General features: G+C 40.2%; 1 long non-coding RNA gene and 1 pseudogene across 1 annotated transcript; one reads left to right on the plus strand and one right to left on the minus strand.

The window, feature by feature from the left end:
* The first annotated feature begins 24,320 nt into the window (after positions 1-24,320).
* Positions 24,321-83,805, plus strand: LOC128572888 (uncharacterized). The gene is made up of 3 exons (XR_008376268.1): positions 24,321-24,434; positions 33,563-33,640; positions 83,538-83,805. It is a non-coding gene; the product is annotated as an uncharacterized LOC128572888 (long non-coding RNA).
* A 44,087-nt stretch (positions 83,806-127,892) lies between these two features.
* On the minus strand, positions 127,893-138,883 carry LOC128572502 (olfactory receptor 1J4-like; annotated as a pseudogene).
* Positions 138,884-144,179: the final 5,296 nt, after the last annotated feature.

Here is a 144,179-nt window from a genome sequence, read left to right on the forward strand (position 1 = left end):
AGTATGTGGTACACCTCCTGAGGGAAGGGCTCAGCTACCATGTGGATTTTACCTTACAAACTGTCTTAACTCTTTTTACACAAGGCTTTGTGCCTTCTCTGGCATGCAGTTCTGCTGAGGGATATTTGTATTTAGCTCTAAATATAAATTATATCTGCTGTTTTTTTTTTTTTTTTTGAGACAGAGTCTCACTTTGTCACCCTTGGCAGAGTACCATGGAGTCACAGCTTACAGCATCTTCAAGCTCTTCGGCTACAGTGATTCTCTTGCCTCAGCCTCCTAAGCAGACGGGACTACCAACACCCACCACATGGCCCAGCTATTTTTTAGAGACGAGTCTCAAGCTGGCTCAGGTTGTTCTTGAATCTGTGAGCTCAGTCTATCCACCTGCCTCAGCCTCCCAAGTGCTGGCATTACAGGTGTCAGCCACTGAGCCCTGCCTAAATTATATCTTTTTATTAATTTCAATTATATATAGGTATTTGTTTATAATATATGCACAAAGTAAATGCATGTTTTCCAATCATGGAAACAACATATTGACAATTATATATATATATATACATGTATACATATATATAAATATTTTATGGTGAAAAGTTACATACAGGGTGGACATAAAGTTCATGTGCAATTTACAATAGTTTACTAGTTAAACTTAAAACTTCACTATTTCAATTTAAATTAAAATACTTTGCTATTTAAATTGCACATAAACTTTGTGTCCACCCTGTATTTAAAATTTTGCTTTGGAAGATTTCAATTAGGTGGGCAATTTTTTTTTCTTTCTTTTTTTTTTGAGACAGAGTTTCACTGTGTTGCCATGGTAGAGTGCCGTGCTGTCACAGCTCACAGCAACCTCAAACTCTTGGGCTTAAGCAATTCTCTTGCCTCAGCTTCCTAAGTAGCTCGGACCATAGGTGCCTGCCACAATGCCCAGCTATTTTGTTGTTGTCATTGTTGCAGTTGTCATTGTTGTTTAGCTGGCCTTGGCCAGGCTCTAACCTGCCAGCCTCGATTCATGTGTCTGGCGCTGTTACCACTGTGCTATGGGTGCCAAGCCTGGTGGGAAACTTCAAAAGCTTCATAATCAGGAGCCAGTGGAACATATGCCTTCTTCTGTCTATCAGGCCTGATCCAGGTGTTGATCTTGGCCACATCAATGTCATAGAGCTTTTTCATAGAGCCTGTTCTGGTGCTTGTTGGTTTGACATCCAAATGAACAAAAGTGTGTTGTCTTTGCTCTTCTCTATGGTAGACTTTCTGATCAGGGAGAACTTGATGATGGTACAGTGGTCAAGCTTATTTCTCCTAAGGAAGACTTTCCTGGGATATGAGGGCTGCCTCCAAAGGAGGCACAGAGACTTCAGCCGTTGAAATGTGGGTGATGTTTGAATATCCTTTTTTGTGTGGCTGTGGTTGCCTTTTAGCACTGCCTTCTTGGCCTTTAATGCCTTTGCTTTGGCTTTGACCTTGAGATAGGCAGGAGCTTCCTTCTTTACCTTTGGCATCATCTTGTGAAAAGCAAAAATTATTTTAAATTTTGAGTTTTTTTTTTAATTTGCCTGAACTCTGGTCTTTTGAGGAGTTAGCCTAAGCTTTGAAATAGGACGCAGCCTTCTAAGTCAGCCTGTCCAATAGAAATAAAATGAGAATTTAGCTGGATATTGTGGTGGGTGCCTATACTCCCAGGTACTTGGGAGGCTGAGGCAAGAGAATTGCTTAAGCCCAAAAGTCTGAGTTTGCAATGAGCTGTGACTCTGTGGCATTCTACCCAGGGTGACAGCTTGAGACTCTGTCTCAAAAAAAAAAAGAAAGAAAAAGAAATCAAATGAGAACCATGTGTGTCATTTCAAAGAAAAGATAATGAAATAGGTCAAATTGATTGCTCCTGTTTATTTCACCTAATATATTCCAAAATATTATTGTTTTCATAACTGATAATTTTGGTTATGTATCTTTAAAATTTTTTCTATGGGCTTGGTGCCTGTAGCTAGGTGGATACGGTTCGAACCCAGCCCGGGCCTGCTAAAACAACAATGAAAACTTCAACAAAAAAATAGCCAGGTATTGTGGTGGGTGCCTGTAGTGCCAGCTTCTTGGGAGGCTGAGGAAAGAGAATCACTGAAGCCCAAGAGTTGGAGTTTGCCGTAAGCTGTAATGCCAGGGCACTACCAAGAGCGACGTAGTGAGACTCTGTCTCAAAAAAAGAAAAATTCATTCTATGTATTTTTTCTATTATGAGACAAAGTCTTATTTTGTCACCATTTAGAGTGTTGTGGCATCATAGCTCACAGCAACCTCAAATCTTGGGCTCATGCGATCCTCTTGCCTCAGCCTCCCAGTAGCTGGGACTACAGGCGCCCACCACAATGCCCGTCTATTTTTTAGAGATGGTGTCTTGCTCTTGTTCAGACTGGTCTTGAACCTGTGAGTTCAGGCACTCCACCCATCTCAGCCTCCCAAGTGGTGGGATTATAGGCGTTAGCCACCTCTCCAGACCTTTTTTCTTTTTTTGAGACAGAGTCTTGAGCTGTCACTCAGGGTAGAGTGTGCGGCATCATACTAGCTCACAGCAGCCTCCAACTTGAGCTTAAGCAATCCTCTTGCCTCAGTTTTTCTAATTTTAGTAGAGATGGGGGGTTCTCGCTTTTGTATAGGCTGGACTGGAACCTGTGAACTCAAGCTATCCACCTGCCTCAGCCTCCCAGAGTGCTAGGATTACAGGCATGAGCCTCGTTCTATGTATTAACTGTAGAGTACAGCTCTGTATTCAGAACAGCATGTGGACAGTTGCTGCCACATTGAAGTGGAACTCTGAGGGCTCTGACTCTCCTAAACTCAGAGATGTAACTGTCCTGAACCACACTGTTTTGTTGCCAGAATAAGTGAACGTTCTACTCCCTATCAGAATCTTGCCTCAGGTCCATGGGTGGGAGAGACAGAGCCCCATGTGGGAGCATGGGACAGTGTGCAAAAGGGGACTACCGGTAGACCTACACTTCACTCTCTGCTTTGATGGATGCCTATCTATCTTCCAGAAATCATACACTGAACAAAAATGAGTGGGGCTTCAAGAAGGAACCTCAATAGTTTGGTTGCATAACTCTGCAAAGGATGGGATACACACATAAGCAACGTGATTACTGTGACTGAACAGGGTGGGTGTGAGATCTAGGTTTCTGAGAAGTACCTGGAATCTGATGAGTATATCTACAACCTCCAGGAATTAGGGACCACCACTAATTATTCCAACCTTTCAGGCTTTGAGTCTCCAAACTGAACACAGGTGGGCACAGCACCAGCTTCTTCTCCTCCTCCTCTGGACTGCACCAAAAAGAAGGGACCTTGGGCTGAGCTGGATAAGCAGGGATGTGAAGCCAGGAGAAGTGGCAGGTAAAGGCTGGACTGGCCCTGCTCCTGGGCAGGATGTTAGCACCAGGGCTCCTTCTACTTTAACTTCTAGAAGACACACTGCTCTAACTCACAGACTGTTAAGAAAATATAATGATGTCATCAAGGTAAGAATAATATTTCTCAGTACTATCCACAGAGACAACCTCCCACAAATATTTTTGGAAACTTCACTGTCCACACTTGGAGGAACATTTAGAGTGTTCTCTTCCCAATTCTAATGCCAAACTGCTACACACATACTTGCCATACCCAGATCTGGGGACAAACCTCAACATTTACAACATTGCAATGTGCAGGAGGAAATTTTTTATTGGAAAAGGTATGATGAGTGGTATGTTACACATTTTTGTGAAAACACTTTATTTTCTTTATTTCAGCATTATGATTGACATGCACACATTTGCCCAGTAGTGGAAATATTTATATAATAAAACCCATCACACATAGTACCAATCAAGATGCTTCTACAGTTTTTATTGTCTTGCCTTCACTTGGAAAAACCAACTTCAGTCGCCCTCGTCTCATTTTAAAGTAAATATAACAGATCACATTATTTAGTTTGTAGGTATTTTACTAACTATATCTAATAATTTCAAAAACTCTTATAGAAAACACTTTTGGGAGGCAGGGGGCAGTGCCTGTGGCTCAGTGGGTAGGTCACTGGCCCCATATATCAAGGGTGGTGGGTTCGAACCCGCCCCGCCAAACTGCAACAACACCAAAAAAAAAAAAAATAGCCCGGCATTGTGGCAGGCGCCTGTTGTCCCAGCTACTTGGGAGGCTGAGGCAAAAGAATGGCCTAAGCCCAGGACTTGGAGGTTGCTATGAGCTGTGACGTCACGCACCCTACAGGAGGCAATAGAGTGAGACTGTCTCAAGAAAAAAAAAAAAAAAAAGAACATAGGAACACAGGTACTCCAAAGAACTTTATTCTGTGATATAACCAAGCACAGTGACACAGAAAGGAGTGCACATGTCCCGCCCAGGCCCAGAAAGGAATGAGTGCACAAATCCTTCCCAACCCTTATATTCCCACCCTGCCTTAACCCAACTGCTGACTTTTTTTCTTGACCTCAGCCCGCTCCAAAACAAATGAATAAAGGCCATGATGCCCACACAGAACCTGGAGTCTGTTTCCTTTCATTCATGACTTGGAATAACTTCTCATTTTGAAAACCACAAGATAGAAAAAATATAAGCGGGATAGAAAATAATGAATATAAAAAGAGTGATAATTTTGCTCAGTTTTCAGAGGAAGAGGAAGAAATTGCAATATCTAAGTAAAATTATAGCTCTATGGATAGACAATAAAAAGGGGATCTCAGTATGAAGTAAGATCACAAAAGAGAAGAGCCTCAACTTTAAAATGTTAGGAAGAAGCAGAATTATTGGGGACCAGTTTCTCTCCAGGATTGTGGAATTGGCCAAATGTGGAAAATGAAGATACAAGACAGAGAGAGACACATTTACAGGTGGGCCCATATGATCTCCATCAACCATGGTGAGACTCAATGGAGACCCTCAGTGGTTTCACCACTCAACTTTTATGGAGTTCTCTCAACGCTAATTTTTTTTTCTTCATGTCGCCCCCTGTAGAGTGTTATGCCCATAACTCAGAGCAACCTTGAACTCTTGGGCTCCAGTGATTCTCTTGCCTCAGCCTCCAAAGTAGCTGGGACTACAGGTGCCCACCACAATGCCTGGCTATTTTGTTTGTTTGTTTGCTTTGTTTTGTTTAGCAGTCCCAAGCCAGGTTGAAACCCACCAGCTTTGGTACATGTGGCCAGCACCCCAACCACTGAGAGGGGCACCCCTCTCCACGCTAAGTTTATTTGGGAGGTCTATTAGCTAATGGAGAACTGTGCAAGGAACAACCTGTGTGCTATTTGCGTCATACATTAGCAATTATATGAATACATGGCTTTTTTCCATTCTCTTCTGCTCCTTAATTGATAGTTAAGTATACTTAGTCCTTGCCTTCTAGAGAAACAAGGAACATAACCTTAAGGCAAACATGATGTGCCCACTTCTGCATGGTTGGCCTCCCTCTTCAGGAGTCCAAAGGGAAGGTTAAACCCCTTGTTCCCCTGAGGGGCCACACAGGCTTTGGAAGCTGAGAGAGAAAAAAGTCCTTCCTCCTACCTCCGCCTAAGGGTTTCTTTCTCTGTGTGGGTATTGGTTGTGCACACTGTCTCTAGTGACTTTTGCAACACCCACCTCTCTTCCAGGGTTTCTGTGTTCCAGCCACCTTAAAAACTGAAGCCTTATCCTTTTACGGGAAGAGCTGTGGCGCCCAGGCTTGATGGATTACCTGTCAGGCCTTGCCAAGCTGCAATGTACACTCCAATGTGCCTGGGCCATTTAACCTTCAAACAGGCAAGTTGTAATCACTGTTTTCTTCCTCAACATTGTTTTCTACAAGAACTGCACAGACTGGTTGTTCATCAGTAAAGCTATATTTTATTTTAATTTTTTTGCAGTTTTTGGCCGGGACCAGGCTTGAACCCACCACCCCCGGTATATGGGGCCAGATCCCTACTCCTTGAGCCATAGGTGCTGCTCAGTAAAGCTATTTTTATTAAAAACCAATTCAAAGGCTCAGTGCCTGTGGCTCAAGGCGCTAAGGCGCCAGCCGCATACACCTGAGGTGATGGGTTCGAATCCAGCCCAGGACCACCAAAACAATAATAATGGCTGCAACCTAAAAATATCTGGGCCTTGTGGCAGGTGGCTGTAGTCCCAGCTACTTGGGAGGCAGAGGCAGGAGAATTGCTTGAGCCCAGGAGTTGGAGGTTGCTTTGAGCTGTGATACCACAGCACTCTATCCAGGGTGACAGCTTGAGGCTCTGTCTCAAAAAAAAAAAAAAAAAAAACTATTGAAATACTAAAGCTAGGCTGCTGTTTTTTTGCTCAGTTAATCTTCTAAGTTCTATCTTGCTCTTGGAGGGCTCAGGGTCTTTAATCTCTAATTTTCCCACACAGAATATGATATTTTATGAATTGTTGGCCAGTGTCCTCTGACTGTATAACAAAGAACACTTAGGTTGATGAAAAAGAGAAGAAAACACCTAATGGAGAACATAGAAGTAAACAAAGATTTTGAAAAAAAGCTGTCTTTTCATTTATATCAGAACTCATTTAAAAATATGCAAATTGAAAGAACCAGACCAGCGCCATCTTAAGGAGTTAAGTTTCACCCCCTACCCCCCACACACCCCCACCCTCGCCCTTTAGTTTCACCTTCCAGGCAAGCCCGGGCGTCATGAGACAACTGACCAATCCAAAAGTGCCCTTTTTGTTTCAAGCTGTGCATGCCCACCCGCTGTGCGGGACCATAAACACCCTTGCTCCAAAACTATGGGCTCCTGGCTTGGAACCGTTGTAACGGAGACCCCAGGAGTCCAAGTTCGAACTTGCAATAAAACGGCTTTTTGCTTTTGCATCAGACTCGGCTCCTTGGTGGTCTTTGAGGGGGACTTCAAGATCTGGGCACAACACAAATAATATTTATTTCTTTTTCTTTTGTTTTTTTGAGTCTCATTATGTCTCCCTCGGTAGAGTGCTATGGTGTCACAGCTCACAACAACATCAAACTCTTGGGCTTAAGTGATTCTCTTACCTCAGCATCCCAGGTAACTGGCACACGCCACAATACCTGGCTGTTTTTTTGTTGTTGTTGCAGTTGTCATTGTTGTTTAATTGTCCTGGGCTGGATTTGAACTCTCCCAGCCTGGGTGTATATGGCCAGCATTGTAACCATGGTGCTACATATGCCAGGCCTTTTTTTTTTTTTTTTGAGACAGTGTAGTTGTGCCCAAGAATGTGAGTGGAATTACAGAAAATATGCCATGACACTGAAGTCGAATTGGGTATAGGGTCCTTTATTGCCCTTGGCAGCAAGTGGGATCCCAGCCCCAGGCTCAGCACCTGTAGCGCAGCCACTAATGCTCTGGCCTCATACACTGGGGCTGCAGGGATTAAACCCAGCCCTGGCCTATCAAACAGTAATGACCACAACAACAAAATAGTCAGGCATTGTGGCAGGCACCTTTAGTCCCAGCTACTTGGGAGGCTGCGGCAAGAGAATCACTTAAGTCCAAGAGTTTGAGGTTTCTGTGAGCTGTGATGCTACAGCACACTACCAAGGGCTACATAATGAGACTCTACCTGAAGAAAAAAAAAAGAAAAAAACAAAGAAAGAAAGAACTCCCTGCCCCCAGGGTTGGGCAGGGGTATTCTAGCACAAAGCAGAATTTTACAGAAGCAGACATATTTTCAGCACTATATTTTTAGGGGTGTGTGTGTGAAACAGCTTGCACCTGTAGATTAGTTGCTAAAAAGGACATTTAACAGAAGTACAGCAGAGCAACTGGCAAAGAACTGGGGGGACGGACTGGGTAGAGGGCCCTTAATATGGAATATAGGAAGTGCCGCAGGTTATGAAGCAAAGTGGAGTCAGTCTGGCTTTTTAGCGCAAAATGGAGTCTGTCTGGCCTTTAAGTGTAACGGTGTTGTCCAGGGGTTGAGCACCTGGCATTAAAGATCAATTCACAATTATAGCAGATTAATAAGAGAAAGGTTTATTTCTAAATACTATGCCCATAGGGGGAACCACAAGAATGATTACCCAATGTCTCAATGATGGTGAGAGAGTTTAATAGATGCCTTTAAGAAGAGAGGGTGGAGAATGTGGAAAGTATAGGTGCACCAAGTGGTTGCTAAGGGGCAACTGTAGATGGAGGGAGACAGATTGACTTGTTAATAAACAGGAGAGATAGGTATTATGTTTTAAATTATTTGGGGCCAGGTCTTCTAGAGTTCCAAAGAAGAAGTCAGCAACCTCCTTTGAATTCCAGTCTAGTTAGTCCAGTAGATAGAGGGAAGGCCTCTTCTAATACCGTTTTGTTGTTGTTGTTTGTTTGGTGACAAGAATCTCACCTGGTCACCCTCAGTAGAGTGTTATGACATCACAGCTCACAGCAACCTCAAACTCTTGGGTGCAAGCGATTCTGTTGCCTTAGCCTCCCTCGGAGCTGGGACTTACAGGCGCCTGCAACAATGCCTGGCTATCTTTTTTGTTTGTTTAGCAGGCCCAGGCCAGCTTCAAAACCAACAGCCTCGGAGCATGTAGCTGGCGCACTAACCACTGAGCTTTGGGTGCTGTCTTCCAATGCTTTTTTTTGAAACAGAGTCTCAAGCTGTCACCCTGGGTAGAGTGCCTGGCATCACAGCAACCTCAAATGCTGGACTAAAGTGATTGTTTTGCCTCAGCCTCCCAAGTAGCTGGGACTACAGGCGCCTGCCACAATGCCCAGCTATTTTTTTTTTTTGTTGCAGTTGTCATTGCTGTTTTAGCTGGCCCGGACTGGGTACAAACCCGCCAGCCTCAGTGTATGTGACAGGCTCCCTACCCACTGAGCTACAGGTGCCACCCTTCCAATGATTTTTCATCATAAATGGCCTTTAATTCAAAATATTCTTTATCAAGGAATCATATTTTTGGGTGAAATTTCCTTAGGTTCTTCAGCATCATCATGGCTCACAACAACCACAAATTGTTGTGCTCTAGTTATCCTCATGCCTCAACTTTTTCAGTACCTGAAAATACAGGTGCCCACCAAAATGCCTGGGTAATATCTTTTGTTTTAGTAGAGATGATGTCTCCCTTTTGTTCAGAATGGTACCAAACTCCTGAGCTTAAAAAATACACACATTTGGGCAGCGCCTGTGGCTCAAAGGAGTAGGGCGCTGGCCCTTTATACTGGAGGTGGTAGGCTCAAACCTGGCCCTGGCCAAAAACTACAAAAATAAATAAATAAATAATGATAATAATAAAATAAATAAATAAATTCTTTGTACAGTGCTGCCACTCTAAGCACACAGTGACAAGTACATAAATCAATTCTCAGATCTCAAATAAATTTCTTTATAATGAGAAAAAAGATTAAAAAGTAAGGGTTGTGACTAGGTGCCCGTAGCACAGTGGTTATGGAGCCAGCCATATACATGAGGGTGGCAGATTTGAACCAGGCCCAGGTCTGCTAAACAACAAAAATAGCCAGGCATTTTGGCAGGCGCCTGTAGACCCAGCTACTTGGAAGATTGAGGCAAGTGAATCACTTGAGCCCAAGAGTTTGAGATTGATGTGAGCTGTGACACCACAGCACTCTACCAAGGGCGACATAGTGAGGCTCTGTCTCAGGTGAACAGAAAGAGCTGCTCTCAGATTACTAGAAAGTGTACCTGCTGTGTTCACACCTTGGCTGTATCTTGATAATATGAGGAAAGTCACCAGGCCTTTTTTATATCACTGCAGGTAATCTCCTGGGAACTGCAATCAGGGCCACTTGCTGTGACCAGTGTGGTCTCTTAGTTGACCCTACCACAGCGAACAGAGGCCTCCTCAATGTCATTGTTCTGTAAAATGTCAGAGACCTTTGGTTTCTTTTCCAAAGTCAAGCTGTGCTCATCTTGTAGGCAGTACTCTGTGCGGGAATCATGTGAGTGAGAGACTCACCAGAACGCTTCCCAAGGAGGCTCATCCTGGAACCTTCCCATGCACCCTCAGGTGAACCTCACTTGTATCTCCTCCTTCTTCCTGACCTTCTCATTGTGCCTAAGCCTGAACTCCTCATGAATGTTCTCCAATGAAAGATACTAAAATCCTATCATTGATGGACATACCTACTTTCTTCCAATGCCCCTTATAAGTTATCTGTTTGTCTGTTTCTTTTAGCCAAAAAAGCAAAATTCTCTACGGTCCTCTATTTGGAAGCTGTCCTTGGAAATAATTCTTATTTTTTTCTGTAATTCCCACATTTGATGTGGATCTTTATACTGTGGATAAAATGAGTGTTTGAGGACTGGTTGCAGTGTCTCATGCCTCTAATCCTAGCACTCTGGGATGCCAAGTCCCGTGGATTATCCGAGCTCAGGAGTTTAAGACAAGCCTTAACCAGAGTGAGACCCCATCTCTAAAATTAGCTGGATATTGTGCTGGCCACCTGTAGTCTCAGCTACTCGGAAGGCTGAAGCAAGAGGATTCCTTGACCCCCAGAGTTTGGGGTTACTGTGAGATATGACGCCATGGCACTCTACTGTCTACTGAGGGTGACAAAGTGAGAGTCTGTCTAAAAAACAAAAATGAGTGTTCATTTAAGGACATGTAAGCCAACTCGTTAGAAACCTTATTTTATCCTAAATAATCAGGAGCTGAAGCTGTCAACAAAAGTTGATTTTTGCCAGCCGATGTGGCTCATGCCTGTAATTGTAGCACACTGGGAGTCTGAGGCAGGTGGGCTTCCTGAGCTCCTGAGTTCAAAACGAACCTGAACCAGAATGAGACCTCATCTCAAAAAAATAAAAAAAAGTTGATTCTTATTTTTCCAGAGTCCAGAATATGAGAGGTCCTAGTATTAAAGGGCTTACAAGTTCCTCACCAGTTGATACTGTGTTAATCCCTCTCCTCTCACTTCTCATCTGGAAGAATCAAATCTTATGTGGTATAGCACTGCTTTGAGCTTATTATTTTGGCTCTGAGCTTATTTTTATTATTACCATTTTTGAAATTCTCAGAATCCAAATCTCATAAACTATGTCTGGTTCATTTTTGTGGGTTATTCTTTCAACTAAAACTGTTCAGCTGTATCAAAGTAAAAAGGAAGCATACAAATGCAGGGGCTCATTGCTCCATTCCTCAAAGGCCATTTTACATTTCCAATTTCAGAATGAAGCACTACCACAGAAACACACTGAGTAGCCATAACTCTCTCACTCCTTTCAGCTTCCATACGAAGAATCCAAGGCCTTACTTTGCCTTTTGATGTGGTTCTTTTTTGCAATAATAATAGTGTCTTACTCATTCTTTCATATGATTGATAGTGTTAATCTGGGCTTTTTTCTGTAAAGCAGATCTATTGAAAAGAGGGCTGCTCTGTTGGGCATTGTATAGATGGGCATTAAGGCATTAAGGAACTGTTTCTTTCTTTTCTTTTTTCTTGAGACAGAGTCTCACTTTGTTAGTAAAGTGCTGTGGCATCATAGCTCACAGCAACCTCAAACTCTAGGGCTCAAGAGATTCTCTAGCCTCAGCCGGCCAAGTAGCTGGGACTACAGGTGTCTGCCACAACACCCAGCTATTTTTAGAGACAGGGTATTTCCCTGTCTCAGGCTGGTCTCAGGCAACCTGTGAGCTCAGGGAATCCACTGGCCTCAACCTCTCAAAGTGCTAGAATTACAGGTATGAACCTCCCTGCCTGCCCTAAGATCTGTGTCTTTAGCTTCCAATCCCATTTTGAAGCTCAAGTGAAAAGTTCCCACTCTTACACATTCAGATTCAGCATGTATGTGGCTTTGTTGGATTGCTTATTTATAAGCAGGTGTGATGAAGACATTTTTCCCTTCTATCACTCATCATAACCTCAATAAAAAAAAAAGACTTTCAGACAGTGATTACACTGGAGACCAAAAAACAGATAAGGGGAGATATTTTATAGGCCATCAAAGAAATAAATGCAGTGAACGCATTCCTATCTGATTCCTGGCTCAAGTCTTTCTTAGAAGTATTGAAAACCTTGCTCAGATTTTAAGATGTAGAAATAAACAGACTATCTACTGATACAGGTATTTACATTGCATAGGAAGAAAAATACAGTGTTACAAACTATACACATAGATGTTATAATTTTCAAATGATTTGAAATTACCAATATTAAACTATATTTAATATGCACATATGTAGTAAAATAAAGATGGAGGGAAAAAGTCAAAACAAAATAAAATGTCCTTACCCATCTAGAAAGTGAGAGATAATTACATGAAATGATGTATCTTTCAATTGATTAGAATCAATGCTATCCACAGTGACTTCTGATTATAGAGGCAATAAAAAGTCCAGCTGGAGGGGAAACTTCCCCTCTGTCTCACTTCAGTCATCCTGGGAGTTCCACTGTGTTCTGCAGAATTTATTAAGCAACCATAATCTCAGCTGATAAATCCAAGTGGATCATTATCATCATTCTTACACCTTTGGATTTTCATTCTTGCAGTTTCATTTAAAATGAGTTGTGGATAAGACTATTACATCATGGGTTATCAATCACCTAATGGGCCTATTGCCTGTATCTTGTCCTAAAAAGGAAAAATAATTGAAATAAAACCTGTCATAACATTCCTTTGGAATCTTCCAGTGATTGATGAAGTTGCAGACTTCTTCCTACTTTCAACTCACAGGAAATGTGAAAGAATTCTCAGGAAAAGATATGGAGCTTCCCACTCAAGTGTTTGGGGGACCCTGTCCCACAACAGCTGGTTTCAAATAACAGAGAAAAACAATACGGAACCAAAGAAGTCCTGGGACTGACTGAAGGAACAAAGGCAAAGATGAGACATCTGAAGGGTTGAAACCATCACTGGACATTAAAATTACAGTGTCTCCCATTCATTCTGTTTCTACAGCCTTCTCCAACCAAAAATGAAGGAAGTAAATTAAAATATTCAGAGAGCATAGTATACATCAGAGTTTCTCACTCAGGAGCTCTTGCTATACTCAAGGGATCACTTGGGCAGGTTCACAGGGGTGTAATGAAGCAGTATATGGCTGATAGAATAATAATGAAGCTTAAGCGAAGGTATATCTTGACTGTACATTAGAAACCATGAACTGCTACCAGGATGGGAAAGTGGATATCACATGAGGGTTGCAGAAGTCTTGCAAAGGTTTGCAAGAACTTCAATGCCTTCTTCACTCCAAAATATAAGCCATGGCTGTCCAATGGCTTCCAATCACCCAAGTAAACGAGGAAGTTGAGACAAGTCCAGCACTTAACATAAATTTTTCTTCATTCAGGAAGAGCTACAGAGAAAAAATATACTGTAGAAGATTCCCAGGAATCAAGTGATGCATCAGCAAACAGAAGGAAAATGGACTCTGCCGGTATTTATTCCCCTGTTTTTCTACTCGTTTAATCTTCATGGGTTCCCTGGTGTGTTTTATTTCTGTGAATTTCTTTGCCAGGGATTATTTGAAAAACACAGGATGAACAAATAGATTTCTCACATTGACATATATTTCTTCCTCGTCCTCCTTCTTTTTCTTCTTCACTATTATTTATATATTCACCAAAAACATGCCCGTGTGTGCACTTTGGTTTAAGTGTTTCTTTCTTTCTTTCTTTCTTTCTTTCTTTCTTTCTTTCTTTCTTTCTTTCTTTCTTTCTTTCTTTCTTTCTTTCTTTCTTTCTTTCTTTCTTTCTTTCTTTCTTTCTTTCTTTCTTTCTCTCTCTCTTTCTCCCTTCCTTCCTTCCTTCCTTCCTTCCTTCCTTCCTTCCTTCCTTCCTTCCTTCCTTCCTTCTTTCCTTCCTTCCTTTCACAGAGTCTCACTTTGTCACCCTTGGTAGAGTGCTATGACATCATAGCTCACAGCGACCTCAAACTCTTGGGCTCAAGTGATTATCTTCTCTCATACTCCCAAGGAGCTGGGACTACAGACATCTGCAACAATGCCTGGCTATTTTTAGAGATAGGGTCTCACTCTGGCTCAGGCCTGTCTCAAACTCCTGAGCTCAGGCAATTGACCCTCCTTGGCCTCCCAGAGTGCTGGGATTACAGGCATGAACCACCATGGTCAGTGTTGTTCCTGTTTTCTTATTACATGTTTTCTTATTGCATGTAGAATCATAGATACAAGTGTGGGTTAAATTGTCCCACAGAAGTCACACAAGGCACGTCTATAATGGGTTAAAAATGGCTTTTGCTAACACAGAGGCAAAAGGAGAGCTGGGCTCCCCCTGAGGCATACACAGAGCCTGTATGTTCAGAGGTAAAAATCTGGAACAGTTTCTCTTATGTCATGCTCCCGTTAAGCCCAGGTGGTCAGGGACTAACAATCTCTCTCCTGGAGATATGGGCCAGAGGTTGACAGGTGTTAAAAACATACTGTCTTTGGAGCCTAAAGGTCTCTGCCCTGTGGAGAAACAAAGTCATTACTCCACTATGAGGCAAACTAAGTATGTGCTTGAGGGATTTTATTTCCCCTTATTCCCCAGGAGTTCTTTGTGATTTTTATTTAGATACCTTGCCCAAGAGTTGACGCAAGTCTGAGAAGATTAAAAAAGCAGGAAAGATTGTGCTGATTTGTAGACTTGGTGTCTCCTCACAAGTTAATTTTAGATAGAAAGAGTTAGAGATCATAGATTAAGTGTGTATGTGACCACCAGGGTATATAAGGTGGTCAAGAATAAAGATGCTTTGCTACATGCCATCTCATGCGGTGTAGTCTGTTTCTTGTTTCCAGATTAATAATTGCAGGAGTGAGCTTGCACCTGCAGCAAAGCCCCTGTTTTCTCATGTCTCTGGTCATGCAACATACAAGAATGTTCAAATTTTCAGTCTTAATACACAGTCCATAATTGTTCTTCAATAGTTTATTAGCCATTTATACTGTGTACAAGCATGTACAAACTGATCATATAAAGAGACAAGACTAGGCAGCATTCAATTTTTCAATCTGATCATCTCATAAAATGCATCTGTCTTTTTTTTTTTTTTGAGACATATTCTCACTTTGTTGCCCTCGGTAGAGTACTATGGCATCACATCTCACAGAAACCTGAAACTCGTGGGGTTAAGCGATTCTCTTGCCTCAGACTCCCAAGTAGCTGGGACTACAGGTACCCACCACAATGCCGCGTTATTTTTTTGTTCCAGTAGTCATTATTGTTTAGCTTGCCTGGGCTGGGTACAAACCTGCTGGCCTTGGTGCATGTGGCCGGCACTGTAGCCACTGTGCTATGGGCACCGAGGCACAAAATGCATCTATCTTATAATTTATTTCATCTAAACACCATTGAAGTTGGATGGCTCTTTGTATGAGAAATGACTATTCAATGTTTATTTACTATGAAATGGTTTCGTAGGTCCTGCTAATTTTTTTTTTTTTATTCTGTTGTTGTTGTTTTTTTGATACAGAGCCTCAAGCTGTCACCCTGGGTAGAGTGCTTTGGCATCACAGCTCAGAGCAACCTCCAACTCCTGGGCTCAGGCGATTCTCCTGCCTCCGTCTCCAAAGTAGCTGGGACGACAGGCACCCGCCACAAGGCCCGGCTATTTTTTGGTTGCAGCCACCATTGTTGTTTGGCGGGCCCAGGCTGGATTCGAACCTGCCAGCTCCGGTGTATGTGGCTGGCGCCTTAGCCACTTGAGCCACAGGCATCGAGCATAATTATTCTGTTTTTACTATTCATTGTCAGGAATTCCTAACATATTTCATTTGAATGTTGCCTTTCTCATGTCATACTACTATGCTGATGGCTTTCCACATATTAAAGAATAAATCTGGAATCAGCACCTGTAGCTCAGCGCTTGGGGCACCCACCACATACCCTGGGGCTGGTGGGTTTGTACCCAGCCAGGGCCTGCCAAATAACAATGACAACTACAACAAAACAATAGCTGGGCGTTACGGCAGGCGCCTGTAGTCCCAGCTACTTGGGAGGCTGAGGCAAGAGAATCACTAAAGCCCAAAAGTTTGAGGTTGCTGTGAGCTGTGATAGGACACCACTCTACTGAGGGTGACATACTGACGCTCTGTCTCAAAGATCTCAGAGATCTGGCCTGGCTCTGATCTCACAAATTAGCCAACACTGTCACATGACTTGGTTGACTGATGAACTTATGTCCTAAGGAGGAAAAGAGGCAGGGAACAGTCTGGGTCTGGTGCGTCTCTGGGCTGGATGCTTCTGACCTGTGTGGATTCAGGGTGTGAGGATCAGTGATGGGAACACCTTTTGAAAGGCACCTTTGGCAGTGGTCAGTGGTGAGTCATTGAGCCTGAAAAGCAGCCCCTGTCACAGCCTGCTGGGCTTCCTCTTTCTGTGTCCATTGTGAATTCTAAATAATTCCTGAAATTGAAAAGCAGCTGTTGAAGTTAAAAAGCAATTCTGTTTTATGGAACCGTCACTCAGTTGCCATATCTTACGTATTATAGATCTCCATTGTTTCTCACTCATTCCTGTGTTTCTCTTGCACCTTTTTCCTTTTGTGATAAAATGTCCTCATAGTCAGGTCTTAGTTTCGAGAAACAGTTCCAAAAAGAGTCCTGCCTTACACCTGGGGCTACATGTCTCTGTATAGTTACCCTGTTTGAAGGATGTCCCATACCTCACTGTAGTTGTTTAGCTATTCTTCCAGATTATAAATTTATTGGTAGTATAATGTGTCATTTTTTGTTACTACTGTCTCTTCATTACTTAGGACAACACTCATCCCTTCTTAAGTTTTCCATAAATATTTCAATGAACGAACGATCATTGAACACCAAAAAGTACTTGAATCCCTGTGATGCCAGGGATAGATGTGTTGTCATAATACAAGGAAAATATTGATATGAGTGAAAATGTAGAAATTTGTCCTAATCTCCATTTTTATTAGTTACAATATAAGATGAAATGCAATCTGTACCAGAGGAACCATTACAGATTCTACACAAATGTGGAAACATAAAAATAAAAGTCTCTATGTTGTCCATAGCCATTACCAATTCACAAAAATATGGGTGGCACCTGTGGCTGAGTGGGTTAGAGCGCTGGCACCACATAAAGAGGGTCGCGGGTTTGAACTCGGCACCCGCCAAACTGCAACAAAAAAATAGCTGGGTGTTGTCGTGGGTGCCTGTAGTCCCAGCTACTTAGGAGGCTGAGGCACCCCACAGCACTCTACCAAGGATAATAAAGTAAGACTGTCTCAAAAAAAATAAAATTACAAAAATATATTTAAAGAAAGTTAAACATTTAGGAGGGAGTTATTGTGTGGATTTTCTTTTTGCATTTTCAAAGTACATTGAGGTTTGAATGCTTTTCTCAAAATAGAACTACTTTCCATATATTTTTCATACTGTTATCAAATTATAATACACTATGCAAAGTAGAAATTTAACTATGCATAAAGCATAGTTTCATTTTGCCATATTAAATGTTATTTGCATTGTTTGTTCTTTCTGGTCGTAAAGAAAGCAAGGCCTCAATGCTGGAATTCTTACTTTATTCATTCCAAAATATGCATAAAATATTCATATCTACTATGCTGTAGGGCAGTGGTTCTCAACCTTCCTAATGCCACTGTCGTAGGGAATAAAAGACTCTTCTTCGGGAATGAGTGATGGCATGCCTTTTTTACTATCTTTGTACCATGGCTACTGTGTAATACTGAAGTACTTATTTTGGAATGTGACTATGATGAGGTTGATATGAAATCAATCAAAGAATAGAAGTCTAGGTTCCAGGGGTACTTCATAACTGTTGCACATGTTTGGTAGCATAATTCTTTGTGACAGCCAGAAGAGGACAGGCTGGACATCTTAGTTATTTGATGGCACGTCTTCCAAAATGTTATAATCAATACAGAATATTTTTGGTTGTTGGAATAATTAATTTTAGTGTTATTAATAATTGACATCGTATATGTGGAAGATACATGCACATTTGTTTTTCCTACATTTTTATTGTGGTGTAGATGACACACAATCAACTTGTACATTTTTTTTTTTTTTTGAGACAGAGTCTCACTATGTCACCCACTAGAGAGTTGTAGCATCACACATCTCACAGCAACTTCAAACTCTTAGGCTTAAGCGATTCTCTTGCCTCAGCCTTCCAAATAGCTGGGACTAAGACGTTCATCACAACACCAGGCTATTTTTTTGGTTTTTGTTTTTTTTTTTTTTGAGAGACACTTAAGCTGTCACCCTGGGTAGAGAACTGTGGCATCACAGCTCACAGTAACCTCCAACTCCTAGGCTCAAGCTATTCTCTTGCCTCCACCTCCCAAATAGCTGGGACTACAGGCGCCTGCCACAACACTGGGCCATTTTTTGGTTGCAGCTGTAATTGTTGTTTGGCAGGCCCGGGCTGGATGCGAATCCACTAGCTCAGGTGTATGTGGCTGGCACATTAGCCTCTGGAGCCACAGGTGCCGAGCCAACACCAGGCTATTGTTTTGGTTGAAGTTGTCATTGTTATTTAGGAGGCCTGGGCCAGGTTCGAACTTGCCAGGCCCTGGTGTATGTGCCCTAGCTGCTGAGCTACAGGCGCCTGGCCAGAAACAAAGTATTTTAATAAAAATGTGTAACATACTTCTCATCATCCCTTTCCATTAAAAATGTTTTCCTGTGGCTCGGTGCCAGCCACATGCACCAAGGCTGGTGGGTTTGAGCCCAGCCAGAGCCACGTAAAGAACAATGAAAACTGCAACAAGAAAATAGCTTGGCATTGTTGCAAGCACCTGTAGTCCCAGCTACTTGGGAGGCTGAGGCAAGATAATTGCTTGAGCCCAAGAGTTTGAGGTTGCTGTGAGCTGTGATGCCACAGAAACTGTACTGAGGTGACATAGTGAAACGCAGTCTCAAAAAAAAAGAAAGTTTTCTTGCACATTGTAATAGTAAATTTTCAGGTTTGTCACCAGATCTGGGTGTGATAACTGTAGGTAAATGAGTACCAGACAGCTTGGCATTACAATTAGGATAAGAGCACTCTGAATGCCTAAGTGTGAACAGTGTTGTCACCAAAATATTTGTGCAAGAATGTCTCTGTAGGTGACACTGAGAAATGTTATTCTTACTTTAATGAAACCATTTTATTTTTCTAACAGTCTGTGAGTTAGACCAGTGTGTCTTCTAGAATTTAAAGTGGGGCTGGTCCTGGTGGCTCACACTTCCCAGCACTCTGGGAAGACGAAGTGGGCAGACTTCCTGAGCTCAGGAGTTAAAGACCAGCCTGAGCTAGAGCGAGACTGTGCCTCCAAAAATAGAAAGGCATTGGGCAGCCAGCTACAATACCAGCTATTTGGGAGGCTAAGTCAAGAAAGTCACTGAGCCCAGAAGTCTGAAGTTGCTGTTTGCTATGATGCCACGGTACTCTGTGATAGGTCTATGGTAGGGCAACAAAGTGAGATTCTATCTCAAAAAAAACCAAAAAAGTTAAAGAATAAGGAGCCCTAGGATGTGCCAGGTCCACACCCAGGTTCTGAGTCCTGCCTAGGTGCAGGGACAGCCAGGCATTTACCTGTTACTTTTCCTGGTTACCCACCAGGTAATCCCTGGTTACCCACATCAGCCCCAAAGTCTCTTCTCCTTGGTGCAGGCCAGAGGAGGAGCAGCTGGTGCTGTGCTCACCTGTGTTCAATTTGGAGACTCAAAGCCTGGAAGGTTGGATTAATTAGTGGGGGGTCATTAATCCCTGCAGGTGGTGGATGTACTTATCCGACTTCAGGTACCTCTCAGAAACCTAGATCTCACACCCACCCTGCCTTGTCCAGTCCAGTAATCACATGGTTTTTGTTTATATCCCATCCTATGGGGAGTTATGTAAGCAAACGATTGAAGTTTCTTTTTGGAGCCTCACTAATTTTTGTTCAGTGTATGATTTCTGGAAGGTAGATAGGCTTCTGCCAAGCAGGGTGTGAAGTGAGTGTCTACCAGTAGACCCTTTGTGCACACTGTCCTGTGCTCCCACCTGGTGCTGTGTGTCTCCCACACTTCGACATGAGTAGAGATAAAAATAAGGAGTAGAATATTCCCTTACTCTGATAATAGAAAAGTATTGTTCAGGCCAGTTATATCTCTGAGGTTAAGTAAAGTCAGAGCCCTCAGAGCTGCACTTCAACGTGGCAGTAACTGTCCACATGCTGTTCTGAATAGAGAGTTGTGCTCTACAGTTAATACATAGAATGAATTTTAAAGATACATAACCAAAGTAATTCATTAAAATATTTCTATTGATCGGTTATGAAAACGATATTTTGAAAATATTAGGTTAAATAAATAATAATCGATTTAACCTATTTCATTATCTTTTCTTTCATGTGGTTACTAGAAAATTTGTAATGACACACATACCTCTGATTTTGTTTCTATTGGACAGGCTGACTTAGAGGACTGCCTCCTATTTCAAAGCTCAGGGTGCCTCCTTAAATGACCGGAGTTAAGACAAATTAAAAAAAAAAATCTCAAACTCACTCGGTGCCCATAGCTCAGTGGTTAGGGTGTGGCCACATACACCCAGGATGGTGGGATTGAGCCCTGCCAGGGCCAGCTAAATAACAGTGACAAGTGCAACAAAAAAATAGCTGGGCATTGTGGTCGCACCTGTAGTCCCAGCTGCTTGGGAGGCTAAGGTAAGAGAATTGCTTAAGCCCAAATGTTGAGGTTGCTGTGAGCTGTGACACCATGGAACTCTACTGAGGGCAATGCAATGAGACTCTCTCTCAAAAACAACAACAAAAAACAAAAACAAAAAAATTCTCCGAGGGTGGCGGGTTCAAACCTGGCCCCGGCTGAACTGCAACCAAAAAATAGCTGGGCATGGTGGCGGGCTCCTGTCGTCCCAGCTGCTCGGGAGGCTGAGGCAAGAGAATCGCTTAGGCCCAGGAGTTGGAAGTTGCTGTGAGCTGTGTGATGCCATGGCACTCTACCCGAAGGGCATAAAGTGACACTCTGTCTCTACAAAAAAAAAAAAAAAAAAACAAAAAAATTCTCAAACTTTAAAATAATCATTGCTTTTCACAAGATGATGCCAAAGGAAAGAAGGAAGCTCCTTCCTCTTCCACCCCCCAAATCCAAAGCCAAAACAAAGGCATGGAAGGTCAAGAAGGCTGTGCTGAAAGGTAACCACAGCCACACAAAAAAAGGATATTCAGAAATCACCAACATTTCGACGGCTGAAGGCTCTGTGGGTCCTCTGGAGGCAGTCCACACATCCCAGGAAGGGCTTCCCCAGAAGGAACAAGCTTACCACTCTACCATCATAAAGTTCTCCCTGACCACTGAGTCTACCATGAAGAAGAGAGAAGAAGACAACACACTCGTGTTCATTTGGACGTCAAATCAACAAGCACTAGATCAACAGTCTGTGAAGAGGCTGTATGACATTGATGTGGCCAAGGTCAACATCTGGATCAGGCCTGATGGAGAGAAGAAGGCATATGTTTCGCTGGCTGCTGATTATGATGCTTGGATGTTGCCCACCAAAACGGAATCATCTACACCAATCCACCTGTTTAATTCTAAATACAGGGCGGACATAAATTTTGTGTGAAATATAAATAGTAAAGTGTTTTATTGTTTTATTTATTTTTTGAGACAAGAGTCTCACTATGTCACCCTCAGTAGAGTGCCGTGGTGATAGCAACCTCAGACTCTTGGGCTTAAGATATTCTCTTGCCTCAGCCTCACAAGTGGCTGGGACTACAGGCACCTGCCACAACACCTGGTTATTTTTTTGTTTCAGTTGTCATTGTTGTTTAGCTGGCCAGGTATGTGATCGAACTCACGAGCGAGCCTGAATATATGTGGCTGGCACCCTACCCGCTGAGCTTTGAGCACCGTCAGTAAAGTGTTTTAATTTAAATTGAAATAGTGAAGATTTGGCTTGGTGCCTGTTGCACAGTGGTTACAGCGCCAGCCACATAGACCAAGTGTGGTGGGTTTGAACCTGGCCCAGAGCAGCTAAACTGCAACAAAAAAATAGCTGGGCCTTGTGGCAGTTACCTGTAGTCCCAGCTACTTGGGAGGCTGAGGCAAGAGAATCATTTAAGCCCAAGAGTTGGAGGTTGCTGTGATCTGTGACGCCATGACACTCTACTAAGTGCAACATAGTGAGACTCTGTCTTCAAAAAAAAAAAAAAGAAAGAAAGAAAGAAAAAAGAAATAGTGAAGTTTCAAGTTTAAATAGTAAATTGTGCATGAACTTTATGTTCACACTGTATATACATTTTTACCATAAAAAATGTATATAACTGTTAATATATTGTTTCCATGAGTGAAAAACATGTATTTACTCTGTGTGTATATTATAGCACATATATATGTATATATAATTGAAATTGACAAAAGGATATAATTTATATTCATGGCTAAATACAAACATCCCTTAGGCACAGCTGTATCCCAGAGAAGGCACAAAGCCCTATGTAAAAAGAGCTACAGAGTTTGTTAGGAAAAGTTCATGTTGTAGCTGAGCCCTTCTCCCAGGAAATATATCACATACCCCCATGTAGTACCTGTTATTTGGGAGCTTAAATATCACCTCCTGCATGAAGCCTCCTGCAATGCCAACTCCCTCACTGAAGACTAGAGGGAATTTCACCCTTCTTTGAACTGCCATAGCCAGCCTTTGCTTTAACTGCCTATGTTTTTCATCTGTTTATAAGATTATGAAATTCTTTTTGTGCATGTTTTTACCCAGACATCATGATGTATCCCTAAGGTGTTGGTCACGATTGCTGCACGAAGGAAACAGGTGTGACAGGGATTGAAGTACAAGCTTGGGAGAGATGGGCTAACCTTAAGTGCAGGGTAGCCCTGAGCCCCTTCTGCAAAGGCTCAGTTATACACAACAGAAAGGTTATACACAACAGGTGGGGAGAGTTAAGGTAATTACATATGTGGGCTGCTTGCCTAAGGATTGCCACTCGCTCTTTCCTCACATGTTCTTTCCCCACAACCCCCATGAAGAAGTACCAAGCATCATTGTTTAACACATGCTTACTAACGAGGGACTGATCTTATCTCATTCCGGAACATTGAGTTACTTGGGGACTGCCCCTAAGTCACAAAATGTCTTTAGGCTTGCTAGGAGACTGTCCTGTTCTCAATAGTTCCTTTTAATTTGATAAGAATCAGTTACTGGGGCGGCGCCTGTGGCTCAGCGAGTAGGGCGCTGGCCCCACATGCCGAGGGTGGCGGGTTCAGACCCAGCCCCGGTCAAACTGCAACAACAAAAAAAAATAGCGGGCGTTGTGGCGGGCGCCTGTAGTCCCAGCTACTAGGGAGGCTGAGGCAAGAGAATCGCGGAAGCCCAGGAGTTAGAGGTTGCTGTGAGCCGTGTGACGCCACAGCACTCTACCCGAGGACGGTACAGTGAGACTCTGTCTCTACAAAAAAAAAAAAAAACCTTTAAAAAAAAAAAAAAAAAAAAAAAAAGAATCAGTTACTGTCCTTGCAAGCATGGTGTCCATTCCTCTACAATGTGTGTTGAAAACTCCTTCAAAGCAGAGTCTGACTTTTATTTTAATGATAGGAGCTCAAGTCTAGCACTGACTAAACACTCAGTAAATACATTTTGATTCCTTTAATCAAAATTTGTTAAACCTTTACTGTGGCTCAGTACCTACTCAGTGGTTAGGGTGTCGGCCACATGCACCCGGGCTGGTGGGTTCAAACCTGGCCTGGGCCTGCTAAAACAATGACAACAACAACAACAACAACAAAATAGCCAGGCTTTGTGGCTGGGCGGCCATACTCCCTGCTACTTGAGAGGCTTAGGTAAGGCAATCTCTTACCAGTGGTTCTCAACCTTCCTAACACCGCAACTCTTTAATACAGTTCCTCATGTCGTGGTGACCCCCAACCATAAAATTATTTTCCTTGCTACTTCATAACTGTAATTTTGCAACTTTTATGAATTGTAATGTAAATATCTAATATGTAGGATGTGTTTTCCAATGGTCCAGAGGGGTCGCGACCCACAGGTTGAGAATGGCTGGAAGCCCAAGAGTTTGAGGTTGCTGCAGCAGTGAGGCCACAGCATTCTACCCAGGGTGACATAGTGAGACTCTGTCTCAAAACATAAATAAATAAATAAATAAAAAACGTTACTGTATGGCAAGCACAGAGGAATATCAAGATAAATAAAGTCATGGTTCTTGCCCTTAATAAAAAAATAAAATAAAAAAAGTTCTGTGGTGAAGAGACCGTTAGCATTCTGGCCTCTTTCAGGCTCCTGTCAGTCGGCATTTCTGTCACTCAAGGTGAGAGGTGGTGCCTGAGGCCCTATCCAATCAGCGATGCTCCAATATGAACTGTCCAATCAGATGCACAGCCTGAAAGAAGAAGGCGGCTCCGGGGATCCAGCCGCGTTTGTCGCTAGAGCTGGGCACTGAGCTGGGGGCTCCTCTTTAGCGGTTCCATCTCCTGGAGATCCCAAGTGTCTCTGCAGCAGCCTCTGTCACCCTGTGACCTCCTGCAGGTACTGGGAGATCTGTAGGGAGGACACCGGGACATCCTTGAAGCTGGGAAAATAGTTAGTATAGGAGACTGGGCGTCCTGAGAGGGGGAGGGGCGTGGTTGGAGCCAGAAGTGGCTGTGGCGGACCGGGCGGGCAGTTTCCCTTCAGTTTTAGAGTCTTCAGAGTGAAGTTTGTCACTGGCACCCCTTGGCCCTCTGACCCCTCTTGGCAAAAGGTGGAGTGGGGCAGGGAGTTGGGACTCTGTTGCTTGAAGCCTTCCTGGACCTGTTACTTGGACCACGGCCCAGAGCTCTCTCTGAGGAACTGTGTGGCTGCAGCCCCGCGTGTCCCTCCCACGTGGTGACAACAGAAGGGTCCTCAGGGAAGAATCCCTGCTGAGTGTGTGGGGCTTGTTCATGGGGGAGCCCGTAGTCCGCGGAACCCCCAATCCCTCCATTTCGTTGAAGATAAATTTAGGGCAGGGCGCCCTGGCTCACTCTCTTGAGGAACAAGAAGAGGCTCCGTTGCCTGAGGTTGTAGTTAAACAGGGACGGGGAGTTGTTTCCTTAAAAGGCTTTATTATCAGAAAGGCTAGTAATTACGGACGACAGCGGGACTAATTTTGTAATGTTGTTTTGTCTGTGTAACAAGTTTTAATAATTTCAAAAGTGTACTAAAAATGTATTATACATAATGTGATTAACAACATGTAGGCAAATTAAACACACATAACAATTAAAAATCTAATCAAAAATCATCATCAATGAAACATCATTAAACATGCTATTAACTTGCTCTAAAATGCCTCATTACTTCATTTTTTTTTCAAGATTATTACCTTTATTCCCTATTTCTGGTTTGGCCTGTTTGACTTACTCTTCCTGTGTTTTAAAGTGCATTCTCAGTTCAGAAATAGCTAAGAAAGGTCGTGGGGGTGTCTGTGTCTACCACATTCTCTACTTTCATTTATTTTATTTTCATATCTGTGAAATTGATTTAAAATGGAAATAATCATTATGGTTAAATTGACTTGCAGGCTGTGCTGGTTAATTTTGTTTCTTGAAATTTGTGAAACATATGAATGGTATACATTGTATTTATAACATTAAGAAGCTTATAGTATAATACAAGAATAACTATGAAGATCGGACTTAGGTAATGGTTGGGTAATTATAACAATACTTTAGATAGAAAGTGTTGGATATTCTGAAAAATCTTGTTGGTTGTATTATTTGTACTATGTTATTTATACATCTTAACTTGTTTTTAATGAGTTGGGAACTGTTAGATAACTGAAGCAGTATATGGATTTTAAAGTTTTTACATCTATGTTTTTTAAAAAAATTATTTATTTATTTATTTGGAGACAGAATGTCACTTTGTTGCCATTCATAAAGTGCCACAGCAACCTCAAACTCTTGGGCTCAAGGGATTCTCTTGTCTCAGCCTCCCAAGTAGCTGGGACTACAGGTGCCTGCCACTTTTAGAGAGACTATTGCAGGACTAGAAGCCTAGTCTTGGCTAGTTTTAGAGATGAGGTCTCGCTCTGTCTCAGGCTGGTCTCCAAACTGTGCACTCAGTCTGTCCAACTGCCTTGGCCTCCCAGAGGGCTAAGATTTACAGGCAAGAGCCACCACACCCAGCCTATGACAGTGTTTTAATACTCTATAATGGCTGGTTGATTTTTTTAGTACAACTACTCCTACTTGTTTTCTTTTAACACTCAGAGAGTTTATGGCTGGAGAAGTTGTATTAAGGGCCTTCATGGTGGCACAGGCCAATGGAGTAATTTTCAGATTTAGTCCAATTGCTATTGTTGGTATGACAAAAATGGCTAAAGTTGTGTATTTAGCAGGGCTAAAAGGTGTAGGTGGCTATTATAGTTTTCAGGGAGGTTAATATCTTAAGTTATTTTAGACCAGGTGGACTTAAAATTATGTAACCAGTGTAGAAAAGGGGTTAATCTTAGCAAACAGGGTTTGCCTGTGTTGTCAGAGGGATATAAGAAAAAGCCTGGGTGCCATGTAATAAAAACTGTCTTCAGGGTAGCTTGGTGTGTCTATTGGCATAAGAACAAAGATGGTTAAGTTACATTTAAGTAAGGAATTATTTAGGTTAGTGTATCAGAATGGGCACCTTTTTTTTTTTTTTTTGTGGAGACAGAGTCTCACTTTACTGGTCTCGGTAGAGTGCCGTGGCATCACACGGCTCACAGCAACCTCCAGCTCTTGGGCTTACGTGATTCTCTTGCCTCAGCCTCCTGAGCTGCTGGGACTACAGGCGCCCACCACAACGCCTGGCTATAGAATGGGCACCTTTTAAACTTAATATATTGATGACTAGTAGTTTCAGTTTTCAGTTGTATAGGAAATATATATTTTTTCTTGACAGTAGTGGTTGTTTTTAAAATATAAATATCTGAGTGTGTGATAATCTTGTGGATATATGGCAAAAGTGTGACATTTCTGTTAAGTTCTGGCCGGTGCACACCTCCATTAGGCATGAAGTAAATACCTGTTCTATATAAGTACTTCTAGTAAGATAGAAATGAGACATATTTATGACATTTTGGGCTGAAGAAATCTATATGTTTTAATGTCAGCAAAATGGGACAAAGTTCTGGGGTGAGCATACAGCCCTGTGTAGTCTCAAGAGGATGATGACTAGGAATTGTATCTCTTCAATCTTTTTTTTTTTTTTTTTTGCAGTTTTTGGCTGGGGCCAGGTTTGAACCTGCCACCTCCTGTAAATGGGGCCTGTGCCCTACTCCTTTGAGCAACAGGCATCGCCCTATCTCTTCAATCTTAATGTGGTGTTTCCTCCAGTCTAGTTTTTGTAGGCCTCAGCTGCTTGTGCAGTGAGATATAGCTTGAGTGGAGTGTGGTGGGATGGGGCTTCTAGTCCTGCAAGTTTCATTGCTGTAGTGTGATCAGCAGAACATCTTTTGTACTAGTCTTTTCTTTCAGTTGTTTTTCTCAGGCCTATCTTTCCAGTTTTTGAGCTGGTCTTGGTTACCAGGATAAAAGGATGTACATTTTCTGTAGGGGTTGACTGGCATAAGGGAAGAGAAAACTTGTGAATAAGGGATAACACTCCTGAATTTGTTGTACTTAGTTTTGTACTTTAAGATTAAATTCTGCTGGCTTGCTGCCTATAGCTCAGCAACTAGGGTGCTGGGTACATAATCGGGACTGGTGGGTTCAAACCTGTCCCAGGCCTGCCAAACAACAATGACAACTACAACAACAACAACAACAAAAAATAGCCAGGCATTGTGGTGGGTGCCTGTAGTCCAAGCTACTTGGAAGGCTGAGGCAAAAGAATCACTTAACCAAAGAGTTGAAGGTGGCTGTGAGCTGTGATGCCAGGCACTCTACCCAGGGCAACAGCTTGAGATTGTCTCAAAAAACAAAAAGAAGTTTAAATTCTGCTTGCCCTGACATTTGCATTGAGAATGCCTGAAAGGGTTTCTTTTCTTTTCTTTCTTTCTTTTTTTTTTTTTTTTTGAGAAAGAGTCTCACTATGTCATTCTCCGTAGAGTGCTAGGGTGTCACAGTTAACAGCAACCTCCAACCCTTGGACTTAAGAGATTCTCCCGCTTCAGCCTCCCAAGTAGCTGGGATTGCAGGCACCTGCCACAGCCCAGCTATTTTTCTGTTGCAGTTTTCATCACTCTTTAGCTGGTTCAAACCCACCTGCCTCTGTGTATGTGGCAGGAGCCCTAGCCACTGAGCTATGGGCACAGACCCCACCAGCTAGTTTTCAAATGGCATTATCTTCTGGTATGGTGGGAGTGGTTTTTTAGATCTGTTGTCTTTTGGGGGGTTGTTTCTTGTACAAAAGAAACACTAAGTATTTATTTTTTGATTATCTGGGTGAGTTGCCTGTTTCCAGCTTATGGCAGAGGGAACTTGGGTGAGACTTTTTTGCATAAATGTGTCATGTCATGAAGTTGTTTAATGACCTGCCGTGTTAGACTTCTGGGTAGCATGATCTGCCCACGGATGTTGAATTAACTATTCTTTTATTATGGAATTTTTCTGTTTTTTTTTTTATTTATTTTCTTATAGGTGGGATTGAAATCAGATAGCTGTAGTGGTGGCATTAAGGGGTCGTTACTGTCAGTCCTGCAGCTTGCTTTGCTGCAGTGTCACCCTCTGGGTTTCTGTTTGCAGGATTGTCTTTTCTGGTGTTCAGGGCAGTGCATGACTGCCACCTTGTGAGAAAGCAAGACAGTTTCTAATAATTGCATAACTTCCGAACTGTTTTTGTTATTTATTTATTTATTTATTTTTGAGACAGAGTCTCACAATGTTGCCCTCAGAAGAGTGCCATGGCATCACAGCTCACAGCAACCTCTAACTCTTGGGCTTAAGCGATTCTCTTGCTTCAGCCTCCCAAGCAGCCGAGACTACAGATGCCCGCCACAACACCAGACTATTCTGAACTGTTTTTATTTTTATTTATTTGTTTATTTTTTGAGACAGAGTCTCATTTTGTTGCCCTCGGTAGAGTGCTGTGGTGTCACAGCTGACAGCAACCTCCAGCTCTTGGGCTTAGGCGATTCTCTTGCCTCAGCCTCCCGAGTAGCTGGGACCACAGGGGCCTGCCACAATGCCTGACTATTTTTTGATGCAATTGTCACTGCTTTTTTTTTTTGCTTTTAGCTGGCCAGGGCCAGGTTTTACCCTGCCAAACTCGGTATATGGGGCCGGTGCTCTACCCACTGAGCCACTGGCGCCACCCCGAAAGTGTTTTTAATATATGTAGTTTTTCTGGTGCTAGTCATCTCCTTTTTTTATATGGCATTTTGAGTCTGAAGAATTAAACAAAATTTGGCCGGGTGCGGTGGCTCATGCCTGTATGTAACCTTAGCATTCTGGAAGGCTGAGGTTGGTGGGTTGCTTGCGCTCACAAGTTTGAGACCAGCCTGAACAACAGTGGGACCCCTTCTCTACTAAAAATAGAAAAACTGAGGCAAGAGGATCATTTGAGCCCAAGAGTTGGAGGTTGCTGAGAGATATGATGCCACGGCACTCTACCCAGGGTGACAGCTTGAGACTCTATCTCAAAAAAAATAAAAGAAAGAAAATTTTGGGTCATATAAATGTTTAGTGTTTTTCTTTTTGACAGTTATAATGTCCTGGTTAGAGCAATTAGTTCAACTTTTGGGCTGAAGTCCCTGGTAGAAGGGCTTTGCTTTCTGCCGGCCTTTCTGCAGTCACTACTGTATAACTTGCCCTTTGCATACGTTTTTCAATATAACTGCTTCTGTCTATATAGATAGTCCAGTCTTCCTCTTCAGAAGGGTTATCTTATGTGTCTCCTTGGCTAGAAAAGACTTGTTCATGGTGGCGCCTGTGGTTCAGTGATGAGAGCACTGGCCCCATATACTGAGGGTGGCAGGTTCGAACCTGGCCCCGGCCAAACTGCAACAAAAAATAGCTGGGCATTGTGGTGGGCACCTGTAGTCCCAGCTACTCAGGAGGCTGAGGCAAGACAATCACCTAAGCCCAAGAGCTGGAGGTTGTGTGAGCCATGAGTACACCACGGTACTCTACCGAGGGTGACAAAGTAAGACCATGTCTCTTAAAAAAAAAAAAAAGAAAAGAAAAGAAAAGACTTCTTCAGTTAAGTCTAGACACTAATGTTCTTTTGGTTCATGAGTAAGTTTAGGAAGTAGAGTGGCTGGGTTCAATCCAGCTATTACTTCTAACCATATTTCAGGTTTAGTAATTAATATAGATTGATATCTTTTGATCCTACCTGCGGTTAACTGTAAGTTAATTTTTTGCAGAAGTAGGAAGAAGACTTGATGAGGGACATGAACCATAGTCAGTTGTCCCAAGGTGAATTTTTCAGTTTCTTTTGAAAGATCACAAGTCACAGCCAGGGTTTGAAGAAAGCCAGGCCATCCAGTAGCTGTAAGTGGAATTGTTTAGACAAATATGCGACTGGTCTGGGAATAGTGCCATTTTTTTTGTATCAGTACACAAAGGCCAAACCCCAGTTCCCCATCTTTCATGCACATATAGAAAGAAGGGTTTTGTTAACTTAGACAGGCCAAGGGCAGAGGCCTTAGAGAGACTTTAACTTTCTACAGGGCTTTGTCTCTCTCTCTCACACACACACACACACACACACACACACACACACACACACACACACACACACACGCAAGCACTGTCTTTTCAAGGCCTGATACAAGTGTTTAAGAATTAAGACATAGGGCTTGCTGCCCATAGCACAGTGGTTATGGCGCTAGCCACATACAATGAGACTGTCAGGTTCAAACCCAGCCTGGGCTAGCTAAACAACAATGACAACTGTAACAAAAATTTTAAAAAAGCCAGGTGTTGTGGTGGATGCCTTTAGTTCCAGCTACTTGGGAGGCTGAGGCAAGAGAATCACTTAAGCCCAAGAGTTTCAGGTTGCTGTGACCTATGATGCCACAGCACTCTACCAAGGGTGACATAGTGAGACTCCATCTCAAAAATAAATAAATAAATAAATAAAAATAAAAAAAATAAACTTAGGTACTATTAAAATGTTAAAGAGTTTAATTTATTGGAACTAATTATAAAAATTAGTAAGTATAAAAACAAATTTTAGATTAGGCATGCTGAGTACTTTTGAAAATGGAAAACTTTTCGGAAATAATAGTCCAGAAGAAACTGCAATTAACCAGAAATCTTTTTACAGCACTCAGCAGGTGGTGATGAAAATCATGATTTCTGGGAAGGAGGAGGTGGGCAGAGGGAGCGTGATTGGTGGGATTACACCTGCAGTGCATCTTACAAGGGTACATGTTAAACTTAGTAAATGTAGAATGTAAATGTCTTAACACAATAACTTAGAAAATGCCGGGAAGGCTATGTCAAGCAGTGTGATGAAAATGTGTCAAACGGTTTATAAACCAGTGTATGGTGCCCCATGATCGCATTAATGTACACAGCTATGATTTAATAATAAAAAAAAATTGAAGAAAAAAACAAAGAAAATCATGATTTCTTTTCTAGTAGTGGTTCTTCATATATTTTGGAAAATGTTGAAGAAACAAGCAATGATGATTGAAATTTCAAATGAAAATGACAAATAATGATGCACTAATCATTTACTTTTCTTCTCTTTCTAAAGAAATCCATTGGTTTATTTTGAAATTGCCCGTCCAAGCCCATTGATTTCGGTTAATGAAGATGAACCAAAGCCTGAATATTAAGTGCCTTATGACCTAGTCTTGCTCCCCTCATCACAAGAGTAGGGATTGTCTCTCTAACATGTCCTTATATAACAAACAAATAGCAATTCATGGATCCTCAGGCATGAGTTGTAGTTTGGAGGTCCCAGGGTAGGTGGGATAGGTGGTGATTGAAGGAAAGGCTCTCACAAGATGCATAAGAAAGCAAACCAGGCATGGTGGGTCAGGCTTGTAATATTAGCACATTGGGAGGCTGAGGCTGGTAGATCGCTTGAGCTCAGGAATTGGAGACCAGCCAGAACAGGAGGGAGATTGGGCTCTAAAAAGAAACAATAATAATAATGATAATCTGGTATAGTCCCAGGTACTTGGGAGGCTGAGGAAAAAGGATCCCGTGAGACCAAGAGATTAAGGTTGCTGTGAGCTGTGACACCACAACGCTCTACTTAGGGTAATAAAGTGAGACTCTGTCTCAACAAAAACCAAAAAACAAAAGTGAAATCAAATCAAATTCTTGCACTGATTGATTGCAGTTATGCATTGATCTTATTTGGACTATCCAAGGAAGCTTTCCTAGTTTTGTAATCAGAAGAGAATTGTCGATTTGTGTTAGATAAGCTTAAATTTTGTTTTCTGCTAAGTTGATGTTGATTGATGTGCAGAAAATTATTCATCAAAAAATTGTAGCTCAGGCATGCTGGGTACTTTTGAAAATGGGAAAGTTTTTGGAAATAAGCCTAAATATTAAGTCCCTTATAACCTAGTCTTGCTCCTCTTATCACAAGAATAGTGATGGACTCTGTAAAATGTCTGCGTATAAAAAAAAAATTGTTTTCCTTTTACCTCTTTATCTGCTGCAGTTACGAAACACAACCATGGGCGGCACACGTGGCTCAGTGGGTAGGGTGCAGGCCCCATATGCCGAGGGTGGCGGGTTCAAACCCAGCCCCGGCCAAACTGCAACAAAAAAATAGCTGGGCATTGTGGCGGGCGCCTGTAGTCCCAGCTGCTCGGGAGACTGAGGCAAGAGAATCGCGTAAGCCCAAGAGTTAGAGGTTGCTGTGAGCCGTGTGACGCCACGGCACTCTTCCTGAGCGTGGTACAGTGAGACTCTGTCTCTACGGAAAAAAAAAAAAAAAAAGGAAATCCAACCACTCTTGGAGAATGGCTTTTTGTTTTCTTTTCTTTTCTTTCTTTCTTTTTTATTTTTTTTGAAGCAGAGTCTCACTTTGTCACCGTTGGTAGAGTGATGTGGCATCACAGCTCACAGCAACCTCAAACTCCTAGGCTTAAGTGATTCTCTTGCTTCAGCCTCCCAAGTAGCTAGGACTACAGGTCCCCACCACAAAGCCCCACTACTTTATGTTGCATTTGTCATTGTTGTTTAGCCGTCCTGGGCCGGGTTTGAAACTGCTAGCCTCAGTGTATGTGGCTGGCGCCGTAACCACTGTGCTGTGGGCGCTGAGCCATAAAGAATATTTTAAATTACAGGCCATTTTTGATCAGAAAGCACTGGCCTCTCTATAAAACCTGAGAAAGCACTGGCCTCTCTGTAAAATGTGGTTTAGAATCAGAAAAGGTTGCCAGCATCCTTATCACATGCTAATAGACCTGGCTCCAAGGTCATTTGAAGCACAATATCTGTTTCTCAGGTTAATTTACAAATTAATGTTTCCCTCCATCTATCCATCTCCCTCTTCCCCCTACCTCAGCAACCATTCACTGCACTTATACTTTCCACACTTCCCCCCACCTTCCAAAAGCCATCTATAAAAGTATCTGACAATCAATAAGACTCTGGATAATCATTCTGGTGGTTCCCCCCATGAGCATGGTATTTGGAAATAAACCTTTCTCTTATTAATCTACCATAACTGTGAGTTGATCTTTTCAGCGAACCAACCTACGGGAAAAGGGCAAGTTTCATCTTCACCCCTATGATTTCTTGTAGTCTGCAGGATCTCAAGCCAGCCTGTTCTCTTGAAAGCTGCAGCATGAAGATTGGAACCTCTACAGTAGCTGGCACTTGGTGAGATGTTTTACTTAGCATTCAGGCTCCCAGTTTTACTCTTTGTGGGATCTGGTTGAGCAGATGATAAATGATCTTTGTTCTTTTCATAGTTAAGATTAATAAGAGAAGCATTTTTGTTGGTGACTAGTCTTGTAAGCTTCTCTGGTATTCGTATATTTTTAGGTAGTTTGTGGTGCATGAATATTAATACTTTTTGATTCCATCTTCTCCCAGAAATAGCTTTTTTTTTTTTCTTTTCCAGTTTTTGGCCGGGGCTGGGTTTGAACCCACCACCTCCAGCATATGGGGCCAGTGCCCTACTCTTTTGAGCCACAGGTGCCAACCTCAGAAATAGCTTTTATTGTTATTGTTATTGCTTCCTTTTGTTTTGTATAAGGTTTCCTTATCATCTTGTTTATCCTCTTTGAGCATGACTTTGTGACTGAGTGGGAATTGTCTCCTCCGTCTCCAACATCTGGAGGGTGTGTTTTGTTAGGAACATGTCACGTGGCCCATTTGGAAAGACTGGGAGTCCGAGAGCAGCATGCTGTATGTACCAAACATATCAAGCTCTGAGGAGTGAGTTTTGTTATTGTCTATTCTAATAGAAGTCTATTTCTGAGAGTGCATTTTTGGTAATCTTAGAAATAGCCTTTTCTATGAAGAGGCATTGGGCCTTATAAAGAGGAATTGGATTAAGTCGCTTTTAGAACAAATATACCTTAGAAAATTCTAACTTTAAATAACCAGAAGATGGATTCTTTAAATTAAAAACAAAAACTCCTTAATTAAAAAAAAATTTTAGAGAGCTCTCATCATCTTAAGCAATTGCCTTATTTATATTGATAAGAAGAACACATTCAAAGAAAAAAAAACACATCAGTGTTGTTTGCTACCCTAAAAAACTCCCTTAAATACAGATGCGCATAAATATGAATTAGACAAAAGGTACTATTTCTCCACCTTTAATCGCCCTCCAACTTATCTTCCTGTCTATCTTCAATTACCTATTCCTGATCCCCCAGAAGATCTTTTACACAAAAGGAGGGCCCAAGCTCCCCGGCTTCACAAGGCAAAACAATTGTGTGACTGGCCCCTGTCTGTATCTCTGTTTTTTACCTTATTTGTGGCCTCATTTACCCGACTTGTGATGTGTTTGTGGTTTGTCTGAGGGAAATAAATAAGAAACACACATGGGAAGCTCACTGTCTTGGAAACTATGATAAAGTGTTTTTCTTCTTTCCTTTTTTTTGAGACAGAGTCTCACTCTGTCACCCTAGGTAGAGTACCGTGGCATCACAGTTCACTGCAACTCTTGGACTTAGGTGATTCTCTTGCCTCAGCCTCCCGAGTAGCTGGGACTACATGAGCTTGCCACAATACCTGGCTATTTTTTGTTACAGTTGTCACTGCTATTTTAGCTGGCCAGGGCCGGTTTCGAACCCGCCACCCTCGGTATACGGGGCTGGCGCTTTACCCACTGAGCCACAGGTGCTTTCCTATGATACAGTATTTTAAGAAAGGGTTTATAGGATACTATGTGCTAACCAGTATGTCTCCAGGAAGATTAAGAACTTTGTGTAAATAGGAATAACTCCAATGCCTTATTATTCATGTGATTGAGGTATCCCTTAAGATAAAATTAGTTTTACACCTGTTATTAAAGTTCAAGCGTCCGAGTATTGTAAAACTGCCACCTCTGTAATATTTTTAAATTTGCTAGATTCAACTGTAAGCTTATGTTCTTGATTTTAAGCCTCTACATTCTATAAGGCCTAAGCACATATTCTCTATACTTAGGCCAGAAGCTGTAGGGCACAGTTTAGTCTACAGGGTCACTTCTTCCCTGCTCCAACTTTGCCCCCTAGCTATTCTAAGAAACTGAATGTTCTGGTTTCCTGCTTTCTGCCTCAAACTCTAGGCCTAGTAAACGAATTCAAGACACAGGTCCTGTCCTTTGTGGCCACAGGAGACTTAGAGGAACAATGAAAAGACATTAGAAAAGATGCCTGTGTTGTGGTTTGTTACCAGAATTTCTTTCTCTAGCAGGTCTTTTGTCTTGGAGATTGCAGAAGTTACCCCATGGGCCACAGATCAGTGATACAATGAGATTTTGTTAGACAGAAAGGCATGCAGAGGGATTTTTGAGTGCCAGAGCTTCTCTCAAGGAAGAGGAGACCCTAGTCAGAGGTCTCCTGAAGGAGTCCTTTATCTAGGCGTAAATATTGACCCTAAGGTAAATTTTAGCCAAAACTTGGTAGATAAAAACACCTTTATAAGCTAAATGAATAGGTTTTTTGGGTTTTTTTTGAGACAGAGTCTCAAGTTGTTGCCCTGGGTAGAATACTGTGGCATCATAGCTCACAGCAACCTCCGACTTGGGCTCAAGCTATCCCCTTGCCTCAGTTTTTCTATTTTTAGTAGAGACGGGGGTCTTACTTTTGCTCAGGCTGCTGTCAAACTCGTGAGCTGAAGAGCTCAAGCAATCCATCTGCCTTGGCCTCCCAGAGTGCTAGGATTACAGGCATTAGTCACTGCATCTGGCCTAAAAGAGTGTTTATTTTTTATTATTATTATTTTTTTGAGACAACGTCTCTCTTTTGTTACACTGGGTAGAGTGTGATGGCGTCACAGCTCACAGCGACCATAAACTCTTGGGCTTAAGTGATTCTTTTGCCTCAGCCTCCCAAGTAGCTAGGACTATAGGCACTTGCCACAATGCCTGGCAAATTTTGGTTGTAGTTGTCATTGTTGTTTGGCAGGCCCAGGCTGGATTCGAACTCTCCAGGTCTGTTGTATGTGGCTTGTGTTCTAGCCTCTGCTCTACAGGCACTGAGCCCCCTAAAAGAGTGTTTTAACAAATAAATGCAGTCCCTTCCCTATTACAAGGTTATTACATTTTAGCATCTTTTTTTTTTTTCCTCTGGGGAAAGGATTGAGATGTGTGTTTCTTACTCAATGTAGAAACTCCCAGGGATATTTTATGCTACTTTATTCGTAACCTTGCTAGAGTCCCAGGGGTTGTGGCCTAGAGAAGGCAACCTGTTTGTGCTCTCTTACCAAAAAACCAAACAGAGATGGGGAGTCCCTGTCTAGCCCTGAGTGAAACAAAACAAAACAAAAACTGTCAATGTTATGTTCCATAAAATATCTCTCACTAGTAAAATGTAATACTTTTGCTGTTTAGATTATTTAAGAAATTGAATCTTTGCCAAAAAAAAAAAAATAATAAGATTATTACCTTTTAAACGTAGTAATTAGGCTTGGTGCCTTTAACTCAGTGGTTAGGGCGTCAGCCACGTATACTGGGGCTGGTGGGTTCGAATCTGGCCCAGTCCTGCTAAAAACAAAAATGACAATTATTACAAAAAATAGTGGGGTGTTGTGGTGGGTGTCTGTAGTCCCAGCTACTTGGGAGGTTGAGGCAAGAGAATTGCTTAAACACTTGAGTTTGAGGTTGCTGTGAGCTGTGACACCATAGCACTCTACTGAGGGTGACATGAAATTCTTTCTCAAAAAAAAAAAAAAAATAAGCCTTCTAATTATCAGTTTAGCCAAGTGAATAATTAATTTCATAGTAAACTGTGATTCTGTTTTGTGAAAAGAGTTCTTTTTTTTTTTTAAGAGTAAGAAAAATTAAGACAGAAAGGAAAATGGCATTGTGTAAGAAAGGATGTTGTGTGGTAAATTTTGTCCTGAAACAGAAGGGTTATTTAAGAAAATGAAAGGCATGGCAGAAAAAAAAAAAAAAAAAAGAAAGGAGGTTTAGGGTTTTGAATGTTTGTAGATTGTGCATTTAAATGAAGCTCCTAAAAGTAAAGTTGCAAAGGAATTTACATGTAATCCATGTTGACTCTGTATTGCCTTTAGAATGTTTTGGCTTATAATCTTTTTTTTAATTAATTAATTTTTATTGTTAAATCATAGCTGTGTACATTAGTGCAATCAAGGGGTACAATGTACGGGTTTCATATAAAATCTGAAATGTTCTCATCAAACTGTTCAACATATTGGCTTATAATCTTGTTTGAACAAATGCTTTAAGCCTTTGCTATTTAACAAATCTTCTAAAATCAAAACTCTAAATTTGGCCTTTTCTTTTGAGACAGAGTCTCACTTTGTGTCTGTAGGTAGAGTGCCATGGCGTCACAGCTCAGAGCAACCTCAAACTCTTGGGCTCAAGCAATTCTTTTGCCTCAGCCTCCCAAGTGGCTGGGACTACAGGCGCCTGCCAAAATGCTTGGCTATTTTTTTTTTTTTTTAAGACAGAATCTCACTTTTTTGCCCTTGGTAGAGTGCTGTGGTCTCACAGCAACCTTCAACTCCTGGGCTTAGGCGATTTTCTTGCTTCATCATCCTGAGTAGCTGGGAATACAGGCCCCTACCACAATGCCAGGCTATTTTTTTGTCGTCGTTGTCACAGTTTGGCCTAGGTCGGGTTTGAACCCACCACCCTTGGTATACAGGGCCAGCGCTCTACCCACTGAGCCACAGGTGCTGACCAGCCATAGGCTCTGCCCACGGTAAATTTTAAGACATCCAATATGCCCTGCTCCAGCCACACACTGGAAGCTGGCTGCTCAATGCAAGGATGAAGCTTCAAGGGACTTGTCTTAATTGGACTTTGAACTCAACTTTGGGAAAGGCGTGGGGGATATCACATGAGGAAAAAGAAAAACTCATATGTGTATTAGCCCACCACCATAGTACTAGTAAGGCTTGAGTAGAGAACCCAAGAGGAGTCACATTCCCTAAAATCTAAGTGCTGAAAAGTAATTAATATTGGCACCTGCAAAAGCAAGCTGATATTGATACCCCAAATTAAAATATACTGAAGTCTCAAAAGGGATAAAACGAGGATTCAAAACAGAGAAGAGACTAGAAGCTAGTCAGCGAATTGAAAACCTATTCAATTGGTCCCCCTGGTTAACTACTCTCCTGTCCACTCTTGCAGAACCCCTCATCCTACTTCTAACACATGTGTGAGAATGAAGAAGAAGTAAAAGTTTGATCAAAGATTTGAAATTCCCCAAGATCAGGAGTAGGGAATGAGATGGTGAGCTGGTGGGCCAGGGCCCAACTCACCCTTTACCTTTCCCCCGGAAATAGGGATGGGAAGGAAGGATGAACAGGGGACACAGGGGATGAGGCCTTGATGAACACACACAAGATAAGGTCTTGCTGATTTCGTGGTACACACACAGGCAGGATAAGGTCAGGCTGACCCCTTTTGATGCTAAAAATGGTTTTGTATCTAGCTATTATTTTACTTAACCAAGTAACTACAAGTGCCGTACATGCCGGTTATGGAGTATGTGCTGGTTGTGGAGTCCTGCGGCTTGCTTGCTGCATCATCCAACCCATGAAAGCTGTGCATTAACCCCGGTCAGAGCTTCTCTCCCCTCATCTCTCTGAGACTTGTGGAGACAGTTAACCGTTCGGTATAAATAAAGGCTCCTTATTGGTATTTTGAAGATTATTTGTCTGGTGGTCTTTTATCACCCCATAACAAGGTTTGTTTAGAGGTGTATGAGAGTATGTGGATGTGGTGTGACTGAGAGTACTCTGAGGGTGGAGTTAGACCTCCCTTCACAGAGCCTAGGGGAGTGTTGGTTTGCTCTTCTGGCTAAGTGGCAGTTATAGTGGTAAATCGAGGTTGCCCAGGTTAAGAAATGTGTGCATGTGAGTGCTTGGAGAATGACTGAGATGAGTAACAATAGGTGGGGTTCACTCTCCCTTCACAGGGTGAAATGACTGTGTGAGTGGCCCTTTCTTCCCTGCTCCAGCTTTGCCCCCTGGCTATTCTGACAGAAACTGGAAGCTCCAGGTTTTCTGCTTCCTGTCTCAGACACAGGTCTAGTCTTTGGCAGCCATGTGGCCATTTGAGAATTAGGGGGGAAATGAAAGACATCAGAAAGGATGCCTGTGTTGTACTTTTGTTATTGGAATTTCTTCACTGAGTCCTTAGTTTTGGGGATTTGAGAATTGAGCCCATGGTCCACAGATCAGTGATAAAATGGGATTTTGTTAAATGAAGGGGCATGCAGAGAGAGTGGAGAGCACCAGAGCTACTGGCAGTGGGGAGGAAGCCCAAGTCAGAGGTCTCCTGCATGGGTGCTTGGTCTAGAGGTAAATATTGGCCCTAAGAGATATTTTGGCCAGGATGTGGTAGATGTAAAAATGCCTTTATGAACTGAAAGGGTGTTCTAGCAAATGATTGAATGCAGCCCCTCACCTTGGACAAGATATTAGGTCTTTGCTGCAGTTTTTGTCTGGGGTGGGGATTAGGGTATATGCCCCCAAGTCAGGGTGGAGCCAACCAAAGTGTTCAGTACTGCTTTGTTCCATGACCTTGCTAGGGTTCAGAGGGTATGGCCTGCAATGTGTTTGTGCCTAGAGATGAAAGTATGAGTTTTGAGCTCACCTAAGCCTGAAAAATGGGGGTTCCCTGTGCAGCCCTGAGTGGGAAAATGTTATAATGTGTGTCACTGTTATAGTTTATAAAATATCTCTCATTTGTTGTTTAAATTGTTGGAGAAACTGATTCTTTGTCAAAGAATAAGACTCTTGCCTTTTACAACTTCTAATTATCAGTTTGGCTGAGTGAATGGTTGACTTCATAGTGAACTGTGATCCTATTGTATGGGAGGTGGGTTTTTGGGAATGAGAGAAATTAGACAGAAAGTAAAATGGCATTGTGTAAGAAAAGAATCTTGTGTGATAAATTTTATCCAGAAACAGAATGTTTGCTTAAGAAAGTGGAAGGCATGGCTTGGCACCCATAGCTCAGTGAGTGGGGCACTAGCTACATACATCAAAGCTGGTGGGTTCGAGATCTACCTGGGCCTGCTAGATACCTGTTTGGAAATTGCAAACTTTTGCTTCTCTAATTTCAGTGTTCTTGCCTAATGAGTTTGTTTCAAATACTCTTTACTCCTTTTCTTATAATACTTAAGAGGCTCTGAAGACTTCTCCCCTACCTATATATCATAGTTTTCTTTCTATTCTCTCCATCTAATCTTCTTGTGTTCCCCCCAAAATTCTAACTGTAAATTTATGTTCTACAAAAAATATATATATATATATATGTATATGTATATATACACATATATATTATGTACTATGATATTGCAAAAGTTTTCCTTGTGCCAATTTAAAATGGGAAAATGTGGATACCCAAGATTGCCATTGTGGATAAGCCTGCATTGAATTTTAGCCAAGAAAGGAAATATGTACTGTTTAGGTTCCATCTGAAAGCTCCATCAGTTCTATGTAGAATAAGACGAAGTACATGGGGCCAGGAGTGGTGGCTCACACCTGTAATCTTAGCACTCTGGGAGGCCAAGGCAGGTGAAATGCCTGGGAACATGAGTTTGAGTCCAGCCTGAGCAAGAGTGAGACCCATCTCTAAGTAATTGCCGGGTGTTATGGTAGGTGCCTATACTCCCAGCTACTGGGGAGGCTGAGATAAGAGGATTGGTTGAGCCCAAGAATGTGTCGTTGTTGTAAGGTATGACACCACAGCACTCTACACAGGGAGACAAAGTGAGAACTAGTCTCAAAAAAAAAAAAAGGTGCAGTACATACACTTCTATAGAAGATGGCATTAAAGGCCTAAAGTATGTCATAGTTCTGACAGACAAAATAATTAGAAAAGGCATGCTTTCTAGTATGTGGAAAGACTATTTAAAGACCCCCTTACAGGTTACACAACATGATAAATATCTGTACCTTGAGCTTTGCATAAAACTTTTTCTTTAAACTTACTTCCTTCTTTTTTTTTTTTTTTTTTGAGACAGATTCTTACTTTGTCGCACTTGGTAGACTGCTGTGGCATCATACCTCACAGCAACTTCCAAATCTTGGGCTCAGCCTCCCAAGAAGCTGAGAGTACAGGTGCCCACCACAAGGCCCAGCTAGTTTTAGAGATGATGGTCTCTCTTTGGTTCAGGCTCATCTCGAACTTGTGAGCTCAAGTGATACACCTGCCTTGGCCTCCCTGAGAGCTAGGATTACAGGCGTGAGCCACTGTGCCTAGTATTTTGAACTAGTTTTTATCAGATTCTGATTTACTTCTTTTGTCCAGTACTATCACAGCAGTGAGATTGTGTCTGCAATTGTGAATCAGCACCTGCTACTAATTCGTCCAAGTACATTTGATGTTAATTTTATTCACTCAGTTATGGTTTTCTTTGACACATATTCCATTTTAGAGTTCAGTAGATTTTCTCTATTATAAACAAGTATTTGGGAGAGATTTCCAAATGATGTGCATGAACCAAAACATTTTTTGTGAAGGTCTCCTTTCTTCTCAGATTCTCTTTTTATAAGTTAAGACTCTCACCCATATTTACTGCGTCAATAATTAACTGGGACAAATTCAGCCCACTACAATTTACTGTATGTTTGACAAAATATTGTCATGTGACAGATCACCATTGAGCTTGTTAGAAATTCAGAAATTTAAGATTCCCCACGTATCTTCTGAATCAAAATCTGCATTTGGACAAGATCTCCAGTTTTTTGTTGTACACATTAAAATGTTAGAGGTACAATTTAACTCACAATGACATTTTTATAGGAGAAATATACACAATGTATACTATTTGATGGAAATAAGCCACAACAATCTGCATGCTCGCATTGGTGGCCTTATTTTTGTATTGTGTCACACAAAAATGAGTAGCATCTACACTGGTTCTGTGGATGTCATGCCATCCTATTTCCACAGTGTTGGAGAACACATGAGACAATTCATCTCTCCTATACACATCTTATTACATAATCCCAGTCACTCATATAAATCAGAAACAGCTCTCTTCGCTCTCTCACTTAACTGAAAGTGAAATTACATCTCCTCATGGCTTCTTGGTAAATACATTTGATTTTTTTTTTTTTCAGGAAATATTGATATTTGAAGATGTGTCTGTAGAATTCTCTATGGATGAGTGGGCCTTCCTGGACCCTGCTCAGCAGAATTTATGTTGGAATGTCATGCTAGAGAACTACAGAAAACTGGTTATCCTTGATGAGGATAACTCAAATACACAATTCTTAGTCTATACTAAGCATTTTACATTCTTTCTTTGCAGAAGGTCTTTATGGAGTTTCTTCTTTGATTACATGAGTTTATGTGTGTATATAGGCATAAGAAAAAGTTAAGGATTTCTCAGTATAAGGAAGAAAATATTATAGATGTTCTATCTTGATGTTAACCTTATGCTTTCTTTAGCTGATGTATGTTTTTCACAAGATTAATTGTAATTTGAGACAGTTAGTGGCATAGAATTATTTCCTATAACTTTAAGTCAAATTTCTAGCACCAAATTTTCTTTCCTTCTTTTTTTTTTTTTTTTGATGTAGATAACACTGGTCAGAGGTCCCAAGTTGAAAGTGGAAACCATAGAGAGAGTCTCACTATATTGCCCTCAGTAGGGTGCCATGGTGTCACAGCTCACAGCAAACTCAAAATCTTGGGCTGAAGTGATCCTCTTGCCTCAGCCTGCCAAGAGGCTAGGGCTACAGGCACCCACCACAATGCATAGCTGTTTTTGTTGTTGTTGTTGTTGTTGTAGTTGTAATTGTTTGGCATTCCCAGGCTGCATTTGAACACATTAGCCTTGCTGTATGTGGCCTGCACCCTAGCCCTTGAGGTACAGGCGCTGAGCCTCTAGCACAGCAGTTCTAAACCTGTGGGTCGTGACTCCTTTTGAACAATGAAAATACATTGCAGCATTAGGAAGGTTGAGAACCACTTTTCTAGCAACAAACTTTATTTCAGTAGTACTGGGTAGTTGAACTAAGAATCTTTAATGTTTAAATACTTTTTAAGTGTTCTAAAGTTAGTGTAAGGAACTTCTGTTTATAGATTATTCCTTCAGGATTTCCTAAAATGTTCTGTTCTCTACTTTAGCAAGATACTAGATTGTTAATTAGAGAATCCCAACAAGAGTCACGTTTCTTTTTCTAATAAAACTGGTCTTGGTATATCTAAGCCATCACTCATCACCTCTCTGAAGAAAAGCAAAGAACCCTAGAAAGCGAGGACACAACAGACAGTAGTCAAGCACCCAGGTAGGTTGGACTGAATGATGTAGATAACACTGGTCAGAGGTCCCAAGTTGAAAGTGGAAACCAGACAGCACAATGTGATTAGGAAAGCTTATCTCCAATAGAAATGATGTCTGAGAAGCGTAGTTTTCATTGGCAACTCAGTTTTTATTTTTTTTTTTTAGTTTTATTCTTATTTGCTCCTTGAAACAGAATCTTACTCTGTTGCCTCAGACTGTAGTGCCATGGCATCAACCTAGCACAGAACAACCTCAGCCTTCTGGGTTCAAGTCATTCTTCTGACTCAGGCTCCTACGTAGGCAGCGGTACAGCCACAATTACTGGCTAATTGTTTTCCAGTTGTTTTTAGTAGAGATAGGGTCTTGCTCTTCTCAGGCTGGTCCTGAGCTCCTGAGCTCAAGAAATTTTCCTGCCTTGGCCCCTTCGAGGTGCTAGGTTTACAGATGTGTGCCACCGTACCTGGCCATCTTCTTTATGTATTTTTGAATGTCTTTACTTTTCAGTGATATTCCTTTCAGGTAGCAGTAAGAACTAACATCCCATAGCTTATAACCACTGAAGTGTCTGACTGCTCTTCCTTTGCTTTTTTTTTTTTGAGACAGAGCCTCAAGCTTTCACCCTGGGTAGAGCACTGTGACATCACAGCTCACAGCAATCTCCAACTCCTGGGCTTAAACAATCCTCTTGTCTCAGCCTCCCAAGTATCTATGACTACAGGCGTCCGCCTCAATGCTCGGCTACTTTTTGGTTGTATTTGTCATTGTTGTTTCGCAGGCCTGGGCTGGATTCGAACTCGCCAGCTCTGGTTTATGTGGCTGGCACCTTAGCTACATGAGCTACAGATGCTGAGCCTCTTCCTTTGCTTTTAAGGTCATAAAAATATTTGTGTGTTTTTGAGAATGCCTGTGAAATTTTCATTTGAATTCTCTTTAGGCCCAGTGTGGTTGCACATACCTGTAATAATACTAATAGTCTGTGATGGCTTGGTGCCCATAGCACAGTGGTTACAGCACCACCCACATACAACAAGGGTGGTGTGTTTGAACCTGGCCTGGGATACCTAATAGTCTGTGAGGCCAATGTAGGAGGATTCCTTTAGCTCAGGCAGACAAGATCAGCCTGAATAAGAGTGAAACCCTTTCTCTACTAAAAATAGAAAAATTAGTGGGCATGGTGGCTCTCACCTATAATTTTAGCATTTTGAGAGGCTAAAATGGGTGGATGGCTTGAGCTCAGTAGTTTGAGACCAGCCTGAACAAGTGCAAGACCTCATCTCTACTAAAAATAGAAAAAGTTAGCTGGGCATTTTGACAAACACTTGTAATCCCAGCTACTTGTGATCCGAGGCAAGAGGAGTGCTCAAGCCTAGGAGTTTGAACATGTTTGAGCTGTGATGCTACTGTTGCAGGAAGACAAGGCCCAACAGAGAGAAAGAGCACCCAAACACCACATTTATAAGAGGAAGGGCTTTATTTACTAGCCAGGAGGTTATGGCATAGAAGAATTCCAAATGGCCATGTTCCCTGACTGGCTTAGTCTTTCCCTTTTTATTGACAGTCATAAAGTTCCACCCCACAGGTACCTTTCTCATTGGCCAGTTTGAATTAAGTGGGAGATGCTATTCTAGCCCATACAGACTACAGGATTTCACATAATTTGGAAATTTTCAAGTTTCAGGAAGTTAAGTTTACAAATGTCCAAGAGCTGAGTCACCATAGAGAGGACCCTGCAGGTGTATCCATGTGGTCTCCTTGAGAAGACCTGTTCTCCTAGACCTCACCCTTCTTGGCTATCCTCTCTCATTCCCCCCTTTGAGACTCCAATATATTTCAATTTAGGGGTCTCAATATCAGCTTGTTTCTCTAGGTGCTGATATTAATTACTTTGTAGCACTGATGTTTTAGGGACTGTGACTCTTGTTGGGTTCTCTACTCAGTCCTTATATTACCATGGTGGTGGGCTAATATACATAGGAGTTCTTACTTTTCCGTGTGAAATTCCCCCTCCCTTTTCCCAAAGTCCAAAGTCCAATTAAGACAAGTCCCTCGAGGAGTTTCCTCAGGCTTCAGCTGTGTGTTGGCTGGCCACCTCCCAGTGTGTGGCTGGAACAGGGCATGTTGACTGTTTTAAAAGTTATCTTTACTTTCCAAGGGGCAGTGAAGTCCTACTCAGCCACCTGTGATTACTCCAGGTGAGGATTTCCTTCTACCTTCACTGCCTTGCATGTGCTCAGGATAATGTTGTGAAGTCCTTTCTACCTTGGTTTCAGGTGGACAAGTTTTTGATTCTAGACCTTGACTTGGTCCCCTGAATCCTCCAGAGAGAAAGGATATACAGACACAAAAGACTGGAAGTCCTCAAAGGTCATTGCTCCACATGACTAGATTCCTGGGGGTATTGTCAGTCCTTGGTGTGCATTGAACTGGTTGCAGGTGATACACTGTAGACAGGAGATGTAGAGGTACTGGCCCAGCAACTTCATCAAATACTCCTGTCACCACGGTGGCTCCTAGAACCTGGGGGACTGCTACTTGTCCATCTGGCATCTTTATTCATTCTCTCTTCATTTCCTGGCTCCTATCTGCTGCCAACTGTTCCTTCTTTTCCCAGGAAGTATATAGGTGAGAGCTCCAGAACCCACAAGATGAGGGGAGCCACTTACGACACCTGGTATGGTTTGGATGTAGTGCTTTTTGCCTCAGTACCGACTCTATTGTTCCCTTTAGTGATGGTGGAAGCATATCCTTGATGTTCAGGATAGTGCATCACTTCTACCCCCTGGAGTTTCCATACTGCCTCTAGCAACTGAAGTATCTCTTGCTAATGCTTAATATCCTTTTCTTCAGAATTTAATAGTTCTTTCTCCTTTTACAATGCCCCCCATACATGGACAGTCAGAAAAGCATTCACATTTTTCTCTTGACTTAGTTCTAAGGTTCAAGTCAAGGCAATTAACTCAGCCTTCTGAGCCAATGTTCCTTGGGATCAGTAGGGGCTTAGCCTCTACAGTTTCTTTAAGGTAACCACTGCATACCCGGCCCACTGATCACCTTGGGCTTTCATGTAGCTTTCATGTAGCTGCTTCAGTCTACAAGTCCCAGTTTGCAAATGTTCAAGGCTGGTCACACAGTTCAAGTCTGCCCTAGAATACACATTATTTACAACTTCCATACAGTCATGTTCAGTCTCTCTTCCACTTACTGCTAAGAGCATGGCTGGGTTCAGGGTGTTCTCTAGATGTCATAAAAGACAGTCCATGCCTGAGGCGCAGCCCTCCTGTGTAGGATGCCCTAAAAAGAGGTCATCAACATATTGTAGCAGCACAAATTCTAATCCCTCAGCCAGGAATTTCTGGAGGTCACGAGCCAGCACTTCTCCAAAAATTGTGGGTGTTTTGAACCCTTGTGGCAACCTAATCCATGTGTACTGGATTGCACTTTCCATGTCTAGTTTCTCTCACTGGAAAGTAAACAATCTGGCTTCCCAGAGCCAGACTTATACTGAACAAAAACATCTTTTAAGTCCAGGCAAGTGGGCCACTTGGCTTCTGCTTGCAGCAGACTCAGCAGAGTATAAGGATAAGGCACAGTGTATGCAGTGTTACAGTTGCACCTTTTACTGGGAAATTCCCATTTCAGGTTTTAATTTTTCCTGAGGTGTCTATATAGACACAGAAGATAACATTTATTACTGCACAAATTTTTCCAATGTGGCGAGTTTTAAGGCTTCAGAGTAAAAATAACTACCATATATAATTATATATTCTTTGGCTAGTCTCTTAGTGCCATTTAACAGATTAGTTTACTAAAACAGTTATGTCTCATTTTATGAGTTGACAGTACAGAGAAAGCTGGGATTTAATAGAGGTGGGCAACAGCATCTTTTCTCTTTAAACCATTTTTCTCTCTCCAATTTCTCTCTTTACTAAAGACAAATTATAGCAGAAATAACTTAGTTGCCAGAATAAACTGTATCTTCAGTATACTGATTATTTGCATAAAGCACAGTAAGAATAATTAGTTATTAGCCATCTAAGCTCTTCTTTCCTTTATAATTGGCTTTGCTGGAACCTTTTATAAGGAATCTCAGGCTGGACTTTCTTGAAAGCCAGGTTGGCTCAGGTTTCTTGAAAGCCAGATGGCTCAGGTTTCATCTGTGCCATTAGATACCTGTATGCATTGGGTAAATTCCTCTTCTCTTGAGGTCCCAAGCATATTTCTATTCCTGGACCCATCAGCAAGCAACCTTCATTACTTAGTACAGATCAGGAAACATTGATGGGTGTCTGTCCAGTTTCCCAAAGGGCTTATTTCTTTTTTTAAATTTTTTATTAAATCATTTGTACATAGATTATAAATACATTTATGCCGATATGGGATTCAATGTGTTGATTATTTGTACAACTTGGAGTGCTTACATCCTACTAGTCAACATACCTTTCACCTCATTTACCCAATTACAGCATTAAGACATTTGTGTTCTACACTTAACAGATCCAACTTGTACTTGCAATGTGCTCCATAGGTGCAGTCCCCCTACTATCCCTCCCTCTATCAATCCACCCCTCTCCTCTCCCCTCTCCCTCCATTTCCCTCCTTCATCCTAGGCTAAAGTTGTGTTTCATTTTTCATATGCAAGTGTGAGTGATTATAAATTGGTTTCACAGAAGTACTGAGTACATTGGATATATATTTTTTTCATTCCTGAGATACTTTACTAAGAAGAATATTTTAGAACTCCATCCATGTAAACATAAAAGAGGTAAAGTCTCCATTTTTTTAAATGCTGCATGGTATTCTATGGTATGTGTATACCACAATTTATTAATCCATTCATGGGTCGATGGGCACTTGGGCTTCTTCTATGACTTGGCTATTATGAATTGAGCTGCAATGAACAATCTGGTGCAAATATCGTTATTGTTAAATGATTTTTGGTCCTTTGGATATATACCTAGAAGAGGAATTGCAGGATCAAATGGCAGATCTACATTTAAATCCCTGAGTGTTCTCCAAACTTCCTTCCAAAAGGAATGTACTAGCTTCCATTCCCACCATCATGTAGAAGTGTTCCCTTTTCTCCACATCCATGCCAACATCTGTAGTTTTGGGATTTTGTGATGTGGGCTACTCTTACTGGAGTTAGATGGTATCTCAGAGTAGTTTTAGTTTGCATTTCCCTTATGATTAAAGATGATGAGCATTTTTTCATGTGTCCGTGGACCATGCGCCTGTCTTCTTCAGGGAAGCTTCTGTTCATGTCTCTTGACCACAATGAAATGGGATCACTTGTTTTTAGCTTAGTAATAAGTTTGAGGGTGGCACCTGTGGCTCAAAGGGATAGGGCACCGGCCCCATATGCCAGAGATGGTGGGTTCAAACCCAGCCCTGGCCAAAAAAAACCCCAAATAACAAAAGTAATAAGTTTGAGTTCTCTGTGGATTCTGGTTATTAGACCTTTGTCAGAAATATAACTTGCAAAAATCCTCTCCCATTCTGAGGGCTGTCTATTCGCTTTACTTAGTGTGTTCTTGGCAATGCAGAAGCTTTTTAATTTTTTCAGATCCCAGTAATGTATTTTTGATGTTGTTTCAATTGCCTGGGGGGGTCCTCCTCATAAAGTATTCTCTCAGGCCAATTTTTTCAAGCATTTCCCCTGCAATTTCTCTAAGAATTTTTATAGTTTCATGTTCTAACTTTAAGTCCTTTAACCAGTGAGAGTCAATTTTTGTTAGCAGAAAAAGGTGTGAGTCCAGTTTCAGTCTTTTACAGGTTACCAGCCAATTAACCAGCACCATTTATTGAATAGGGAATCTTTCACCCAATTTATATTTTTAATTGACTTATCAAAAATCAAATGACGATAAGTGTCTGGGTTCACCTCTTGGTCTCAATTCTGTTCCATACATCTACATCTCTATTTTTGTACCAGTTTTTTGCTGTTTTGATCACTATCGATTTATAGTATAGTCTGAAATCTGGATGCATGATTCCTCCCAATTTGCTTTTCTTTTCTGAGTAATGTCTTGGCTATTTGAGTTTTTTTCTGTTTCCTTATAAAACGAAGTACTATTATTCCAGGTCTTTAAAGTATGACAGAGGTGTTTTACTAGGGATCACATTAAATCTGTAGATTGCTTTAGGTAGTATAGACATTTTACCAATGTTAATTCTTCCCAGCCATGAGCATGATATATTTTTCCATTTGTTAACATCTTCAGCTATTTCTTTTCTCAGATTTTCATAGGTGTCTTTATCGATATCTTTCACATCCTTAGTTAGATACACTCCCAGATATTTCATCTTCTTTGGCACTATTGTAAAGGGAATAGAGTCCTTGATTGTTTTTTCCCCATGACTATTGTTGGTATATATGAAGGCTACAGATTTGTGAGTATTAATTTTGTATCCTGAGATGTTACTATATTCCTTGATCACTTCTAGAAGTTTTGTAGTTGATTTCCTGAGATTTTCTTCATATATAATTAAATTGTCTGTGAAGAGTGACTGTTTGATCTCCTCTGGTCCTATTTGGATCCACTGGATTGCCTTCTCATGCCTGACTACGGTGGCTAAGATTTCCATTATAATGTTAAAAAGCAATGGAGACAGTGGGCATCTTTGCCTGTTTCCTGATCTGAGTGGAAATGATTTCAATTTAACTCCATTCAATACGATATTGGCTGAGGGTTTGCTGTAGATGGCCTCTGTCAGTTTAAGAAATGTTCCTTCTATACCTATTTTCTTAAGTGTTCTGCTCAAGAAAGAATGCTGGATATTATTAAAACCTTTTTCTGCAAAAATTGAGAGAATTATGTGGTCTTTGTTTTTTAATTTGTTCATGTAATGTATTATATTTATGGATTTACATATATTGAACCATCCTTGGGACCTTGAGATAAAACCCATCTGTTCGTGATGTATAATTTGTTTGATGTGTTGTTGGATTCTGTTTGCTAGGATCTTATTGAATATTTTTGCATCAATATTCATTACAGGTATTAGTCTACAATTTTCTTTTCTTGTTGGATCTTTTCCTGGTTTGGGAATCAGGGTGATATTTGCTTCATGGAATGAGTTGGAAAGTATTCCTTCTTTTCTCTATGCTTTGGAAAAGATTAAGTAATATAGGTACTAGTTCCTCTTTAAAGGTTTGGTAGAATTCTGATGTGAAGCCATCTGGTCCTGGACTTTTCTTTTTGGGGAGATTTCTTATAGTTGATGCCATTTCAGAACTTGTTATAGGCTTGTTCAACATTTCCACTTCTTTCTGGCTAAGTCTAGAGAGTGGCATGTTTCCAAATATTGATCTATCAGATTTTCATACTTCTGAGAGTAGGGTTTTATGTAGTATTTATTAAGGATTTGTTGAATTTCTGAGGAGTCTGTTGTTATTTTGCCTTTATCATCTCTGATTGATGAAATTAGGGATTTTACTCTTCTACTTCTGGTTAGGTTAGCCAAAGGTTTATGTATTTTATTGACCTTTTCAAAAAACCAACCCTTTGGGTGACCTGTTGTATGATTCTTTTATTTTCAATTTCATTTAGTTCTGCTCTAATTTTAGTTATTTCTTTTCTTCTGCTGGGTTTAGGGTTGGAAAGTTCTTCCTTTTCCAGTTGATTGAGATGTCCCATTAAGTTGTTGACTTCCTCTCTTTCTGTTCTCTTGAGGAAGGCTTGCAACGCTATAAATTTTCCTGTTAGGACTGCCTTTCTGGTATCCCAGAGGTTCTGATAGTTCATGTCTTCATTATTGTTTTGTTGCAAAAATTTGGTAATTTCCCTCTTAACCTTATCTATGACCCAACTATCATTCAGCATGAAGTTATTTAGTTTCTATGTTTTTTGTATGCGTGTGCAGATTGCTGTTGTTACTGAGTTGACCTTTCATTACATGATTATCTGAGAAAATACAAGTAATGATTTCTATTCTTTTAAATTTGCTGAGGTTAGACCTGTGATCTAAGATGTGATCAATTTTGAAGGATAATCCATGGGCTGATAAGAAGAATGTGCATTCAGTTTTGTTAGGATGAAATGTTCTGTAGATGTCTGTTAGATGTAAATGTTGAATGGTTAAGTTTAAGTCTAAAATTTCTTTTCTTAGCTTCTTTTTGGAGGATCTATCCAACACGACCAAAGGAGTGTTAAAGTCTCTGACAATTATGGTGCTGGGGGAAATCAAGTCGCTCATGTCTATTAGCGTTACTCTTATAAATTGAGGTGCATTCTGGTTGGGTGCATAAATGTTGATAATTGAAATGTCATGTTGAGTGTTGCCCTTAACAAATAAGAAGTGACCATCATTATCTTTCCTTACTTTAATTGGTTTAAAGCTTATTGTATCTGCAAATAAAATTGCAACATCTGCTTTTTTCCGGTTTCCATTTGCCTGAATTATAGATGACCATCCCTTCACCCCAAGTCTATGTTTATCTTTTAAGGTAAGGTGAGATTCTTGAATTCAGCACATGTCTGGCCTGAGCTTTTGTATCCAGTCAGCCAACCTGTATCTCTTTAGAGGGCAATTTAAGCCATTCACATTAATTGAGAGTAATGATAAGCCAGATAGAGTTTTGCGTATTGAGTTTTTTGAAAGTCCAGTGAACGTTTTTAATCCTTTTGCCACTACGGAAGTTGGAATTTGATCAAAAGTTTCTGAGTAAGTTCACTTTGGTGGTGGAGGATTGTGTAGTTCATTATGGAGGATAGGTCTGAAAATATCCTGAAGAGCTGGTTTATTTAGTTAGGGCAAATTTGTTCAACATGTGAATGTCATTAAAGTATTTAATTTCTCCATTATAGATGAAACTCAGTTTAGCTGGATACAGGACCCTGGGTTGAAAGTTACTTTGTTTAAGAGATTGAAGGTTGATGACCACCCTCTTCTAGCTTGAAAGGTTTCAGCAGAGAGATCTGCAGTAATTTTAATGATCTTCTTCTTGTAGTTTATGGTTTTCTTATGTCTTACAGCTTGCAGAATTTTTCCATATTAACTTTGGCAAAGTTAATTATAATGTGTCTATGAGAATTTTTATTTGGGTTGAGTCATGCCAGTGTTCTGAAATTGTCTGCTATCTGAATTTCAGAATCTCTTGACATGTCTCGAAATTTTTCTTTGATTATTTTATGAAGTAAAGCATCTGTATCCTTCACAACAACCTTATCACTTTCAGGTATTCCTATAAGTTGAATATTAGATTTCTTCGAATTATCCCAGAACTCTCTGAAAGAATGATCTGTTTTTGTTCTTCACTTTTTTTCCACTTTGAGCATTTGGGAGCGTTCAATATCTTTGTCTTCAATGTCAGAGATCTTTTCTTCTGCCTGCTCCATTCTTTTACTGAGGGATTCTATTGTATTTTTCAGATGTTTGAGGGCTGCAAATTCTTGATTCAATGTGTCAAAATCTTTGGTCATTTTGTCTTTGAATTCGTTGAATTCTTGAGACATCTTTTGAATTACTGCTTTGAATTCTAATTCCATCTTTTCCTCCATTCCATTGATCTTATTTTCTATCCAGATTCTGAACTCGATTTCTGACATCTCAGCCTTTTGTTTGTAAATGGGATCTCTTGTTGTGTCTGCTTTGTTGTTCATGGGGGGAGTTGATCTACTCTGATTGTTCATGTTGCCAGAGTTTTTCCATTGATTCCACCTCATGATTGTTTTTCACTGTTGGCTAGGTGTTCAGGTATGTTGAAATTGGCTTGGGAGTTCCTGGAGTTGTAGTTAACCAGCCCTTTGTTAAGGATCTGAGACTGATGACTGCAGCTTTTCCCCCTTTAGCTTTGCAAAGGACGTATAGTATTACAGTCTCAGGCTGAGGAAACCTGCTTGATGTGGTGGGGTTAGGTGGCTCTGTCATTTATTCAGCTGGTTCTTGTCTGATCCTGGTGGATCAGTGACTGTAGTGAAGTCTTAGCTGTGGAGAAATACAAGCAACTAAGACCACCCCCCCCCCGGACAACAACTGGAAGAGGAAAATCAACCCTTCCCGTTACTGTACAACCAGGGTACCACGCAAGGGGGTCCTTGTGTGATTGGCCCAGGTTAGAGGTTCCAAACCAATTGACACAGTCAGTACAAACTCTCAAGTGGGAGAGTTCAAGTGGTCTCCAGCAACTAGATGTCAGAGATCTACTGGCTGCTCAGATTTGGCTCATTCTGGTGCTCTATGGAGTCAGAAAGGCCCACCTGGTCGCAGAATTGGACCAGGGGGCTGAGTCTCTTTCTCCACTTTGCTCCTTTTTCATGCCCAGTCACTGGTAAGGGCTGCGGTCCTGCTCCCTCCAATAAGCGGATGTGCCAGGGATAAGCACCTGTCAGTCAAAGGAAGGTCAATGCCCTCACACCTGGCTCCTGCCCTCTACTACCTGCAAGCTGGGGGTGCTTAGGCCTGCGTGCCTCGAGTGCTCAATAGCCACTGACTTGTGTTCCACTTGGACTCAGTCTAATCCTAAGGGTACCAAGTCAGCAAATGCTTTTCCCCCTCAGCCACTGAACCTTTGCCCTTGCTGCTCTGCAGCATGGGTATCCCTATAGAGTGATTTCTGGTTTCCTCTGGCAGTCCTCAGAGTTGAGGAGGTGTCTCTACAAAATTAGACCCTGGCTGGATCACTCTTTTGTTGGCAGATCTTTGTGGAAAGTGATCCTGTGCAGTTCTGTGCTGAAGCCAGGGAGTTCTGGCTGTAGGAGTAGCTCCTGGAGCATGGGCACACGGATCCAGCAGCAGGGTGGGGATGCTGCACTCAATTCTGGCATTGTCTGGTGCTCAGTGACTTCACCAAGGACAGCACTCGGCTCATGATTCTGGCTGGTCGGGGCGGCAGCTGTAGTAGTCTCTGGCCAGTTGGGGAGCTGCACAGAGGCAAGGAGGGTGCCAGGTGCAGGGTGTGGGACACTCAGCTCTAGCAGTCTCTGGCCCTATGCAGCATGGAGGCAGGGAGGATGCCAGGTGCAGGGCAGAAACGCGTGGCTCTAGCAGTCTCTGGCTGGGCAGGGGTTCAGCATAAAGTCAGGGAGGGTGCCAGGGGCAGGGGCAGGACACATGGCTCCAGCAATCCCTGGCCCCATGTGTCTCGGAGGCAGGGACAGTGCTAGGGACAGGGTGCGGGTCACGTGGCTCTAGCAGTCTCTGGCCGGGGAGTGGGTGGGGCACTTGTTCCGGTAGACTGTCGGGGGGCACTGCTCTTGAGCCTTCTCCCACAGTCTCTTCAGGGGTTAGGCTTCTGGTTTATCAGGTGAGGGTGGAAGGGTGGACTGGAAGTTCAGAATGGCAGGGAAAACGTTAGTTCAATTTTTCTGCCTGGCAAGAGAGTGTTCAGAGTCACAGCATGGTCCCTCTGGGGAAGTAGTCCCCATTTCCTCCAGCTCTCACCCATGGGGTGAGACAAGAGGTCCTCAGTTCACCGCTCACCAGTATAAAACCTGAAGTTTGCTTTCTTGGAGTTGCAGCTTGCCTCAGCAGAAGTGACCTGCAGTTATCACACTTCCTTCTTGGCTTGGCTCCCAGTTTTCAGCTTAACTGGGAACATTCTGGATGTTATCCTTCCCTCTGGATAGGAGCTTCTGTCGGAGGCTGCCTCCAGTCACCCATCTTACTCCCTAGTTTTTCTATTTTTAAGAGAGATGGGGTCTCACTCTTTCTCAGGCTGATCTCTAATTCCTGACCTGAAGCAGTCAACCAGTATCAGCCTCGCAGAGAACAAAGATGACAGATTTGAGACACTGTGCTTGGCCCTAACACTTATTTTTTATTTAAGCATGTCTTTATTTTTCCTAAATAAGAACCTAAAAATTAATAGGCATTTTTGTTGATAACTCAGGAGATTTAGCTATTATTATTAGATAATAATATTTAATTTGCCTTATCAGAAATCATACAAACAGATAAATTTTTCTCTCACTGGGTTTGTAGTTTTATAAAGTTTGTGTCAAATGCTGACACCTTAGTAACATAAAATGTCCAGTAAAACCTCAGAAAAAACTGTATGCTGACAACTTGAAAACTTTTTTTTTTTTGAGATAGAGTCTCATTCTGTTGCCCCAGGCTTGAGTGCCTTGGCATAAGCCTACCTCACAGCAATCTCAAACTCCTAGACTTCAGTAGTTCTCCTGTTTCAGTCTCCTCATTGGACCTACAGGACCCAGCCACAAGTCCTGGTTAACATTTCTATTTTTAATAGAGATGAGGTCTTGCCCCTGCTTAGGCTTGTCTCCACCTCCTGAGCTTAAGAAAATCTCCTGCTTTGGACTTCCAGAGTGCTAGCATTATAGGCATGTACCATCACACCCTGCCTTGAAAGCATTTTTGTTCTTGCAATACCAAAAATACTTTTTTATATAACCAAGCTTGTTTATCAAAGATTGCTACATTCACATGAACTGCAAAAGCATTTGGTTTTGTTTAATTTATTAGTGCTCCTTTATTTACAAGTTGATATAGAACTGTGTAGGCAGAAACATATAATATATGGATATGTATGATATATCTAAATTGAGTGGTGCCTGTGGCTCTGTGGGCATGGCGCTGGTCCCATTTATCAAGGCTGGTGGGTTCAAACCCGGCCCCAGCCAATCTACAACAACAACAACAAAAAAAATAGCTGGGCATGGTGGTGGGCGCCAGTAAGTCCCTACTGTGGAGGTTGAGCCAAGAGAATTGCCAAAGCCCACTAGATGGAGGTTGCTGTGAGCTGTGTAATGCCTTGGCACTCTTCAGAGGGTGATAAAGTGAGACTCTGTCTCTACAAAAAAAAAAAACCCAAAGCAAAAAACTAAATATATTCAGTTGCACACACACACACCAAATTAGAATAGAATTTTTAACTTAAATTTCTTTTTTTTTTTTTTTTGTAGAGACAGAGTCTAACTTTATTGCTCTTGGTAGAGTGCTGTGGCATCACAACTCACAGCAACCTGTAACTCCTGAGCTTAGGGGATTCTTTTTCCTCAGCCTCCCAAATAGCTGGGAATATAGTCAATGGCCACAACACCCAGATATTTTTGTTGTTGCAGTTTGGCTAGGGCTGAGTTTGAACCCACCACCCTCGGTATATGGGGCTGGCGCCCTACCCACTGAGCCACAGGTGCCACTCCGTAACTTTAATTTTTAATTAAATCATAACTGTATATATTTATGGGGTACCTGATGATGATTTGATATACAATGTGGAATGCTTAAATCAAACTGATTAACATAAATAGCACCTCGCTTATTTTTTGTGGTAAGGCATTTATATTACCGTTAGTAGTTTTGAACTATGAAATGTGCATTAGTGTTGTGTACATTACAATGGGTTTTATCTCAAAATTCTAGCCATGAGACAGTAATATTATACAAACTCTGCAGCTTGCAAAAGACAGCTGGATCCAATCTTATGACATAACTGGATTTTGCTCACAGGTATAAACTTCAGTTGTCCTCATAGGTAACCTAATTATGCCTATGGATCAAAGATTTGAATAAAGCAGTTATCATGGCAGTTTAATTTTTAAAAATTCCTTGCCCTTTTTAACTTCAATTTAAAGTAATTCTTCAGTTTTTTTCAATTGATTCAATTCTATTTTCTTATGTCACTTAATGGCAGTGACCATCGATTGGGTTTCATTGCTCCAGATAATTTTATGAATACTCCTAACTAATTTAAGGATATACTCTATACAGAATACACATAATACAGGCTGGCATTATGAAAGAACACTTTTATTATGCAATAATGTAAAATTAACAGTAATGTTTATTCAAATAGAACTTGTCTCTAATGAGTTCTAAGCACATTAAATATTAAAGCAAGGCGATGTTTTATAGAAGATGCAGGGCGGCGCCTGTGGCTCAGTCGGTAAGGCACAGGCCCCATATACTGAGGGTGGCGGGTTCAAACCCGGCCCCGGCCAAACTGCAACCAAAAAATAGCCGGGCGTTGTGGCGGGTGCCTGTAGTCCCAGCTACTCAGGAGGCTGAGGCAAGAGAATCGCTTAAGCCCAGGAGTTGGAGGTTGCTGTGAGCTGTGTGATGCCACGGCAATCTACTGAGGGCCATAAAGTGAGACTCTGTCTCTACAAAAAAAAAGGAAGATGCAGAAAAGAAAATAATGAACAATGACTTTTTTCATTTTGCCCTGCCAGTATTTTCAAGTGTATCTGATGTTCTAAGACTACCCCATTGATCCACCTTTTTAAAATACAAATTTATCCTAAAATCATTAAAGAATAATTAGCACCACTCAAAGCACATTGGTTAGGAAAACAAAGGGATATGAACACTTTGCAGACTAGAAAATATTCTTTATCAGTATCTATTTCTGATTATAAAGGAAAGTTAAATATAGCTCAGTGAGTAGGGCGCCAGCCACATATATCGAGGCTGACAGGGTCGAACTTCGCTCTGGCCAGCTAAAACAACAACAACAACAACAACAACAAAAGCTGGGCGTTATGGCAGGCGCCTGTAGTCCCAGCTACTTGGGAGGCTGAGGCAAGAGAATCACTTAAGGCCAGATTTCAGGTTGCTGTGAGTTGTGATGCCACGGGACTCTACCCAGTGGAACAGCTTGAGACTGCCTCAAAACAAACAAACAAAAAAAAAGGAAAGCAAAACAATATAATATTCACAGGAACAAAAAATTTTAGAAAAGATACTGTCACAGATCCAGGAAAAAGTAGTTTAACAAGGGACTTCTACAGTCAATTTAAATATCACATGAATGCTTTAACTCAATTTTTTCCTGAGACAGAGTCTAACTTTGTTGCTTATGGTTCAGAAAACAAAGGGATATGAACACTCTGGCCATGTTAGAGTTCTGTGACATCATAGCTCAGAGCAACCTGAAAGTCTTGGACTCAAGCAGTCCTGTTGCCTCAGCCTGCCAAGTTGCTGGGACTACACACCACAGCCACAACACCTGGATTGTTTTTTTTTTTTCTTAGGGATAGGGTCTCCTCTAGGTCAAGCTGGTATTTAACTGCTGAGCTCAAGCAATCCACCTGCCTTGGCCTCCCAGAGTGCTAAGATTAGAGGCATGAGCCACCACACCTGGCTTTTTAAAACTCAATTTAACAAATTTATAATGAAAGTAATACTTTCAAATAGAAAAGCAAAAGTTAAATAAATGACTAGCACTCAAAACTTCCAAATGTACAAAATATACTGCAAAAGAAAAATTTTATCTTTGCCTACATATACAAATATGTAAGATATAATACTAGGAAACAAATCAATTATTAAAGCAATATATAATGGCAAAATTCATTTATTTCTCAAATTCTAGAGTAATTTGTTGTGGGGGCCTGGGTCCCCATAATCTTTGCTGGTATCTGCACTGAGGGCAGTTAATGGGAGAGAAATCTCAGACTCAGTTATCTCAGGTGAAATAAGCAATGGGAGCCTGTGAGGTGCTGATACTAAGCCAGCAGCATCTCAAGTTCAGCCAGCAAGCACAGCACTGGCCATTCTCCCACAGGTCTAGTCAGTCAATCAAAAATCATAAATCAATTTGACAGCATTATGCATAAACTTAATTCAAGTTATTCAAAGCAAGGTCCCTTAAGTAATCATTAACAATCAGAAGAAGGGAAACAAAGGAAGGGAAAAAAAAATCATGCAGGCATGCCAGGTGGTTACAACTTACATTATAAATTGGGGATAAACTTGCCTAATTGATTTCAGTGATTTCTATCTCTGCATGGGCAGAACTCAGGTGATGGTAATCTTTGGTTGCTAGGCATTCTGTTCTCAGCCACTGGGTAACAATAGGGCCATCTGTGGTGTAGAAAAAAGGGAGCCATAGAATCTGGACTGTGGTCCACAGGACCCCCAGAATCCTAGCCCTGAGCCTGCCAGGGGCCAGACATCCTGTACAAACTGCCAGGGTATTGCTAGCCTTGAGGGGTTTGAGGAACTTGGACTCTGGTAAAAGCCCTCCAGAAATCCCTGGCCTAAACTACACTACAAACCAGATTCCATGATTTTTTTATAGTCCAGACATTTAATAGTAATGTTCATTACTGTCTTTCTTTCTTTTTTTTCTTTTTAGACAGAGTCTCACTCTGTTACTTGAGCTGGAGTGTCAAGGCACAGCCTAGCTGACTGCAATTTCAAACTCCTGAGTTCAAGTTATCCTCTTGCCTTGGCCTCCCAAGTATATAGAACTATAGGCAAGTCCTACCTGGCCTGGATAATTATTTTTTTTAATTATAGATGGGTCTTTTTTTGCTTAGTCTGTTCTTAAAAACTTGACTTCAAGTTATCCTCCTTCCTCTGCCTCCCAGAGTGCTAGGATTACAGGTGTGAGCCACTGTGCTTGGCCAAGGCTCATTCTTTTCATAAAGAGAAATAGAACAATCACCTGATTATTTTCATAGATACAAAAATGTCTAGTTAGCAGAATTTAACTTGTATCATTGATCATTTTAACTCATGAAAATTATCCATTAATAGATCTTTTAAGGCAGGGCAGGATTGCTCATGCCTGTAATACTAGCACTCTGGTAGGCTGAGGTGAGACAATCACTTGAGCTCAGAAGATTTTTCTGTTGTTTTTTTTTGTGTGTTTGTTTTTGTTTTTTTCTGAGCTAGAGTCATATTTTTGTCACCTTTGGTAGAGTGTTGTGAAGTCATAGCTTACAGAAACCTCAAACTCATGGATGAGCCTCTTGCCTCAATCTCCGAAGTAGCCAAGACTGTGGTTGCCAGCAGCAATACCCAGCTACAGGTTTTTATTTTTGTTTGTTTGTTTTTTTAGTAGAGATGGGGTCTCGCTCTTGCTCAAGCTGGTCTCCAACTCCTAAGCTTAGGCACCCCCAAGTATTAAGGCATGAACCACTGTGCTCAGCCTAAGAGTTTTTATTTTTTTGAACAGAGTCTCTCACTCTGTTGCCCAGGCTAGAGTTCTGTTGAATAAGCATAGCTCACAGCAACCTTAGTCTTCTGGGTTCAAGTGATCTTACCTCAGTCTCCTGAGTAACTAGGACTGTAGATACTCACCACAATGCTAAGCTAATTTTTCCATTTTTATTAGAGACTGGGTCTTGTTCTTTCTCAAGCTGGTCTCAAACTGCTTAGCTCAAGAAATTTGCCTCCCAGAGTGTTTGGATAACAGTGTGATCCCAGAGTGAAGTGATCTACTTCATCTCTCCTGAGCTCAAAACTTTAAGATCAACCTGAACAAGAGCAACACCCTGTCTCTACTATGAATCGAAAAGTGGTGGAACCTGATGGCTTATTCCTATAATCATAGTAACCTGGGAGGCTCAGCAGAGTGAATTGCATGAGGCCAGAATTTGGAGCCCAGCCTGATTAAGAGTGACACCCATCTGTACTAAAATAGAAAAATTAGGGAAACATCATGGCAGCCCCTGGAGTCCCAACTACTTGGGAGGGTAAGGCAACTACTTGAGCCCCAGAGTTGGAGGTTTCTGCAAGCTATGATGACATCATGGCACTCTAGTCTGGGTGACAGTGTAAAACTCTATCTCAAAAAAAAGAAAAAAAAATATATATATATAGAGAGAGAAAGAAACAGAGAAAAGTGTGGTGTGTACCTAAGGTTCCAGTTATTTGGAAGGATGAGTCAGGAAGATGGCTTGAACCCAGGAGTTTGAGATGGCTATGAGCTAGGCTAATGCCACAGCACTCTAGCCTGGGGCAACAGAGTGAGATTTTGTCTCAAAAAATACTTATTTCCAACTTGAGAAAATGGTCTATTTCATTACTCATAGAGAGCAGGAGAGACATTCCCTCTATTTCAGAAACAATACTAAAAAGCACAATTTTGCTTATGTTGTACATTACATTTGCAGTGAGCTTTATGTAAGGCATTTGAGGATAGCAGAAGAAATAAAAATAATTATATAAGACTTAATTTGAAGATAATATAATTACATTTCTGGAAATACAAAGTCATTACTAAAAAAAGATCCTAATACAAAAATTAATTCAGTAACAAAGACAGTATAACATTGATACAGGCTTTGGGCCCGCAGCTCAGTGGTTAGAGTGGCTGGCGGGATCGAAACTGGCCCAGGCCTGCTAAAAACAACAATGACAACTACGACAACAACAATAACAAAAACTAGCCCGGTTTTATGGAGGGTGCCTGTGGTCCCATTATTTACGAGTCTGAGGCAAGAGATCACTTAAGCCCAAGAGTTTGAGATTGCTGTGAGCTGTGATGCTGCAGCAATCTACCAAGAGTGACATAGTGAGACTCTGTCTTAAAAAAAAAAGAAAAGAAAAATTATAATATGGAGTATATCTTTTGGCTGGACATGGTGGCTCATTCCCGTGATCCTAGCACTCTGGGACACTGAGGTAGGTGGTATGCCTGAGCTCGGGAGTTGGAGACCAACCTGAGCAAGAGCTAGACCTATTTTCAAAGAAAGAAGAAAAAAGGACAGGCATTTTGGAACATGCCTGTTATCTTAATCACTTGGAAAGCTAAGGCAAGAGTATCACTTGAGCGCAAGAGTTTGAAGTTGTTGTGAGCTATGACACCACGGCACTGTACTGAGTGTGACAAAGTGAGACTCTCTCTCTGTCTAAAAAAATATATATATATGTATAAAGTATATTTTTAAAAGTAAAGCAAAATGAAAAATGTGCAAAGCGGATATGAGCAAATGAAGAATTCCTGAAATACATGTTTGAAGATTTAAAAAATGGAAAGTTACATCTTGTTCTTAACTGGAAAACTCAATAATATAAAGAGAATGTCAACATTGTGTTTGAGCTCATAATAGATTCTGTCAGTTTCTTTTAAGATTGAAATGATTTTGCAATGTGGACATGGAGAAACAAACATTGAGAAATAGCCAAAATTCCTAAGAAAGAAACACAGTGAGGGCTTCTGATCTCCCATGACATTAAAACATTCTATAATTAAAGCAGTGTGGTGTTTATGCAAAACAAATAGGCAAGCAGACTGAAATAGAAAATTTGGAAATTCTTCAAAGTTCATAAAAGTTACACAATAAACATTATAGAGAAGGACTCTTTATCAATGTAAGAACTGAATATGAATCTATTTTAATATTTTATGATTTCTTTTTGTCTCAATCTGTGCCTTAAGTAGAGTGTTGTGGCATCATACCTCACAGCAACCTCAAACTCTTGGGCTTGAGCAACCCTCTTGCCTCAGCCTCCCGAGGACTGCGACTACAGGTGTCCTTCAAACCTCCAGCTAATTTTTCTATTATTAATAGTGACCAGGTCTTACTCTTGTTCAGGCTGATCTTGAACTCCCTAGCTTAGGCAAACCATGTGCCTTCCAGAGGCTTATAGGCATGAGCCACTATGCCTAGCTAAAATGGATTTATTTTGTATGTGATAGAGTAAGATAAAGGAAAAATAAAGAAGAAATGTATATGGTAAAAAAATTAAAAAATACAAATAATAGAAGAAAACGTTGATAAATATTAATGTTTCTACAAGCTGTATAAATAAATCTGGTTTATATCTCAAAGAAAAACATGTTAACAAAAAAAAACATTGGGGCTGAGGGCAGTGTCTCATACATGTAATCCTAGCATTCTATGAGGCTGAGGCAGGTGGATTGCCTGAGCTCACAGGTTCCAGACCAGCCTAAGCCAGAGGGAGAACTCATATCTAAAAATAGTGGGGTGTAGTGGTGGGTGCCTATAATCCCAGCTACCTGGGAGGCTGAAGCAAGGGGATCACTTCAGCCCAAGAGTTTGAGGTTGCTGAGAGCTGTGACAGTAAGGCACTCTACAGATAGCTACAAGGTGAAACTATCTCCAAAACAAAACAAAACAAAACAAAACAATACTGGGGGCTGGGGGGGGGGGAAGCTCATGTCTATAAGCCCAGACCTCTGGGTGGCTGAGTCAAGGCAACTCTATCACTTAAGTTTGGTTCAAGACCAGCCTGAGGAAGAGGGAGAACTCCAATTTCCAAAAAAATTAAAAAAAAAATCAATTGGGTTTTGTGGAGGGCACCTTTAGTCCCAGCTATTTGAGTGGCTGAAGCAGGAAAATAACTTGAACCCAGGAGTTTGAGGTTGCTGTGAACTGTAGCCTGGGCAACAAAGTGAGACTTGGGAGAAGGCGAGGAGGGGCAGGGTGGGACGGGGCGGGGCCGGGTGAGGTGAATAAATTACACAATAAAAAACCATTATTATAGGATGGACATGAGATATCAAGACCCAAAGCCAATCAATATAGTGCCAATAGGAAGTCTTTATTAAAAAGACCGATCGGCTGGCTGTCCCCTCAGTATGGGGAATAGCACAGACCACCAGTATGGGTCAGTTTATATAAGGTAGGCTGATGCAATATTGGGTGAGCTTGCGTGATCAGAAAATTGCTAAAGCAGGTATTGTTTAAACATTTACAGATGTACAGTAAAAATAATCACAGACTGACATTCCGTCATGTTGGTCTTAGTCATCTTCTAACAATATCTTTCTAACCGTCAGATCTGGTTGGGCTTGTTGGGCCCCTCAGCATGGTGAGATTGCAGAGAGTAAATAGGAGAAGTGGGGGTCCGCTTCTACAGCCCAGACTTCTTGGCTCCACTTCCCTTTTTTCTTTCTGCCTCTTTTAACATAACATTAAACAGTAAACAGTTTATTACAATTTCTTACACACTTATCTTAAAATCACACCTACTGTCTAATGCTTTCTACTGTTTGTCATTTATTATTAATCTTTTGTTACCTATTTTACCTACTCTTAAACTATTGTTAAGTATTAGTAAATTCCCTAAAATATTGTATACCCTTTGCCTCCCCCCTCTATTGTGTTTTGCTGATCCAGCAAGCTGGTTTAGTAAGAATTAAGGGAAAGGAGGGAGTGAAACAGGAAATAGGGAAGGCAAAAAGGGGGTGAGAATGACAGGATTTTATCCCATCTCATTTCCTCCTTTTCTGTTAGAAAAAATTAAATCCTTGATTCTTCCTCCTCCTCCTCCTGACAGATATGTCCACAGTGAGTTTGCAAGACCATGAGTCTTACAGCCTGTATTCTATTCCTAATGTAGGAGGTGAGAGCATCTAATGATACAAGATCCTGTTGTTAGTCCTAGTAGGAGCAGGACAATGGATCCTGCTAATGCAGAGAGGAGTGTAGTCAGCCAAGGTGACCATCCTTTCATACCAAATTGTCTGTTGGTCCCATGCCTCCTCTCTCTCCTGCAACCTTTTTTGTCCCATGCCTCCTCTCTCTCCTGCAACCTTTTTCTTACTAGTGACATGTTGTTTCTTATTATTCTTGAATTATGAGTGTATAAGCAACAAGTTTCTCCCAGGGCTACACCCAGGCCTCCTTGCTTCAGGAATAGAAGATCCAGTCCTCTCCAATTTTGCAAGACCACCTCAGCTAGTGAGTCAATCTAAAAATGTTTCTCATCGGGTTATGGAGCTTTCTACTTCCTTTAAATCTCTATTTATCTGGTGTGTTAGGATTTTAAAGTTCTCTGTTCCTGCCGCACCCTCGGCATCAAGCCGCAGCGAGGTGGCGCTGTCCGCGTTGTAAGACGCATGGGTTGGTGGTCTGTGCTCCTCGGAGCGAAGCCCCCAGCACCCCTAGTATGCGACAGCAGCGCAGAAGTTGCCTAGCATACTTTTTGTTGAACGTAATGACTCACGAGGTGCGGCATAAAAGCCTGAGGAATGCCTGTGAATGAAACCTGTCTGTTCAGTTGAATGCCTGATTGTCCTGAGAGACTAAGAATAAACATAATGACTTACTGATCCATAATTAAACATAGCAAAGAATGCCTGTGAAGACTCAATGTCTCCAGGGGGAACGATGTAAGAGCACGTTCCTATCATAAATGTCAGTGAATTGAGACAATGCATTGAGACAATGCAGGAACAGCAAACAAGATGTTCCATCTAGATATGTGCTTACACCACCCACACCCACCCACGACTTAAAACTTTCCACATACCTTTACATTTCATATATTTCCTAATACTATAATCACTTACATAACCCACACATATATGAAATCTTTTAATCACATTAGAAGTAAATAATTTGTGAATTATTACTAATACTAGTAGTTATAAAGAAAGAATTTTCACGTTTTAAAACTTTAACCTTTGAAGCATTTACTTAGATAAGGGGTAGTGAAAGACACAACTGATAACCAGCAGCCTTTGTTCCCCCTCGCGGGCAAAACCCCTTGCGGGCAGGACATTGTGCAAGTGGGATGGTCGAATACTCACATCTGCAAGTTAGATAATAACTTGTAAGGCTCAGCAAGTTGTAAAAATACCTTTTGTAATTTGTAATGCTTTGTCAAAAATGTATAAATACCAATACAAAAATTCAGTAAAGTACAGCTGCTTTCTTCATCACTCGTGGTGTGTGGCAGTCTGTCATTTTATCCTGCGTCGACCTTTCAACCAACCTGTGCCGTTCGCCCTGAGCACCCTCGGACTGAGGCCCATCGACCGGCGGTCCGCGGCATGTTCCTTTCACTAGAGCTGTAGTCCCTATAGCTGCAGATCCATCTATACTTATCTCCACTAATGCCGGGTTAAGCATGGGGACCCATTTGGTTCTTGTAAGAATGCTCTTGGAAGAGATGCCCCGGTGTTCACATCCCCTTGCCCTTGAGTAATAATAGATTTGGGGAATAATATGCACTAGAACACATAGGTCTGAGGTTTTAGTCAGAAAAATGGGGTTTATGCATGGAGTTATTCTGGAAGTGCAAGCAAACCAAGCTCTATCTGTGGCCTTCCGGAGGTCCCCAGCTCCTAGTCCAGAGAGAACTAGGTTGGAGTGGCAGGAGTCCCAGTAAGGGGAATTCTGTAAGTTAAACAATGCTGATTGAAAACAAAGCCCAGTTCCTTGCAAGTCTCCCCAAGTAAGTTTGGATTCTTTAGGCTCTTGTTCCCAGCCGCAGAGCCTACTTAGCTTTATCGAGATGTTAACAATTATATCAGGGTAGTGAATGCTTCTATAGGAAGCATTTATTGCAATTCCTATGTAATATGGGGGTTGAGACATAGCCAGCAGTCTTTAGTGATCTTGGGGTCAGTACTGTTCATGAATTGAAACACAGCATCTAACATTCTTAGAAGGGATTTTGGGGATTGACTATGAGGTCCTAGCTCATGAGACTTTTCCTTCTGGGTTGCTGCTGGTTGCTTGGAGGGTTGGGGAATACTCGGGGCTTTTGGGGGCTGGACATGAGGAAGACTGGGGAGTAAGACGAAATTGGGGCTGATGGGGTTAAATCCTTTCTTAGGCTCAAATCCCTGGATGGTAAATTTTGTCCCAATTTACATTAGAAAATAGTCTGAGGCCCCACAAGACACCCTGCCCACCCTTGGTCATCCTGTTGCCTTTTAAGTACCTGGATAAACACTGTATTACAAGTTCCTATTTGGGTGCATAGTGAAGGTTTTCTTTCAAAAAAATATCAAGGGATTGTAGTTTCCTTTCCAGGGAAAAATGGTCTCAACTCCATTTACCACAATGGAAGTTATTTCCTTTATCACAATGGTTCTTGCTATACTGGGACAGAGATAGTATTGTATGCCTCTTAGTCTCTTTTCAAGATTAAGATTTCCACATCCACACCAGGGAGTACAGTAGTAAGAGAGATATGCCCCTCCATCCAAGCCCTTACTTTCATCAGATAATCTGTAGAGATCAAAAATAAAAACGGGCTGGGTTATGTTATGAATTCTGTGAACTAATCCCCCCTGTATATGTCTTGTTAACTCTCAAATATAATTCACAGGCATATGAGGGCTGCAAGACCCAAGCCCATCTAGTCCAGCAAATAACACCATAATCATTTCCGTATGAGTCTTAATTTTAGTAGATCTTCTGATGCTTTGATTTTCCATCACACTTCCAGGTCTGGGCATACTTTCTTAATTTGAGAGCAATGTATCTAATAGCGATTCCTCACCACCTTCACTGTTGTTGAGGTGGTGAGAACAACTGGTAGCGGCCCATCCTAACCTATCTTCCAGGGTTCCAGGTTGGTGCCTCTTTAGCCAGACTGAGTCTCCTGGCTTCACACAGTTCTGTTCACCAGCAGTGGGGATCAGGGCCGCATTGGGTTTTTGGTGTGCTGCCTTTATGGTTTCCTGTCTATGCCAGGCTGATGTTTGTAATGCCTGCAATGCCTTGAGGAGAGACTGAATGTTACGTTCAGCTAGCCTCTTATCTCCCAGCTGGGGGATCAGTGGCAAGGGTCTCCCAAACATTATCTCATAGGGAGTGAGTAAAAGGGCAAAGAGAAGAAGCCTCACCCAATTTTTGCCAGTCTCTAGGTGTAACTTATTTAAGTCTTCTTTAAAGTCCAATTTATTCTTTCTACCTATTCTGAACTCTGGGGCCTATACATGCAATGTAATTTCCAGCTTATGCCCAGGACCTTTGCCAACTCTTGAGTTATCTGAGTGATGAATGTCAGGCCATTGTTGGACCCTATCTTTAAGGGTAATTCAAACTGGGGGACAATTTCATTTAATTTTTTTTACTACTACTTGTGCTGTTTCTGATTTAGTAGGGTAGGCCTCAGTCCATCTGAAGAAGGTGTCAATAAAAACTAAAAGATATTTGTATCCATACTGGGAACAGTCCACCTCAGAAAAATCCACTTCCCATTGTTCCCCTAGGAAGTCGCCATGGAGTCTGGTCCCTAGAGGCATCTTAGGTCTATTCCCAGCATTCACTTGTGCACTCGGTTGGCAACAAGACATCACCCACTGAGCTATTTTCCTCAGATGGGGGATATAGAAGTCCTTCTGGAGAAGTTCAATCAGTTTAGTGCCTCCCAAGTGGGAACAGTCATGGATTTGATACACAAACTCTCTTCCCAACTGGACCGGGATGAGGACACGCTGATCAGACAGAATTAGCCAACCCTGGGGGGTCTTTGGAGGCATATAGCTTACTTCCTAGTTTTCTCTCTCCTGGGTTGTATTCTGGCAATTCAGGCAGTGCCTGAGGAGAGAGGGCAGGAAATATTTTGAGTGGTTCAACCAGCTCTCGGGGTCCTCTCATGCTGTGTGGTCAGTTAAAGCATTTCCTTTAGCAGTGGGGACATCTTCAGCCTAGCGCCCTCGGCAGTGAATAACCACCACAGTTTTGGGTAACCAGATGGCTTCCAGGAGAGTTAGTATTTTTTTCTGGTCCTCAATTTCTCTTCCTCAAGATGTCAGGATCCCTCTTTCCTGATACAGGGCCCCATGAATGTGGATTGTGGTGAAGGCATACTTGCGATTGGTATAGATCAGTCGTCCTCAAACTGCAGCCCGTGGGCCACACGAAGCAGTGTGAATTGTATTTGTTCCCATTTTTTGTTTGTTTGTTTGTTTTTGCAGTTTTTGGCCAGGGCTGGGTTTGAACCTGCCACCTCTAGCATATGGGGCCGGCGCCCTACTCCATTGAGCCACAGGCACCACCCCCCATTTTGTTTTTTACTTCAAAATAAGAAATGTGCATTGTGCATAGGAATTTGTTCATAGTTTTTTGTTTTTTTTGTTTTTTTTAACTATAGTTTGGCCCTCCAATGGTCTGAAGGACAGTGAATTGGCCCCTGTTTAAAAAGTTTGAGGACACGTGGTATAGATGTTGACTGTCTTTTCCTTCCCCCATGTAGGATAATATTTGAAAATAAACATATCTTTCATCAAGCACACAAAATGAATTCAGTGTGAGTTTAAAATGACTTGCTTTTCTTCCAGAGGCTTAAGGGACCTGCACCCCCCTGGGTTACACGCAGAGTTGGCTTCCTTGGAGTTATAAATTCCTTACCCCATTTCTCTGAAGCTGTACACCCTGTGAAGCCTGAGATTATAGGGCATGCCCCCCCTTCCTCAGAGATACGGGCCAGAGGGTTGACTTATGTTAACAACATGTTGTCAGAGGTGTATAGGTGCTCTGCCCTGAGGAGAAGACCCAGTCATTATACTGAGTAAACTGAGTGAATGCCTGAAGATATTTTTCCATTAACTCTGTTCCCCTGTGGCTACTTTCTTCTTTATGATTTTGTTTACACACCTGCCCAGAGATTAGTCAGTGTTTAGAAGAAGATGTTTACTGCAAAAGAGATTATGTTGATGTGGTAGCAGGATATTTCCTTTTTAGTTGATTTCAGATAGGTAAATTGAGGTAATGGTGAAACTAATAGATAATAGATTAAGTGTGTATGTGACTAGAAAGATATAAAATCAAACCCCTAAATAAAGATCTTTGCTACATACCATCTCATCTTGTGTAGTCTGTTTCTTGACTTAATAATTATAGGAGCGTGTTTACACCCACAGCAAAGCTGCAGTTCATTCGCGTCTCCAGTCACACAACACCCCACCACAAGGTTTGGGTTACAGCAATCCTCTTTGCCCACTGAGGAGAAGTTCCACACCCCAGAGTCCGGGCCCATATAACTTGATCTAAAGTCACTACTGCTGTTCCAGCATACCTCACTCCCTGTGAAACGTAGCTGCTTTCATTGGTGTAGAAGTCCACTGCTCCTGCCTCAGACCACGGCTCATCTGGGATGTCTGTTCGGATGCTCTATAGAGCCTCCAGGATATCAGGGCAGAAATGCAGGGGCTCTTCAAGGTTATCAGCAGGGAGGAAGGTGGCAGGGTTGAGTGCAGACATCTTCAAAAATTTTGTCCAGGAAGGTTTTGATAAGAGGGCCTGGTATTGGTTTATTCTAATATTTGACAGTCACCTATCAAGGGGGCTATGAAGCAGAGCCTCTATAGAATGGGGAAGGCTAAAATTTGGAGTTCCTGCACCAGTGTCAATTTTGAAGCCTCTCGCACTAAAAGGGCAGTTGTAGCTACGGCCCTTAGATAGTTTGGCCATCCAGCGGCAACTGGATCTATTTTCTTGGATAGATAGGCTACAGGCCTTTTCCATGGCCCAGGTTTTGGGTAGGACCCCCTTTGTGATTCCCCTGGTCTCTGACTGGTGTAGTTGGAAAGGCTTTCGGAGATTAGGGAGTGCGAGGTCAGGGGCACTTATTAAGGCCTGTTTCAAATGTTCAAAATGCTCAGCTTCCTCCTCTGCCCAGCATAGCTCACTATCTTTTCCCCCAGTGGCAGCATATAAAGGTTTCTCAATGTCTGCAAAACCGGGAATCCACAATTGGCAGTAGCCTACTGCTCCCAAGAATTCTCTAACATGCCGCTTAATCTTGGTTGGGGAATCTGTAGGATTGTTTAAATTCTGGTTTGGGACAGTGCCCGCCTTCCTTCCCTTAATTCGTTGTGGTCTGAGAGCATAGCTGTGCCTTTTTGGTAACGCAGGGTATAGAGAGTCATGAATAATTCATGGGTGGCACTCTGGCATACTGCCAGGTCTTTGGCTGCCAGGAACAGGTCATCCGCACACTGGAGGATAGTTACTTCTGGGTGCTGGCCCTAGAAGGCAAGGAGGTCTTGGTTTAAGGCTTCCTTGAACAGAGTGGGTGAATTTTTGAATCTTCAGGGGAACCTGGTCCCTGTTAACTGCCCCATGAAGTTTCACTCTGTGTCTGCTCATTTAAAAGCAAATATGGGTTGACTCACTATAGCCATCGGTAAACAGAAGAAGGTGTCGCGTCCTTTAAGTCCAAAACCATGTAGTATCCATGGTCTGGAGGAAGCAGGCTCAGGAGGGTATATGGGTTGGGCACAGTAGGGTATATGGTTTCCAACCCTTGTTTACTTCCCATAAATCCTGGACAGGTCTGAAGTCATTAGTTCCCAGTTTCTGGACTGGCATCAAGGGCATGTTCCAGGCTGACTGGCAGGGACTCAGGATCCCAGCATCTTTCAACCTTCTGATGTGAACCACAATGTCCTTCCTGGCCTTTAGAGAGATTGGATATTGTTTAACTCTTACTGGTTGGGCTGAGCTGAGGAGGCATATAAAGGTTTCTCAATGTCTGCATTGAGAAATGGGAGAGTGGTGGGCAGCCAATCCTGGGGGATTATTTTCTGCCCTGACTCTAGGAATTTTTTTCTATAGCTGCGTCTGGAGAGTATGTCCTGTAGGTGAGATCTCTCCACCCAGGAGGTGGTATTCTCCTGATAGAGGGTGAGTCAGAATAATTGAGGATGGACTTTGCAGAGGGGGGTTGATAGTTAATTTCACCTCCCCATATTCAGAAGAAATTGTGGCTTGTAGTTTTTGGAATAAGTCTCTCCCCATCAAGGGGTATGGACATTCTGGCAGCACCAGGAAGGAGTGGGTGACAGTTCCTTTTCCTAAATTAGTTATTCTAGTCTATGGGTATGATTCAGTCTACACTGTAGCTTTCTGTATGGTTGTTTGATAACTTTGAGAGTGGGCCTGCCACCTCCCTTAAGACAGAGAAGGTGCAGCCGGGCATTGTGGCAGGGGCCTGTATTCCCAGCTACTCAGGAGGCTGAGGCAAGAGAATTGCCTAAGCAGTGGAGTTGGAGGTTGCTGTGAGCTGAGACGCCACAGCACTCTACCAAGGGTGATAAAGTGATAAAAAAAAAAGAGAGAGAGAGAGAAGGTGGCTCCAGTGTACACAAGGAAGTCTACTGGTTGGCCCCCTATGTCCAAAGTTACCATGGGCTCCTGGGTGCCTAGTGGTATGGAGCCCAGGCCCCTTCATTCCAGTTTTAGAATGGGCGTCATAGAAGTCAGCTGGCTCCTCTTTTTCTTGGGATATTTATTTTTCTTTTCTTTCTTCTTCTTTTTTTTTTTTTTTTGGTAGAGACAGAGTTTCACTTTATTGCCCTCGGTAGAGTGCTGTGGCATCACCCAGCTCACAGCAGCCTCCAACTCCTGTGCTTAGGCGATTCTCCTGCCTCAGCCTCCCGAGTAGCTGGGACTACAGGTGCCTGCCACAATGCCCGGCTATTTTTTTGTGGCAGTTTGGCAGGTGCTGGATTTGAACCCACCACCCTCGGTATATGGGGCCGGCGCCCTGCTCACTGAGCCACAGGCACCGCCTGGGATATTTATTTTTTCAATGTCTGGTTTCTTGTAGTAGGCACACTGGTCTTACTTCAGTGGGATCCTGTCTCTCTTCCTCCATCCTTGCCCCTTCTCTTGTGTTCTTCCTCTTAAATCTTTGGTGTGATTCTAGTCCTGCAGGGCAGTGACTAGAAGCTGGGCTAGCTTCTTTGACTATCGGATGTCTGGGTCATCTCTGTTGTTAAACACTCATTGGGCTACCTCTACTAGCTCAGATAACAGCTTTCTCTCAAAACCCTCTATCTTTTGTAATTTTTTTGGATATCTGGGGCTGACTGGGAAACAAAGGTGATATTAATAGCCTGTCTGTTTCCCAGAGCCTGGTGGTCTATTGGAGTATAGAGGCGGTAAGCTTCTAGGACAGGTGTCCTCAAACTTTTTAAACAGGGGGCCAATTCACTGTCCCTCAAGGCCGGACTATAGTTTAAAAAAAAAAGCTATAAACAGATTCCTATGCACACTGCACATATCTTATTTTGAAGTAAAAAAAGAAAATGGGAACAATTATAATCACACCACCTCATGTGGCCCATGGGCCACAGTTTGAGGACTGCTGCTCTAGGAGGTACTCCAGGAATGCAGCTGGGCTCTCATCTGCCTTTTGAATTGTTTCTCTCACCTTTGATAGTTTAGTGGGTTTTCGAGCCACTGCCCATATGCTCCTGAGGAGAGCCTGGTGGTAATTGTTGACAGTCTTCTTACCTTCATTGGTGTTGGGGTCCCAGTCTGGGTGGTCATGGGGAAATAGGTTCTGGCAGGTGGGGTCCAAAGAGGTTTGTCCATCTGCATTGAGAACAAGATTTTGGACTTCCCTAACAATTCTGTTTCCCTCCTCACAAGTGAAAAGCAACTGCTGACAACCATCCCAAGTTGGTTGATGGATAAGGAAGATTGTCTCTAAGAGTGAAATTAACTGATATGGTTGCTCTGAGAAGGAAGGGTTCTGTAATTTCCAATTATACAAATCATTGGTAGAAAAGAGAACATACACCATAAGTGGTTGGATGTCTCTCCCTAAGGTAGGGCATGCGACCTAGCGCAAGGGTAATACTGGGGCTGAGGATGAAGTAGTGGACACGGGGGAATCTGACTTGGGATGGGGAAACTAGTAAGGATGTCCACTATGAGTATGCAGAGAACTATGCATTTGGCTCAAGTCAGTTATAGGGGCTTCCTCTGCTGACAGAAGTTGGGGATGGAGCGGTGGAGGAGGAAGGGGCTCTGTTATCAAATCTACAGCCTCTAGGTTCTTAGCGGGTTCAGGGAGTACAAGCTGAGCTGGTTCTTTTGCTCCCATCCCCTCCTTCCACACTCCCAACTTTACCCTACCTCACCCCTCCTGGCCCTTTTTCCATGTGGTTTGTGTGAGGAGAATATTTCTAGCATTTGAGCCTTTTGTACAGGCCTTAACATAGGATGGCCTTTCTATAATTGCATTGATCCAGACTTGAATATAAGGGATTTGATTGAGATGGCCTGGCTTCTCAAAGATTATTCTCTGGACCTGGTTGGCTAGCAGTAAATATGTGCCACCCCCTGGGGCCATCCCACTCCAAAAGTGGGCCACTCTCTCTCACAGAATTTCTGGAGATCAAAGGCATTGACCTGATACCCCTCCCGATGGGTTCTTTGCTGAAAGTCAAGAAAGTTCTTAAGGAAGCAGAAGAGGGGGGACTCAGCAAGTTTGGAAGCTCCCTGACCCATTTTTTAAACTATCCTATCTATAGGGGTACACTGAAAGTTTGTAATCTTTTGGCCGAGTATAGTATAAGCTTTTTTTATCAGAGGTTTTAAGAAAGCTACTGCTGCTAAATCTTGGAGAGAGGCTACTTGGGAGGTTAAGGCCTTGGATCTAAGACAGGGTAAGCAAGATACTCTATTTGGCCAGGGCCAGGTACAACAGATGGGTTCCTGGAACCAGGAGGGATAATAAAGAAAATAAAGGGCAGGACATTCCCAGTTGTTAGAACACCTTTCAAGTATTCCATGATAGGCTTTTTAAAGAAAGAATACTCCCCTTACTATATCTACAGGTTTAACAGAGTGGCATCTCCACAAGTCTCCTCTCTCTCTAAATCAGCAATTTAGATATATAGGAAAAGTATCAGGGTGACAGAAAAGTTAAACCAGTAGGTCAACAGGGTGTGAATTCTGGAGCCACTATGGGATGATCACATACTAGAAGTCAGACCTACTATTCTCACGTGGTTGATGACACCCAAGTTGACCACACTCTGGCCTGTGCCAGACGTAAGACCCATGTCCAGTTCAACCCCTAGCATGACAACATTCTTTATTATGCTGATCAGGAAAACAGCACTGTGTAGTAATTTTGCAGAAGAGGCAAGAGTCTGGATGGCACAAGCAACAGAAAGGTGCCTAATTTTGGGAGAAAAACCTTTCCCTAATTTTTGGGAAAATGATGGCCCCAGTGCAGGAGGGGCATTAAACTGAAAAGAAGATTAGGAAGGAGAAAAAGGAAACAGTCAGGATGTACAGCTAGCCAGAGAGCTACATTTTCTCCCAGAGTCTAAGTGGCAGGGGCAGTAGAAGCCAGCCCAACAGCCATAACAAGAACAATGCTGTTAGAGTAATGAATATAGGATAATAAGGGAAAAGATCTAAAAGTGGCTCTGAAAGCCTTGTACATTAAGAATCTGGTGCACAAGCTCACCAAATCTATCTGATCTCATAGCAGAGAGAAGAAGAAGGTCAGGTAAAAGAGCACCCTACCCCTTACTTTGACTAATAAAATGGAGGGTGACACAGAAGGCAGAGAAGAAAATAAAGAAAGAGCTCCGTTTCCTCTGGAGTGAATTCCAGCAAGGTTCTCTGATACACTAGATCAGTAACCCACGACATGATGTGTTCCACAGAACAAGAACCAGGGTGAGTCCACTCCTCTAAAAAGTATTTAAGGAAGAGGGCAAATTTCCAAGACAGATAGGAACCACAACCAAAACTCACAGAACTGAGGGATATGGACAAACACGTGCACTGAAAACACACACTGGCTTCCCAAGACCTTGTCTGCCCACATTCCCAAAGGAACAGAAGACCCGATCTTGGCATAGGCATGAAGTATAATTCTTGTTCCAGGTCAGAGGGCCCTATTAGGGTGGTGTGATTCACCGTTAAGCCATATGATCGGGTGTAGGATGGCATGGGGGGGGGGATCACCACACAGAAAAGACAGAACACAGGGGCAGAGACAAACAGTAAACCAAAAGGTCCAGAACTTGAGTTTTTTAAGAAACAACCCCCAGTTCCTGTGGCTGCATCCAGCCAAGGAGTGCTTTCCCAGACTCACTGGTGAACACACACTTGACGATTTCCTCAGAGAAGTTGTTTTAATTTTTAGTTTATATGGTGTGGATCGGGTCCTGACCTCACACCCAAGGCTGAGGGATTTCATGTCAGTGGCCACACCCTGGGTGAGAACTGATCCTGCACCAAACCACTCCTGTGGATCTTAGCCCTGGGCTGGTGCCTGGGGGAAAATCTCGCTGGGGCCTCCAAATGTTATAGGACAGGCTTGAGATATCAAGACCCAAAGCCAATCAATAAAATGCCAATAGGAAGTCTTATTAAAAAGCCCGATGGCCTGGCTGTCCTCTGGTATGTGTCAGTTTATATATGGTAGGCTGATGCAATATTGTCGTGAGCTTGCATGATCAGAAAATTGCTGAAGCAGGTATTGTTTAAACATTTACAGGGTGTACAGTAAAAATAATCACAGACAGACATTCAGTCGCATTGGTCTTAGTCATTTTTTCTAACAATATCTTTTTAACCGTCAGGTCTGGTTCAGCACTCCTCAGTTTGGTGCGGTTGTGCAGAGTAAATAGGAGAAGTGGGGGACCCCTTCTATAGCCCAGACTTCTTGGCTCTGCTTCCCTTTTTTTCCTTCTGCTTTTTTTAATATTCATTAAACAGTAAACAGTTTATTATAATTCTTACACACTTATCTTAAAATCACACCTAATGTCTAATGCTTTCTACTGTTTAGCATTTATTATTAATCTTTTGTTATCTATTTTACCTACTCTTAAACTATTATTAAGTATTAGTAAATTTCTTTAGCTATTGTTAAGTATTAGTAACCTCCCTAAACTTTTATATGCCCTCTCCCTCTCCCCTCTATTGATTGTGTTTTGCTGATCTAGCAAGCCAGTTTCACAAAAATTAAGGAGAAGGAGGGAGTGAAGCAAGAAATAGAGAAGACAAAGAGTGGGGTGAGAATGACAGGATTTTTTCGCATGTCACCATGATGTGTGTAGGAAACATCATAAGTCAAGTAAAAATAAATATGCCCAGGGGCATCTCTTTGCAAATCTTATCAAAGAGAAGCATGCATGTATGTCTGTTACATAAAATAAGAAAGGTCTCAGAACATACAGTCTCATGGCACAAGGACATAGGGGGCAAAGTGAAAGGTCCCACACTGATCTAATTTGGGACAATTATCTCCACAACATCCCTAGACTGTAGTGTATGGAATCATATCAAATACACAAAAGATCATCTTAGGAAAAATATCCTTTACATGTTCTGTTTGCCACAGTATCATTGTTATGACAATGGATAAAAAAGATTAAAGCTTTAATTCTTCTTTTCCTGATAGGTTAATTTTGAATATAGAGAAAATACAATTTTTTTAAAAGTTGACTTCAAGATGTCATGGAGGTACATGTGTTTTGGTTACATTGTTTGCTTTTCTAAACTTTTAAGTCCAAGGTATAGGTATGCCCTTCACTCAAAAATGTCTTATGTACCCAGGCCAAGTGCCTATTGTGTCAGAATTTATCCTTCCCTTTCCTCTTCTTACCCTCCTCCCACACAATTTTTTCCCCCACAGTTTTTTGGCCAAGGCCGGGTTTGAACCTGCCACCTCTGGTGTATGGGGCCGGCACCCAACTCCTCCACAGGTACTGCCCATCCCCCACACAAATTTTATTGTGTTTTCCTTAGTAAGAGCAAACAGGTGTTTATCAAATAGTTCCAATTTAATACTGAGCACAAGGAGTGCTTATTTTCCTGTTCTTCTGATACTCCTCTCAGAAGAACCATTTCCTATTCCATCCACTTTTTTACAAAATATACTGGATCACCAACTTTTTAAGGTTGAATAGTAGTCCATGTATACATATACCGTATTTAGTTCATCCATTCATGTAGTGATGAGCACTTGGGTTGTTTCCATATCCATGTGATTGTGAATTGTGCTGCTGTGAATATTTGAGTGCAAGTATGGTGGGTCTACATTCATTCCTTTGAGAAATCCCCATACTAGAGGGGGCTGGACTACACGATTAGGATTGGGGTGCCCAGGTTCGGAGCACCCAGTAAGCTGCTGGGTCGGGAGCAGTGCTCTTAGCTACTGGGGGCAAGGTGTGGGTGGGCTGAGAGCAACAGGGCATCGAGGTGGCCTGCTGCCCCTTCCCCCCACGCTCTTTGACCTTGGGAGCAGAAGCTTCCAGAAGCTCCTCAGGCTGGCACCTGCTGTGGAGACAGAGGCCTCTCCACGGACTAACATGGTGGGAGAGCAGTGGTGTCGGAGAGGATGAGAATGAAACTGGAGACCCGGAGTTTGAGTGTTCCCCAGAAAATGGAGGCTATGGTGGCGGCAGCCTCAGTACCGCGGAGCCTGGGCCTGAGGACACCGCCCAAGCCGAGGCGGCACAGAGCTACAGCCACGAGCAGCGTCGGGTGCAGCTGCCCTAGGTAAAGGCCCTGAAGAAACTGAAAGACCTGTTAGGAGGAGTTTTCAAATCCCCAGGAAGGGCAGAGAAAAGAAAGGTGGTGCCTCCCCTTCTCCTCTCACCTCTACATCTTTTCATTAGAATCTCTCTATCTCCTCTTCCCACACCCATCCGAGACAAGTAAACCCGCATGTGGCGCCAGCCGCCTCTCCTGTCACTGCTACGGAGCCCACTTGCTGTGCTTGGTGTGAGAGGAAAGCAGTGGAATCACGTTCTCTGCCTCCCCCTGTCCCCTTGGAAGTTGGAAGTAGCTCAGGTTTGAAGTTTGTCCCTAAGTCTGCAGCTTGCAGATAGGAAAGATGGTGCTCGGCACTCCTCCCTCCCAACTCCTGAAGTCAGTGAAGCTGATGTGTCCTCCTAAGGAAGCTTCTGAGAAGTCTCACTGTGGAAATGGCCCATGGCCATGGCTTCTGGGGCTTTCTCAAAGGGCACTACTTTCTGAGGATCACGAGTGGAAATTCTTTGCTGTGTCTACTTGATATTTGCTTGATGTCAGCATCTTTAATTATTTAGAAATCTCCGTTAGTAGAAGTGATCAATGCACACTGGTTATTTTCCATCACACTTCATTTCCATGAGATTTTTTCCCCTTCTCTTTGAAGCATTAGATTCAATAGGTCTCTCTCCAAACTTAGCTGTTTTTTTTTCTTGTATTTGAAAAGAATGGGAAGGTAGATTCTTGATGCAGTAATTTCCCTATAGAAAAAAAATGAGAAGTTAGCTTATGCACAACTTTAGAAGGTAGAACTTTAGATTTTATTATAAAAAACGTTCAGTCTTAGTTTTTGGAATCAAAATGAGAACAGTTGCATTATTTATGTTTACCTTTTGAAATCTTAATGCCATATTGTTATTTGGAGTCAGAATTTCTAATGGAGCACAAAATTAATATTGTTGAGTTATTAGAGTATTATTTTTGACTGTCCAGTAATTTTACATATTGTGGATTAAGATTTCCTTTTTGCACTACTGAGTTGTTTAGTTTTGGTTTATTTACCTTGGAAAATAATAGAAATTTTTCATTTTCATAGAGATTTTATTGAAATTTGAGTCTTAGTAAGACATAGAACCTTGGCTGAAGCTTGTGTTTCTTTCCAAATGCATAACCAGCATCATTGCACAGCTGGACTTGTAGCAGTAAGATAGATGTTTTGTTTTTGTTTGAATGACAAAGCCAAAGAAATAAATACAGATGTGAAAAAACATTTTGATAAAGATAAAGGTCACCTTTGTCCATGAATCTGAATATTTCTAGAAATATCTTTTAAATGAATTAATGTGCTGTTTTAGCGTTCCAAAATAGGCTTTTCAAAGGTCAAGATTGTCACTTCTTTTGGTGTATTTAGTTAAGATGTATGGTTGTAGTCTATACGAGAAAAGTTAGATGCCCAGCCTGAATCATCAATTGTTAGAGAATAAGTTGGAAGTACATTCAGATGGGCTCTGATGATGAAGTAGGAGGTTGAACTTTTTTTAGTTTATTTATTTTGTTCATTTATTTTTTGAGACAGAGTATCACTATGTGGCCCTCAGTAGAGTGCTATGGTGTCACAGCTCACAGCAACCTCAATCTCTTGGGCTTAAATGATTCTCTTGCCTTAGCCTCCAAAGTAGCTGGGACTACAGCCACCTGCCACAATGCCCATCCCTTTTTTTGTCACAGTTGTCATTGTTTAGCAGGCCCGAGCTGGGTTGGAACACACCAGCCTGGGTGTATATGGCTGGTGTCGTAACTAGTATGCTACAGACTGCAATCCTGAACTTTTCTTTAATTTATTTTTTCTATAACCTGGTAAATACCTTTTAAAGTCTATTTTCTTTTAGGATAAGAATATGAATAGATCACAGTATACTTTTGCCCTTTGTGAGGACCAGAAAATTGGCCTACAGACCCTTACAGTCAGTTGAAAATGTGAGAAGGCAGTAGGAGTTATGAGACGGCATTGTGTTGCTATTTTTTTTTAATTAGATAAAACTGGAAGGTCAAAGACACCCCCCCCCCGCCCCCAATTTGCACTTCCTTTCCATCTGCCCTTCAGCAACCCCTTCAGCACATAGGCCTTGCAGAAAGGCGCTGTTAAACAAACATATCCTGCAGAGACAGGGGATTAGCCCAGAGTACAACAGACCCTGGTGAAAGGGCATTCATATCCTTCATTCCCCTGGTAACTAACCCCTACCCTGTAAATCTAACCTTTCAAAGATCCTACCTGCATTTCTCCCCTCTCAACTGAAAAAAGGTGTTTAAAAACCCTTCCTCTGTGATGCCGGGTTGAGAATTTTTCACTGTGAACCTATCTCGGGTGGCCGGCCAATAATGGACAACATATGCAATTTGAACAGTGTGCAGGTGTTTTCCATAGAAGTTCACTGCCATTGGGTACAGCAAATCAAATCCAGAGTTTGCTGAGAAACACACCTCCGTTGAATACTAGTTAAATGTGTATCAGTGGACTTTTTCCATGTTTACAGAAAATGAGTAATTTTTCACTTACCTAAATACTTAACACACTGAGTGGCCACTGTTGAAATAATGAACTAGTAACTTAAACAAAATTTATAAAAATTAAGCAGGCAGCTATTTTTACCACCATAAACTTTATTTCCATGCTGAGAGAAGTTAGTGCTAGGAGATAGAATTTAAGAAAAATTCAGCTTTTTAAAATTATTTTTGAAAAAATTTTTCATCAGAAACAGTTCAGGTACTACTAGTTTCACAATTTATCCCAACTTCATCTTTTGAAAGGTTTGAAAGACAAAGGTATCTTTTATAGGATTTAACTAGGTATTATTAGTTATGATCATATGAGTCTTGTCCTGAGTATTAGATGATTTTCAGTAACCGGCTTGAACTTTTCACTATCTAGAGTTCTGTTGCATTCATATTTTAATGTGGTACATCTTTGGGACTATGCTTTTCCAGTGAAATTTAAAATTAGGATTGGACTATTTTTTTTTTATACCTTAAAATGTAAATACCTTGTGCCTATAGCTTGTTTCCTCAAAGATCTTAGTCTTGACAATAGTATGACATCCAAAATGCTGCCATTGTAATTGAGTAATATTGGCAAACTTATAAAGTGCTTATAGACATTGTTCTTTGCACTTCATATGTATTGACTGAATGAAGTCAATACATTCACGTGTATTGACTAAATATAAACAATATGTGGTAGGTACTATTTTACCTATCACAGAAGAAGAAACTGAAGTACTGAGAATTTAGTTAACTTGCTCAACATCACACAGCTAGTAAATGGTAGAGCTGGAATTTTAGCCTAGCTGTAGAGTATTTCTTACCACTCCTCAAACCCTATAGCAAGAGTTTTAGAAAAAATCAGAATTTAAGTTAATTGCTTTTGTTCTATCCAATTTGTTAAAGAAAAAAAAGGGGGGGAGTAGTTTCCCCTATTAGAGAAATATTCTGTATGTCTTTATCCTTGGACATTTTGAGAGTCAGAAACTATGTTCACTATCAACATTAATCCCAACAGATTAAATAACCTGATCATTTCATTAAAAAAAAAAAAAAGAAATCCCCATACTACTTTCCATTAAGGTTGAACTAGTTTGCAATCCCACCAACACTGCATGAATATTCTTAGCTCTCTGCATTCATGCCAGCATCTGTTTTTCTGGAACTTTATAATATGAACCATTATCATATGGGTTAGATGATATCTCAGTGTGATTTTGATTTTCACTTCCCTAATAATTAGAGATGTTGAGCATTTCTTCCTGTGTTTGTTTGCCATCTGCTTTTCTTACAGAGGCATCATTTTATCAGGCTTCAGGCTATACTACAAGGCTTTAGTAATCAAAACAGCATGATACTGATATAAAGCCTTTGGATATGAACAGAGAATAGACCTTTGGATCAGAACAGACAATCCAGATATGAAACCATCCTCACATGCCACGTGACCTATGTCAAAGCTAACAAAAACATACAATAGGGAAAAGAATCCCTATTCAATAAATGGTGCTAGGAGAACTTGATAACCAACATAAAATACTGCAAAAGGATCTGCACCTTTCACAGTGGATAAAAGAAAAACCTAAGTTATCAAACTATAAAAATTCTAGAAGAAAGTATAGAAAAAAAATCCTTATATTGACTGAGCTAGGGAAAAACTTATAAGGAGATCCAATGGCATTCATAGCAACATCAAAAATAAATAATTGACATCTGGTCAATTTAAAAAGTTTCTGCATAGCCAAATAGACAATAAACAAAACAGACAACCTACAGAATGAAAAAAGATATTTCCATGTTACACGTTCAATAGAGGTCTCATAACCAGAATCTACAAAGAACTCAAGCAAATCAATAAGTTCAAATGTTACCATTAATAATTGAGCAAGAGACTGGGTGCAGTGGCTCATGCTTGTAATTCCAACATTCTGGGAGGCTGAGAAGAGCAGACTGCTTGAGCTCAGGACTTGAATACCAGCCTGAGCAGGAGTAAGGCCATGTCTCTACTGAAAATAGAAAAGTTGGGCTGGAAACAGAGGTTCACTCCTGTAATCCTAGTATTCTGATAGGACAAGGTGGGTGGATCCCTTGAGTTCAGGAATTCAAGACCAGTATGAGCAAGAGAAAGATTCCATCTTTGATAAAAAAAGAAAAAAAACCCCAAAAACTAGCCAGGCTTTGTGGCAAGGTGCCTGTATTCCCAGCTACTTAGGAGGCTGAGGCAAGAGGATGTCTTGAGCCCAAGAGTTTGAAGTTGTGAGCTATGATGATGTTAGGGCACTCAATGCAGATTAAGAGTGAGACACTGTCTAAAAAAAAAAAAATGTTGGGTCAGTGACATGAATAGAAACTTTTATAAAGAAAATGCGATTATTGTGGGCGCCAGCTATATACACCCAGGGTGACCCGTTCAAACCTGGCTCAGGGCAACTAAACAATAAAGACAGCTGCAACAACAAGAAAAAAACAGCTGGATGTTGTGGTGGGTGTCTATAATCCCAGCTACTTGGGAGGCTGAGGCAACAGAATCACTTAAGCCCAAGAGTTGGCGGTTGCTGTAAGCTGTGACTCCCCAGCACTCCACTGAGGGAAACATTGTGAGACTCTATCTCAAAACAAACAAACAAAAAATGCAATTATTATTATTATTTTTTTTTTTTTTTGTAGCCCCAGAAGGAAGCCATGGTGCAAATGCATTGGAAGTGTGGATGATCACTGGTGCCAGTTGAGAAAATGTACTTCTTAATGGAAGAATAAGAACTGCATGCAGAGGCTATAATAGAATTAGAATACTGCTGTTTTGCAACTGTTAGCAAAATATATGTAATTAGGAAAATACTAATAAAGTAATGACAAGCAATTATATGAAAGTCACAGGCAGAGGTTCCCTGGACCCACTGATCACCCTTAATAAAATAAAAGTGGGAAAATCAGACATGCATCCAAATGTCTTTCTTTTCCTTCCTTCCTTCCTTCCTTCCTTCCTTCCTTCCTTCCTTCCTTCCTTCCTTCCTTCCTTCCTTCCTTCCTTCCTTCTTCTTTTTTTCTTTTTTTTGACAGAGTCTCACTCAGTCAACCTGTTGGATGAGTAACCTGGCATCACAACTCACAGTAATTTCAAACTTCTAGGTTCAAGTGAGTCTCCTGCCTCAGTCTCCTAAGTTGCTGAGACTACAGATTCCCAACATATTACCTGGCTAATTTTTTCTGTTCTTAATAGAAACAGGTCTCACTTTCCTCAATCTGTTTTCAAACTCCTGGGCTCAGGCGATTCACCCACCTACAGTCTCCCAGAGTGCTAGGATTATAAGAGTGAGCCACTGTGCTCAGCCCAAATGTGCTGTCTTAATTGGGATGTTCTGGAAGCTTAAAATACAGAATGACTTTGAAAGATTTAGTAACAAAAATATTTCATTAAGAATATAATATCAATCACATTGAAATAACAACTGTTGGATATATTCAGTTAAACAAATTAATGTAATCATTTTCACATCTTTTTATAATGGAGAAATAGAACATTTGTAATGATACATGTAGCTCCTACTTTAAGCTCTACTTAAATACTGCTGCTTGAAAGAATTGCAGTGCCCCATTTTTGAAACCCAGTCTGCCTCCTTAAAAAAAGATGAAAGTTATATTTTTTCTTTCTATTTATTTATTTTTGAGACTGAGTCTCAAGCTGTCACCCTGGGTAGAGTGCCATGGCGTCACAGCTCACAGCAACCTCAAACTCTTGGGCTTAAGCGATTCTCTTGCCTCAGCCTCCCAAGTAGCTGATACTACCAAAATTTTTGGTGGTAGTTGTCATTGTTGTCTGGCAGGCCACGGCTGGATTTTAACCCGCCAGCTCTGGTGTATGTGGCTGGTGCCCTAGCTGCTGAGCTACAGGCACTGAGGCACGTGAAGTTTATACTATCTAAATTGTTTATTTATTTATTTATTTAGTTAGTTATTTATTTTAGATACTAGGGTTTGCTCTATTGCCCAGACTGGACTACAATGACATAATTATAGCTCATTCCAGTTTCCAAACCCTAGGCTCATTCTACCTCAGCCTCCTGAGTTCCTGAGAGGTTGTACCGGCAACGCAATTCCTAATTATTTTGTTTCTATTCTTGTAAAGGTGGTCTAGTCTAGTCTAGGCTAGTCTCAAACTCCTGGCTTCACGTGATCCTCTTTCCTTGGACTCCAAAAATAGTACCATTAGAGGCATGAGTCACCCTTTCCAGCCCAAATCTGAAATTTAAAAATATTCCTCATTATAGTTTCCCAGTTTGAATATCATATTACTAATTCTAATGGATAGAACATGACAACCAAGGTTAAATGCAAATGGATTCAGGCAGTGCCAGGTCCCTTTCTGGAGAGGAAACACTGACTGCAGCTGAGAATGAGATCCTATTACTTGTCATTCAGGAGATTAAGGGGAAGGGTTTGGAACGCTAGGGTGGAATCTGTCCGATCAGGTTCTCAGAAGGAGGGGCGAATTCCACACTCACGCAAGGCTTTTTTCTTTTGCGTCAACCCACCAAGGTCAATCAGAGAAATTTTCGTTTCCTATTCTTCCTTGTAGAAATTCTGATTATGTTACCATGTCCTCTGTATCCTTGTGACCTGCAAGTACTAAAAAATCTGAATAGAGGATGCTGGGACAACATATGGTGAGAGTGTGGAGATGGTTGTCCTGGAGAGAAGGAACCAACTAGAATCAGCTGCTTTGGGTCCGAGGCCTACCAATATCATCTCCAGACTCTGTGGACCTAAGTCCCTGCTGGATGGTGCAGCTCAGCTTGTGGATCTTTCTGGCTACAGGATTGGGGCTAAAATTCCAGCCAGGACCCTGGGAGTCCTGTTCCATTTACAAGTGACTTTGCTGAGACAGAAGCCCTCTGTGGGCAGCTGTGCATCTGCAACCCCACGTTTCCTCAGATTGGGTGTTAAGAAGAAAAGAATCATCAGGGGAAAATCCATCACTAAGTGGTTAGTGGTGTTGGTACTGGAATTTCTTCCTTCAGTAAGTCCTTGGTCTTGGGGATTGGAAGAATGAACCCGGGGGCATAGTGGTAAGATAAGATTTTATTAGACAGAAAGGGATACAGAAGGAGTAAAAAGCACCAGACCTTCTGGCAAAAGGAAAGAAAGACCCAATTCAGAAATCTCCCTCAGGGATCCTTTATCTAGAGTTATCTCAGTATTAAATCCTTGCAGTTTTTTTCACAGGAAAGAATTAGGATATGTGCTCACTACTTAAGGTGGAGCCACCCAGTGTTTTCAGTGTGCTCGGTTCTTGACCTTGCTAGAGCCCAAAAGGTGTGCCCTGGAACAGGCAGGCTATTTGTGCCTAGAGATGAGTGTCTGATTCCTAAGCTCCCCTGGGCCTAGAGAATGGAGGTTCCTTGTCTAGCCCAGAGTGAGAGAACCCTGTATCAGTGTCCCTATTCTTCCTTTTGCCTGTTAAAAATTTAACCAATGTCTCAAAAATAAATTAAAATGAGGCACTGTTAAAACTTTAAAGTGTATAGAGCAAACAGTTATAAGGAACCCACTCATGGTTTGTGTTTGGGGGTCTGTTAACTGGATGAAGAGCGTCCTGCCACCTGTCACTATCAGCGACTGTACAGAGATGGGAATATGTCCACCAAACTTTACTTCTCATGAGGCCAGTGATTCTGTAGAATAGTGAGAGTAGCCTTTCCAAGATTGTTCTTCTATTTTCAAAATATCAGTTTTATACATAATGGTTTGCAATAAACACCACAATAACCCTTAGTTTAAATAATAATCAGCACAACTCAGTGATAATGTATTATAACATTTGCAGTTCAAAAGTTAAGTTCCCAAATTTTCCTAAATCAAAGACCACATTGATATTTTATTTTATTTTATTATTTTTCTTGACAGAGTCTCACTCTTGATAGAGTGCCATGCATCATAGCTCACAGCAACCTCAAACTCTTGGGTTCAAGAAATCCTCTTGCCTCATTTTTGCATTTTTAGTAGAGACAGGGGTCTCATTCTTGCTCAGGCTGGTCTCAAACTTATGAGCTCAAGCGATCAATCGGCCTTGGTATCCCAGAGTGCTAGGATTACAGGAATGAGTCACTGTGCCCAACCAATTCTTATTTTGAACAATACTCAATAATCAATAATTCAGTGATCTATTACAACATTCCCATTTCAAAGGTCAGTTTCATAAATCGATTTTGCTAATGTATTCAAGATGGATATCTTTATGGTGGTAGCTAAATTTGCAAAACAATATGAATAGGAAACAGGAGATGAAGGTCAGGTAGAACTTATTCTGACCAGAACAGCTATGACATATCAGCCTTAGCCCGACTGACTCTATCTTATTCTCACTACCTGTGCTCTCACTGTCACCCTTCCCCCCCCCGGCATAACTCTCCTAGGGCTCATAATGAAATCCTAAATTTCTACTCCCCTCACCATATTCCCAAATGTCAACTTCCTGTTGTGTGAGGTGAATGTAAGCAGCATCACAGAGTATAAGTCCTGCAATTGACATTGTCTAAAATAAAAGGAAGGCCACAGTTCTCTTTGGCATGCAACAAAAAATCTTTATTTTACCTCAACTTATATAGACAGTACTGCAGGTACACATCATAAATCAGTAATCTATTAGCTCAAACCCAAAGACCCAGCCCCTAACCACCTGGCATCAGGATGTCTACAGCTTAGCCGATAACAACACTTCTAACCTTATCTAAAGTTGTTCTTATGCTAAGTAATTGGACGTAACATATTATAAAAAACAGAGCTCCAGGAGATCAAGCAGATACAATGCAGAACTCTGGGGTACCAAATGGCTACAATGCTTGACCTTTAACAGACCATCTGGTGGCAGTCATCCATCTTTAGGGAGCAGTCTGGAAATTCCTGAGATATGCAGAACCTGCCTTCAAGCTCTGCCTCCGTGCTCAGGCCAAAAGTCAGCAGACCCTGTCTTCTATGTGACTAGGCCTGTAACAATAATGGAGGGCTAGCAAGGTTTTTCCATTCCATCTCCCAAAGACTTTTAACTTACTCTAACAGAAATAATCTGTATAAAAGTCTTACATATAGGCTTTGCACCTGTATTTCCCCCCTTTTTTTCTTATGATAGTTCTTAGCATTCAGATCCGTCATTATCAATGCAAAAATTTCTGCATGTCTTTCATTTTCTTGTTTGGTTTGATTAAGTCTTCTACACACAATGTATAAAGTTAAACACAAAATTAATAATAATGCAAAAGATCTAACAGAACTTCCAATTAAACCATGAATTTTGGATAATGGGTTTAGTTATTCTATCAGCTATACCCTTTAAAATTGGATCTCCATCTACTTTATCTACCTTATGTTGAAAAGTTGAATATACCTCATGCTGTAAATTAACAATATCAGTGGTTAATTTTTCATGATTTAACAGATGTTTTTTCATTTTTTTCCAAGGAAATTTAATTTCATTATACATAACAGGAGTAATACAAAAAGATGTCACATTCCAATCACATTTCAATTTTATCTGCTTCTTTAAACCAACCAATTCATCTCCTAACATAACATCTTGTTCTAAATCTGATAATTCATTATATATCTTGGTGTCAATTTGCTTTTGGGTAGTCCATGACTTTTCAGAGTTCTCATGCCAATTGGCAACAAAGTTCTGAGTCTTAATATTTTCTGTTAACACAATGCCAACAATAGCAGCAGTAGCAGTAACAGCAATGATCCCCAAGATGGCAGCAATGAGCAGGCTGATGAAACATCTGCTTCTTTTCATGATGTTATCCGCCAACAGCTGCAGGATGGAAAGTGCCAGGGATTCTTGCCAGGGTCTGGTCAGATCAGCAGCCACACTCCTGTGCGAGCCCTCAGCAAGTATAATTGTTCCTTGGATGGATTAAAACTCAAAGAATTGTTAACACAAGTAAACATTTGACAAGTAGGATAAAACAATTCTCCTGTTACTTTATTCCAAGTCATATTACCTTTTAGCCATACAAAAGGTAGGTGTAAACATGCTTGAATGTATTTAGTGTTATTCACTACAAATTTCATTTCTTATTCTTGGAGGTTATTATGGAAAAATAATCCTCCAATCCAAGACTTAAGAGGTTGTAAATCTGCAGCAATTTTCCACAAATGAATTTGTTTAGGATATCCTGCAATTCCAGGTATGGGGGGTGATTGGACCCTCCATTCATCCATGAAATATATTCGAAAGCAGAAGCTGACACTTTACTCTCATTATATAAAATTCTTAAAGGCAAAACTGATTTCAAGTCTGATCTTAAGTAAGCCATAGGTACCCAATCCATAACTTCTCCACTTGTAGTGTTAAGAAGCATATGTGCATATTTCCCTTCACACTTGGTCCAGTGCACCCATTCACTGATCTCAGAGAATATATGTATTTACAAGGTGGCAGTTCAGAATTATAGGAAATTTTGTCGATATGGATCTTGTCCAAGGAATAAGCACTTAGCATGATCATTTCAGATATCTGACTTTTATCCTCAGGCTTATAGTTATAAAAACTAGCGCAAGTTTGAATAGACATATTAAGACAATGGGGGTGATCTCCAAAATATATAGGTGTACCAATCCCTCCAGTATTATAATTAGAAATTGTCATGCCTTCTTCTTCAGGTCTAAAAGGTCCTCTGGTGCATAAGCACCAGGGAGCCAGGATAAATCATTAACATAGATAGGCACAGTAGGCTCTAACCAGCTATCACCTTGAAGAAAATGAGGGTTAGGAATATATGTCCAGTATTTATATCTATGTCCTTGAGCCTGGGCAATTAAAATGGCCATCACAGCTAATAACAAAGTAGGAACAGTCATCTGCTAGTATGTGTTCTTTAGAAGAGCTTCTGCTTGATGGCACAAATTCTTTAGCTGCCCCCAAGTCATTGGGGGTGCTCCATTTGTCCGATGTAGAGTTGCTCATCTTTGCTTTCAAGATGTTATCACTTTCAGTTTGGTCAGGTGGGACATCACTTGTTCCTCTGCTTCCAGAGAGTGCGTCTGGCAGTCCCTGTCGAAATTTCAAATTTTTGTCTGGAACCCAAAGTTTGGAATTTCCTGTAGAAGTATAAGCATAACCTCTTCCCCATTGTATGACATGTGCTGGTTCCATAAGTTTGTTAAGGGGTACTTGTAATAAAGAGATTGATTTAATGGGGGAGGGGAAGGATTAATCTTTATCCAGTGTGTATGGACTGGAGTTTCATTTTTATCATCCATATTCAAAATATTTAAATTAAAAAGAGCTGAAGATAATCTGTTACTTGGGGTGATATTGTACTGTTCTCCCCCATTTTTTGTTTAAAAGCATTTCTTTTAAAGTTCAATTTTGTCTTTCAATGATGGTTTGTTGTATACTATTACCAGGAATGCCAGTAATATGCTTTATATTATGTAATTTTAAAAGGCTTGACATTTCTTAGAAATATAAGCAGAATCATTATCTGTTTTTATAGTTAGAGGTTTGCCCATGACTGAAAAAGCTTCCAGTAAATGAGAAATTACAGCATCACATTTTTCGGATGTTATTGCTGAAGCCCATGAGAAGTGGGAATAAGTATTAACAGAATGATGGATTTATTTTAATTTTCCAAATTCTTGAAATTGAGTAACATTCATTTGCCATAATTGATTGGATAATACTCCTCTAGGATTAACTCCTATAGGTAATTAAATCCTATATGTAAATGTGGAACTGTTAAAGGTTGACAAGTAGGGCAAGAACGTATTATAGTTCTTGCAGTATGCCAAGAAATAGCATGTCTTCCTTTTAAAGCTTGAGCATTAGTACGATGTATTGTATGTTCTTCCTGAGCTAATATTGAGTTAATACTGAACCTACTAACTGATCAGTAGTTTGATTTCCCAAAGAAATAGGTCATGATCAATTAGAATGAGCTGTAACATGGGTAATATATGTGGAAAGTGATCTATTTCTAATTAATTCTTGAAGGAAGGAAAACAATAAAGTAAGTTCTTGGGTATTTGTTGGTAAAGTAACAGTTTCAATAGTTTGAACTATGTGAGTAGAATAAAACAAATCAGATATAATGTTAAGAGCTTGGTCAGGAAAATCTGTTAATAATAATATAATAGTAAATAATTCTGCCTTTTGTACAGATGCATAAAAAGATTGTTGCACTTTATGAGTATGAGAACCTAAATATCTAGATATTCCCAATTTATTTGCATCTGTATAAAACATTTCTGCATATGGGTTGGGTTTTAATTTTACTATTTTAAGTAAAATCTAAGAAGTATTTTTAAAAAATTGAATTCTTCAATTGCAATCAGTGTAACCTGGCTTATTGTACCCTCAATGAATCCCCAACAATAAAAAAAAAAAAAAGAAAAAAATTGAATTCTTTTATTTGGAGGAAAATGATTATTATCTATTAAAATGATTATCAATATAGTCTGATAATGCAATTTGCAAGCAAACACTTAACATAAGTAAATCAGAAATTTGATTATTAGTTAAAGGAACAATGATTTTTTTTCATGATCTCTTCCAACTAATTGTTTTAAATATTGTCTCTCTTTTAAAATTATAAAAGCCATTTTTGGACATATGTTTCCATCTTTTTAGATGCTTTATTTGGTAAAAAGCACCATTCAACAAAAGCTGTTTCCTGCACAATCAATTCTGTAGGAGAGTGCATGGATGGAAAAACAGAGATGAAGAAATTGTTAATTTGAGAAATCCAATTTAATTAAGCATACTGAATATGTTCCTCAATCCACTGTAATTCTTTTTCAGCTTCCGAAGTAAGCTCTCTAGGGCTATAGAGGTTAGGATCCCCTTCCAAAATGGAAAACAAATTAGTAAGAGAATAAGTGGGAGTTCCTAAGGTTGGCCTTATCCAATTAATATCTCCTAATAATTTTTGAAAATTGTTTAGAGTTTGAAGGGAATCTCTTCTAATTTGAACTTTCTGAGGAATAATATTTTTAGCAGTAATACAATATCCTAAATATTTCCAAGGCTCTTGAGTTTGTACCTTGTCTTCTAATTAAAGACCATATTCTTTAAATTTTGAGCATGCCAATTGATATAATTTCTGTACCTTATTAAAATCTGGATTTGCCAATAAAACATCATCCATATAATGCAAACACATGCTCTATGGAAAAGATTTTCTAAGTTCTTCTAAATGTTGATCTACAAATAATTGACACAAGGTGGGGCTGTTGAGCATACCTTGAGTCAATACTTTACAGTGAAACCTCTGAGTAGGTTTTTCAGTGTTTAAAGCAGAAACAGTGAAAGCAAACATTCTGTCTTTTGGTTGCAAATGAATATTAAAAAAGCAATCTTTTAAATCAATAATAATTATAGAATAATGTTTTGGTATTAAGGTAGGATTAGGAATCAGGTTGCAAAGACCCCATCAGGTGGATAATTGAATTAATTTTGCTTAAATCTATTAACATTGTCCATTTACCTGATTTCTTTTCTTTTCTTTTTTGTTTTTTACTCTTTCAGCCATATTTTTATTTACAGTTTGTGTTCAATGCAAATCAACTCCATAACATGAGAAATTAATATGAATCAAAGCATAAATACACAAACACTGTATACAATTCAGAATAGTTGTATGGCATTCAGGTACAAAGCAAAGGGAGTGTTCATTCACACACATGGTAGCTTCAGATCTGTCCCGTCCGTCTAGTTGTTCCCATGTAGGTTTCTAAAGATGGAAAAAGAATGACTTTGGTTACCACGACTACTGTGGCCATATTAGATATTGGAACATGTAAGCATCAGTTTGTGACCATGCAAATAAAAGACTTCATGGAGTGTCTATTTTTAAAAAGGTTTCTGTGTATCGAGGCAGTGGTAAAAGATTTACTGCAGAATCAAGCCTACTTTTAGGCTTAGAAAAGGTTCTAACTATCTAAAAATATTGACTGATTAACAAAAAGGTGTTCCAAATGTGGCTATTCTGACCCATAGTTGTCGCTGATTTAAAAAAAAAAAATTTACAGAAAGAGTGTAAAAGTTTTTGCAAATTTAATGAACGTTCGCTTCCAGTCTTAACTTTTCCAAATACTTGATTTACACCTTTGGCTCCTTCAGATCTTTGCCTTATTTAATTTCAAGATTTGTAATTTTGCCTTCAAAATAGATCCTTCCTTAAATTATAAAAAGTATTCAACATATGCAGAAATAAAACTCACTTTGACATTAGTTGAAATCAATGCAATTCTATCTACTCTTTGGAATCTGTTCAGCTAAAAGGACCTGGTGCTCTTTTTGAATGGCAATAGATGTAAGGAAATGCCTACCACTTGACTTTATAAGGATATGCAAGAGTTAGTTAGGATGCTTGGCCTTGGGGGAAATTCCAATCCTTTATTGCTCTGGCACATGTCAATTACTACATAAAAGGTGAAATGCAATGTTAAATCCAAAGCCTCAGAGGAAAAAAAGTGTTCAGTTCCCAAAAGAACAGTGATAGCTTAACAATGTAAATTTTCATCTAGAGTATATCAGCGGCATTAAATTAGTACTGCTGAAACAATACACTGAGGATTTACAGTAACAACTGCAAGTTCCTTCTAATGTACATATAAATAGAATCATGGAAGCTTTTTTATATTACCTGTTTTTATGGCCTTATAGAACAAATGAATCAAATGAAAATTGAATCCCCATTCCACATCATATCCTTTATTTCTAGACAAAGATATGTAATCTATTCTTATTTTCTCAGTAGTTTTAAGTGTCCACATTTCTTAAGCCACATTCAAGGAAATCACATTTTTGCTAATTTTGGATGTTGCCACTCTTCCTCTTGTACATGAAACTCCAGCAGACTTAATATTGACAATCCATCATCTAGTCAAACCCTTCACTTGTTCTTCAAACCAATCAATTTGGGTTCTCAACATTTTCTGTATTAATAAAAGGAGGTGTGGAATTAGTAGATTCGATGAATACCTGTTTTTTCCTTGCCCACTGGACTTCTAGATGCCGTTTGGATTAGATTTAGAAGATGGGGAAGTATAGATGTTTCTTGGCCTGAGTCTCTTAACAGTAGAGATGTAGAAGAGAGAACGAGACCATGAGGAGACCGGCTGTGGATGGTAGGGCACTGCCACTGCCTTGGTGGCAATAGCTGGATTTGCGCAACCAAGGTACTCTGGGAGGAGTTACTTGGAATTGTTACGCTTGTTTGATTTGAATAAATCTGTGTGGGTAGGAGCAGTGCCAGGAGCAGCAGCCCCAGCCCGAGCCTGGCCACCATCACTCTGCCCATGTCCCCTCCGTCGGTGTGGGGCGCGTCTCTCAGGATGCTGGCTGCGTGCAGAACCGCTGGCTCCGCGCGGACGCAGGCAAGGTCCTGATTTCTTTTTAATTACAGAAATTGGAGAATTCCAGGAAGTTATTGTAGATTCAATATGACCAGCTTTCAATTGTTCATCAATTAATTGATGCAGCGCTTCTAATTTTATCAAAAGAAGGGGCGACTGCTCCACCCAAACTGGTTTATCTGTTTTCCATTGCAAGAAAAGGGCAAAGTGCTGGGCAGAGTCCCGTAGGAAACATTTATTTGTGGTAATGAAAGAAGCTGTAGGCCTGTTTTATCATGGTCCATCTGGGATATTTCAAGCTTTCTATTAACATCAAGCTGAGTTGGATCATAGGCTATATTAAACATACTATTTTTATCAGACTTTTAAATTGTGGGGATGGTAAGCATTGCACCCCATTGTTGTAAGAAGTCTCGATCCTGTAGTCCCAGCTACTGGGAGGCTGAGGCAAGTGAATCATGTAAGCCCAAGAGTTTGAGGGTTGCTATGAGCTGTGATGCCAGGGAACTGTACCAAAGGTAACATAGTGACTCTGCCTCCAAAAAAAAAAAAAAAAACAAGAAAAGAATGGTACTGTCAAGTCTTCTAATTGAAGATTTAATTATGGCAATTTCTTGCCATATTGCCTGTGCTGTGCATTAAATTTTAGTATAATTATGTTATAAATTAGTTTTCTGTCTATTTCAGAATAGTGGATAGAATTTCTGGGGTGGAGATTATTCTCTTTATTATTATATTTCTGAAATGCTGTCCAGGGTTTCCAGACATGATATAAACCTATAAGATGCCCCACAAGTTTCACTGTACAGGCATCTCTTTCCAGGGCTTCTACTCACAACACATAGTTGTGCAGCACATTGTATACTGCCCCAAAAATTGATAGGTGAGATCATCTCTTTGCCTCATTGGGATCTACAGTCTCATTTTTAGCAATTAGAGCCAGTTTATCTAAAAGATAAATTCACAGAGCACCAGTCATTCCAGGTGTGTTTCATTGCACATGTGCATTGAGTAAATCTTAGAATTTCAATCCCCACTTCTACTTTTGCAGAAATGTTCATGGATATGCAGAAGGCACTTGCAATGTCCCCATCTCTCCAAGACCTAAATCTACAGCTGTGAAATTTAAATAAAGGTCCTGGGGTTTTTCATTTTGTGTTAGAAACTTTCCATGAGGGAATCTCTTCTCCAGCTTCCTTTACATTCAAGAGTACAGAGCCAGATTGATTCCACCTAAAAACTACATAGAAGGTCTGACTTCAACCAGGAATGAACAAGAAAGGGCCAGATTTTGAACTGGGACTACACAAAACCTAGGGAAGACATTTTCTTCTTTAAGAGACACTGACATTGATAATATATAACTAATTTCTTTGAGACAGAGTCTTATTTGTCACCCTCCTAGAGTGTCATGGCATAACTTTCAGCAACCTCCTGGACTCAAGCAATCCTCTTGCCTCAGCTTCCATAGTAGCTGGACAGGTGTCTGCCACAATGCCCAATGTTGTTTTTGTTTTGTTGTTGTTGTTGTTTTTGAGACACAGTCTCAAGCTGTGTAGAGTGCCATGGCATCACAGCTTACAGCTCACAACAACCTAAAACTGTTGGGCTCAAGTGATACTCTTGCCTCAGCCTCCCAAGTATCTGGGACTATAGGCGCCTGCCACAATGCCTGGAAATTTTTTTTAGGGAGGGGATCTTGCTTTTGCTAAGGCTGGTCTGGAACTCATGACCTCAAGCAATCCACCTGCCTTGTTCTCCCAGGGAGCTAGTATTATAGACATCAACTACTGTGCCTGGTCTTAACCCCCTCATTTTATCTGGAGCCAAATTAAGAACTCTACCCATTTTATTCATTTATTCAGAGATTAGTGATATGCAGTTATGTGGGCATATATTTCTCTCTGGAAGAGTGGGAATACCTGGATCCTAAAAACTCTGCCCATGGCCACTTGGTCAATGTGTTATTTATTTATTTTTTAGGAACTGTTGACATTCGGGAATGTCACCATAGAATTTACTCCAAAAGATTGGGAATACTTGGACCCTGCTCAGCACAATTTGTGTAGGGATGTGGTGTCAGAGAACTACAGAAACCTGGTCTCTGGGGTGACAATACCTTACCTCCAGAATATCTAATTTACCTCATGTGTTTTCTTTCCTTCCTTTGCTGAATGTGTCTAAAGCTTGCACTTTGTGTGAATGAATCTCAGATTCCTGATATAAGAGAGAAAGGTTTGATTTGCTCACTTATGTTTTTTTTTTTCATTTTTGTTTCTTTGTTTGTTTTAATTTCTTTTTCTGTGCAGAAACTTTTTAGTTTGCATTTTAGTGGTTTTTTTTTTTTTTTTTTGGACAGAGTCTCTCTATGTTGCCCTGGGCAGAGTACCATAGCATCACAGCTTACAGCAACCTGGAACTCTTGGACTTAAGTGATTCTCTTGCCTCAGCCTCCCAAGTAGCTGGGACTACAGGCACCTGCCACAACACCTGGCTAGGCTTTTAGTGTTTTTCATTGTAATTTTTTTAGTGTGGTAAAAACATCATTACAAAAGCTGATGTTGAAGAGATTATTCCCTATGCTTTCTCATACAAGTTATATAGTTCTGGTACTACATTAAATGTTCATCTATTTTTGAGCTTATTTTTGTATACAGTATGAAAGTTCAATTTCATTATTGTGCACAGGGATGGCCACTATTTATTATTATTTATTAATGAGCTTATACTTTCCCCTTCATATATCTTCATGTCCTTGCCAAAAACTAGTCCACTGTACAGAAACAGGCTTATTTCTGTTTTTTCTATTCTTCTCCATCTTTCTATTTGTATTTTTTTAGGTGAGAACCATACTCATGGTTAGCATAGCTTTGTAGTAGTTTGAAATCAATAAGTGTGAAAACTCCGGCTTTGTTCTTCAAAGATTTTCTTGGAGCTTTGGGGTCATTTGTGATTTTATAGCAAATTTTGATGTCTTTACTATTTCTGTGAAAAATGCCATTGTAATTTTAATAGGAATTGTCTGGAGATTGTAGATTGCTTTGTAGAGTATAGTCATCGTATATTAATTATTTAAGTGTATGATTAATGGATATATTTTCATTTATTTGAATCTTCTTTCATTACATTCATTAATGTCAAATTTTACTCAACAGATCTTTCACTTCCTTTGTTAAATTGAGTCTTAAAATGCTTTTTAAAGTTCAGATTAAACTAGTTCATACTAGTAGCTTACATAGTTTTTCTGGGTTGTAGTTTTCCCCTTCACCGAGGAAGTTTTATGATTAACATTTCCTCCTTCTCTGTTCTAGTGGCCCAAATCATTGGGTGGGGTGTATCATCTGACTGTTCTTACTGAGAGAATCATCTTGCTGCTTTCTACTGAGAGGGATGAAAGATTATTATTAAAGTTGTCTTTTGCAAACTCTTCAGGGAACTTTGGTTGTGGCTGTCAGCATGAGGAGAAAATAGGTGTGGGGAAAGGTAGGGAAGGTAGGACCATGTTTAGCTTGATTCCTTTTAGGTGGATGAAATAAATTTAGTCAGAAAATTTATGAAAATCATTCCCATTCTAAAATTTTCCAGGATGCTAAGAAAGGGGGTGACTAAGGGAATTACTATAACATCCACCAAGGTCTAGATGTTTTGCCTTATGTCTGGAGATTGAAGGCAGACTTCAGGATGGCATTGATGCTGTCCGATACCTATCCTGACTTTTTAACATGGAAGCAGCACTATTCCTTTAAGAGCAAGCAGGTGCTTCCTTCTGCTACAGTTAAAAGGTTAAGGACCTGTATGTTTTATAAGGAAACCCCTGTCAGGGAATCTAACTGTTCCTATAAGTGGGCAAGTGTTAGCTAGTTTTTATCAGGGCTTGCGCTGCCTCTGCATCTCAAGACTGTTGTAGGCCTAGCATGCACCTCCTGTGGCCCCTGTGGCTACTCCAGTAGCAGCTGCTGTTCCAGTACAGGCAAAAATAGTAATTAATGGAAGTGCCAGTTTGTGGAGGCAGCCTGCACACTGGGAAGGCCAGCTGGCTGAATCCTAGGCAATTTGGGTATCTGCATATACTAGTCCCAGGGAACAGCAGTCTGCCAGTGAGAGGGTATCACCCAGGATGTTTGATTGCCATGCACCCAGTATCTCCGTTTTGCTGGAGGCTGTTGGGTAGTGCATTTCATTTTGGCTACTATGACAGGAGCTGATTTGCAAAAGGAATGTTGTCCTCATCCTTGGAATTTTGTGCCAAGCTATTCAGCTTCTTGGGTTGTTAAATGTCTCCAATATGGGATGAACCAAGGGGAGAGCAAATGAAGAACTATTTATCTGAAGGTTTCACAGCAGAATTCCATTTGAACAGTATTTGAGGTCCTCCAAGGAAGTTTAGGAATATGGATATCTCTGGAAGTCTTTGGAAAACTTCAATAACCTCCTTCAGTCCTACTCATCTGAGTGAAGGTCTTTATGAAAAAGGTGAGTTGGCTTGTTTTGGGAGAATTAATCCAAGTCAGGTTTATCAAAGCCACAGAGCACCAAAGATGTTGGGTTTCAGGGCAGCTTCTTGAATCCTAATATGTCAGAGTTTCTAAGAGCTGCTTGGATCTTCAGTTCTTGGAATGCTTTTGGATAAAAATGACCAGAAAAGTCTAAGTAAGGCAAGCATGGAAGAAGGTTTATGAAGAAGGGATAGGTAGGTTGACAGAGTAAGAAAGTTTGCAAAGCAGCATACATTCACTATAATCAGCAAATGGGCCTCCGTTGTCAGGGCAAGAAGGCAAAGAGGCAGCATGGAGTTGTTAATCTACTGTTTCTAATTTGGTTCTGAGTTCATGTGATGCTCATTTTTTTCATTATTGTGATACCTAAGTTAGGATAATGTTCACTAAATCCATTCAGATTATTACAAAAGATATAAAATTGCCATCTTTTCATGGCTGCATACTAGTCCATTATATACATGTACCAGAGTTTATTAATCCATTCCTGTGGTGAAGGGGACCTGGATTATTTCCACATCTTTGCAGTTGTAAATTGTGCTTCTATATATAACATTTGAGTGAAAATGTCCTATGGATAAATGACTTTTTTTTCTGTTGGGCAGATATCTAGAATGGGATTGCTGGATATAATGGTAGGCCTATATTTAGTTCTTTGCGGAATCTCCATACCTCTTTCCTACAGAAGCTATACTAATTTTTATCCCCACCAACAATGCATGAGTGTTTGCTTCTCTGGGCACTCACTGTGTGTTATAGGTGATTCTGAGAATGTTAGGTGGTATCTTGAAGTCGTTTTGATTGCATTTCTGTCATGATTGGGAATGATGATCATTTTTTTCATGTGTCAGCTAGACATTTGTAAGTCCTCATGAGAAAAGTTTCTTTTTCTTTCTCTTGCCCAGTTTTTAATGGGGCTGTTTTACCTTTTCAAGGTGATTTGCTTGAGTATTTTGTAGATTTTTTTCTACACTTTGTTTGATTTGTAGACCTACTTCCATTCTGTAAGTTACTTTCCTTTGTTGAATGTGTTCTTTCCTGTGTTCTTACTTGATCAGTTTCCATTCATTTATTTTGTTGCTGCAATTTCCAGTGGGGTCTTCATAAATTCTTTCCTTAACTAGTAAAATGAAGAGTTTTCCCACACTTTCTTCTAGTGTTTTTATAGTTCTGTATCTTACATTTAAATCTCTTATCCATCACAACTTAATTTTTGTGGGCAGAGAGGGGTGTGTGTTTAGTTTTAGTCTTTTACATGCGGCTAACTAGTTGTCCCAGAATGATTTATTAAAAAATTTTTCTATATCGGCCTAGGTAGAGTGCTGTAGTGTCAAAGATCATAGCAAACTCAGACTCTTGGGCTTAAGTGTTTCTTTTGCCTCAGCCTCCATGTAGCTGGGACTATAGGCACCTGCCACAATACCCAGGTATTTTTTTGTTGTAGTTGTCATTATTGTTTGGCAGACCCAGGCCGGACTGGAACCCTCCAGCAATGGTGTATGTGGCTGGGTCCCTAGTTGCAGAGCTACAGGCACCAAGCTGATTTATCAAAATTTTATAGTATTTAATTTTATTGTAAGTAGGATTTTTTTTCTTAACCTTTTCTCAGATCATTTGTTTTTAGAGTTTAGAAATGCAAGTCAGTTTTGAATGTTGACTTACAAATTTAGTGTCTGGGTTTATTATCTCTAAATATTTTGTGGGCAGTGCCTGTGCCTCAGTGGGTAGAATGCCAGCCCCATACACCGAGGGTGGCGGGTTCAAACCCAGCCCCAGCCAAACTGCCACAAAAAAATAACTGCCTGTTGCGGCTGGCACCTGTAGTCCCAGCTACTTGGGAAGCTGAGGCAAGAGAATTGCCTAAACCCAGGAGTTGGAGGTTGCTGTGAACTGTGACACCATGGCTCTCTACTGAGAGTGATAAAGTGAGACTCTGTCTCTAGAAAATAAATACATACATAAATAAATAATTTTATTATAATATTTACAGTTTTGTATATATCTGACCACTTTGTCTATAAGCAAGAGAGTTTTAATTCTTTATTTCTGGTTTGAATGTCTTTTGTTAATTTATTACCTAATTACTCTGGCTTTATCTAATACAGTTTTGAATAAAAATCATCAGATTGAGTACATTTATTTGCTTGTCTGATACTATAGCAATGTCTGTTAGAATTTTCAATGTTGAGAATGGTACCTTATATATGATTTCATTATGTTGAGATACATATCTTTGTATGTATAGAATTTCAAGTTTTTATTATGAAAATGTATTGAATTTTATGAAATGTTTTAAATAAATATTTTAAGATAATCATATAATTTATGTCATTTCTGTTTTTGTAGTATATATTTTTTGTTTGTATATGTTGCTATATCCTTGTATTCCAAATATATATCCTACTTTTTCTTGGTATATAATCTTTTAAACATGTTGAAGTATTTCATTTCTAGTATTTTGTTGAAAATTTCTGCTTGTATCTTAATCAGAGATATTGGTTTATGGTTTTCTTTCTTATAGTATCTTTATATGGCTTCAATATGAGGATAATGGTGGTCTCATAATTTAAGTTTGGAAGTCTCTCCCCCTTTAGTTTTTTGGGAGTTTGGGGAGCATTGATTATTTCTTCTTTCGATGCTTGATAGAATTTACCTGTGAAGTCATCCATCCTGTCCTTCTCTTTGTTAGAAGATTTTTTTATTACTTGCTTCAAGATTTTTCCTCAGTATTAGTCTATTTAGTATTTCTACTTCATGATTTTAATCTTAGTAGGTTGGTATATGTGTTGAGTGGAATGTGATCAATGTGTTTGTTAGGTCTGATTAGTCTACAGTGTTTTATAAGTGCACACTTACTGGTTTTCTGCCAAAATTATCTATTCATTGTTTTAAATAGGACAGTGAAATTCCATTTTATTATTGTATTTCTTTCTATTTTTTCGACTATTCTGCTAATGTTCACTTTATGTATTTAGAAGTTTTAGTGTTGCATACATATTAATCATATATCCTCTTGACAATTTAGCCTTTTTGTTAATAAATAGTAAATGATTTTTAACTTTTTGACAGATTTTTCATAAAAGACTATTTTGTGCTATGTAAAGTTTGATCACTCCTGCACTCTCGCTTAAATTAACATAAAATTTTCATTTTAATCCTTTCGCGTTTGGCCTATTTGTCCTTAAATCAAAAGTGAATCACTTGTAAGAAGAATAATATTAGATTTTTAAAAAATCCATTCATCTCTGTTTTATTCCATTTTAAGTGATACAACAATCCACAGACTGGGTAAATTATAAAGAATAGAAGTTTAGGATCGGCACCGATAGCTCAGTGGTTGGGGCGCTGGCTACATACACCAGGGATGGTGGTTCAAATCTGGCCCAGGCCTGTTACACAATGATGACAACTGCAGCAAGAAAATGGTGTGGAGTTGTGACAGACACCTGAAATCCCAGCTACTCAGGAGGCTGAGGCAAGAGAATAGTTCCAAAACCAACCAAACAAACAAACAAAGAGAATAGAAGTTTATTTGACATTTAGTTCTTGAGGCTGGGCAAGGCAAGACCATGGTACTGACATCTGGAAAAGTCCTTTTTGCTGCAGCATAACGGGATGGAGACCAAAGAACTGATGGAGTGCAAGGTTGTTTATCAGGTAGAGCTGTTGTTATTCTTTTTGCTGTTTTAAATAACAGAACTATGTTCATGATAGCTAACACTCATTCAATAAAAAAATAAAACCCCAATCCACTCAATTTGCCCTGATGGCCTAATCAGTTTTTAAAGGCCCCACTTCTATTTTATTTATTTATTTATTTATGTTTTTGAGACAGAATATCACTCTGTCAAACTGGGTAGAGGTGTGCGACATGATAGCTCACAGCAACCTCAAATTCTTGGTCTCAAGATCCCTTTCTTCAGCTTCCTGAGTAGCTGGAACTATAGGCACTGGCTACAATACGCAGCTAGCTTTTCTATTTTATGTAGAGATATGGTATCTCAGTCTTGCTTAGGTTAGTCTTGAACTCCTAAACTCAAGCAATCCACCTACCTTGGCCTCCTAGAGCACTAGGATTACAGATGTAAGCCACTGTGCCGAGCCCAAGGCCCCACTTCTTATTTCTATCATAGCAATTAAAGTTTACTATCAATTTCATAGGCCATAGTTTATAGCCGTGTCTTTTCATTGGATAATTGAATCTCTTTACATGTAAAGTAATTTTGAATAGGTAAGGACTTTCTACTGTAATTTTGTTTTTCTATGCATTTTATAATTACATCGTTTCTTTAATAATACTATATTTCCTTTTTTCCCCAGTTTTTGGATTTCTTTTTGTCATTGGTATATGCTTTGATGCTCTCTTTTCTGTATGTACTACAGTTTCTTTTTGGTATTTGTCAGAAGATTTACATACATTTTATACTTAGAACCTATACTTATTTTAGCTTAAGATAACTTAATTTCTGTGCATAAAAAAATCAACAAATTCACCCCTCCACACATTTTATACTGTTTGTGTTACATTTTGCCACTTTTTGTATTGTATATGCATTAACAAATTATTTTAGCTGTCTTCCTTTTAATAGTTTCCTTTTGTAACTTTTATACTAGAGATAAAAGTGACTTATGCACCACCATTACAATATTAGAGTGTTTAGTATTCCACTTTGTATTTAGTTTTTCCAGTGAAATTCACACTTCAATGTTTTCATTACTAGTATTCCACCATTTTAATTTAAAGAATTTCAGCAGATATACTAGTGATACATTTTAAATGTTCTTTGTGTGGGAATGTCTTAAAACTCTTCATTTCCGAAGGTCTGATTTGTCAGATATGGTCTTTATGGTTGAAAGAGTTTATTTTTTTCCCTTTATCATGTTAAACATATAATTTCACTTCCATCTCAAATACAAAATTTCTGCCTAAAAATATCTGCTAATGGCTCTATTATCTCTTGTTGCTCTTAAAATTCTCACCTTAGGCATGGTGTAGTGGCTCATGCCTGTAATCTTAGAATTCTCGGAGGCTGAACTCAGGAGTTTGAGACCAGCCTGGGTGAGAGCAAGGTCTTGACGCTATTAAAAATAGAGAAACTAGTTGGGCATTGTGGCTGGCATCTATAGTCCCAGTAGGTGCCTGGAGCAAGAAAATCACTTGAGCCTAAGAGTTTGGAGTTGTTGTGATCTATGATGCTATTGCACTTTACACTGGGTGAAAGAGTAAGATTGTCTCAACAAGAAAGTTTCTCATTTTTTCTTTGGATATTTCCAATTAAAATTTATCCTGGGCAATTGTTATTGGGTTTTCTTTAGATACTTTGATTTTAACAAAGCTATGTCCATGTAGTTTTGAGGGGATGACGTTATATTTTTAAAAAACTTTTTATCTGTTTGTTCCTCATTTGAAAATGAAAAGTGCATATATTTCTTCACTTAATGATGCACTCTCAGACACATATCTTTCATTTACTCTTTCTATTTTTTCTCTGTATTTGGGTAACTTCAAATGGTCTGCCTTTGCATTTGTTGAATTGTTATTCTGGATAGCGGAATCTCCTATGATGCCATTACATTTTCAGTTTGACATTGTAGACTCAGCTGATGCTCTTGTTTTGTTATTTTTTTCTATTTCTATTTTTCTGTTTCTCTATTTCTTTTTTCTATTTGTCTATTAAAATTCTCATTTTGTTTATGCATTGTTTTATGATTTTTTTTTTTTTAGTTATATGGGTCCTTTTGTGTCTCATTGAGATAAATTCATTTTCAGCCTTGTTTTTTTTTGTTGGCAACATTCTCCCTATGTCACCCTTGGTAGAGTGTTGTAGAGTCACAGTTCACAGCAACCTCTGACTCTTGGGCTTAAGTGATTCTTTTGCCTCAGCCTCCCAAGTAGCTTGGACTACAGGAACTGGCCACAGTGCCTGGCTATTTTGTTGTCATCGTTGTTGCAGTTGTCATCATTGTTTTAGGAAGCCCAGGCCGAGTATGAACCCTCCAGTCCCGGTGTATGTGGCTGGCGCCCTACCCACTGAGTTAGAGGAGCCACCTTTTTAGATGTTCATTGCTTTGAAATTCATTACTAGAGTTTTATTTGTATCTTTTCTGCCTAAAAAGATACCTTTACAGCGATCACATCTGCCTGATAATTTGTTGTCTGGATACCTGGACACTTTATTGTCTGGATACCCAGGGTTTTGAACTCTGAATCTGAAGGAACAAATACCTCATCCAGTCATTATAGAGACATTTCTTCTATTGGGTGCCTGGGCTGATGCGATTTTTTTCTGAGATTTCAGGTGAGTAAGGTTGAACCCAAGTAATATGGCTGTTATAGGGAATTGAGTGTGTTTCATGGTTGGTAGACTTGTTATCAGGGATCATACGGTTGTATATCCTGGCTGTTCCCTGGGAAGTGGAATTTTTTTTAAGGTATTGATCAGTAGGACTGGTGCTCAGATTAAGAACTGCAGTATTTCTGCAATTCTGATGCAATGAATGTGGGTAGTTGTTCACTCATTGGACAGGTTGTTGAATGGGCCAGACTGACCCCTGATTATAGCTGAGAGGGTCTGAAACTGATGTATAGGGCTGCTGCCAGATACACACCTATGAAAAATGTCTTTTTTTTTTTTAGATAGTCCTAACTGCTGCCCATGTTTAGTACAATGGCATCAGCCTACCTCACAGAAACCTCAAAATCTTGGGTTTAAGTGATCCTTCTGTGTCAAGCTTCTGTGAGGCTGGGATTACAATTGCCTACCACAGTGGTTGGCTAATTTTCCCTATTTTTAGTACAGATGGGGTCTCACTCTTGCTCAGGCTAGTCTCAAACTCTTGAGCTCAAGAGATCCTCCCAGCTTGGCCTCTCAGAGTTCCAGAATTACAAGTGTGAGCCACCACATTCAGCCTATGAGAAATGTTTTTAGGCCTATCACTGGGTTCATGTAATGTTCCCCTTCCAAGTTTAGGGGTAGCAGGACTGCTTCTAGAGCCTGGATGATAGCACCTGGAGATGGTTACCAAGGAATTTTAAGATTCACAGTAAAATTATTGTTAGCAGGCTTGCCTCCATGGACACAGATACATGTGCTTCCAGACATACCTCAAATGGAGGAAAATTGGTTCTGGACTGTGACCAAGGCCAGGTTACATTGTCAAATAAAGAACACATTTCAGATAAATTTTGGTGGTTCTGGATTCAGGAGCATAGATGGATGTTTCTCCTTATGTGGGCAGGATTTTTTTCATACCATGGCTGAAAGATGAAAAAGGTGAGTTTTAAGTTGATTCAGGAGCCAAAGATTGAACCAAGTCTGCAGGCCTGTTTACCTGAGACTCACATGGGTATGACTCATCCTGTGGATCTTGGCAGATGGTGGTAGTGGCATAACCTAGGTCACATAAGCTACAGCTGAGTCTATGGTACAGTATAATCATTTCTTATTCTGTTGCCAGGACTATTATTGGAAAGTCTGTTAGTGGGTCATGTTCTAGCTCTCACAAAATCATCCTCTTTAATCTTTGTCTCTACTAGGTTTTTAGAAACACTGAACTAAAAAATCCCAAAACTCCCATAAAGGCTTTTCATTTGGGTTATCACAGTATGCTGTGGGGGATATGAATAGGAGACCTCTCTTTCATCTTCCTTCTATTACTGTCCTATATTTTTCACTTTCTGAAATGTTGCATGCAAAATTTGTACATGATTCTTAGATTAAAAACTTCTGAAATAAAGTGCTAAATTTGCATATTATGTAAGAAGCAAATGACATTACTAGCGAGCCCCCTTATATTTATTAAAATCCCAATGTTTTCTTTTTAATTGAGTAATTCACACACCTTTTTTTGCTTTTTGTTTTTTGTTTTTTTTTTTTTTAGACAGGTAGTCTTTTTATTCCACTTTTCTTTTTTTTTTTTTTTTTTGTGCAGTGTTTGGCCAGAGCTGGTTTTGAACCTGCCACGTCTGGCATATGGGGCTGGCGCCCTACTCCGTTGAGCCACAGGTCTTGCCCATTCACAACATATTTCATGCATTTCCGTTATTCCTTCATTTGGAAACACAAGCTTTTCTTAGTTTCCAAGGGCTGTATTATTGTTGATATATTTTGTGTAAAAATTGTAGCAATCTTCATAGGTGCACAAAATTCAAAATAGTGGATATCAAATTTAGTAACTCTTTTGCCAAACAATATTACCTTGTTTCTTTTTCAAATGTATGTTTCACCAGATGAGTTAATTTTACTTTTACAAATTTAAACCTGAATATAACAATTTAATGAGAATTTTCAATTCTGTACACTTTAGCATGATGTAGTCTAAGAGTTATATATTCATTGGGCGTGTGTATTGCCTATGAAAGTATCTGTGATGTTTTTCTTTTATAAATATTGCCCGTACATGTTTAGGACCTGCATTGTCCTTCAATATTTATTACTTAATATGTGTGTGTTTATGTGCATGTGTGTATGTGTGTTCAATGAATTTTTTCATCCTGTGTTGGTGAGCAATAAAGAAAATATTTTTAAATTAACAAGGTATTTTTTATTTGAATCTATATTATTTTGGAAGAGAAACAAATTTTTTTATTTGAAGGTATTTTTTTTTTTAAGACAGATTTTCAGTATTTTACCCTCGATAGAGTGCTGTGGTGTCACAGCTCACAGCAACCTCAAGCTCTTGGGCATAAGAGATTTTCTTCCCTCAGCCTCCCAAGGAGCTGGAACTACATGTTCCTGCCACAACACTTGGCTATTTTTTTGTTGTGGTTGTCATAGTTGTTTAGCAGGCCTGGGCCTGGTTTTAAACTGCCAGCCTGGTGTTTGTGGCTGGCACCCTTACCGTTGTGCTACAGGCACCAATCCTTGAAGGTAATTTTTGAAACATGTTTCAATTATATCTTTCAGGTAAGCAAATTTAGCACATTGTTAATTGTGATTAAAAATAGAAATTTTCATCAAATATTTTTAAGTGCGCAGTTTACTGTTATTGAGCATATTTACATACTTGTCAACAAATTTCTAAATCTTTTTTATTTTACAAATATGAATGTTAATACTGACTATAAGACAAATCCTCTTTTCCACCTTTCTCCTGAAGTATATTATTCTTTTTTTTTTTTTTGTAGAGACAGAGTCTCACTTTATCGCCCTTGGTAGAGTACCATGGCATCACAGCTCACAGCAATCTCCAACTTCTGGGCTTAGGCGATTCTCTTGCCTCAGTCTCCTGAGTAGCTGAAACTACAGACGCCCACTACAATGCCCGGCTATTTTTTGGTTGCTCAGGATTGCTTTGGCTATTTGGGGTATTTTCTCACTTCATGTATATTTTAGGGTTTTAAAGGTAATTTCTGTGAATAATATCAGTGTACATTCATAGAAATTGAATTACATTTGTAGATCACATTGGGTAGTATTGTTCAGTAAAATTTTTTAAATTCATTAACACCATGGAAAAATAATTTTCCATTCATTCATGTGTTTTTCAGTTTCTTCATCCATGTTTTATGGTTTTTAGTGTAGACCAACATTTACCTTTTAAATTAAATTTATAGCTAGAAACCTTCATTTTTTTACACATGTTGTACAAGCAGAAAAGCATTGGTCACCTTTTTTTTATTTGTTTGTATTTATTTATTGTTGGGGATTCATTGAAAGTACAAGAAACCAGGTTACACTGAATTCATTTACTAGGTGATGTCCCTCTTATAATTGTGTCTTGACCCCCAAAGGTGTGTCACACACCGAGACCACCATCCCCTTCCTCCTTCCCTGTCTTTGGTCTCCCTTTTCTCCCCTCCTTCGTTCTTTCTCTATGATCTCCCCTTCTTCTGCTCAGACAATGTACTAGGTCATTAATTGTCCTCATATCAAAATTGAGTACATAGGATTCATGCTTCTCCATTCAAGTGATGCTTTACTAAGAATAATGTGTTCCACTTCCATCCAGGTTAATACAAAGGATGTAAAGTCTCCATCGTTTTAATGGCTGAATAGTATTCCATGGTATACATATACCACAGCTTGTTAATCCATTCCTGGGTTGGGGGGCATTTAGGCTGTTTCCACCCTTTGACAATTGTAAATTGAGCTGTGATAAACAGTCTAGTCTAAATGTCCTTACGGTAAAATGATTTTTTCCCTTTTTGGAAGATGCCCAGTAGTGGGATTGCAGGATGAAATGGGAGGTCTAGCTTCAGTACTTTGAGGGTTCTCTACTTATTTCCAAAAAGGTTGTATTAATTTGTAATCCCACCAGCAGAATAAAAGTGTTCCTTTCTCTCCACATCCATGCCAGCATCTGTAGTTTTGAGATTCTGTGATGTGGACCATTCTTCCTGGGTTAGATGGTATCTCAGGATGGTTTTGATTTGCATTTTCTCTAAGAATTAGGAATGATGAGCATTTTTTCATGTGTTTGCTAGCCATTCATTTGTCTTTTTTTTTATACAGAGTCTTACTATGTCTCCCTCAGTAGAGTGCTGTGGTGGCACATCTCACATCAACCTTAAAATATTGGACTTAAGCAATTCTCTTGTCTTAGCCTCCCAAGTATCTGGGACTACAGGTGCTCACCACAACATCCAAACTTTTTGGTTGCAGTTGTCATTGTTGTTTAGCTTGCCCGGGCTGGGTTCGAACCCGCCAGCTTCCGTATATATGCCCTGATCACTGAGCTGTGGGCGCCGAGCCTCATCTGTCTTCTTTAGAGAAGGTTCTATTCATCTCTCCTGCCCATTGATATATGGGATTGTTGGCTTTTTTCATGTGGGTTAATTTGAGTTCTCTATAGATCCTAGTTATCAAGCTTTGATGATTCAAAATATGCAAATATCCTTTTCCATTGTGTAGGTTGTCTATATACATTGGTTGTTGTCTTCTTAGATGTACAGAACCTTTTCAGTTTTATTAAGTAATATTTGTTTACTTTTGTAGTTTTTGTGAGTAAGTCTTTCTTGTAAAATCCTTCCCCAGGCTAATATCTTCCGGTGTTTTCCCCACACTTTCTTTTATTTGTTTCATGCCTTAGATTAAGGTCTTTTATCCATCTTGAATCAATTTTTCTTTCTTTTTTTTTTTGTTTGTAGAGACAGAGTCTCACTTTATTGCCCTTCGTAGAGTGCCATGGTGTCCCATAGCTCACAGCAACCTCCAACTCCTGAGTGTAGGCAATTCTCTTGCCTCAGCCTCCCGATTCGCTGGACTACAGACGCTTGCCACAACACTTGGCTATTTTTTTGTTGGAATTTGTCTGTGGCTGGGTATGAACCCATCACCCTTGGTATTTGGGGCTGGCGCCCTACCCACTGAGCCACAGGCACAGCCCCTAAATAATTTTTCTGACAGGAGAAAGGTCTGGGTCCAGTTTCAGTCTTTTGCATGTGAATATTCAATTCTCCCAGCACCATTTGTTGAATAGGGAATCTTTTCCTCAGGGTATGTTCTTGTTTGGTTTATCAAAGATTAGGTGGTTTTGAGTGGCACCTGTGGCTCAAAGGAGTAGGGCGCCGGCCCCATATGCTGGAGGTGGTGTGTTCAAACCCAGCCCCAGACAAAAACTGCGAAAAAAAAAATTAGGTGGTTTTTAACATGTTAGTTTCATTTCCTGATTTTCTATTCAATTCCAAATGTCTATGTCTCTAATTTTGTGCCACTATCATGCTGCTTTGACCTCTACGGTCTTGTAATACAACCCAAAGTCTGGTATGCTGTTGCCCCCAGCTTTGTTTTTATTATTAAGAACTGCCTTAGCTATATGGGTTTTTTTCCTGGTTTTATACAAAACAAAGAGTTATTTTTTTCCAAGTCTTGAAAGTACAATGTTTGTATTTTAATAGGGATGTCATTGAATCGGTAGATTGCTTTGCGAATGGACATTTTAACCATGTTGATTGTTCTCAGCCATGAGCATGGTATTTTCTTCCATTTGTTAATATCTTCTGCTATTTCCTTTCTTAGGTTTTCATAATTTTCTTTATAGAGCTCCTTCACCTCTTTTGTTAGGTCTATTCCTAGGTATTTCATTTTCTTTGAAGATATGGTGAAGGCAGTTAATTAGACTCTCATCTTGGCTGTTATTAGCATTTACAAAGGCTACTGACTTGTGGACATTGATTTTATATCCTGAGTCATTACTGTATTTTTTGATGACTTCCAGGAATATTGTGGTTCGAGTCTTTGAGGTTCTCTAAGTATGAGATCAAATCATCATCAAAAAGGCAGTGTTTCATCTCCTCTGCTGCCATTTGGATGCCCTTTATTTCCTTGTGTTGCCTAATTGCATTGGCTAGAACTTCTAGCACTATGTTGAATAGTAGTGGCAAGAGAGGACAACCTTGTCTGGGTCCAGTTCTAAGTGGAAAAAATTTCAGTTTCACTCCATTTAGTAATATATTAGCTGTGAGTTTGTCATAGATAGCTTCAGTCAGTTTAAGAAATATGCCACATGTGCCTATGCTCTTCAGTGTTCTAATTAGAAAAGGATGCTAGATTTTTTTGAATGCTTTTTCTGCATCTATTAAGAGGACCACATGGTCTTTGGTTTGGCTTCTGTTGATATGATGAATAACGTTTATCGACTTGCATATGTTAAACCATCCTGGCATCACTGGGAGGAAATTGATGCGATAACAGTGTATGAGTTTTTTTTATGATAAGCTGTAATCTATTGGCTAGAATTTTGTTGAGAATTTTTGCATCTATATTCATTAGTGAACTTGGTCTGAAAAATCTTCTTTTTATTTAGGTATTTTCCTGTTTTTGCTTTCAGGGTGATGTTTTCATCGTAGAATATGTTGGGGAAGATTGCATCCTCCTTAATTGTTTGATATAATTTCTGCAGTGTGGGCATAAGCTCTTCTTTGAAGGTTTGAAGAATTCTGGTGTGAAGCTATCCTGACCAGGGCATTTTTTTGGTTGGGAGAGTTTTTATTGTTTCTTTGAGCTCAGTGTTTGAAATTGGTCTGTTCAAGAGATCCATTTCTTCCTGGCTAAGTTTAGAGAGAGGGTGTGATACCAAAAATTGATTAATGACCATGATATTGTCAAAGTTCTGGGGATTGAGTTTGTGGTAGTATTCAGAGATAATCTCTTGTATCTCTGTGGCATCAGTTGTTATTTCCCCATTATCATTTCTGATTGAGATTGCTAGAGATTTTAATTTTTTATTACTTGTCCATTTTTCGTTAGTCTGACCAAGGTTTCATCTATTTTATTTATTTTTTCAAAAAACCAACTTCCTTTTTCATTAATTTTCCAAATGATTCTTTTGTTTTCAGTTTCTTTAATCTCTGATTTAATTTTGGGTATTTTCTTTCTTCTGCTGGGTTTAGGCTTACAATGTTCATCTTTTTCCAATTATGTAAGATGGCTTGTGAGTTTGTTGATGCACTCTCTTTCTGTTTTTTGGATGTAGGCATCTAAAGTGATAAATTTTCCTCCCAGGACTGCTTTGGCAGTATCCCACAGGTTTTGGTACCTTTTGTGTTTATTGTTGTTATGCTCAAGGAAGTTAATGATTCCTTTTTTATTTCTGCCTGTACCCAACTGTAATTCAGCATAAGGTTGTTTAATATGCATGCTTGTGTGTGGGGTTGAACATTTTACTTGGAGTTGAGTTCCACCTTTAATGCCTTGTGGTACGAGAAGATACAAAGTAAAATTTCAATGGTCAATAAATTTGCGGACATAATCAATTTTGGAGACTGTTCCATGGGTGGATGAGAAGAATGTATATTCTCCAGCTTTGGAATGGTGTGTTCTATTTACTTCTATCAACCACAATTGTTCTAGGGTGTCATTTAAGTCCTTTATATCTTTGTTTAATTTCTGTTTAGAGGATCTGTCCAGCTCTGTAAGAAGAATGTTCAAGTCCCCTGTTATTTTGATGTTAGAAGATATTATATTGCTCAGACTAAGTAAGGTCTGGTTTAAGAAACTGGGAGCATTTAAATTGGGTGCATAAGTATTTACAATTGAAATTTCTTCTTGTTGTTTTTTTCCTTGAATGATATGAAGTGTCCATTTTCCCCCTTTTTGACTTTAGTTGATTTAAATCCACATGTATCTGAAATTAAGATAGCAACCCCTCTTTTCTTCTGAATTTCATTTTCCTGAAACTTGTCTTTCAACCGTTACTTCTGGGTTTCAATTTATCTTTTGAGGTTAGGTGTGTTTCCTGCAGACAGCAAATGGATGGCTTGTGTTTTTTAATAAAATCAGCCAGGCTGTACCTCTTCAGTGGAGAATTCAATCCATTAACATTTATTGAGATAATTGATAAGTGTAGTAGCGGTCTATTCATCTGATTTTCTGAAAGTCCATTCCTTAGGTTTATCTTTTGCATCATTGTGGAAGCTAGGCTCTGTCTTTTAATTTCTGAGTGCTTACTTTGCTGGTGGTTCATTGTGATGGTCAGTGTGTAGAACAGGTTGAAGTATTTCCTGTAGAGCTGGGCTTGTTGTGGCAAATTTCCTCAATGTTTGTATATCAGTAAAAGATTTGACTTCTCTGCCAATTTTAAAGCTTAGCTTAGCAGGGTATAGAATTCTGGGCTGGAAATTGTTTTGATTAAGTATATTAAAAGTTAAGCATTGTCTTCTGGCTTGAAAAGTTTCATTAGAGAAATCTGTAGTCACCCTTATGGATTTGCCCCTGTATTTAAATTTGAGCTTACTCCTGGGACCTTGCAAAATCTTTCCTTTTGTCTTGATTTTGGACAGGTTCATCACAATGTGTCTTGGAGAAGCTCTGTTTGAGTTAAGACAACCTAGAATCTGATATCCCTTTTAAAGAAGTGTGTCAGAATCTTTGGTGATATTTGGAAAATTTTCATTTATAATATTCTCTAGTATGGCTTCCATTCATCTGGGGTATTCTTCTCCCCCTTCTGGGACACCTTTTAACTCATATCATTGAACGTTCAGATTTCTCTCTCTTTTTTTTCTGCCTCTTTAAAACTCTGAATTATCTCAATAGCTTTGTCCTCTACCTCAGTGGTTCTTTCTTCTGCATGGTCTAATCTGTTGTTGATACTTTCTATTGCCTAAGTTCTCTAATTGATTTCTTGAATTCCTACAGTTCTACTATATCCTTTCTTTAGTCTTAATGTTGTTCAACACTTATTTGATTCTGTTTTTGGATTTCCTTTTGGTTATTTTCCACTTTCTCAGTAATTTCCTTCAATTGTTTTCATCATCTGTATTTTAAATTCCCCTTCTGTCATTTATAACATTTCTTTATAGTTGGAATCATCTGTAGTAGCTACCTCATGGTTTCTTGGTGGGGGGGGGGTTGCTCTGCACAGGTTTTTCTTGTTGCCAGGATTTATCTGCTATTTCTTCATCATGAGTGTTATCTTTTATCTGTTTTTTTTCCCTAATTTTCCATTCACTTCCTCTTGCTCTTGAAGTTACTGTGCTTCTGTTCTGAGATTTTGATGAGTTCTTTTGGTACAGCATTAAAACCAAGAGAAAATTGAAGAGCAAGAAGAGAAAAAAGATTTAAAAAAAGGAAGAAGCAGAGGTGAGTAAAAGGGAATATTAACAAAAAGAAGAGAGGGGCGGCGCCTGTGGCTCAGTGAGTAGGGCGCCGGCCCCATGTGCCGAGGGTGGCGGGTTTGGACCCGGCCCCTGCGAAACTGCAACAGAAAAATAGCCGGGCGTTGTGGCGGGCGCCTGTATTCCCAGCTGCTCGGGAGGCTGAGGCAAGAGAATTGCGTAAGCCCAAGAGTTAGAGGTTGCTGTGAGCCGTGTGACGCCACGGCACTCTATCCGAGGGCGGTACAGTGAGACTCTGTCTCTACAAAAAAAAAAAAAAAAGAAGAGAGGTACAGAAAGAGGGAGACAGGAATAATAAAAGAGTAGAGTAGGGAACTTTGACCTGCACCTTAAAGACCACCAACTTCTGGGGGTGCTGGGTTGTTTGGTTCCCTTGAGGTCATCACCTTTTTTCCAGTTTGAGCAGATATGGTACCCAGCTCTACCAAATAGAGAGGAAAGACACAAATACTATAAATCAAACCAAAAGAAACAAACTGAAAACCTTACATGATAAAATTGAGGGAACGACCAAATAATAGGGGTAAAAACACTAGCAAAAATGGAGTTTTTGCTATTAAAAAATGCCACCATGGAAAATTATATTTAAACTGGAAAAAGGAAGAAGAAAAAAAAGGCAATCTAGGATGAAAATGTTGAAGTAGAAAAGAAAAAAGAAAAGAAACAAAGCAGTATATGTAGCCTGCTGGATATTGTCTGGCTAACAGGTGATCTTCTGGGGTATGAGATACTAATCACTATCTTTATACAGCATATGAAATCGAGATTGGAGGCCTATGCTGACTTCTTTAAGCTCAATCCCTGCAGGTTTGAGAGCACAAATCTCTCCTCAGCCACTTAAAAGACACTTTAAACCATTAACCTTGGCTAAGCAGAAGCTTTCTCAGGAAAGTACTTGTTGCTGGAATCCCTCTGGAAATGGCTACTTGCTTATCCAGGCACCAAAAATGACCTCTGAGGGCCCAGGCTGCAGGACAGCTCTCCCACTGCCAAACACTGATAGCTTCACTCTTCCCCGGCATCTCAGTTGTGGCCTTTGGAACTGCTCACAGTCAAGAGATCACTCTCCCAGGGTCTCTGAGCCCAAGGCTTCTTTTGTGACCCTTAGGGCAGAGCCTGCAGGGGCAGTTCTCCCACAATGGCTGCATGTACAGCCAACAGCCAAACAATGTTAGCTCCTTTCGGCCCAGTGGCCCAGTTCTGTGCCCTGGAAAATGCTTAAAGTCACCCTAATTCTAAGCCAAGTTCTCCCAAGTTAATTCAACTGAGTGCCCAAGTCCAAACAAACAAAACAACCCGCAGTTAAGGCCTTCCTGACTACAATCTCACTAATGTTGTAGTTACTGCTGCAGGTGACTGAAGGCAACCACTTGCATCATCTCCACTGCTTTTGTTCTCCTGGAACTACAAGCACCTGCCACAATGCCAGGCTATTTTTAGAGATGAGATCTCACTCTGGCTCAAGCTCATCTTGAACCTATGAGCTCAGGCAATCCAGCCACCTGGGCCTCCCAAGTGCTAAGATTATAGGCTTGAGCCACCACTCCCCGCCCTTATTGTGGTTTTTATTCCTAGTTTTATTCTACTGTAGTCAGAAATAATGCTTTGTGTGTATGATTGGTGTATACATATTCCTTTACAAGGAATACTTGTAAAGGCTTTGATCAGTGGTTCACAATTATATAAAATTCTTTGTTTTTTCTGGTGGCAATTTTTTTTTTTTTTTGAGATCAAGCCTATTGCTGTCACCTGTGCTAGAGTGGCATAGCTTCAGACTAGCTCACAGCAACCTCAAATTTTGAGCTCAAGGGAACCATCCACCTCCCAAGTAGCTGAAATTACAGGTGCAACCATGATAGCTAAAGTTTCTTTGCAGAATACATGGGGTTTTGCTTTTGCTCAGCCTGGTCTCAAAGTCCTAAACTCTAGCTATTCTCCCACCTCAGCCTCCTATGGTGCCCTTTGTGAAAATTTTTGGTGTAAGACATTTTTTACCAATGTGCGAGTATTTAACTTCTCTTCAAGAAAGCAATGTTGGATGTTATTTCTCGAATTTATTCAAACAAAAGATGTCTTTTATTTAACTTATTTACAAAAAAGGAAATACTGAAACAAAAATGACTTGCATTTTATTTAGTTTTGTAGTGTTGTCTGATGAAGTTCAGGTTGTCTGTCACTGTCAGTTAATAAATATGTAGAGATAGAGATAAGTCCACTAACCTTCATTTGTTATAAGGCTGTGGGTCTGGAGAACCGTGAGAGTAGTCTCTCTAAGACTGTTTTGTTCTTCCATTTTTAACATTACAGTTTGATATATTTAAGTTTAAAATGAAAACTATGTCAACTCTTATTTCAAACAATAATTGGCAGAACTTATGACTCATAAATAATAATCATTTTAATTTAAAAGTCAATTTCCTAAATCAATTCACCTAAACTACTTAAGATAGCATTTTTAAGGTGGGAAATAGATTTATAAAGCTGTAAGAATAGGAAATGGCGGTGAAGTCAGGCTGGACTGAAACTGACCAGACCAGTTGTGTCATATCTGTACTAGGTTGACATACTCTCTTATTTTCATCATATATGATTTTATTTCCCATTCTTTTCTTTCTTTTTCTTTTATCGTCCTTGGTAGAGTGCTGTGGCATTGCACATCTCACAGCCTCCTCCAACTCCTGGGCTTAGGTGATTCTCTTGTGTCAGCCTCCTGAGTAGCTGAGATTACAAGCACCCACCACAATGCCTGGCTATTTTTTGTTGCAGTTTTGGCCAGGGCTGGGTTTGAACCCATCACCCTTGGTATATGGGGCCATCGCCCTACCCATTGAGCCACAGGCGCCTCCCTCCCTTATTTCCCATTTCCATTATAATATTTCATGTCTATGAAATAGTTTCACATGCAAATAATGACTATGATTAACTGTATTTGTTCTGAGATTGAACTTATTTTGGTAAAGGATAGATGTAATGTTATATTGGGAATAACACGTAGTAACATTAATAAAGATAAAATTAAATTAATAACAAATAAAGATGTCTGATAATAATACACTTCCCATACCCACAATTGAAATTTTAACTCTGGTCTTCATATTGTTTTGTAGTTCACTGGTTCAATTTGAGTTTGTTGGATTTATATTCAGGGGATAAGCCTAGAAGTGGAAATGATGAAATTTAGACAACTTGATTATTGTAGGGGTTGTAAGTAGGATGTCTCAGAGGTTGGTACACTTTCTCTTGAGATTGTCAGGTCTTTTTAAGTCTTCAGGATAACTTTGTCAATGGCTACAATGTCTGTAGATTTCAGGAAGCAGGGCAAGAGACCTCTTCTTAAGCAACTGAGAGCGTGGCATAGTGTAGCTCAGGAGGTGGCAAGGCTTGTCATAGTAGAGATTAAAGGTTATATGCTACAGGCCATGAAAAAGGTGGAAAGGTATTCCGTGTAGAGAGTTTAAGTCCAGCTGATTAAGTTTTTTGGTCTGAGTGGCTCTGTTACTGGAATGTAGGATCTGAAAGATAGATCTCAAAAACTAGTCCAGTGTAAAGAAGTACAATGAAACAGAACATTAATCTGGCTTACACTGACAGGGATGACGTTAAGGATGTGTTCAGGGTAAAAGAATGAAATCATTTAGTAGTCACCTACAAATATTTACAAGTTCTGGGTTTTGAGTGTAGGGTTTGTATGCGAGAACACTATTATTTTTATTTATAGCTTTAGCACAGTTTTTAAGATTATATTTAGTTTTAAAAATTTTTATAGAACTGATGTGATATTCTGGGCAATTGAAGTAAATATTTCTGAAAATCAGTTGGTTGTGGAGTCACTTATGAGGTCATATTTTAGCCACATCACTTACTGGGAAATTTTTATTCAGGTTTTAATTTTTCTTGAGGTATTTATATAGACACAGTAGACAGTGTTGACTATTGTACAGATTTCTTCTAGGGTAGCCAGCAGGTGATCTTTGTTGAGCCTTCAGGCTTTTGTAGTTGTTTTCTTATCAGTTTCAGAATCAGAAACAAATTTCCTTGGATTTTTGTTTTTTTGTGAGACCAAGTCTCACTCAGTCTCCCTGGGGTTGAGTGCCCTGGCGTCATAGCTCACAGTGTTACTGGAAATTCTTTCTTCTGTCGGTTCTTTGTCTCAGGGATTCAAAGAGTGAATCCAAGGAACACAGATAAGTCATAAGATAAAATTTATTACACAGAAAAGAATACAGAAAAAGTAAAAAAAGCAGCAGAGCTCTTGGAAGAGACAAAGACCCCTGCTTTTGTCTAGGGGTATATATAGTTGCTTGTCCTTTGTAGTTAAATTTGGCCAGGATTTTGGGTATGAATGATTAAAGGGCAAAGCGAATGAGCTGTTCACTTCATGAAATTTCCCAGGCCTAGGAAAAAGCGGGGGAGTGTTCATCCCTGAATCGTGGAACACCGTTATCACCCATAGGCATGTGAAATGCTCGCTGGGGAATTGTGCAGCCAGAAGAGGTCTCCCTTTGTCCAAGGATGGTTCTGAGATTGGCATGTGCTGCATCACAGGTCGTGCCATGGTCACCCTCAACTCACTTGGGATCCCTAGGTTTTGGCCATGCTTACCCCTCTCTCCTTCATTTAACTCTCCAGCCCTGACCTCCCTGAGACCCATGTACCTACAGAGGGGAATGTAGGTCCTATCTGGCCAAAGCTGAATACCTACTAACCCTGTATGAACAGCAATCTCAAACTCTTGGGCTCACCCAGTCCTCTTGCCTCCATCTCCCAAGTAGCTGGGACTACAGGTACCTACCACAAAGCTTGCCTGTTTTGGAGACAGCGTCTCGCTCTTGCTCAGGCTGGCCTCCAACTCTTGAGCTAAGACAATCTACCTGCCTGGGCCTCCCAGAGTGCTAGCATTATAGACATGAGCCACAACACCTGGCCCACAGACAAATTTCTAATTACGTTTCTTTTGGTATATAGTCTGGAGATTAGGACCAATATTTTCAGTCAGGTTTTGTAATGTTGTTTCTGGGGCAGTCATCTCAAAATATGTTGGAGACTTAGACTTTGGGGTAAATATTTTTAACTTTATTTCTTTTTTCAGTGTCCTCTTTGAAATTAAAAAAAAATTATAAATTAAAACCTAATATGTTATCTTAGGGTTAAGAACAAGGAAGGAAAATAAATCACAGCAAACCTGATTCATGTATGTAATTTTAAATTTTTTGGCTAGTCTTTTCATTCTGTTAATAGGTCAGTTTAGTCAAACAGTTATATCTCATTTTATGACGTTTTCCTGCAGACAAGGCTTGTATTTAATATAGGTGGGCCACAGTTTGTTATTTCTTTAATTATATTTCCCTCTCTCTAATTTCTCATTTTACTAAATAGCAATCAAAGTAGAATTAATTTAATTATCAAATAAACTGTACTTTTGGTATACTGGATCTAATTATTTTAATGAAGTGTAGTAATAATAATTAATATCTATCCAGGTTTTTCTCTTTTAGAATTGGTTTTCTTGGAACATTTTTAAAGGAATTTTAGGGTATTGAAAGTTTCCTAGGTTTTATCTGTGTTATTATGCACTTGCATGTATGTAATGGGTAAATTCTTTTTTTCTCAAAGTTCTAAAGTAAATTGGGATTTCCGGACCTGTTAGAAAGTGAACCTCAAACTCTTGGACTCAAATGATACTCTTGACTCACCCTGGCAAGTAACTGGGAGTGCAGGTGCCCAGCACAACACCTGGCTATTTGTAGACATGGGGGTCTGACCCTTGCTCAGGGTGGTCTTGAATTCCTGATCTCAGGCAATCCACAGTCCTCAGAAACCCAGAGTGCTAGGATCAACTTTAATTTTTTAACGTAGTCTAGACACCTCTGAAAGTGTTATTCTATTTAAAGCTTTAATAAAGTGACCAGTAGTTCTTATTGTATTTTATAAACGCAATAAAATGAGAACACAAAAACATTCTTATTAACTGATGCAAATAACTATATTGTCAGAAATTAAGAATATTTACAAATGATTTTTAAATTTCTGAGAAATAAAGGAGAGAGAACAATAAATAATTCTAATTTTATCCAGAAGTACATACTTTGTTGAAAGTTATAAATAGTTCAAAATACAGAAAAGCATTTTTTGACTTTTGGAAAACAGAGCACAGACAGAATTAGGAATGTTTTAAACAAAAAGTCACAAAAATTACTTTAGTCATGTGTAATTCACTTCTGTTCTGTTTTTTATTTTATTTTATTTTTATTCAATCATAGCTGTGTACATTAATATGATCATGGGGCACCGTACACTTGGTTCATAGACCATTTGACACATTTTCATCACACTAGTTAACATAGCTTTTGTGGCATTTTCTTAGTTAATTTGCTAAGACCTTTACATTCCACATTTACTAGGATTCACATATACCCTTGTAAGATGCACCGCAGGTATAATCTCATTAATGCCCCTCCCTCCACCTACCTCCCCGAAACCTACCCTCCCTTTGCCCCTTCTCCCTATTATTAGGTTGAAACTGGGTTATAGCTTTCATGTGAAGGTCCTACATTAGTTTCATAATAAGGGTGAGTACATTGGGTACCTTTTCTTCCATTCTTGAGACACTTTACAAAGAAGAATATGTTCCAGCTCCATCCATGTAAACATGAAAGAGGTAAAGTCTCCATCTTTCTTTAAGGCTGCATAATATTCCATGGTGTACATATACCACAATTTATTAATCCATTCGTGGATCGATGGGCACTTGGGCTTTTTCCATGACTTAGCAATTATGAATAGGGCTGCAATAAATATTGTGATACAAATATCTTTGTTATGATGTGATTTTTGGTCTTCTGGGTATATGCCCAGTAGAGGGATTACACGATTGAATGGAAGATCTATTTTTAGATCTCTAAGTGTTCTCCATATCTCTTTCAAAAAGGATTGTATTAATTTGCATTCCCACCAACATTGCAAAAGTGTTCCCTTTTCTCCACATCCACGCCAACATCTCTGGTCTTGGGATTTTGTGATGTAGACTAGTCTCACTGGAGTTAGATGATATCTCAAAGTAGTTTTGATTTGTATTTCTCTGATGATTAAAGATGATGAGCATTTTTTCATATGTCTGAAGGCCGTGTGCCTTTCTTCTTCAGAGAAGTTTCTCTTCAAGTCCCTTGCCCAGCCTGCGATGGGATCCCTTGTTTTCTTGCTAATGCGTTTGAGTTCTCTGTGTATTCTGGTTATTAAACCTTTGTCGGAGACATAACATGCAAATATATTTTCCCATTCTGAGGGCTGTTTGCTTGCTTTACTTACTGTGTTCTTGGCTGTGCAGAAGCTTTTTAGTTTGATCAAGTCCCAATAGTGTATTTTTGAAGCAGCTTCAATTGCCCGCAGGGTTCTTCTCATAAAAATCTCGCCCAACCCAATTTCTTTCATGGGTTTTCCCTGCACTCTCTTCTAGTATTTTTATAGTTTCATGTCTTAGGTTTAAATCTTTAATACAGTGAGAGTCTATCTTGGTTAATGGTGAGAGGTGTGGGTCCAGTTTCAGTCTTCTACAGGTTGCCAGCCAGTTCACCCAGCACCATTTGTAAAATAGGGAATCTTTTCCCCATTGAATGTTTTTAATTGGCTTGTCAAAGATTAAATAATGGGAATTATCTGGATTCATCTCTTGGTTCTCTATTCTGTTCCAGACGTCTACTTCTCAGTTTCTGTGATAGTACCATGCTGCTTTGATCACTATCGATTTGTAGTATAGTCTTAAGTCTGGTAGCACGATTCCTAATGCTTTGTTTTTATTTTTTAGTAATGTCTTGGCTATTCGAGGTTTTTCTAATTCCATATAAAACGAAGTATTGTTTTTTCAAGATCTTTAAAGTATGACAGTGGAGCTTTAATGAGGATTGCGTTGAAATTATATATTGCTTTGGGTAGTATGGACATTTTAACAATGTTGATTCTTCCCAGCAATGAGCATTGTATATTTTTCCATTTGTTAACATTCTCAGCTATCTCTTTTCTTAGAGTTTCATAGTTTTCTTTATAGAGATCTTTCACGTCCTTTGTTAGATAAACTCCCAAGTATTTCATCTTTGGCACTACTGTGAATGGGATAGAGTCCTTAATTGTTTTTTCAACTTGACTATTGTTGGTATACATAATGGCTACCCATTTATGAATGTTGATTTTGTAACCTTAGACGCTGCTGTATTCCTTGGTCACTTCTAAGAGTTTTGTAGTAGAGTGCCAGATATACAATCATATGATCTGCGAAGAGTGAAAATTTGATCTCTTCTGACCCTATGTGGATGCCCTTGATCACCTTTTCTTCCCTAATTGTGATGGCTAAAACTTCCATTACAATGTTAAAGAGCAATGGAGACAATGGGCAGCCTTGTCTGGTTTTTGATCTGCATGGAAATGATTCCAATTTAACTCCATTCAATGTGATATTGGCTGTGGGTTTGCTGTAGGTGACCTCTATCAGTTTAAAAAATGTCCCTTCTATACCAATTTTCTTAAGTGTTCTGATCATGAAGGGATGTTAGATGTTATCAAAAGCTTTTTCTGCATCGATTGAGAGAATCATATGGTCTTTGTTTTTTAATTTGTTTATGTGCTGAATATCGTTTATAGATTTACGTATATTGAACCAGCCTTGAGACCCTGGGATAAAATCGACTTGGTCATGATGTATGATTTGTTTGATATGTTGCTGGATTCTGTTTGTTACCATCTTGTTGAATATTTTTGCATCTATATTCATTAGTGATATTGGTCTATAATTTTCTTTTCTTGTTGGGTCTTTTCCTGGTTTGGGGATCAGGGTGATGTTTGCTTCATAGAACTCTTCCTTGTTTTTCTACCGTTGGGTACTCTTCCTTCTTTTCTACCATTTGGAACAGGTTGAGTAATACAGGTACTAATTCCTCTTTAAAGGTTTGGTAGAATTCTAACGTAAACCCATCTGGTCACTGGCTTTCTTTTTGGGGAGATTTTTTATGGTTGATGTTATTTCCGAACTTGATATGGGCCTCTTCAACATTTCCACTTGATTTTGGTTAAGTCTTGGAAGGTAATGTGCTTCCGAGTAACGGTCAATTTCCTTCAGATTTTCGTATTTGTGAGAGTAAATTTTCTTGTAATATTCATTAAGGATGTTTTGGATTTCTGAGGAGTCTGTTGTTAATTCATCTTTGTTATTTCTGATTGATGAGATAAGAGTTTTTACTCTTTTTTTCCTGATTGGGTTGGCCAAAGATTTATCATTTTGTTGACCTTTTCAAACAACCAGCTTTTTGATTTATCGATCTGTTGTATTATTCTTTTGTTTTCAATTTCATTTAGTTCTGCTCTGATTTTCGTTATTTCTTTTCTTCTTCTGGATTTCGGGTTGGAGTATTCTTCCATTTCCAGTCTCTTGAGATGTCCCATTAAGTTGCTTACTTCCTCTCTTTCCGTTCTCCTGAGGAAGGCTTGCAGTGCTGTAAAATTCCCTGTTAGAACTGCCTTTGTGGTGTCCCAGAGGTTCTGATAGTTCGTGTCTTCATTGTCATTTTGTTCTAAAAATTTGGCAATTTCCTTCTTGATCTCATCTCTGACCCAGCTATCATTCAGCATAATTATATTTAACTTCCATGTTTTTGTATGTGTATTCAGATTCCTGTTGTTACTCATCTCAAGTTTTATTCCATGATGGTCCAAGAAGATGCATGGAACGATTTCTATTCCTTTAAATTTACTGAGGTGACCTAAGATGTGATCGATTTTGGAGTAAATTCTGTGGGCTTATGAGAAGTATGTGTATTCAGTTTTGTTGGGATGAAATGTTCTGTTGATGTCTGCTAAATCTAAATGCTGGATGGCTATATTTAAATCTAGAATTTCTTTATTCAGCTTTTTGATGGAGGATCGATCCATCACTGCCAAAGGTGTGTTAAAATCTCTGACTATTATAGAGTTGTAGGAAAACAAGTTGCTCATGTCTGTTAGAGTTTCTCTTATAAATTGAGGTGCATTCTGGTTGGGTGCCTAGATATTAATCATTGAAATCTCATCATATTGAGTCTTACCCTTAACAAATATGAAGTAACCATTTTTGTCCTTCCTTACTTTTGTTTGTTTAAAGCCTAATGTATCTGCAAATAATATTGCAACACCTGCTTTTTTCTGGTTCCCATTTGCCTGAAATATGGATGACCATCCTTTCACCTTGAGTCTGTATTTGTCTTTTAAGTTAAGATGTGACTCTTGTATGCAACAAATGTCTGGCCTGAGTTTTTGTATCCAGTCAGCTAACCTATGTCTCTTTAGAGGGCAGTTTAAGCCATTCACATTAATGGAGAGTATTGATAAGTTTGGTGAAATTTGGGTATTGAGTTTTTTGAAAGTCCAGTGGGCATTTTTAATCCTTTTGCCATTGTGGAAGTTGGAGTTTGATCCAAAGTTTCTGAGTGAGTTTACTTTTGTAGTAGAGGATTGGGTTGGTCATTATGGAGGATAGGTCTGAGAATATCCTGAAGAGCTTGTTTGGGTATGGCAAATTTCTTTAGCATATGAATATCATTAAAGTATTTAATTTCTCCATCATAAATGAAACTCAGTTTACCTGAGTACAAGATCCGGGTTTGAAAGTTATTTTGCTTGAGGAGATTAAACGTTGATGACCACCCTTTTCTGGTTTGAAAAGTTTCAGCGGAGAGATCTTTAGTCATTCTAATATTCTTCCCTTTGAAGGTAATAGTTTGATTTCACCTGGCTGCTTTGAGAATTTTCTCCTTCATATTAACTTTAGTGAAGTTAATTATGATATGCCTGGGGATGTCTTATTGGGGTTGAGTTGTGCTGGGGTTCTGAAGCTGTCTGCTATCTGAATTTCAGGTTCTCTAGGCATGTCTGGAAAATTTTCTTTCATATCATGCAGAAGGGCCTGTGTGCCCAGTGAGGCCCCTTCATCTGTTTCAGGAATTCCTATGAGTCGGATATTTGCCTTCAAGTTATCCCAGAGCTCTCTGAGAGAATGATCTGTTTTTGCTCTCCATTTCTCTTCCTCTTTGAGAGTTTGGGAGCATTCAAAGGCTTTATCTTCGATGTTGGAGATCCTTTCTTCTGCTTGTCCATTCTGTTGCTAAGGGATTCTACTGTATTTTTCATATCTTTAAGGGCTGCAAATTCTTGTTTCAGTGTGTCTAAGTCTATGGTGGTTTTGTCTTTAAATTAATTAAATTCTTGAGACAGCTTTTGAATTTTTCCACGAATTCCTAGTTCCATTTTGTTAATCTTGTTTGCCATCCAAATTCTGAATTCGATTTCTGACATATCAGCCAGTTGTTTGTGAATGGGATCTTCAATTACATCTGCTGTATCTTTCCTTGAGGGGGTTGACCTGTTCTGGTTATTCATATTACCAGAGGTTTTCCGCTGATTCCGCCCCATGATTGTTTTACTCCCTTTGATTTCTCCCCAGGTGTTTTATCGAGGACCCGTACAGTGCTGTGGCCTGAGAAACTGGGGCCCTGTTTGGTGTAGAGGGGCTAAGTGGTTCTGTCTTGTTTCAGCTTGTTTCTATTTGACCCTAGTGAAAAAGTTACTCTGGGTTGAAGTCTCAGCTGTGGATAAATACCAGAAAATATGTCACCCCACCCACCACAGGCAACAAATGGAAAAGGAAAATCAAACCTTCCTGTAACCACACACCCAGGGCACCCCCTGGATAGTCCCCAGGTGGGTGGCCCAGTTCAAAAGGTCCAAATCAATGGTCTCAGTCAGCAGCTGCCTCAGGTGAGGTATTTCAAGACGTCCCTGGAAACGGGATCACAGGAGTCTCGTGACTGCTCTAATATGGCTTGCTCCAGTGCTGTGTGGTGTCAGGAAGAGCCACCCAGTAAATAGATCAGTCTGGGAATATTTATGCCTCCTTCCCCACCTTGCAGCTCTGTCACACCCAGTCACTGCTAGCCCCACAGGGCATGACCCAGTCATTTGTCTGCAGTAAGCAGATACTCCAGGGGTTTGCACCTGCCTAAGTCACAGGGAACTCTGTGTCTGCTCGTCTAGGCCGCTACTCTCTATCTTTTTACAGCAGGGTGTGGTGTGTCCTGTCAACCTCGGGCACTTGATGGAGGCTGGAGGTGTTCACTCAGTTCCAGCCCCATCCTTAGTTTATGTTACTGGGTGAATGGAACAACCCTGTGGGAGTTTGATTCTGACCCTGCTAGATTCTTCTGCAGAGGAGAGGCTGATTTGAGTTCCCGGAACCTGTGCCTCAGGCCCTGTGGTTAGTCCTGTGGGTTTGTATTCGCAGCACGATCAGTTGTTGGCTGTAGCCTCTTGGCCTACTTTGTCTATAGGCTGGTGATCCCCTGAGGGCCAGGTGCGTCTTAGGCTCAGTAAAGCGGTCCTCTGGATCAGCTCCACCATGGGAGTTTCCCGGCTATGTGGGTGTGTTTTCTAGTTCTCGTGTTCCACCCAGGTCAGTGCCGCTTCAGGCAAACCCTTTACTCACGGGGCCTGTGTTTCAGTCCCAGGTCTGTTCCATAGTGGTTGCCATCTGAGAAGATGCTCAGCCTCATCTGGTTGCCCAGGAAGACAAGAGGAGAGGCTAGGGGATATCTGGGGGTAGGCCTTGTTATTGCTGCAGACGGCTGTTGCTCTGCACCTCAGGGCACCACCACTCCAGTGTAATTCCCTCTTAGCCGACCATCGTCTTCTCGCTCCTTTGCTACAGAGTCATCACTGGCCAGCTACAGTCCAGGTCCTGTCAACATCTCTAGAGAGTTCACCCAAGAATCTGGACTCCTAGGGAGGCAGGTCTCCAGATCACAGAATGAGAATGTAGGGGAGTGTTAGGAGCTCAGAGTTGCAGGTCATTACACCAAGCTCATTGAGACCAAATGAACAAATAAACAGATACAAAGGTTACCAGGCACACGCACCCATAGATACAGAGACAGATGGAAACACATAGACATACTGGTAACAACCATGACAACAGCAATATAAGATCAAGTGCAATGAAAATAGTGATAATCATAAAATAATTGAAAGAAAGAAAAAAAATTGAGAGAAAAAAGTGGTGTTAGTAGGAATGTTAAATGAGAAGAAAGAAGAAATTGAAATTAGAAGACATAGAAATAAAAAGGATATCTATATAAAAAGTAATAATAAAATAATTATCGAAACCTCCTCTAAGAGAAAGGTGAGGAAAAAACAGACAAAAACAAAACAAACAAAAAAGACCCACGAACACCAAAACCAAAAAAAAAGTCACCAACTACAAAAATATTCTTGCGTGTAGAAATATACCTATCTATATCTATATGTCTGCTGTAGGGATCAACTTTCGTAGGAATATAGTCATACTGCAAAATACTTTCTGGACCAGGTGGCGTTGTGAGTGGTTCCGAGACTTATACCTGATTTATAGTTTATACTGTTACCATGGTAACCACCTTCCATGCCCAATGGCCATTTTGGAATTTCTGTCAAAGTTTGTCGCCTAAGAATTGTGTAACCTCGGTTCTTTTCCAGACAGCATTTGTGACCGACCATCCCACTCAGTGCAGGTGTCCAGGCTTCTTAATTATTTCCAGTCTGTTCCCAGGTTCTCCTGCAAACTGGCTACTGCAATCGGCTGTAGGGGGATAGGTGCTGAGTTTGCATGGTTGTTGGCGGGCTTGCGGTTTTATCTGCTGTAGCTGGCTCCCGTGGCTTCAGTAACTTTGCGGCTTTAGCAGCTAAAGCCGGGTCCGCGGCTTGAAGCTGGTTCCTGTGGTTGGAGCATTTGGGGGACATATTCTGAGTTTTATGCTTCAGAGTTTCCCTTTAGGATGGGTGGCCGCCAGTTCGCGGCACAGCCTGAACCGCCAGCCCCCTCCAACACCTAGGGGAAATTTGCCCGCCCTTTTGGGTAGTTCAAAATGCCTGTTTCCTGGGCAGGATCCCTTCCCTTCAATTGTCCAACAGTTTGCCCACCTCCCCATGGTTTTGAGTGGCTCTCTTTCAGATGCCTACCTCAGTTCAGGAAAAAGTATTTGTCAATTGGGTTTTGTCAGCATTTACAAGCTGCTGACCTCCGTAGGGGAGGGGCCTGATGGCCAGCATGGCCAAGCAGGGAAGAATCTCTATAACAGAGTCTGTGATTTTAAATTACCCCTCATATATAGCAATCCGCCAGTTTGCTGGGCGTCTCCAGCTGTCTGTCCACTCCAATAATCCACACACAAGGAAGGTCCAGACCACCTTTCCTCTCACCTGATGGCTGATGGAGAGGTGGGCTAAACGTCTGTCCTGTCTGCCCTCCATGTTTTGGTTTTTTGTTTGTTTTTCTCAAGCTTTCACCCTGAGTAGAGTACTGGGCAGTCACAGCTCACAGCAATGTCAAACTCTTGGGCTTAAGCGATTCTCTTGCCTCCGTCTCCTAAGTAGCTGGGACTACAGGTGGTCACCACAATGCCCGGCTATTTTTTGGTTGTAACTGTCATTGTTTGGCAGGCCCAGGCTGAATTCGAACGCACCAGCTCTGGTATATGTGGCTGGTGAACTATCCGCTGGAGTTACAGGCAAAAAGCCATGTTTTAGTTTTTTTTTTTTTTTTATTGTTGGGGATTCATTGAGGGTACAATAAGCCAGGTTACACTGACTGAAATTGTTAGGCAATGTCCCTCTTGCAATCATGTTTTTCCCCCATAAAGTGTGACACACACCAAAGCCTCACCCCCTCCCTCTGTCCCTCTTTCTGCTTTTCCTCTCACCCCATAACCTTAATTGTCCTCATATCAAAATTGAGTAAATAGCATTCATGCTTCTCCATTGTTGTGATAATTTACTGAGAATGATGTCTTCCACTTCCATCCAGGTTAATACGAAGGATGTAAAGTCTCCATTTTTTTTAATAGCTGAATAGTATTCCATGGTATATATATACGACAGGTTCTGAATCCATTCCTGGGTTGGTGGGCATTTAGGCTGTTACCACATTTTGGCGATTGTAAATTGAGCTGCAATAAACAGTTTAGTACAAGTGTCCTTATGATAAAAGGATTTCTTTCCTTCTGGGTAGATGCCCAGTAATGGGATTGCAGGATCAAATGGGAGGTCTAGCTTGAGTGCTTTGAGGTTTCTCCATACTTCCTCCCAGAAAAGTTGTACTAGCTTGCAGTCCCACCAGCAGTGTAAAAGTGTTCCCTTCTCTCCACATCCACGCCAGCATCTGCAGTTTTAAGATTTTGTGATGTGGGCCATTCTCACTGGGGTTAGATGATATCTCAGGGTTGTTTTGATTTGCATTTCTCTAATATATAGAGATAATGAACAATTTTTTCATGTGTTTGTTAGCCATTCGTCTGTCATCTTTAGAAAAGATTCTATTCATGTCTCTTGCCCATTGATATATGGGATTGTTGGCTTTTTTCACGTGGATTAATTTGAGTTCTCTGTAGATCCTAGTTATCAAGCTTTTGTCTGATTGAAAATATGCAAATATCCTTTCCCACTATGCAGGTTTTCTCTTTGGTTGTTGTCTCCTTGGCTGTGTAGAAGCTTTTCAGTTTAGTGAAGTCACATTTGTTTATTTTTGTTGTTGCAATTGCCATGGCAGTCTTCTTCATGAAGTCTTTCCCCAGGCCAATATCTTCCAGTGTTTTTCCTATGCTTTCTTTGAGGATTTTTATTGTTTCATGCCTTAAATTTAAGTCTTTTATCCATCTTGAATCAATTTTTGTGAGTGGGGAAATGTGTGGGTCCAGTTTCAGTCTTTTACATGTAGACATCCAGTTCTCCCAACACCATTTATTGAATAGGGAGTCTTTCCCCCAAGGTATGTTCTTGTTTGGTTCATCAAAGGTTAGGTGGTTGTAAGATGTTAGTTTCATTTCTTTGTTTTCAGTTCGATTACAAGCGTCTGTGTCTCTGTTTTTGTGCCAGTACCATGTTTTCTTGACCGCTATGGCTTTGTAGTACAGACTAAAATCTGGTACGCTGATTCCCCCAGATTTATTTTTATTACTAAGAACTGCCTTAGCAATATGAGTTTTTTTCCGGCTCCATACAAAACGCAGAATCATTTTCTCCAAATCTTGAAAGTACGATGTTGGTATTTTGATAGGAATGGTATTGAATAGGTAGATTGCTTTGGGAAGTATAGACATTTTAATAATGTTGATTCTTCCCAATCATGAGCATGGTATATTCTTCCATTTGTTAATATCCTCTGCTATTTCCTTTCTGCGGATTTCATAATTTTCTTTATAGAGGTCCTTCACCTCCTTTGTTATGTATATTCCAAGGTATTTCATTTTTTTGAAGCTATGGTGAAGTGCGTTGTGTCCTTAATTTGCTTCTCATCTTGACCTTTATTGGTGTATACAAAGGCTACTGACTTGTGGACATTGATTTTATATCCTGAAAGATTACTGTATTTTTTGATGACTTCTAGGAGTCTTGTGGTTGAGTCTTTGGGGTTTTCTAAGTATAAGAACAGGTCGTCAGCTAAGAGGGAGAGTTTGACCTCCTATGCTCCCATTTGGATTCCCTTTATTTCCTTGTCTTGCCTAATTGTATTGGCTAGAACTTCCAACACCATGTTGAATATTAAAGTTAACAGAGGACAACCTTGTTTGGTTGCAGTTATAAGAGGAAAAGCTTTGAGTTTTACTCCATTCAGTAAAATACTAGCTGTGGGTTTGTCATAGATAGCTTCAATCAGTTTTAGAAATGTGCCACCTATGCCTATACTCTTCAGTGTTCTAATTAGAAAAGGATGCTGGATTTTATCAAATGCTTTTTCTGCATCTATTGAGAGGATCATGTGATCTTTATTTTTGCCTCTGTTAATATGGTGGATAACGTTTATGGACTTGCGTATGTTAAACCAGCCTTGCATCCCTGGGATGAAGCCTACTTGATCATGATGGATGACTTTTTTGATGATAAGCTGTAATCTATTGGCTAGGATTTTGTTGTGAATTTTTGCATCTATATTCATGAGTGAGATTGGTCTGAAATTCTCCTTTTTGTTTGGGTCTTTTCCTGGTTTTGGTATCAGGGTGATGTTTGCTTCTTAGAATGTGTTGAGGAAGATTTATTCTTCCTCAATTTTTTGGAATAATTTCTGCAGTGCAGGAATAAGCTCTTCCTTGAAGGTTTGACAGAATTCTGGAGTGAAACCATCTGGATCATGGCATTTTTTCGTTGGAAGATTTTTTATTGTTTCATTGATCTCAGTGCTTGGAATTGGTCTGTTCAGGAGCTCTATTTCTTCCTGGCTAAATCTAGAGAGAGGGTGTGATTCCAAATATTTATCCATTTCCTTCACATTGTGAAATTTCTGGCAATAGTGTTTCTCGTAGTATTCAGAGATGATCTCTTGTATCTCTGTGGGATCAGTTGTTATTTCCCCTTTATCATATCTGATTGAGGTTACTACAGATTTTACTTTTCTATTTCTCGTTAGTCTGGTCAATGGTTTATCTATTTTATTTATGTTTTCAAAAAACCAACTCCTTGTTTCATTAATTTTCTGAATGATTCTTTTGTTTTCAATTTCATTGATCTCTGATTTGATTTTGTATATTTCTTTTCTTCTACTGAGTTTAGGCTTAGATTGTTCTGCTTTTTCCAAATGCATAAGATGGATTGTGAGATTGTTGATGCGGTCTGTATCTGTTTTTCGAATGTAGGCATCTAAAGCGATGAATTTTCCTGTCAAAACTGCTTTTGCAGTGTCCCGCAGGTTTTTTGTAGCTTTTGTCTTCATTGTTGTTATGCTCAAGGAAGTTAAAGATTTGCTTTTTTATTTCTCCCTGCACCCATCTGCTATTTTGCAGAAGATTGTTTAATTTCCATGCCTTTGTGCGGGGTCAAGCGTTTTTGTTAGAGTTGTGTTCCACCTTTAGTGCCTTATGGTCTGAGAAGATACAAGGTAAAATTTCAATTCTTTTGATTCTGTTGATATTTGTTTTGTGTCCCAGGATTCCCAGGATATGATTAGTTTTGGAGAATGTTCCATGGGGTGATGAGAAGAATGTATATTCTTTATCTTTGGGATGGAGGGTTGTATATGCATCTATCAAGCACAGTTGTTCTAGGGTCTCAATTAAATCTCTTATATCTTGTTTAATTTCTGTTTAGAGGATCTATCCAGCTCTGTAAGAGTATTGTTAAAGTCCCCTGTTATTATGGTATTATCAGATATCATATTGCTCAGACTGAGTAAGGTCTGTTTCAAGAATGTGGGAGCATTTAAATTGGGTGCATAAATATTTAGAATTGAAACACCTTCTGTTGTATTTTTCCCTTGACCAATATAAAGTGAACATCTTTGTCTTTTTTGCCTTTAGTTGCTTTAAATCCAAATGAATCTGGAAGTAAGATTGCAACTCCTCTTTTCTTCTTTATGCCATTTGCCTGAAAAATTGTCTTCCGTCCCTTGACCCAGAGTTTTAATTTGTGTTTTGAAACCAGGTGTGTTTCTTGCAGACAGCAAATGGATGGCTTGTGTTTTTTAATCCAGTCAGCCAATCTATGTCTCTTCAGTGGGGAATTCAAGCCATTAACATTTATTGAGATGGGGCGGAGCAAGATGGCAGCCGAGTAACAGCTTCCTTGCATCTGGGCACCGTGAGTCTGGGGAGATAGGACTCCAGGCATCTCTGGCTGGTGGGAACTACCTATCATCACTCCTATGAGGATACAGGGAGTCAGCGAGAGACTTCTGGACCCCAAGAGGAGGACTAAAACAGTGGAAAACCGGCAAGTGGTCGCGTGTGTTCAACCCGTCTAAACCCGCCCACAACTTCCACAGGCACAAGAACTTAAAGAGCAAGAGGAAGTGAAAGGAAAATTAGGGCAAGGAAACAGATAAAAGAAATCACTCATGAGGACGAATCAGCAGAAAACTCCAGGCAACATGAAGAACCAGTCCAGAACAACCCCGCCAAGGGACCATGAGGTAGCTACTGCAGAGGATTCCACCTATACAGAAATGTTAGGAATGACAGAAAGGGAATTTAGAATACACATGTTGAAAACAATGAAAGAAATGATGGAAACAATGAAGGAAACTGCTAATAAAGTGGAAAATAACCAAAAGGAAATCCAAAAACAGAATCAAATCAGAGATGAACGATATGAAGAATATAAAAAGGATATAGCAGAGCTGAAGGAAATGAAACAGTCAATCAGGGAACTTAAAGATGCAATGGAAAGTATCAGCAACAGGTTAGACCATGCAGAAGAAAGAATTTCAGAGGTAGAAGACAAAGTTTTTGAGATAACTCAGATAGTAAAAGAGGCAGAAAAGAAGAGAGAGAAAGCAGAACGTTCACTGTCAGAATTATGGGACTTTATGAAACGTTCCAACATACGAGTTATAGGAATTCCAGAAGGGGAAGAAGAATGCCCCAGAGGAATGGAAGCCATACTAGAGAATATTATAAAAGAAAATTTCCCAAACATCACCAAAGATTCTGACACACTGCTTTCAGAGGGATATCGGACCCCAGGTTGCCTCAACTCTAACCGAGCTTCTCCAAGACACATTGTGATGAACCTGTCCAAAGTCAAGACAAAAGAAAAGATTCTGCAAGCTGCCAGGAGTAAGCGCCAGTTGACCTACAGGGGCAAATCCATCAGAGTGACCTCAGACTTCTCTAATGAAACTTTCCAAGCAAGAAGACAATGGTCATCTACCTTTAATCTACTTAAACAGAACAATTTTCAGCCCAGAATTCTGTACCCTGCTAAGCTAAGCTTCAAAATTGATGGAGAAATCAAATCATTTACGGATATACAAACATTGAGGAAATTCACCACAACAAGACCAGCTCTACAGGGAATACTTCAACCTGTTCTGCACACTGACCACCACAACGGATCAGCAGCAAAGTAAGAACTCAGAAATCAAAGGACAGAACCTAACCTCCACACTGATGCAAAAGATAAAACTAAGCAATGGACTCTCACCAAATAAGACGAATAGAATACTACCACACTTATCAATTATCTCCATAAATGTTAATGGCTTGAATTCCCCACTGAAGAGACATAGATTGGCTGACTGGATTAAAAAACACAAGCCATCCATTTGCTGTCTGCAAGAAACACACCTGGCTGCAAAAGACAAATTAAAGCTCCGAGTCAAGGGTTGGAAGACAATTTTTCAGGCAAATGGAATTCAGAAGAAAAGAGGAGTTGCAATCTTATTTTCAGATACATGTGGATTTAAAGCAACTAAAGTCAAAAAAGACAAAGATGGTCACTTTATATTGGTCAAGGGAAAACTACAACAAGAAGACATTTCAATTCTAAATATCTATGCACCAAATTTAAATGCTCCCAGATTCTTGAAACAGACCTTACTCAGTCTGAGCAATATGATATCTGATAATACCATCATAACAGGGGACTTTAACACACCTCTTACAGACCTGGACAGATCCTCTAAACAGAAATTAAACAAAGATATAAGAGATTTAAATGAGACCCTAGAACAATTATGCTTGATAGACGCATATAGAACACTCCACCCCAAAGATAAAGAATATACATTCTTCTCATCACCCCATGGAACATTCTCCAAAATTGATCATATCCTGGGACACAAAACAAATATCAGCAGAATCAAAAGAATTGAAATTTTACCTTGTATCTTTTCAGACCATAAGGCACTAAAGGTGGAACTCAACTCTAACAAAAATGCTCGACCCCATCCAAAGGCATGGAAATTAAACAATCTTCTGTTGAATAACAGATGGGTGCAGGAAGAAATCAAACAGGAAATCACTAACTTCCTTAAGCATAACAACAATGAAGACACAAGCTACCAAAACCTGTGGGATACTGCAAAAGCAGTTTTGAGAGGAAAATTCATCGCTTTAGATGCCTACATTCGAAAAACAGACAGAGAGCACATCAACAATCTCACAAGAGACCTTATGGAATTGGAAAAAGAAGAACAATCTAAGCCTAAACTCAGTAGAAGAAAAGAAATCTCCAAAATCAAATCAGAGATCAATGAAATTGAAAACAAAAGAATCATTCAGAAAATTAATGAAACAAGGAGTTGGTTTTTTGAAAAAATAAATAAAATAGATAAACCATTGGCCAGACTAACTAGAAATAGAAAAGTAAAATCTCTAGTAACCTCAATCAGAAATGATAAAGGGGAAATAACAACTGATCCCACAGAGATACAAGTGATCATCTCTGAATACTACCAGAAACTGTATGCCCAGAAATTTGACAATGTGAAGGAAATGGATCAATATTTGGAATCACACCCTCTCCCTAGACTTGGCCAGGAAGAAATAGACCTCCTGAACAGACCAATTTCAAGCACTGAGATCAAAGAAACAATAAAAAAGCTTCCAACTAAAAAATGCCCTGGTCCAGATGGCTTCACTCCAGAATTCTATCAAACCTTCAAGGAAGAGCTTATTCCTGTACTGCAGAAATTATTCCAAAAAAGTGAGGAAGAAGGAATCTTCCCCAACACATTCTATGAAGCAAACATCACCCTGATACCAAAACCAGGAAAAGACCCAAACAAAAAGGAGAATTTCAGACCAATCTCACTCATGAATATAGATGGAAAAATTCTCAACAAAATCCTAGCCAATAGATTACAGCTTATCATCAAAAAAGTCATTCATCATGATCAAGCAGGCTTCATCCCAGGGATGCAAGGCTGGTTCAACATACGCAAGTCCATAAACGTTATCCACCATATTAACAGAGGCAAAAATAAAGATCACATGATCCTCTCAATAGATGCAGAAAAAGCATTTGATAAAATCCAGCATCCTTTTCTAATTAGAACACTGAAGAGTATAGGCATAGGTGGCACATTTCTAAAACTGATTGAAGCTATCTATGACAAACCCACAGCCAATATTTTACTGAATGGAGTAAAACTGAAAGCTTTTCCTCTTAGAACTGGAACCAGACAAGGTTGTCCTCTGTCACCTTTACTATTCAACATAGTGCTGGAAGTTCTAGCCAATACAATTAGGCAAGACAAGGAAATAAAGGGAATCCAAATGGGAGCAGAGGAGGTCAAACTCTCCCTCTTTGCTGACGACATGATCTTATACTTAGAGAACCCCAAAGACTCAAGCACAAGACTCCTAGAAGTCATCAAAAAATACAGTAATGTTTCAGGATATAAAATCAATGTCCACAAGTCAGTAGCCTTTGTATACACCAATAACAGTCAAGAGGAGAAGCTAATTAAGGACACAACTCCCTTCACCATAGTTTCAAAGAAAATGAAATACCTAGGAATATACCTAACGAAGGAGGTGAAGGACCTCTATAAAGAAAACTATGAACTCCTCAGAAAGGAAATAGCAGAGGATATTAACAAATGGAAGAACATACCATGCTCATGGATGGGAAGAATCAACATTGTTAAAATGTCTATACTTCCCAAAGCAATCTACCTATTCAATGCCATTCCTATCAAAGTACCTACATCGTACTTTCAAGATTTGGAAAAAATGATTCTGCGTTTTGTATGGAACCGGAAAAAACCCCGTATAGCTAAGTCAGTTCTTAGTAACAAAAATAAAGCTGGGGGCATCAGCATACCAGATTTTAGTCCTTACTACAAAGCCATAGTGCTCAAGACAGCATGGTACTGGCACAAAAACAGAGACATAGACACTTGGAATCGAATTGAACACCAAGAAATGAAACTAACATCTTACAACCACCTAATCTTCGATAAACCAAACAAGAACTTACCTTGGGGGAAAGACTCCCTATTCAATAAATGGTGTTGGGAGAATTGGATGTCTGCGTGTAAAAGACTGAAACTGGACCCACACCTTTCCCCACTCACAAAAATTGATTCAAGATGGATAAAGGACTTAAATTTAAGGCACGAAACAATAAAAATCCTCAAAGAAAGCATAGGAAAAACACTGGAAGATATTGGCCTGGGGGAAGACTTCATGAAGAAGACTGCCATGGCAATTGCAACAACAACAAAAATAAACAAATGGGACTTCATTAAACTGAAAAGCTTCTGTACAGCTAAGGTGACGATAACCAAAGCAAAGAGACAACCTACACAATGGGAAAGGATATTTGCATATTTTCAATCAGACAAAAGCTTGATAACCAGGATCTATAGAGAACTCAAATTAATCCACATGAAAAAAGCCAACAATCCCTTATATCAATGGGCAAGAGACATGAATAGAACTTTCTCTAAAGACGACAGACGAATGGCTAACAAACACATGAAAAAATGTTCGTCATCTCTATATATTAGAGAAATGCAAATCAAAACATCCCTGAGATATCATCTAACCCCAGAGAGAATGGCCCACATCACAAAATCTCAAAACTGCAGATGCTGGCGTGGATGTGGAGAGAAGGGAACACTTTTACACTGCTGGTGGGACTGCAAACTAGTACAACCTTTCTGGAAGGAAGTATGGAGAAACCTCAAAGCACTCAACCTAGACCTCCCATTCGATCCTGCAATCCCATTACTGGGCATCTACCCAGAAGGAAAAAAATCCTTTTATCATAAGGACACTTGTACTAGACTGTTTATTGCAGGTCAATTTACAATCGCCAAAATGTGGAAACAGCCTAAATGCCCACCAACCCAGGAATGGATTAACAAGCTGTGGTATATGTATACCATGGAATACTATTCAGCCATTAAAAAAAATGGAGACTTTACATCCTTCGTATTAACCTGGATGGAAGTGGAAGACATTATTCTTAGTAAAGCATCACAAGAATGGAGAAGCATGAATCCTATGTACTCAATCTTGATATGAGGACAATTAATGACAATTAAGGTTATGGGGGGGGGAAGCAGAAAGAGAGAGGGAGGGTGTGGGGTGGGGCCTTAGTGTGTGTCACACTTTATGGGGGCAAGACATGATTGCAAGAGGGACTTTACCTAACAATTGCAATCAGTGTCACTGGCTTATTGTACCCTCAATGAATCCCCAACAATAAAAAAAAAAAAAAAAAAACACTCCACCCTCAGTAAAGATAACCAGCTCATTGAGGGAGATGTCCGAGCAACTCAGCCTCAGGAGAGAAGTGAGGTCACAGAAGAAGTGGGAGATGGTGCTGTCAGCACAGAAGGACAGTTGGACCAACAGAAGTGTGTGCAGCAGGGCGTGGGCACAAGAGAAACACCAGGACCCAGCTACTAATGAGACACACAGCTATTCCCTCATAATGATGATATAGTGCAAGGGCTGGCAGATGGCCACATACCTGTCATATGCCATCACTGCAAGAAGGAAATTGTCAAGACAGCCAAAGAGTATGAAAAAATAAACCTGAGAAATGCACCCTGCATAGGGGATGGATTGGTCCTGGGTTTGCATAGTAATTAACATCTCTGGGACAGTGACAGATGAAAAGGAGACATCAGTGAGGGCCAAGTGGCTGAGGAAGAAGTACATGGGGGTGTGGAGGCGAGCGTCTAGCCGGATGAGCAGGATGATGAGCAGGTTCCCCAGCACCGTGGTCAGGTACATGCCCAGGAACAGGAGGAAGAACACGCCCCGCTGCTCTGGCCGGATGGGGAGCCCCAGGAGGAGGAATTCGGACACGCTGCTCTGGTTCTCAGGCCTCATGCTGCCCTTACCTCTGTTGGGAATTGGGGGAAGTGGGAAATGTCAGCAAGCACAGCTATAACATTACAGAAACGTCTTTCTAGTACAAAAAAAAAAAAACATTTATTGAGATAATTGATAAGTGTGGTAGTATTCTATTCATCTTATTTTGTGAGAGTCCATTGGTTAGTTTTATTTTTTGCTCTATTCATCTTATTTTGTGAGAGTCCATTGGTTAGTTTTATTTTTTGCATCAGTGTGGAGGTTAGATTCTTTCCTTTGATTTCTGAGTTCTTACTTTGCTGCTGATCCATTGTGGTGGTCATTGTGCAGAACAGGTTGAAGTATTCCTTGTAGAGCTCGTCTTGTTGTGGCGAATTTTCTCAATGTTTGTATATCCGTAAATGATTTGATTTGTCCATCAATTTTGAAGCTTAGCTTAGCAGGGTACAGAATTCTGGGCTGGAAATTGTTCTGTTTAAGTAGATTAAAGGTAGATGACCATTGTATTCTTGCTGGGAAAGTTTCATTAGAAAAGTCTGTGGTCACTCTGATAGATTTGCCCCTTTAGGTCAACTGGCGCTTACTCCTGGGAGCTTGCAGAATCTTTTCTCTTTTCTTGACTTTGGACAGGTTCATCAAAATGTGTCTTGGAGAAGCTCGGTTAGAGTTGAGGTGACCTGTGGTCCGATATCCCTCTGAAAGCAGTGTGTCAGAATCTTTGGTGATATTTGCAAAATTTTCCTTTATAATATTCTCTAGTATGGCTTCCATTCCTCTGGGGCATTCTTCTTTCCCTTCTGGAATTCCTATAACTCATATGTTGGAACGTTTCATAAAGTCCCATAATTCTGATAGTGAACGTTCTGCTTTCTCTCTCTTCTTTTCTGCCTCTCTTACTATCTGAGTTATCTCAAGAACTTTGTCTTCTACCTCTGAAATTCTTTCTTCTGCATGGTCTAACCTTTTGCTGATACTTTCCATTGCATCTTTAAGTTTTCTAATTGACTGTTTCAATTCCTTCAGCTCTTCTATAGCCTTTTTATATTCCTCATATCATTCATCTCTTATTTGATTCTGTTTTTGGATTTCCTTTTGGTTATTTTCCACTTTTTTAGCAGTTTCCTTCATTGTTTCCATCATTTCTTTCATTGTTTTCATTATGTGTATTCTAAATTCCCTTTCTGTCTTTCCTAACATTTCTTTATAGGTGGAATTCTCTGCAGTAGCTACCTCATGGTCCCTTGGCGGGGTTGTTCTGGACTGGTTCTTCATGTTGCCTGGAGTTTTCTGCTGATTCTTCCTCATGAGTGATTTATTTTATCTGTTTCCTTGCCTTAATTTTTTTTTCACTTTCTCTTGCTCTTTAAGTTCTCATGCCTGTGGACTAAGCATTAGATGAGTCCATTTGGTACAGGACCAGAAGGGTGAGAAGGTTGAAGAGCAAGAAAGGGATGAAAGAAAGGAGGACCGAGTGAAAAGAAAAAAAATAGAAAAAGGAGAAGGGATGGGTAAAAGGAATATTGACAAAAGGAAGAGAGGTACAGAAATAGGGTGACAGAGCAATATAGGTGTACAGTAGGGTACTTTGACACAACCTTAAAAATAAAAACAGCTTCTGGTGGTGCCCAGTTGGGTGGTGCCCTTGAGATCAGCAGCTCTTTGCTAACCTGATCAGAGACAGTACCCCTCCTCCACCAAGTAGAAAGGAAAGACAAAAATGCTATAAATCAAAAAAAAAACAAGCAAGCAGAAAACTTTATTGGATAAAATTGGGTGAAAAACCAAATAATAGCATTAGAAACAGTAGCAAAAATGAAGTTCTAGTTATTAAAAAAGGAAGCAATTTGAAATTATAATTAAACTAGAAAAATTGAGAAAGAGAAAGATCTGTACGGAAAAGGTTGAAATTAAAAAAGAAAACAACATTAAAATAAACAAAAAAACAACCAAACCAGTAAAACAAACAAACAAAAAAAACAAAACACAACCAAAAACAAAGCTGTTTGTATACGTTGTTGAATATTGTCTGGGCAACACGTGGTCTTCTCATGTATGAGATGTTAATCACAGTTCTGATACGACTGGAGGCTGCTGATTTCTCAAACCCCAGCAGGTAGACACCCTAAATCTCTCTTCCGCCCACTTAAAAGGCACTTTGGAATTGTAAACTTGCTGAGCAGAAGCCTTCCCAGGAAAGAGCTTGTCACTGGAATCACTGCTGAAGTGGCTATCCACTTACCCAGTGTCCCAAAACCGGTCTCACTCTGCCCCTGAGGGTTAGGCCTGCAAGGCGGCTCAGACCCCACCCTTAGGTTACTCGGTTGCTGGGTTACCCGCTCCCATCTGATTCTAGCTCTGCGACCCTGAGGGCGGAGCTTGCCGAGGCAGATCTCTCACAATGGCTCCCTGTGGTCGACAGCCAAACACTATTAGCTCCGTCTGGCTGAGTGGCTCAGACTGGGGTCCTAGACAACGGCCAAAGTTCTCCGCACTCCCGCTGAGGCTCTCCCCATGGCAGCTCAACTGAGTGCCAAGTCCAAAGACACCAAAACAGTTAACAGGTAAGGCCTTTCCGGTTTGCAGTCTCGTTGCTACTGAACTTACAGTTGTGGGCAGATTTAGACCGATTGAACACACGCTACCACTTGTTGGTTTTCCTCTGTTTTAGTCCTCCTCTTGGGGTCCAGAAGTCTCTCACTGACTCTCTGTATCCTCACAAGGGTGATTTTAGGCGTATCCCACCAGCCAGAGATGCCTGGAGTCCTATCTCCCCGGACTCACGGTGCCCAGATGCAAGGAAGCTGTTATTCGGCCGTCATCTTGCTCTCCTCTCCTCCATGTTTTAGTTTTTTAATTAAAGTCCTGGAAGTGGTTTTTAGTTTGATGGCATATGATCTTTTTAGTCATTAGAAATTTGTGTTTAACAGAACCTGTTAACTTTTATCATTTGTTTTTTTCAAGGATAAACTTTGGACTTAGTCAGTTTCAAAAAATCATTTTGTTTTTTTTTGAGACGGAGTCTCATTCTGTTCCCTTGGTAAAATACCATGGTGGCATAGCTCACAGCAAATTCAAACTCTTGGGCTTAAGCAATTTTCTTGCCTCAGCCTCCCAAGCAGCTGGGACTACGTGTTCCTGCCACAACACCCAATCTTTTTTTATTGCAGCTGTCATTGTTGTTTAGCTGGCCCCATCTGGGTTTGAACCTGCCACCCTCAATGTCTATGGCTTGTGCCGTAACCACTGTGCTATGAGCACCAAACCTACAAAAAACTATTTGAGATGAATCAAAACATTATTATTTATTGCATACACTAAAACAGACTGATATTTCATAATATTAGAACATACGTATATATACAAACTTAATTCATGGAAAATTAGCACCATTTCATATCTGTCAATACTTCTTACATATTTGTAACACACTGAATAAGCCTAATATGTCTTTTTCAGACCTTTAGTGGTCTTAATATTTCAAAAAGACTGAGTTTAGAGTTTTGATTTTGAAAGTTTTGTCAAATATCAAAGGCTTAAAACAGTCGTTCAAACTAGATCACAAGTAAGAGTCTATCTTATTTAATGGTGAAAGGTGTGGGTCCAGTTTCAATCTTCTATGGCTGGCAAGGTTTACCCGGCACCATTTGTTAAATAGGGAATCTATTCCCCACTGAATATTTTTAATTGGCTTGTCAAAAATCAAATAACGGTAAGTAGCTGGATTCATCTCTTGGTTCTCTATTCCGTTCCAGACATCTACTTCTCTGTTTTTGTGCCAATACCATGCTGTTTTGATCACTGGATTTATAGTACAGTCTCAGGTCTGGTAGCATGTTTCCTCCTGCTGTGTTTTTATTGGTGAGTAGTGTTTTGGCTGTTCGATGTTTTTTCTGATTCCATATAAAACGAAGTATAATTTTTTCCAAAATCTTTAAAATATGACAATGAAGCTTTAATATAAATTGCATTAAAATTATATATTGCTTTTGGTAGTATAGACATTTTAACTGTGTTGATTCTTCCCAGCCATGAGCATGGTATGTTTTCCATTTGTTGACATCTTCAGCTATTTCTTTTCTTAAAGTTTCATAATTCTCTTTGCAGAGAGCTTTCACATCCTTTGTTAGGTATACTCCCAAATATTCTTCTTTGGCACTACTGTGAAAGGAATAGAATCCTTGACTGTTTTTTCGGCTTGGTTATTGTTGGTATATATAAAGGCTACTAATGGTTGTTGATTTTGTAACCTGAGACATTGCTGTATTCCTTGATCACTTCTAAAAGTTTTGTAGTAGAATCCCTAGTGTTTTCCAGATATATGATCATATCATCTGCAAAGAATGAAAGTTTGATCTCTTCTGAACCTATGTGGATAACCTTGATCGCCTTTTCTTACCTAATAGCAATGGCTAAAACTTCCATTACAATGTTAAAGAGCAATGGAGACAATGGGCAATCTTGCCTGGTTCCTGATCTAAGTGGAAATGTTTTCAGTTTAATTCCATTCAATACGATATTGGCTCTGGGTTTGCTGTAGATGGCCTCTATTAGTTTAAGAAATTTCCCTTCCATACCGATTTTCTTAAGTGTTCTTATCATGAAGAGATGCTGGATATTATCAAAAGCTTTTTCTGCATCAATTCAAAGAATCATATGGTCTTTATTTTTTAGTTTGTTTATGTGCTGAATTACATTTATAGATTTACATATATTGAACCAGCCTTGAGACCCTGGGATAAATCTCACTTGGTCATGGTGTATAATTTTTTGATGTGTTGTTGGATTCTGTTCGTTAGGATCTTATTGGGTATTTTTGCATCCATATTCATTAGTGATATTGGTCTATAATTTTCCTTTCTTGTTGGGTCTTTCCCTGGTTTGGGGATCAAGGTGATGTTTGCTTCATAGAATGTGTTGGGTAATATTCCTTCTTTTTCTATATTTTGGAAGAGGTTTAGTAATATAGGTACTAGTTCTTCCTTAAAGGTTTGGCAGAATTCTGACGTAAGGCCATCTGGTCCTGGGCTTTTCTTTTTAGGAAGATTTTGTATAGTTGATGCTATTTCAGAACTTGATATAGGCCTGTTAAAAATTTCCACTTCGTCCTGGCTAAGTCTTGGTAGGTGGCGTACTTCCAAGTATTGGTCGAGTTCTTTTAGATGTTCGTACTTCTGAGAGTAGAGTTTCTTGTAGTACTCGTTAAAAATTTTTTGAATTTCTGAGGGTCTGTTTTTATTTCATCATTACCATTTCTGATTGATGAAATCAGAGATTTTACTCTTTTTTTTCCTGGTTAGGTTAGCCAAAGGTTTAT

The sequence above is a fragment of the Nycticebus coucang genome, chromosome 20 (genome assembly GCF_027406575.1).
Source record: "Nycticebus coucang isolate mNycCou1 chromosome 20, mNycCou1.pri, whole genome shotgun sequence".
Classification (NCBI taxonomy): Eukaryota; Metazoa; Chordata; class Mammalia; order Primates; family Lorisidae; genus Nycticebus; species Nycticebus coucang.